The sequence below is a fragment of the Mangifera indica genome, chromosome 19 (genome assembly GCF_011075055.1).
Source record: "Mangifera indica cultivar Alphonso chromosome 19, CATAS_Mindica_2.1, whole genome shotgun sequence".
NCBI lineage: Eukaryota > Viridiplantae > Streptophyta > Magnoliopsida > Sapindales > Anacardiaceae > Mangifera > Mangifera indica.
In genome coordinates this window covers 10,629,907-10,771,148 of record NC_058155.1, presented here as the reverse complement: position 1 = coordinate 10,771,148, position 141,242 = coordinate 10,629,907, and the positions used below count along the sequence as shown (strand labels likewise).

At 34.5% G+C, this 141,242-nt stretch overlaps 16 protein-coding genes and 1 long non-coding RNA gene across 28 annotated transcripts; 8 read left to right on the top strand and 9 right to left on the bottom strand.

The window, feature by feature from the left end:
- Positions 1–1,097: 1,097 nt before the first annotated feature.
- On the top strand, positions 1,098–5,194 carry LOC123203571 (adenine phosphoribosyltransferase 1, chloroplastic-like). Of its 5 annotated transcripts, none has more exons than XM_044619998.1 (7): positions 1,107–1,509; positions 1,780–1,870; positions 2,034–2,144; positions 2,606–2,698; positions 3,284–3,433; positions 4,039–4,097; positions 4,840–5,194. In XM_044619998.1, the coding sequence occupies exons 2-7, from the start codon at positions 1,789–1,791 to the stop codon at positions 4,891–4,893; spliced, it is 549 nt and encodes a 182-aa protein (XP_044475933.1). In that variant the 5' UTR covers positions 1,107–1,509; positions 1,780–1,788; the 3' UTR covers positions 4,894–5,194. The 5 variants fall into 5 exon arrangements, with proteins under 5 accessions (XP_044475932.1, XP_044475933.1, XP_044475929.1 ...); XM_044619994.1 differs by having other exon boundaries at positions 1,107–1,515; positions 1,775–1,870; XM_044619996.1 differs by having other exon boundaries at positions 1,109–1,509; positions 1,775–1,870.
- A 4,331-nt stretch (positions 5,195–9,525) lies between these two features.
- On the top strand, positions 9,526–12,780 carry LOC123203713 (transcription factor RSL2-like). Its single transcript, XM_044620160.1, has 4 exons — positions 9,526–11,918; positions 12,014–12,244; positions 12,335–12,466; positions 12,576–12,780. The coding sequence occupies exons 1-4, from the start codon at positions 11,322–11,324 to the stop codon at positions 12,666–12,668; spliced, it is 1,053 nt and encodes a 350-aa protein (XP_044476095.1). The 5' UTR covers positions 9,526–11,321; the 3' UTR covers positions 12,669–12,780.
- A 1,107-nt stretch (positions 12,781–13,887) lies between these two features.
- Positions 13,888–28,646, top strand: LOC123202706. Its single transcript, XM_044618745.1, is given in 18 exon segments — positions 13,888–14,202; positions 15,182–15,912; positions 16,927–18,272; positions 18,644–18,870; positions 19,034–19,601; positions 19,696–19,777; positions 20,437–20,484; positions 20,970–21,183; positions 22,804–22,810; positions 22,957–23,405; positions 23,485–23,644; positions 23,732–23,793; positions 24,094–24,188; positions 24,323–24,436; positions 24,799–24,864; positions 25,192–25,289; positions 25,629–26,044; positions 27,261–28,646. Coding segments are annotated over 18 exon segments (6,135 nt in total). The 5' UTR covers positions 13,888–13,925; the 3' UTR covers positions 28,436–28,646.
- Positions 28,647–49,057: 20,411 nt separating this feature from the next.
- On the top strand, positions 49,058–50,849 carry LOC123202915 (cytochrome P450 81Q32-like). Its single transcript, XM_044619064.1, has 2 exons — positions 49,058–49,978; positions 50,080–50,849. Exons 1-2 carry the CDS (start codon positions 49,058–49,060, stop codon positions 50,677–50,679), a joined length of 1,521 nt encoding a protein of 506 aa, XP_044474999.1. The 3' UTR covers positions 50,680–50,849.
- A 614-nt stretch (positions 50,850–51,463) lies between these two features.
- Positions 51,464–55,602, bottom strand: LOC123202587 (interferon-related developmental regulator 1-like). Its single transcript, XM_044618532.1, has 13 exons — positions 55,324–55,602; positions 54,945–55,116; positions 54,646–54,726; positions 54,373–54,455; positions 54,169–54,284; positions 53,930–54,040; positions 53,641–53,750; positions 53,148–53,439; positions 52,956–53,033; positions 52,800–52,850; positions 52,600–52,689; positions 52,195–52,272; positions 51,464–51,730 (listed from the first exon to the last, which is right to left on the bottom strand). The coding sequence occupies exons 1-13, from the start codon at positions 55,331–55,333 to the stop codon at positions 51,680–51,682; spliced, it is 1,323 nt and encodes a 440-aa protein (XP_044474467.1). The 5' UTR covers positions 55,334–55,602; the 3' UTR covers positions 51,464–51,679.
- Positions 55,603–64,910: 9,308 nt separating this feature from the next.
- On the top strand, positions 64,911–66,889 carry LOC123203220 (cyclin-D5-1-like). The gene is made up of 5 exons (XM_044619491.1): positions 64,911–65,364; positions 65,470–65,556; positions 65,630–65,918; positions 66,005–66,138; positions 66,230–66,889. The coding sequence occupies exons 1-5, from the start codon at positions 65,137–65,139 to the stop codon at positions 66,413–66,415; spliced, it is 924 nt and encodes a 307-aa protein (XP_044475426.1). The 5' UTR covers positions 64,911–65,136; the 3' UTR covers positions 66,416–66,889.
- A 1,102-nt stretch (positions 66,890–67,991) lies between these two features.
- On the bottom strand, positions 67,992–73,604 carry LOC123203219 (calcium-transporting ATPase 1-like). Of its 2 annotated transcripts, none has more exons than XM_044619489.1 (8): positions 73,413–73,604; positions 73,040–73,225; positions 71,884–71,938; positions 69,840–71,785; positions 69,438–69,596; positions 69,129–69,300; positions 68,729–69,027; positions 67,992–68,515 (listed from the first exon to the last, which is right to left on the bottom strand). In XM_044619489.1, exons 1-8 carry the CDS (start codon positions 73,551–73,553, stop codon positions 68,267–68,269), a joined length of 3,207 nt encoding a protein of 1,068 aa, XP_044475424.1. In that variant the 5' UTR covers positions 73,554–73,604; the 3' UTR covers positions 67,992–68,266. The 2 variants fall into 2 exon arrangements, with proteins under 2 accessions (XP_044475424.1, XP_044475425.1); XM_044619490.1 differs by having other exon boundaries at positions 73,040–73,229; positions 73,413–73,551.
- Positions 73,605–85,975: 12,371 nt separating this feature from the next.
- On the top strand, positions 85,976–87,339 carry LOC123203031 (strigolactone esterase D14-like). 2 transcript variants are annotated; one of them, XM_044619189.1, is made up of 3 exons: positions 85,976–86,538; positions 86,618–87,050; positions 87,152–87,339. In XM_044619189.1, exons 1-2 carry the CDS (start codon positions 86,171–86,173, stop codon positions 87,048–87,050), a joined length of 801 nt encoding a protein of 266 aa, XP_044475124.1. In that variant the 5' UTR covers positions 85,976–86,170; the 3' UTR covers positions 87,152–87,339. The 2 variants fall into 2 exon arrangements, with proteins under 2 accessions (XP_044475124.1, XP_044475123.1); XM_044619188.1 differs by having other exon boundaries at positions 86,618–87,339.
- A 4,636-nt stretch (positions 87,340–91,975) lies between these two features.
- Positions 91,976–93,781, bottom strand: LOC123203699 (U-box domain-containing protein 4-like). Its single transcript, XM_044620146.1, has 2 exons — positions 92,566–93,781; positions 91,976–92,220 (listed from the first exon to the last, which is right to left on the bottom strand). The coding sequence occupies exons 1-2, from the start codon at positions 93,538–93,540 to the stop codon at positions 92,143–92,145; spliced, it is 1,053 nt and encodes a 350-aa protein (XP_044476081.1). The 5' UTR covers positions 93,541–93,781; the 3' UTR covers positions 91,976–92,142.
- Positions 93,782–102,312: 8,531 nt separating this feature from the next.
- On the bottom strand, positions 102,313–103,738 carry LOC123203008 (F-box/kelch-repeat protein At5g43190-like). The gene has a single exon (XM_044619164.1). The coding sequence runs from the start codon at positions 103,635–103,637 to the stop codon at positions 102,516–102,518; it is 1,122 nt and encodes a 373-aa protein (XP_044475099.1). The 5' UTR covers positions 103,638–103,738; the 3' UTR covers positions 102,313–102,515.
- Positions 103,739–105,211: 1,473 nt separating this feature from the next.
- Positions 105,212–110,198, bottom strand: LOC123202591 (WD repeat-containing protein ATCSA-1-like). The gene is made up of 9 exons (XM_044618537.1): positions 109,872–110,198; positions 109,390–109,650; positions 109,137–109,296; positions 108,746–108,924; positions 106,437–106,677; positions 105,977–106,131; positions 105,766–105,855; positions 105,557–105,628; positions 105,212–105,462 (listed from the first exon to the last, which is right to left on the bottom strand). The coding sequence occupies exons 1-9, from the start codon at positions 110,019–110,021 to the stop codon at positions 105,421–105,423; spliced, it is 1,350 nt and encodes a 449-aa protein (XP_044474472.1). The 5' UTR covers positions 110,022–110,198; the 3' UTR covers positions 105,212–105,420.
- Positions 110,199–112,309: 2,111 nt separating this feature from the next.
- Positions 112,310–116,432, top strand: LOC123203142 (protein NPGR1-like). 2 transcript variants are annotated; one of them, XM_044619330.1, is made up of 6 exons: positions 112,310–112,419; positions 113,105–113,381; positions 113,474–113,741; positions 114,074–115,305; positions 115,598–115,745; positions 115,870–116,432. In XM_044619330.1, the coding sequence occupies exons 2-6, from the start codon at positions 113,187–113,189 to the stop codon at positions 116,178–116,180; spliced, it is 2,154 nt and encodes a 717-aa protein (XP_044475265.1). In that variant the 5' UTR covers positions 112,310–112,419; positions 113,105–113,186; the 3' UTR covers positions 116,181–116,432. The 2 variants fall into 2 exon arrangements, with proteins under 2 accessions (XP_044475265.1, XP_044475264.1); XM_044619329.1 differs by lacking the exon at positions 112,310–112,419 and adding an exon at positions 112,457–112,640.
- A 367-nt stretch (positions 116,433–116,799) lies between these two features.
- LOC123203144 lies at positions 116,800–118,424 on the bottom strand. Its single transcript, XR_006499204.1, has 4 exons — positions 118,239–118,424; positions 117,640–117,745; positions 117,445–117,497; positions 116,800–117,030 (listed from the first exon to the last, which is right to left on the bottom strand). It is a non-coding gene; the product is annotated as an uncharacterized LOC123203144 (long non-coding RNA).
- A 164-nt stretch (positions 118,425–118,588) lies between these two features.
- LOC123203143 lies at positions 118,589–121,302 on the top strand. Of its 2 annotated transcripts, XR_006499203.1 has the most exons (6): positions 118,589–119,272; positions 119,355–119,493; positions 119,651–119,810; positions 120,518–120,591; positions 120,685–120,870; positions 121,105–121,302. XR_006499203.1 is itself a non-coding variant. In XM_044619331.1 (5 exons), the coding sequence occupies exons 1-5, from the start codon at positions 118,741–118,743 to the stop codon at positions 121,108–121,110; spliced, it is 1,023 nt and encodes a 340-aa protein (XP_044475266.1). In that variant the 5' UTR covers positions 118,593–118,740; the 3' UTR covers positions 121,111–121,302. The 2 variants fall into 2 exon arrangements, 1 of the variants encoding a protein (XP_044475266.1); XM_044619331.1 differs by lacking the exon at positions 120,518–120,591 and having other exon boundaries at positions 118,593–119,272.
- Positions 121,303–123,719: 2,417 nt separating this feature from the next.
- Positions 123,720–124,997, bottom strand: LOC123202974. Its single transcript, XM_044619122.1, has one exon. The coding sequence runs from the start codon at positions 124,663–124,665 to the stop codon at positions 123,931–123,933; it is 735 nt and encodes a 244-aa protein (XP_044475057.1). The 5' UTR covers positions 124,666–124,997; the 3' UTR covers positions 123,720–123,930.
- Positions 124,998–129,289: 4,292 nt separating this feature from the next.
- Positions 129,290–132,815, bottom strand: LOC123202621 (GPN-loop GTPase QQT1). Of its 4 annotated transcripts, none has more exons than XM_044618584.1 (11): positions 132,543–132,814; positions 132,304–132,348; positions 132,136–132,215; positions 131,787–131,861; positions 131,265–131,368; positions 130,997–131,153; positions 130,794–130,881; positions 130,280–130,352; positions 130,056–130,186; positions 129,553–129,637; positions 129,290–129,475 (listed from the first exon to the last, which is right to left on the bottom strand). In XM_044618584.1, the coding sequence occupies exons 1-10, from the start codon at positions 132,632–132,634 to the stop codon at positions 129,574–129,576; spliced, it is 909 nt and encodes a 302-aa protein (XP_044474519.1). In that variant the 5' UTR covers positions 132,635–132,814; the 3' UTR covers positions 129,290–129,475; positions 129,553–129,573. The 4 variants fall into 4 exon arrangements, 3 of the variants coding, with proteins under 3 accessions (XP_044474519.1, XP_044474518.1, XP_044474517.1); XM_044618583.1 differs by having other exon boundaries at positions 129,290–129,466; XM_044618582.1 differs by having other exon boundaries at positions 129,290–129,637.
- Positions 132,816–136,167: 3,352 nt separating this feature from the next.
- Positions 136,168–139,145, bottom strand: LOC123203078 (exocyst complex component EXO70I-like). Its single transcript, XM_044619247.1, is given in 2 exon segments — positions 136,168–137,484; positions 138,293–139,145. Coding segments are annotated over 2 exon segments (2,094 nt in total). The 5' UTR covers positions 139,070–139,145.
- Between the last annotated feature and the right edge of the window lie 2,097 nt (positions 139,146–141,242).

Below are 141,242 nucleotides of genomic sequence, written 5' to 3'. Positions count from 1 at the left end.
AAATAAAAGATAGCGTCCCCATCTCCAATGGCCGTCATCCCTTACGCAACGCAAGTCTTCTGTGTGAAAATTTCTACTTTTCACAACTTGATTAGTAGATCAAAATTTTGTTAAGATATTCTTATTATGGTGTTGGCCATTAACGAGGCCTACTCAAGCAAGCACTTGCTTAAGTCGACGATTGTGTCAATGTTTTCGAGTATTTATTAGACCAAGTTGTTGGACGTGGCCCATTTCCAGGCGTGAATATAATGACTTGTTACTATGCTATACTGAAACATAGGGATGGGTTCAAATCGAATTAATTTCAATTCAAAAGCTAGTTTAATTCGATTTACTTTTATTTAAATTTATTTATTTTAAATTTGAATTAAGTTTGAATCAAAAGGTTTAGTTTATTTTATAAACCGAATCAAATTTGAGGTAAAGAGAGTTTCACTCGATCGACTCATGAGATAGGTGGATAGGTTGATTCGATTTATACTTGACTCATATTTCGATTTAAATTATATTAAAAAATTATTAAAATAATGTTAAAAAATGTGATTTTGTTAATTATTAAAAAATTCAAATAATAAATCTAAACTACGAATTCGCATCATATATTTGAATTAAATTCGAATCAAATAATTTTTATTCAAACAGAACTCAAACTGTTCTTAATTTCAATTCAATAAATTTAAAGTAAACTTGAACTAAATTATTTTTTATTCAAATTAAATTCGAATAAAAAATATTCAAATTCAATTTAATTTATACCCATCCATACATAAACACATCCTTTCAGTCACCACTTGCATGGGTGGTTTTTTTTTCTTGTGGGTTGTTAGGTAAGACTGTCACTCCAACGTACTATTTTTAGGAATTTTAATGGGGAGTTTGATCTTCAGAATGTAAACCAAAAAAATATTATTAATGTTAGATTAATGGTAGTTAACATTTTTTAAGAATATATTAATGGAAATTGCGTGGATTATTGAGAATTTTAGTTGTAAATTCAGTGTATGGGTTTATATTTTAATTATTTTTAAAAGTGTGCATGATATGGGAATTTTTATATATTTTATTTTTTGAAAAGATCTAATGTGTAGATCTTCAGCATATCCCTTGATTACGACAAAAGTATGGCGGCAGTGACGAGTGAACGGGGTGATCTATGCAAGGTTCTTCTCTTTAGGTTTAATTGTAAGACCTTGACGGCCATATGCAGTGGTTGCTTGTTCTTTTTGCACTAAAATGCCCCTACTTGACTTATTACGTAGCAACTAATTCATATTTGGCAAATTAACCCCCGAGTGAAGTCGACGCGTCCACCTACCGCCGAGTACCATCAAATGATGCAAGCGATTTCACTTCTTAACATTTTAAAACCCTCCTCTCGCTTCGCAGCTTCATTGCAAAGACGACTCTGTCCCTCGATCGCCGGTGCCACCGCTCCGGTTAGCGTTCACTTACTCCGGAATCTCTCGCAAAGTTACCGAGTCTCGGTTCCTCCTCCGTGGTGTTGTGGTACTGGTTCGGTTTTGTCCTAAGTAGACATCTCTGCAAAACTTTCAAATTTTTTTAATAAAAAATTGTACTTTCTATAGTGTGAATCACGGAGATGAAAGGGCAATAAAATTAAAAAGGGCAATTTTGGAATAAAATATTTTTCTAAGATTGGTGCATTCTAAAGCTCTACTGGGCAACAGTCAACAGAGAGCAGCAGACAACTGGATATTTTCCTTCCCTTTCTGGGTCTCTAAAAATCTAACGGTTCGTTATTGCGATTCAGTGCAGCATCAAGAAATGGCTTCTGATGATGGACAAGACCCAAGAATCAGTCGGATTTCTTCCGTTATTCGTGTTATTCCAGACTTCCCGAAACCAGGTATTACTGTTTAACTATGTTGTCAGCCTTTCACTTTAATATTGTTGGCTCAACTTATATTTTGGCCTAATGATCTAAGTGTTTCTACCTGGGTAATTCACCTTGTCAACTAGTTGGTCGGTTTATTATTTTATGAATGATATGTTTGTTTTTATGGCGTCAGGGATCATGTTTCAAGACATAACGACGTTACTTCTTGATACAAAGGCTTTCAGGGATACTATTGATCTGTTTGTTGAGAGGTATAAAGACAAAAACATATCCGTCGTTGCAGGTAGTTTCTCATTTTATTTCTGTTGCTGTTGCATTTGCATACTCTTTAAATCTCTAGTTTTATTTATAGTTGATTACGACATGATTTCTTTCTTAGTTTACTCCCTTGTTTAAACTTGGTTTCAGAGCAATATTTCTTTGTTTAATGTTAATTTCATTCTGTTCATAGCTATAACGATCTGATACGTTTTTCCTGTGCCAAAACTGTGGTAACTAAATCAGAATTTTCTTCTTTAACAGTGATTTTACGGGATTTCAGACTGATCTCTAATATTATAAATATGTTTGTCTAGCAGTAATGTGTTTGAACGTTGTCTATGAATTGATAATACTATACAGAAGTTCTTTGCTAACTCTAAATCAAATTATATACATTGTGACCTGACCAACTTGATTTCTTTGTAATTGATGAAACCTAAATATCAAATTTGTGGCATTGCATATATCTATTTCTTTGTGCAGGTATTGAAGCAAGGGGTTTTATATTTGGACCTCCAATTGCATTGGCTATTGGGGCAAAATTTGTTCCTATGAGGAAACCCCATAAGCTTCCTGGTATGTTTTTGCATCTGAATTAAATCTTTTAAGTAAATGTATAGGCTTTTGGCTTTGTGAAAAGTTCTTGGTGGACAATAATTGTGTATTAATTTATGGAGTACCATGAATTGACATACTTTAGTTTTTGCTTCAGCCATATATCTAGTGGGACTGGTGTAAAATGTTCCCAATTTCACTAATTCACACATGTTATCACTAAATGCTTCTTGAATGGCTTTTAACATGATGATGAGATTCTGACTGTTATACACACTTCACATTTTTTTGGGGTATTAACATTCAAACGGTAAGATCATCTTAAAACTTCTTGTTACTCTTTTTTTTTTTGATGTGGAGTCAAAGTTAATTCTGGCCAGAAAATAGTGCTTTCTAAGATTTTATTAATTCAGGGAGAAGTTTCTTGGAAATAATTCTGTTGACATCAGTTAACCATGAAGTGTATAGTTCTTCCATATTATTGATGAGTTGATTTCTTGCTAAGTGCTTTATTCTGGTTATGACCGAATATTTATCCCAAAATCTTATTTTCTTAAGTATTGAAATATTTTCATTTCACTAAGCTAGAATTTTTGTGACTGTTAGGGGAGGTTATTTCTGAGGAATATGCTTTGGAGTATGGAACAGATGTAATGGAGATGCATGTTGGTGCTGTAGAAGCAGGTGAACGTGCTTTGGTTGTAGATGATCTCATTGCAACTGGTGGAACCTTGTGTGCTGCAATCAGGCTTCTTGGTATTGTGCTTAACCTTAAATTTTGAATTGCTTTACGTGTAAATGTCATCTGATTGCATATATTTCATATTCTTCTCCTTGTATGCTTAAGTAAGGTTTTGCTCAATTACATTTAATTTTCTGGGAAGTTGGGATCCAAATGCTTTATTGAATCGTTGTGATCTTTTGGTGAGAGGGGAGGAGAGGTGGTGTCCCCAAGCAATTTATGTCATAAGTTCTTGATTAGACCACCAATCAGCTTAATAGATTCTTCATGATGTGTATGATGATAAATGCCTTATATCAAAAAATAAAATTAATAATAATGGGTGTATGCTGACGAAAACATGCATAAAATGTCATCTAAGAATTTACAAATCAAGAATTAGACTAAAATGGGACTGATTAAGGAGAAAACCTACAGTTTCTCTTGTTTTTGGGGTTTCTGCTTTGTTTTTAAAATACATTTTAACGGACCTTTAGTCAAACAATATACTCTCTAGGTGGATCACCTGAAGAAATGTGTGTAGTTGATGTGTTGTTTTCTATTGGCTTCAGGAATTTCACTCGTCTTTTTTATGTTATCAAAATATGCCTGCTCACATTGTTTCAATTATTTTTTGCAGAGCGAGTTGGGGTGCACGTGGTTGAGTGTGCTTGTGTGATTGAATTGCCAGAGCTACAGGTATGTTTGTACTCCAAATACTCATTAGTTATTCCAATTGCGAATTACCATTAAGCTTATTTGTTTTCTATTATAGTCTAGTTGGTTTTGATTTGGTGCTTAGCATTTTTTAAATTAATCTACTGTGAAGCTACTTTAGTTTGAACCAAGAAACTATTACATGAGGTTATCTAAATGGCTCAGAATGTGTAATTGGTTAGTCCCATAGGATAACTGTTTGATTCCAAATTGAAGACTTGTTGATGAGATATAACTCTGTCACAGCTAAGTAACATGTACTAATATCTGGGTAGGTATTCAGTTAAAATTTAGTAGATGCAATAGCAATGTCCATAAATGTCACAGAATCGGAAACAATTGACATATACATCTTTTACTTCATAGTCTTTGGAGAAACTGCTAGTCAAATTTTGTTTATTAGATGTGGTTTCATTTTATTTTAAAAAAAAACCACAAACGTGCAAGTGAAACTGAAATGATTCTTTTTACATATTATTGGCAAAATTTTTATTTTAATTTCTTGTGTGATAATTGGTATAATAAACTCTAGTAAATTCTTTGGTCAAATAAAAATATAAACACAGGAGTCTAATAGCTATCTATTTGTTCTCGGTATACTGTTTGATTTAATAGTGCCTTAAGTTCTACAGATAGTGGTTATAACTTTTTACTGATATTCGTTCATTGGCTTTTTTCAAAACTAAGACAGCTGCACTGGTGTTTATTTTGGTTTATGTTATAGGGTCGGAAAAGGCTAGGAGATAAGCCTCTATTTGTTCTTGTAAGCTCAACTTGATGTCAGTTTTGGGTTCAAGTGCACAATTTTCAGCCATATGGATTGTAATTGATGGAGCACTGCTCAGACCTCAAGAACGTTTGAGTAGGGAATAGGCTTTGTTTGATAATAAGGGTGTATTAGACTGCTATTAGAGCATTGTCATTATATTTTTCTCGTATTTTAGGTAATAGGATGAGGCAATAACTGTAGGGAAACTGGGTTTGCCATTGAATTGATGCACCATGCGTTTATTTTTAGTGTGTATGAGAAGAATCTTTCTTGTATCATTCCCAATATGAAGCTGGAAATTTGCTTACAAGTTTCAGTGGATGTAGCGAGTCTATATCAGTTTAAGGTGTATGTGAAATATTAGCCCGATTCCTTTATCAAATCATCTCTCGAATCTTTGCCAGACACAGTGTGAAAGAGTTGGTAGTCAGAAACATGAGAAAAAGCCAGAAGAACAGTGAATTATGTTCTTTAATCGCCACAAAATCATTTCATGGAGCTATGTACCTTGAGTTGGACAGTCATTTTGGGATTGATTTTACAATCATTATATTAAATAAATAAAAAATTTAATTTTAAAATATTAGCAAAGTGGATTTGAATTTTTGTTTTTATGTTTGAAATTCTTTTTCTTTGCTATTCAAACTGTCTCATAGAAGAGACATAAGCGCTTTGCTTTCGCTGGCACATTTGGAATGGATATATATACAGGGAGGATATGATTAAGGCATTATGTAAGTGGATGATATGATGATTATTGTGGTAATGGGTATAATGCCATCAAGGCATTATTTTACAAGTTTACTTGTAAGTGTTTGACAAGAAATGCATACTCAAAGTTTGACAAAATTAATATAAAGTCAAATTTTGACTAGCAATACCCAGCAAAATGTTTATTCTAAACTAATGATAGTCCACTGTTAAGAATTTCCAGAAATTTTAGAAGAAAAACAAAATAAGCAAAGCCCTTGACATTTGATTGGAAGTCGTGTAATGGTGAGACCCTACTCGTCAGTTAGACCTGAAACATCACACCGACGCAACGCTTTATACAATATGGGAGTTTAGATAACAAGGGGGTGCAACTTGAACCATATTGACCTATCTTATAATGCCTCAAAACTTTTAAGCAGGACCACTGACAATTCGTTAAAAATTTAATTGAATATTTAAAACTGAATACACATGATATTGTTTTACAGGGAAACATATTTACAAATTAAGTAAACTGTCCCAAAAGACAACAGCCCAGGTGGTAATACCAACATTGGAGCCTATTTGCTAATTGAGTTGGATTAGCAAGTCATCCTTCTGAGCTACCTTGTGATTGTGGTTTTCATGTTCTTGGTGATGGGGTTACCTTACAAGTTTACCTATTGTGCCATTTTACTATTCTGCATTGTGTGTATAATTGTGGATAGGAATACTGAATCAAAGCCACTAGAATATATCATCTACCTTCATAAATGTGTAATCCCCAAGATACCAAGGCCAACATGATAGCTTAAATGAGTTACGTTCTTAAAACACCCCATTAATAAAGAGATAACATTTAAAGTTATCATCTGTTAAAATCTCAAATACAAAGAATAAAACTTGAATCCCATATTAGAAGATGTAAGTTTCTAATGTAGAGTTTATATGATTTTAGACTCAGGATATTACGTCTGAGAAATATGATACGATAGTTCAATTTTTCCGTAAACAAACCCTGAAGTTGAAAATTATAAAATTTATATATTTATCTCCTGCAACCACCATAATTTTTTTATGAAACTGGAACAACTCACACAGTACTGAGTCAACTTGAAAAATAAAGGGTGGTCTACATTTAAACCATAAAATAAAATAAAAAGTATTATACTTAAAACTGATAAACAATTTTAAAAGAGCTTTGACAATTCATGAATATTTATCAATATCCCATACACAGTTATAGGTATTAAGAAATTAAGGTGGAGCTTGGGCTGTCACATGCAAAGATAAATTAATTAATAACCTCTCATGAAATAAGAAATTGATATAACCTTATCCTCTTAAACAAAACTAGGTGAATTTTATTGGTTAATTATCTTTGACCTACTAGTATATATATTTTTAATCCCATCTCTTGATTTAAAAATTTTAAGGGTCCACAATGAAATATTTTTGTTCTCGTGTATGATCGGACTTTAATTCCCCTGGAAAATTACACAGGATTTTACGTACCATTAACGTTTTCAATCATCAATATGAATAATTTGTTCTACTAACACAAGTTAACTAAGGTGAGCATATACCTATTTGATCCTTCTCCAGTCTTGCCACGGTTCATAAACCGACGGTTTCAGTTGAAACTACCGGTTTACGGTTCAAAAAAATAAGGATATTGAATCAAAATCGTAATAGGACAGTTTGTAATCAGTTCGGAATCGACGGCTCCGGTTCATGACCTCGATTCAGAACTGATGGTTCCGATTCGAAACTGACATTGAACCTTCAATTCTAATACATGATCTTAATTTTATTTTAAAATTATTAATTACAATAATTAAAAATTAAAAAAAAAGACTTGAACTTAATTTTTCAATTAAGTTTCCTATGTATCTTCTTGGGGTTTAGAAGAATCAAAATCCACGTAGTTCTCTTACTTTTGCATATCCAATAGTTGATAATACCCTCTTACCTTATCATTCACCTCCGCTATCTTGACTATTATTTCTCATCATCGAATTATTCGTAGTTAAATCAAGTGATTCTTCATTGAAGTCCACTTTTATATCTTGTTGGCGTAATTCGGCTATTGAATTATCCACTTTTATATAATAAATAAATTTAATTATATAAATAAATTATATGATTAATTATGAAAGATAATAAAAAAATAATAAATAAAATTAATTATAGGAATAAATAAAAACATAATAAATCAAATTAATTATATGAATAAATTCTATAATTAATTATGAATTGTATAATAAAAATTAAAATTGAAATTAATAAAAAATAAAGAAAGAATTTAATTAAATTTGAGAGAATTTGATTGAAAGATTGAGAGAGTATTAAGAATTGAAAGGGTGAGAATGAGAATAAATAAAACAGTTTAAAGGATTTAGTGTGGGAGAGTTGAGGATTGAATGGATATATATAGGAAAAATTTTAAAAAAATTTAAAAGAGGCGGGGGGGGGGGGGGGGGGGGGGGGGGGAGGGGGGGATGTGGGTGTGGTTGAAACAAAATTTAAAATATGTAGGGACCTCCCCTATAAAAGATTTTGAAATATCCCCTGCGTATTTGCAGGGACCCGATCCCTTGCATATTTGCGGGGAACCAACGGTTCCCATGCAGGGAACCGTTGGTTCTTTTTTTTTTAAATTTAAAAAAATAAAAAAATACCTGTTCAAAAGAATATAAACCGTCGGTTCATAAATCGGATATGAACTAATGGTTTTACGATTTAAAATTATATAAACCAGAATTGAACCATCAAAATCCGGTTTCTGTTCCGATTCAATCAGATTTTGATTCCAATTTTCTCTAGACTAGTTTCGATTCGATTCACGGGTCAAACTGGCCCGTCGTCAGGTCTACTTTCTCCCCAGCAACCCAATTGATAGAAATAAACACATGCAAATAATTTATAATATTGTAATTAAAAAAGAAAAAAGAGATGACGGTTGGACGCGTGGCTATTTCTGGTTGAAGGAATTAGTTGATAAAGACAGGCCAGCTTCCTCTTAAGCTTTTGCTCGTGCTCAACGGTCGCCAACAACAAGCAATTGCCAAGTCTACGCGCTTAACCATTCCCATGCATTATTATTTTCCAACGTGAAAAACCATTAAATTTAAATATTAATAATTACTTTGCCCAAGTCTTGTGGAAAATAAAAAATAATTAAATTAATTAATTGAAGTTATATATATGTATGTATGTATGCATCTAACTACTCAATTCTTGACTAATTATAATTAATTATTGAAAAATACAATAAGTACAAATAAACCATACAAACTTACGTATATATTTAATATAATAATATCTGATTAAGTGATTTTAAAAAGAAAAAAATAATCATATCACTAAATTATAAATTATTACCTCAGTTTATACAAATAAATTAATAAGATTTATTTGTACACATAATTTTATTATGGATGAATATGCATGAGATTGACACCTTGGTGGATGAGATAGAAAATAATAAAATTATGTTTATATATTTTTAAGTAAACAATTAAATACATTAATATGTGTTATTATATCATTGATTTTAAATTAATTATAAAATAATACACAGTTATATAAAAACGCATTATCTGTGTATTTAAAACTGTGTTAAGTTAACTAGGCAAAAACTAATTGCCATTTTAGTTTAGGTTTCAATAAAAAACTATAAGTATACAATTGAAGTATACAAAATCGGTACACAAATGCTGTGATGATGATATGACAAATATATGATTGGATAATTTTAAATTAAAAATAAAATAATACTTAATCACATGATAATATAAACTTATATAATGACATATTATCTATATATCTATTTTATTTACTCAAAGTGTATACATATATCAATGCTCTTTAGAGTGTTTGGTGATAAGATGCAAGGAAAGAGATCAAGTACAGCTTGTTGCCAGAGACAAAACCCTACACAAAGTTCGTGCAAAGGAGCCAGCGAGAGGATTAACCAGAGAAGAATAAAATCAGATTTTGAGAATTTGAACCTCCACAATGTTTACTCTTTCAAGATTTTGTTCCAGCAAAGTTATTTATCTCTTGTGTTTCACTCTTCGCTGTCAAAGTCGTGCAATGGACGGTGCAGTTTCCTGATGAACACTACAACAAAAACCTCATCAAACTTTCTCTTAACAAGACACATTTAAAAATTAAAAAAATAAAACTGTCTCTATCAAATGCGTGGAATTGAAGCGGGCGGATCGGCGGAATCTAAGGAGTCTAGCCCAGAAAGCAGAAGCACAGTTACCTTTATATCTGTGTTTATGGCTTTGTTCAGGTAATCTACTGGATTACTATGAATTTAGGGTTACTAAATATTCTTTAAATTAGACATCACAGCTTGGATTTGTTTGTTTAATAATTTTGGTTCCATTTTAGTTTCAGTTTACTGGCAAAGTTAACTGTTACAAAGATTGATCTTTCTCTTTAATATCATCCCAAGAACTTAAGCATGTGCATATTGCTAATTAAATGTGTTTAAATTCTTTGTACTGAAACCAGTAATGGAGTTCAAATTTGCAGAATAAAATAAGACAGATCAGGTACTTTCAATACGTGTACCTATTTCATTCCTCAGAATACTAATACTAAGGCTGGAGTCAACATAGATTTTTTTACATTTTTTCTTTTCTGGTAGATGTTTACATGCCTTCTGAATTCTGATGCTTAGAAAGGTCAATGAGATTAGCCACTACTTACATTATGTCATATGTCCACAGGAGATGAAGCTGTCAAATTAAAAGAATCAGTCACAGAAGAAGATTCAATCATCATCTATAATTTTTTTTTAATATAATTAGAAAATCTATCCATTTTTCAGATTAAATAAATCATATCAAACAAATAAAAATTTGAATTTAATGGTGAGTTTCAGGCTTTCTCCAATGTGCAACAGTAATATGTGACAATGGTTTGAGAACAAGTCAGTACAATGGGAAGAAGGCACAATGAACAGTGTTCCACTGTTCCTAATCAATTGATTAGTTCTGTCATTAGTCATATATGAGTTGAAGGCAGGTGAAACAGTTAGATTTGTAGCAGAGAAACCTTATTAGGTTTCTTCCATCTAGGACAACTGACAAGGAACGAGTTTGGCGGTTAATGTGTCGGAAACAATGTCAAGAGTCATCTCATCTCCCACGATGTGGCCGTCCTTTTGCCTGTGCTATTCATTTATTTATTTTGCCAACAGAATAGCGTCTGCTTATTTTATTCAAGAACCCTTCCCACGTTCTTTCAATTTCAAAGCTGCACACACAAGTACCTTCTGTACGCTTGCTCTCATTCTAATTCTCCTCTCTTTCTCTACTTAGAGATTTAATTAATTCATTACTTACCTCTTAATTATTGTTGTTAGACCCATTTTATCATTTTAATTGTACTTTTAGCCACTCTAATCACCTGTTTGAAGGCCATTGAAAGAAACTGATGTATTTTAATATATCTGTGCATGAACTTGGCCCCTTCTGAGTTGTACTTTGCCTGGTATTGTCCCCACATTGGACTCCTGAGGTTTAGTTACAAAGAATTGGGACCAGCACCAGTTAATCATTAGCTATAAAAAATTCAATTAAGTAATGTAAGTCAATCCTTACTAACATTCTCTTGAGGACTTGAGTATATATATGTCTTGCAGTTTTTGCTTATCTCAAGCACAATTAAGCTTCTATCAGCAGTTGCAAGACACAGGCTTCTAACTCTTCAAGTTAACAAGAAAGATGGAGCCTATTGGAGTTTTTGCTGATGGCGAATGGGAATCCCTTGGCAAAATGTTCTCCAGTGAAGAGTTTGATTTCCTTACATATCCTCTCCAGCATGATGAGGGGTTGCATTTTAGAACCCCTTCTTCGGCCTTTTGCCACACTTCTGAAGTTGATCCAAGTATGGTGGAGATCAATGAGAGTAATTTATTTTATTCTCCAAATACTCTCTATTCTAATGTGAACAATCTTTCTCAAGATAGTAGTTATGGTAGCAATTGTAGTAGTAGTGTGTTCATCCCCACGCCGACTCTGGAAACGGCTTACATCTTTAGTGATTCTAACCATATTTTAAAGACAAATGATGTGTCAATCTCCATAGATGAGAAGAAAGTTGACTGGAATGCCCTGGAAAGTGGCTCTATCAATGAAGGTATCAATGGCGACAAATTTGGAAATTCAGAGAATGGCCAACCCGCAGCTGGGGTTCTTCTTCCCACAGAATTGCAGCTTAAAAGGAAGTTCGATGTTCCAGCTTCCCACACAGGAGGAGAAGGAAAAATCAATGTTAATGCATCTGAGAACATGAAGAAAAGGCCCCGTGTATCAAGAGATGTAAGTATTACTAATTTGAAACTATGGATATTCAAGTGGGTGATCCTTTTGCTTCTAGGCTCACAATAATTGTTGGTTGCTATTTATGAATGCAGGTACAAAGAACTAAGAGGAATGTACCGTCAAAGAGGAATGATGGAGAAGAGAGCAACGGTGGATCAGATGGTCAAAGCTCCACCAGCTCCAGCTCTGAGGATGACAATGGTTCTCAGGAGACTAATGGAGGAGCAACATCAGAGTCCAAAGCATCTCTAGCTCTCAACTTGAATGGAAAGGCAAGAGCTAGCAGAGGAACAGCAACTGACCCCCAGAGCCTTTATGCAAGGGTAACTATCCCCTCCAAATTCCCACATAAACAACTTGCTTGAATAATAATCAAATTAGCTTTACCGAATCCTCTTCATGAAATTTTGCAGAAAAGAAGAGAGAGAATAAATGAGCGATTGAAGATTTTGCAGAATCTTGTCCCTAACGGGACAAAGGTTGATATTAGCACAATGCTTGAAGAGGCAGTCCATTATGTTAAGTTTCTGCAGCTCCAGATCAAGGTAGTAGAACAAGTGGATTAATAAACTTCAGACTTAAAAAAAAGAAAAATGTTTTGAGATTCTTGTTTAATCTTAATTTCTAACTTTTGTTCCGTTTTGGCCATTGTAGCTTCTAAGCTCTGATGATCTGTGGATGTATGCCCCCCTTGCTTACAACGGATTCGATATCTGTCTCAACCAGAGGATTACTCCCCTACAATGATATTTGGATGGAGCTGCTGAATCTTCTGCAAGATTATTTCATTCAAACAAATTTTAAAAAATAATAAATATATATATTTATACTTATTTATGTATCTGCTAACTTGTATCAAGCCACCCCGAATGAAATATATAAAATTTTTTATCACGAAGAATTATCCTTATTTATATGATGGCGTCTGATATGCTTGTTGCATTTTGTAAATACTGTACACCATTTGCGGTGGGCTGTTCATAGTCTTCTTCGAAGTTTGAGGAAGTTCTTCAACGATTGTGCCAATGAAAATCTACGAACAGACCAATATATATTATAAATAATTGGTACCTTGGGAACCCTAGAGATAGTATTTACTGATAAATGATACAGTAAACATGTGAAAAAAGAAAATAAATGATTTTTCAAAATTTTTGGTGTGTAAGGGGGGGGGGGGGGGGGGGGGGGGTGTGTGGTGGAGATGCTTGTTTTTAAATCTTATACAAAAAATATGATTAAATTTTTAGTTTGTTTAGGTTTATTTATTAAATAACGATTTTACTTTAGATACTAATCTTAAAATGTAGAAGAAAACTCGATCGAACTCAAATTTGATGTTATAGTGAGAAGTTTAAATTTGATTTGATTTGATTTGAATTCATTTCTAATTATAATCAAAGTGTAATTATTTTCTTATCGTTTCGAAAACGAATGACCATTCACCAATAATGACAACTATTATTAGAAATATACCTAAGTCAAGCTTATAATTGTTGTTGATTAATTTAGAGAGTTAATAAATTTATAATTTAATTTGAATAAAATATCCATAAATTTTAAAAATTTTACGTTACAAGTAAATTTTTTAAATTTTAATCTCAAATAATAATTAATAAATGTATAAGATAAAGAATTAAAATAAGTTAGATTAATAATTTATATCTCAAATTCAAACTTAAGTAAGTTTTTATTATTATGAATCCGATCAAAGCCCAAAACTCTTCAATCGAGCAAGCCTGATCTTACTCTAATGCCACCAAGTCGAGCTCCGAACTGCAAAGCTTCAGGAGTAGTAAAAAGACATGTTATGGGTACAGGAGATAAATAGACCTGACCTGAGATTGTTGTGATCGATTTAATCCTACGCTTGTAAAGAAGCCACGCATGCTCCCCTAATTCTTTCTCTCCAGTTGACTCCAGTAGGGGTATGTGCGTAATTTTGTTAAAATCAACACACATTTCATTTGGTCTCTCAAACACCGAAATGCCAGACAGTTATTAGCCATGACAGCGGCGGAGCAGCCTCTAAAGAAGCGAAAATTGTACGAGCTGCCACCAGAACCGCCTCAAACTGTCGCCGAGGCAGAAAGCTGTGTGGTTCCTCCACAAACACCGCCACCGCTTTCTCAAGATGAAATTCAAGCAAGGCGAAGAAACAAAGACGAGATTCGAAGCGTGTACGATTGTTATAAAAGACTTAAGGCTTGCATTGCTCAACAGGATGCTCGTCACTTGCCTGAGCTTGAACAAGCTTATCTCTCTCTCATCAGCGCTTCTCGAGGTTTCTTTTAATTTTCCCTTTTAACTCATTTGCGTTTAAATTTTGTGTTAATTTTCATATTGCTATTCCCTATTGCTTAGGTTTTTGTCGATTTTCCTTTCAATTATGTGAAGTATTTGACTTTCTAGGATTTTTGGTCCTTCAATTTTCACTTCTTTATTTACTGGGACAACAAAGTACAATGAACTTATATATATCTCAAACGCTAATGTCATTGCTTCTATCTTGAGTTCTAACAGTTACTCAAACTCAAGTTTGGACCTCGGATTAAAATGATTGGAAAGAAACACGACTTGTAATCCCAAATAATGTGGAAATTATTCATTGAGTTTGTATTCACAAATGTATAGCAATAGGATAAGATTAATTCAGTTGGAATGGTTACTACTATATATGTGGCTAAATACTTCAGAACAAACGTAGTGTTGTGTTGTGATTCAGGAGGAATGACATTCTTGTAGGCTATTCAATTTTGCCAATATAGCCAAGTGGCATATTACTAGAGTGAACGGGTGTGTGGATTCACCTGCTATAGACAATACTTTGAGCTGATATGGTTGCCATCTAATTTGCTGCTTTAAGAAAAAAAACCTTAAATACTCTTGCTTGCACTAGTTCGCATCACACGGGATCATATAGTTTGCTTGATAATTGTGTAAATGAGATGTGTTGGGTAGCCTATATATCTATAAATGCTAATCTGCTGAATTTCACTGTTTGCCTTCCTATGAAACTGGTAGTTTGATAATAATGGTTAAATAAAGACAAATGGAAAGTTTTTGTCTGTGTTTTTTTTTTTTTCAAGATATATCTTCCTTCAATATAAAAGTTTATGGTCAACCATTGTGTGTATTGCGTTAGTCTTCATATAACTTGGAAGGTGTGCTGGTGTTGATAGAAAGATGATAAAAAATATTTTCTCTTTAATATCTTCACAAGCGAAGATTTCTTATGTTTGTAAATGCTTCCAACCATGCAGGCTGTGCAAGTGTGCAACGTATTGTAGCTGATCTTGTTCCTCGATATGCATCATACTGTTCAACTGCTCTGGAAGCTGCAGCTAAAGTTGTCATAAACATGCATAATTGTAGTTTGGCAGTGATAAGTAGAGGAGATGATTCTGATGGTGTTGCATTTCAGACTGCTAAAGCATGCATTTTTGGTCTTGTTGATATTTGTTCTACTGCTTCTTCAGAAGCACCAACATCATCTGTCATCCGAGGCATCTGCTCTGCAGTGTTTCATAATGTACTGGTCTTCTTCTTATCCTTCTTCGATGGAAAAGATATTTTTCATAATGTTGATAAAGAGATCTTGAAGATGCAAAATTCCAATGTGATCTTTCTGGAACTAAAGAAAAAGTACTCTGAAGAGGATGAGTCTTCATTGATTAAGTTGTCCAAGTTTCGTGCACTAAGTCTACTTCAGATTTTCTTTTCTAGTCCTAAGAATTTACTTGCTGCATGTTTTGAGCTCTTCAATCCTGCTGCATCAGAGGGAGTTCATAGAGGAAAATATTTTTTAACTCAAATAACAAGCAGGCTTGATGGTGATGCTGTGGCCTACCCTTTAGATATAAGAGGCGATGAACCTAAATCTGCTGAAAAAAACCCTGAAGGCATGGAGGCTTGTAATGATCAGCTAGTATCTGGTGGAAACAAAACTTCAATCGACACCTCTCCTGTTCCAGAGAGTTGCTTGTTGGGACTGGTAATAGTTGATAATTCTCTGCATCTCAAATAGATGCTGAACTATATATATATATAAAATATAGCTCTCTATACTGCACTGGAAAAGTTTTTATAATTTTTGGGTGTATTATTTGAATAATTGATGTGTAATAAATAAGTAGGAGTAATGGTTAATGGTTTGAAAGTTTGGCATCTCTATGGGACATTTGAATTTTCTCAGAATGGTAAATATTGCGCAAATAGAATCTCAGTTCTTCCTTCTACTTTAAAATATACCAGCAAAGAGTATGGACATGGAACATTTTATGATTAGAAAGGCCTTCAGGATTTCTTCAATGTCATCTTTATCATCCTAGGTACTATTAATCATTTTCATAGAAAATTGCAGTACTTTGAATGGGTAATGATCCAACTATTATGCATGTTACCTGTTTTGCAATATTTTGGTTCCTAAGTGAATATATCTGATATAGATTTTTTGGGTTGATTCAAGTTATTGGAAACTCTTTTTATAGGTTTGATTAAAGTGAAAACTAAGAAGTCTTCTTATGTTCCCTTATATATTTAAACTTGTGCTGTCACCGTTCAAAACTGATTAGGAGTATCTAGACGTATGATATTTTTCCGATCTAGTGGAAAACCCTAGTAATTGCAGCAATGTTAGATCATTTTCCATGCTCATAACGATGGACTTTTTTCCTGCTTCACTTGTGGTTGCTTGATTGCTCTATAATTTGTCTTTTCTTTATGTAGATTGTTATCAATATTATGTGGCAGTTTTGTTAGCACAAATCATGAGATGGTGTTTTGATGTCATTTTGTTTCATTAATTAATTTTAAACACCCTCGGTATCTGTGTCATTTTCCTCAATTATACTGATCTTTCCTGTGCCAAACACTGGCTATGTGTCCTTATGTTTTGAAGATAATATGAAGTGATATTTTCTGTTCATCTAAAGTTAGTGGTCTTCTTGTCCCCTTACTCTTTGCTTTCTCCTCAGTGATGTCTTATACTGGAACATGTTCTATTCAGGTGCTTGGCAAAAGTCCATCTTTGAGAAGTTGGATGTTTTCAAGGTATAAGAAGTTATGTAGCTCATCCTCTTCAATTGCTGTATCAGATATTACATCTTCTTTGAAAGCAATCTTTGAAGCATTTCCTGAAGTGGCTAAAGTGGAAGCTACTGAAGCTGATAGTGATGAGGGTGATTCTGATGCATCAAAGTGTGTTAATCGGAAATATTTTGTGCCTAGGATCTCTAATCAACATGAAACCTCCAGGGAACTATCAGGAAAAGATGGTAATTCAAGAGTGCACGATGGATCCTGTGATGATAGTTTGACTGACAAGTTTTCTGGACAATATCCGAAACCTCGCATTTCAGTTAGCCCCCTTGAAACTGATCTCCACTCGAATGCAGGTTCTAGTCATGATAGTGGTGGCACAAAGTCAATGGACTTTGAGACTAGTGACCATGCAGAATACTCATGTGGCAGGCCTTCCATTCCCAGAGACTTATCCAACCACCAAATGCTTTCACCTGTTGCTAAAACACCATTAGACTTCCGGAGTAATTCATTTGAGAGAAGAAATAATTTTCCTGCCTTGGGATCCTCGGATGGAGGCACTAGTGATGCTTTGGTATCTCCTAATGGCCAGTCAACAGTGCCATATGCTTCCACAACATCTCAAATTGTTTGGTATTTTGATGGGGATCCTGCTGCCATGGATATTTTTTCTGCTTCTAAGCAATTATGGTTGGGTTCTTTTGGACCTGATGTATCTGAAGGTCATATAAGGTTTCATCTTGAGAGGTTTGGTCCATTAGACCATTTCTTTTTCTTCCCAATCAAAGGATTTGCTTTGGTTGAATACCGAAACATAATTGACGCCATAAGAACTCGAGATTATATTCGTGGCAGTTTTCCTTGGCACATAAAGTTCATGGATATAGGATTGGGAACTAGGGGTGCCATAAATGGTGCTGTGGTTGGTTCTAGTTCTCATGTTTATGTAGGAAATGTTACAAGCCAGTGGGCAAGGGATGAAATTCTGCATGAATCAAGTAAGGTTGTGTACAAGGGTCCTTACTTTGTCACTGATCTTAGTTGTGAAGGTGCATTATTAATGGAATTTGAAACTCCTGAAGAAGCTGCCACTGCAATGGCTCATCTTAGACAGCTTCGTAAGGGCAGAAGTAACTATATGCCACCTTTAAATGCAGGGCCTGTTAATCTTGCAATATCCCATATGGATGTTGCAAGGTCTGCACCTTCTGCCCCTGTTCCTGTCCATGCTGACATGAGAAGCAGTCATATGGGCAACATGTCTACCAGTGCTTTTGGATCACCTTACAGTGCCCCTTTTCGCGGTCCAAGGTCTTTATAATCCTAATCTCTGAATCCATGAACTATGATAAATGTCTGTTAAGTTCTTTTGGATTTTATCCTTTTTGAAATTGTTTATTGAGTTCTCCACCTCAATGACAGTAAAAAGGGTTGATTAAATATTTAAATATTGACTCTGGTTCTCAAAGAATGTGGTTATTGAAATTGTTGCACAACCTACATTGCATGGTGTTTGAAACAACTGCATTTTTCATTTTGTTCATGTTCATTTACTTTGTTATGTTATTGTTTGGATGGTGTAGATGTTCTAGTGTTCAAAGGTTTGTTAACTTGTTAGAGTAATTATACATTTATCCCTACTATCTCTATCTGAAGATGAATTATTTCCTCTTTTTGAGCAGTCAAGCAGCAAAACACCATGCTTCACCATACACTGTTAGACCTGAGGGCAGCTCAATGGAGCTTGTATCCCCCAGAGTAATATCTGAGAATCATGGAACTGGAGTACAAGGTGGACACTCATTTCAGCCAAATTGGCCTGTTTCTACTCATGCAGAGATTCCTGAAGTTGGGGTTAGAAAAAATGATGGTCTTGACAATAACATAATGCTTAATCCTTCACAAGGAGGTGCTAATTTATCTATTGAAATTTAATATTGCTTCTCCATTTTCCCCCTTCTTTGTAGTTTGTATATCTGATTGATTCTTTTTTAAGTGGTCACATTGATTCTAAGGCCCCAGAAGAAATGTGGATGAATAAGAAATCTAAATTGAGTTGCATTCTTTTTCAGGTAATATGCCATGTTTTCCTATCGCAACACAGGGACCTATTCCACCACCACAACAAATCCAGCCATCACCGTTTTTGCGACCTGCTTACCCTCCTCCAAACAGTTCCTGGGATGCAAGAGGTTCAAATCATCACTTCCCTTTAAATCCGATATCGCCCAGTCTTGTGCCCAATACCTTTCATGGAAATGTAGTTGCACCTCCTTTCATACCCCCTTCAGTGACTCCACTTGTGCAGATACAGGGAGCATCAATGCAGAGTTATGATCAGATGTTTTCTCATCCTGTTGTACCACCACCTCAGCCTGAAGATCCTCCACTGTTGCCTCCATCTCCACCACCTTTGCCTCAGTCTCAGCCCCCTTTGGTTCCACCTCCACCTAGTTCTCCCCCTCCCCCTGCACCTCTACCTGCTGCAGAATCAACTGAAAAGGAAATTTCTGGACAATTAGTCCAGTTCCAGTGGCAGGGAACACTATGCAAGAGTGGTGTTCACTACTGCACAATCTATGCTCAACGAGAGGATTCAGATATTTGCAAATATTTGAATGACATTGCTGAACCTGCTGAGTGAGAACGTTGTCTCATTTTGTTATTTCTGTTCTGGTTGTACTTCTTGAAACTAATTTTTAGCATTGATTTCCATGGTTAATACTTGGTGCAGATGGCCTGCTAGATTAGATATGACCAAAAGAACAGATTTTCGGCATGTGAAGTCAACATTTACTAGTACCCCACCACATAAAGTGAGTCCACTAGTATTCCCGTGCTGAACTGTCTTTCACTTCCACCTTCCTTTTCTCTGATATACCTTTTAATCAGGTTTTCTGAAATTTATTGCTTCAACATATGGGATTTTTGAACATCAGTTTCTGGAGATTGTTTTATATGCCAACGTATTACTCAATTTATAATTTAAAGTAATGTTTTTAAACTTTCTTAAAGCCTTAATAAGTCAGTTGCATGTGGAACTATGGAATAATGTTTCCTTTTCTTCTGCAAGATGCAAATTTGTGTACATGTTACCTAAATTCTTCAGTATCTGAATATAGTTAGCTTTCAAATATTGAACGTTTGTTTATGCTGCAATGAATACTTGAGATGCTTGATGCTTCTAATCCTTATGCTTGTGGACTTTGCCTTTTAAATGCTTAGGACCAAATTTTTAAATGTATTCTGAGTAGTTTGGTTGGACCTTCAATCTGATATTCTATAGAAGGCAAGACACAGATTTTGATCTGCTCCTTTTTCTTGTTTGGATGCTTGATGTTGTGCAGTTAACTTTTTTCCCTAATTCATAAACTGATTATTAGCTATTTAATGAACTTCCTTTATTTGATCTATGACATATTCTGTATTTGTATAAATATCTTTAGTCAAACTTTGAAATTTTTTTGTGTTGCAGAGGGAGGTATGTCGGCTGATACCATCTTCTTCCGGTGACCACAAAGGCGTAAGTTTCTAATTCATTTATTTTTTGTTTCACAGTTAATTCTGCAACATATATGTCATGATGTGATTTACTATTACTTTCTTAAGGTGACTAAGACTTTTGTCTTTAAATAAAATTCCTAAAATGCCTCAATATTTCCAAACTTCTTAGAAAAACATTTACAATGATGGTTTCTTTGCAAACTTATCACTGAAGCTTAAAGTTGTTGTCTAACACTAAAAGATCTCACTGTAGAAGGGAAACGATATGTTATCTGCCAAAGCCTGAAAAATTTTAATCAAGTTTTAATTGTAATCTAGTTGGTGTGAATATATAGATATCTCATTTTCAGTTGATTAAGCATGACGTCTCCTTTAACACCTGAGTGTCATGAGGGTTTATATTGAATGTAAGTTCAACCATCTGAAATGTATGTAGGAAGTGGAACCATTGTCTTAATATCTTAAAATTCACTGCACTCATTGTTTTTCAACTTTGTTCCGCAGTTTCAGGATTTTATATCATACCTGAAGCAGAGAGAATGTGCCGGAGTAATCAAGATTCCTGCTCTAAAACCCATTTGGGCAAGGCTTCTCTTTATTCTTCCTTATTCGCAGGAACTGTGCTCCATGCTTTCAGTTGCACCTGATCCATCTGACTGTCTCTATGCTTTGGTTTTGCCCAAAGAAACAAATTTTGAATGGGTATGAACTTCATTGAGTAGGCAACGATTGTTCTGCTCAGTGACATATATTTTAGCACTTCGGTTACAATACATCGTAATTTTAGTAGAGAACATGTCTATGTTAGAAGAAACAAAATCATTTTTTTCTCTTATTGTTGGTAGACTTACAGGAATTTTTATTCAATGCTTGTAGATCCTTGGTACTGGTTTAAATAGTGTTTAATTGTTGTTTTGCATCTAAACTTTTAGCATTGGAAAGCAATCTTTTCATGTTTTGACACAATATCAAAACAAGGGTCCATAAAAAATTTAGAAGTCATTTAATCGGTTTTCTCCTCCTTTTATTGAATACTTGAATGTAAATTCCAGAGAATAAATTTATAGTTTACTCCTCTAATTATCATTGTTCATCTAGTTAATTATTATGTTTTGCTTCTTTTATTTATGTTGTTTCAAATTTTATATAAAAAAGTTCTGAACATATAATAATGGTATTAAGTATTTTTAATATACTTTTGCAAAGAGTGTGAAGTGACAATTGGTCATTTCCACTAATTCGACCTCTCTGAACCATACGAGTATATGACTGAACGAAAATAGGAATGAAGGCTTGTGCCGTGCAATGATGTTTAGTTTCTTTGTAAGTTGACAGGAATAGGGGTGGATACAAATCAAATCGAGTTTAAACATTTTTTGATTCAAGTTTAGTTCGAATTTGTCAAGTCAATATAACAATGGTTCGAGTTTGGTTTGAGTAAAAATAGTTCAATTTGAATTTATTGTTCAAATTCATAGTTTGGATATATGATTCAAATTCATAGTTTATTGACAAAACGATTTTGTTTAATAATTATTTAATATAATTCAAATTGAGTCACCGTTCAAGTTTGAATCGAATTAAGTCATTTATTTAATTTACGAGTCAAATTGAATTGAATTTTCTATAGTTCGAGTTTGGTTTGATTTTAAAATAAATCGAATTTTTAACTCAAATTTGATTTATATTCAAAATAAATGAATTTGAATCAAATCAATTTAAGCCGATCTTCAAGCCCAAATCAGCTCAGATCGAGTCCAGCCTTAACTAGGAAAAAAGACGTTGGGTTGATGATCCGCAAGTCCGAGGGTACCAAGTGCTCTTCTGAAATTCTGCCTGGCTACTTATTTAATGGTGTGTAGGTGAAAAAAAAGTTTGCCCACGGAGCCCCGTAATTGGGAATAAATTTAATTCAACTAGCAGAGTAGTTAAAGACTAACTAAAGCTCTAATATATATATATATATATGATTTATCAAAGAAGGGAAGAATGAAATCCTTTAACCTGAAATTATAGATAACCCAAAATTTTCATATGTTAACAGCTACTCTTAAGGGTGAATTTAAGCCAAATCAGTTCAGGCTTGAATCCACAATCAGTATTAACAAATTGAACTTGAATTGAGGATTTAATTTGATAATTTGGCATAAGTTTAGTTCATTTGCTTGTTTGGTAACATTATACTCCTAACGAGTGACATTATTTTGTTACTGTCCGAAATTTGTAGGTTCCTTAGGGAGAAATATTGATTAAAGTAAGCGGAGTGGGAGAATTAAAAGGTTCAAAAACACTATGAAGGGTGATTCTGTCAGTTTTGTTCATATGAGACCAAACCAAGATGTGATGTGAGGGGGGTGGTCAGCATTTTTCAAAATATTTGGGCTTACATGATTTTTTCCAAGGTTCAAAGGAGGTTCTAAAAATTGACCCAAATTAAAACCGTCTCCGCCACTACATCTTCTTTGGCACTGGCAGCGCAAGAAATTTCCAGTGAACAAATTCTTCTACTCCAGATTTCCTCTAATCAGCTCTCTTTAATAACCGATTCATCATTAATCATGTCGAACCGGTATAAGAAACAAGACTTTAACAATAACACCAGTAACAAGAAGTATGTTCCCAGGAACAAACAAAATTTTTTCCCAGAAAACCTTAACGCCACTACTCTATCAAAATCCCTTAGACAAAATTCCGATGTGGCGATATCTAGTAGGGCCACGTCATCCGGAGGCAGAGCATCGAGCCGTGACGCAGGAGCTTCAGCCCATACTCATTCTGGTAATTTTGTAAATTACTTGCCTCAGGACGAAGCTGTCGCTGCTGGGCTTAGCGCTGATGAGGGAGGATTGGATCCGGTCGAATCGCAGAGGGTTGTTGATCTGTTGAACAGGGAGTTGTCTAGGTTGCTAAAACTAAAGCCTAGAGATTTCTGGAGAGAAGGTTTTTAGTTTTATTTTTTAATTTTACTGAAATTCTTAGTTGTCTAGGATGAAATTTTGACTTCTTTTGTTGTGGTCAGTGGCTAGTGACTCGTCATTGCATGAGTTTTTGGATACTTTCTTAAAGTTCAGAAGCAGATGGTATGACTTTCCCTATCGTGGAATCAAGGGAATAGTTGCAGGGGTCATTGTAGGAGAGCTCGAATTAAGCCGCCGTGTTTTTATGCTATTTTATCGAATGTGAGCCATCTCTTGTTATTTGTTTCCAATTTATTTACTATCGGCTCACTAATTTGTCTTTTTTTCCTCTTTGTGTGCGTAACGTAGATCTTCTAGTAAGGATCCTGGTGCCCGTGCTGCTGATAGCCTTAGTTCTAAAGACCATGCAGGTGGGTCCTTGTTGTTAAAGGAATTTACTCAGGCTTTTGTTTGATTTAGTTGTTTTATATGTATACATTTGCATATACCTTGTTACATGTAGTATATTTCTTTTTCCATGGGCTTTTGTTTGGCTTTGTTTAATAGTTTATCCATACCTCAACTGATAAAATATAAATTCTTTCAAATAATGTCTTTTTACTTTGTTTCACAGCTCTTATTTAGTCCTCCAGTATATGTAGAGGATGGAATGCTGTGTTAATGATCTTATAAATTTCAAATTCACATTTGTTCACTAATTTTGCATGTAGTCCTTTTGGAGGAAAAGAAGTTGCTTGACTTGCCTAAGCTGTTGGATATTTGTGCTATATATGGTCATGAAAATGAAGATTTGACCAGATTGCTTGTAAGGATTCATATCTACAATGATTGCTTTATCTCTTGGGGAATTAGCTTTTATTGAGATTTGGTTAATTGTGATATTGTATGTTTATCTATTGAATTACTTACTTCTCTCTATTTTATACCTTTTTTATATAGGTCAGTAATGCACTGAAAGTACAGCCTGGGATTCATAATGATTTTGTTGGAGTATTGACTCATTTCTTGGGTGTTGTCCACACAATGCATCAACGATGCAGCTCGTCTTTAGAGGTACAATTTCTTCTTGCGGAAAGTTTCTACTGAAAAGTTTGAGCTAATGTGAGATTTATTTACTGTTATTTACTGAGTAAGAGTATATACAATGTGCCCTATGGTACAAAAAAATTGTTAGCGTCCATAATGTCCTACCTTCGTGTACTCTCATAAATCATTATGAACTTAAATCGGACATAGAAATGGAAACATGGATGATGCTCATCTTTTGGGTGTCTTGATGACAATTCTGTTTTTTTTTAAATTAAACTGTTAGTGTTTATAATTGATTATATTTTTCCTTTTATTTTTTAACTTCATGATAGTAAGATTTTGGAAGAAAGGGTTACTTGTATATTTATGAATGATTTGATGAGCAGGCTCTATTTTCCTCTGGGCGCCATGAAGACAAAGATCTAGGTCGGCTTCATGCTGATCTTTTAGAGGTGAGTGGCTTTCTTTATTCTCGTAGGAACATAATGGGTTGAAGATTCTTTTTCTGTTGCCTGACACTGCACCACTTTTTCTTTTCATTGGAATGGGAATCTTTTAATCATTTGCTTGTAGATATGTATAATGATTATAATTTTAATCTTTTATTTTTGTTGTGTGAATGAGTGAAATAAATGATTGCCATTTTTGTTAGTGAAATTAAAACCTTTTACTTTATATTGATTATCTGTGCAACAAGTAATGCATTGAATTTATATGTTCAAATTCGTTAGTAAGATATGGATTACTTTTATAAATGAACTATTGTCATTCTTGTTCAGGTGATGGACTTTATAAATGATGCAATTGTTTCCATGGATGCTTTAGTTACTGCATACAAACCGGCAGCTCTGATCTTCTTGAGCCCTGTCGAGATGAGGTTCCTTTCTGACTACTGAGTATCTTCTAAAATTAAAGGGTCCATTCTTCTTTGTTGTTTTCTCAGCAGAACCTCTTGGTTTCTCTTAAGTGGACTTTGGGGGTTTATTTTATTTGATGTGTTGGACTTACTATTGAGTCAATAAGTTGAAGGAATGTTTTATCTGACAGAAACTTGATCTTTCTTACACTGGTACTACCATCAACATGTGTTCTTTTAATTCTTTTTTGGTTTTATGGAAAGGTGAAATTGCGGTTCTGTCAATCTGTCTTCTTTTCCTTGCAGATTCTCTAAGGAAGTTTTGTTTCCATTCTAAAATCAAGATTACTGTCTATGCAGTTTTGGAAATGAGGAATTGCTCAGCACCCTCACCCAGCTGCATGATTCATTGCTACCATCTTTTCAGCATGGGTTTCAAATTTTGTTAAATGCTGGAGAAGATGAAATGATATCCAACATTGCTATTAGTTTGAAGATGTTATCAATGAGAATAGTCAAATTTGGTTGGAAATTATTAGATGTTTGCTATCTAAGCAGTGAAGTGTTCGAAGATGGTCTTTCCATTTCAGGTGTCACAAAAATGTTTCCTGCTAAAGTGGAGGATCCCTTCATTCGGGCAGATATTGTAGTTCAAACTTTAAGGGAGATCAATGGAGTTTCACTGCAAGTTCAGGACCAAAACAGGGAAACATTTCTTACAGAAGTTGAAAGGAAGTACAATTTACTTAGAAGACTTGAGAATCTACAGAATACTGGTGAGTTCCAATCACAAACTACATTTCTATACAGAACTCTTGTTATTAATTGTTGTTCTGCTTTGTAGGTATGTTTGTTATATATCAAAAGGCTATAATTAAGCTATTATAATAAGTTAGGATTAGATAACAATAATCAAGAATATATTTGATTAGAAGAATATATTTGTTTAAGAATATATTTGATTGGAAGAATATATATTTTTATGTTTTGTTTTTCTTTATTTTTATCCAACCAGCCCAAGTCTCGTCGGAAACTATCGATTGAACCCTCAAATCTATCAATTCTCTCTCTTAGTTATCGTATTAGACCAATTGAGCCCCTAATTTTGCCGATTTCCTTTCTTGGTTCATCGTCAACTTCATAACTTCGTTGGTACTAGCTGATTTTTCGCTGGAATCTACCATCTCAATTGGATCAGTTTCTTTCGTCTCTTGTCGCTCATCGTACACAATCATTATGGCGTCATCATTTGATCCATCTTTATCCACCAATAGGACATTTCATGGCTTGCGTTTACTGTTAGGATTAAGTTCTTTGCTTTCACAATGGAGACAAATTTCATTTCCCCAATTGCTCGAGCTTCCAATTTCGTTATTCGTCAGACCTTCCTCCATCTTCCACTCTCATCTTGTATGACATCAAGTCTCCACATCTTCAGAATTACAATGCTCTGATACCAATTTGTTCAAATATTATCATAATCTCTCCTTATTCAAATATTATTATAATCTTTAATTAGGAATTCAATTCCCTTCTTTCCATTATCATTCTAATCCTATTAGAGTATTGTTATTTTGACTTTTTATAGTATCTTTGGTGGTTATTTGGGTGCCTATATGTTGCTAGTCTGGCGTAATTATGTTTCTTATGTGGGGCTATGCTTGGCCATTTATATTTTATTTTGCTAGCCTTCCTGCTTCTAAACACAAACTTTATATTAAGTGAAATTCTTCACCAAGGTTACTTTGAGGTTTATTCATCCCTAGTGCACCTGCTTCATGCAAAAGACTTAAACATATTGGCAAATTTCTTGTTGACATATCTATTAGATCTTGTATAAAATAGTCTATATTCATTTATTAGTTTTTTAGTTTGTTCTTTAGTTAATTTGTAAATTTGTCTTGAAACCCTGAATCAACTTGTGCTTGATCTTCATTTCGGTCCTTATCTAGTATGTTTAAAACAATTTTTTTAATAATTTCTTTCATTCAGGATGGATATTCATGGAGGATGAACAATTCCAATATTTATGTGGGATCATGTGTTCTTCAAAAGGTCTTGCTAAGAAGCAGGCCCCTGCTGCTTCTGTGATGAGCAGCAAGATGCATATGGATGAAGATACTGTGATCATGGAGTCTAAAATCAGTCAAGTCAAGGACCTATTTCCTGGTTATGGTAAAGGGTTTATTGCTGCATGTCTTGAAGTTTACAACCACAATCCAGAAGAGGTTATTCAAAGGATCCTTGAGAATACTCTCCATGATGATCTACAATTGTTAGATACTTCTTTAGAGATGATGCCAGTTCCCAAGTCTACCTCGACCATAAGCAGGAATGATAAAGGGAAGGGAAAATTAATTGAACCTACGATGCCAAACTCTGCTACTTCTGTGGCTGTTGTTAGTGAGCAACAAACTGAGAGGTCCTCGGTTTCATCATCATCTACAGTTGGGAGGTACATTAGGAAGTCTAAAGCTGACTTGCCTGATAATGTTACCCTTGATACCAGAGATGAAAATGATAATGCACGAACTAGTGCTTTGGTTTCCCAGTATATGTATGAAGATGAGTATGACGATTCTTTTGATGACCTGGGACAGAGTGTTGTGGAGTCAGGATTTGAGGAAAATGAGATACTGGGAGACAGGATCAGTTCCGGTTTGGGTAACTCTTTGAGTACACAGACTGGTAACTCTACTCAGGAAGTTCCTAGTTCAAAATGTGGATCCAAGAAAAAGCCCCAATATTATGTTAAAGATGGTAAGAATTACAGTTACAAGGTTGCAGGCTCTGTTGCGGTTGCAAATGCTAATGAAGCATCATTAGTCACTCAAGCTCAGGAAGAATTAATACATGGACTTGGACGTGGTGGCAATCTTCCTCTAGGTGCTGTTAAGAAGCTAATGGAGCATGAGCAGGATAAGCAGTCTGATATTTCCGAGGTGGAAGGTAGAGAGAATATGAGAAATTCTTGGGGCCGGGGTAGAAGGGGAGGAAGATTGAGAGATGCCATTGAGGAGCAAGATAACAAATCTAATGGTACCGATATGAGAGGGAGAGGGAATATGGGAAATCATAGGGGCGGAGGAAGGAGGGGAGGGGGAAGAAGTCATTACAGAAAAGACCGGGCCATGAATAAACACTTTACTGGTTTGAGCGGTCATTAGACACCATTTAAATATAAAGAAAATAGAGACGCTATTCTTTTTTTCATGTATTCAAAACAATAGAGAAGTTTTGTCGATGGTAACAAAAACTTCTCTATTGTTTCGTTTTAAGTCATCCAGTCTTGGTTGACCTGGCGTTTATACAATTTTTGAGCGGCATACATGTAACTTATTGCATTTCATATAATAGATTTTACATGTTTTCTGTATATTTTCAAACGTTTAAAGTGCATTACTTCCTGAACGTTAGGGCTAGAACCTACAATCCCTTGAAAAGCCAAAAAAGAGGCTAGCTAAGGCTGATCTCCTGCACCATGCAGATGACTGAAACCCATGTGTTCATGGCTTTTGTCATCTATTAATGGCCTTACTACCACACAAGCAGGTGAAATATTATTTAGGTAAGTGAGTTTAATCACGAAATATAAAAAATGATTTGAATCTTTGCTCTCATTTTTGGAAGCCAACTCCATTGTCACCAAAGCTACTTTTAGAGGCACTGCCAATTATATCATTGGACTGGTTTTCTAACTGTAATTCTATCATGTAATACCCTCAGGTATATTCCAGGGGTAATTATGTCTTTTGACTCTGTTTTGAGATTTTTCTTATTTTAAATATATATAAGTATGGGTGTGATATATATATATATATATATATATATATATATATATAAATACAAAAAAAAACAAAAAGTCAAAAAGGGGAAAAGAAAAAAGAGAAGGAGATAAGATCAAGGGAGAAAAATAAAAGGCAAAACCAAGACTTTTCCATCATTTTTCGTTCATTCTCCAGCAGCCACATTCTTCATATTTTTCTTTGTTTTCTTGAAGAAAAAGGAAGGATTTGAGGGAGTTGGAAGATAAGAAAAGAAAAGGAAGCACTTGGAAGCTTTGGTAACCAAAGATCTCCTTCCTTCTTCTTTTATCTATGTTTATATGCATGTTATGTGAATATGTTAGAGTGTTTTGGTATTGATTTAAAGTGATTTTGGTGATAAAGGAAGCAAAACAAAGAGGAGGAAGCCAACTTTCAAAGATTTGGCTTAAAGCAAGGTAAGGGGTTTCCTCCTTGTTATGTGACATGTTTTAGGCTTTTGGTTCCTTAGATCTATATTATATATGTTGATTTTGATGTTGAGGAATGTTGTTTTGCCATTTGGGATGTCTATGTATGTGATTTTGTTCATGGCAGAAAGTTACAGAATATTTACAGTTTTTGCCACTGAGTTCGTCCCATGTTTTGGCTGCCTTATTGAATGAATTATGAGTGTTATTATATCTTGTTGGAAAGCTCTTTGAATCCTCTTTCCAATGATATATAGCTTGTATGAATTAGATATCATTTGGACTGTTAAAGATTGTATAAACCGAAAGGACTGTTTTACTAAAGAAAAACAGGGGAGACAGTTTTTGCCACTGACTTTATCTGCTGTTTTGACTGCCTGATTGAATGAATTATGAGTGCTATTATAGGTCGTTGGAAAGCTCTTTGAATCCTCTTTCCAATGATATATAGCTTGTATGAATTAGAGATCATTTGGACTGTTAAAGATTGTATAAACCGAAAGGACTGTTTTACTAAAGAAAAACAGGGGAGGCAGTTTTTGCCACTGACTTTATCTGCTGTTTTGACTGCCTGATTGAATGAATTATGAGTTCTATTATAGGTCGTTGGAAAGCTCTTTGAATCCTCTTTCCAATGATATATAGCTTGTATGAATTAGAAACCGTTTGGGATGTTAAATTGTATGAAAAAGAAGGTTGCCCTGTTAAATGACTGTTTTGTGAACAGTGTTTTGCAATTTTGGGCAGGAAAGAAAGAAGGAAAGAAGGAAAGAAAGAAAGAAAGAAAGAAAAGGAGGAAGAAAGGAAAGAAAGGAAAGGAAAGGAAAGAAAAGAAAAGAAGGAAAGAAAAAGAAAGAAAAGTAAGAAAAAGAATTTAGGACTCAAGATTTAGGGGTCGTCCCAAGAGTAATGTCTGGTGAGTTATGAATAAAATTAAATGGAAGCAAATGTAGTAAAAATATAAGACCCGTATGTATGCTATAAACTATGAGGGGGCATTTTACACTACACCGCTCGCAATAGGGCACGTCCGCAGTAAGACACGTCCGTAGTAGGACATAGACCCCCAGTAGGGTCCGCTCGCAGTAGAGCATGCTCGCAGTAGAGCTTAATTCAGAGTTAGAAATAGTGTAGTGAAAGAAAAAGAGCTTGAGCTTAAAAAAAAAAAGTATCAAATCCCTATAATTAGCTTCCAGAAAGTATTAAATAGACACCAGATGGGACAAAGTATAACCCAAATAGTAAAGAGTGAACTAAATTACCCCCTCAATCTCTTATAGAGGTTAGGATGTGGGGTTGAGTCCCAAAAGTGAGTTTGAACAGGAAAAAAGGATAGTTTACTTAATTTTTCCCCTTACTGAGTGTTCTTATCACTCACTCCCTTTTCTTTCCTGACTGCAGGTACAGGTGATCGAGGTAGCTGCGAGGCAGGGTCAGGTCAGTGTAGGTAGATCCAGCTGGAGCAGGTTATCTCTGGTTTTTATTATATGCATACAGTAGCATGATCTTATGGACTTTTGACTTTTGAGATTATGGTACAGTTACATATGATTACTCCCTATTTTCAGATACTTTCAGATGAGTCTTCATATGAGTATATACATCTTTTGTTCGCTTCTAGATTTTTAGTTTTCTTGGAATACTTCCTAAACACTTTTAATGATGCGTTTATTTTAAAGTATTTTTAAAAAGAAAAAAAAAATATAGACGCTACGAATATTAATTCGTAACATTTCTCCTTTGATGGGTAGTACTTCTAGGGAGGGATGTTACAGTTGGTATCAGAGCATGATTTTGGAACCCAAAAGATGTTTTCTAAAACAAAATGGAGTAATCAAAGTAACACAGAGATGAAATACCCTTCAGCCACGCTGACCACCCTCGCAGCCGATCACTGTAAGTTAAGTTTTCATTTATACCTGCTGAGTTTTATGAAACTAATGTGTTCATTTTCAGGACCTATGAGTCAAACACCGGTAGATCCCTCTCAAAGGGGCCAAAATGAAGGAGCAGCCCCTCAGGTACCCCAGGGGGCACTCAGTGCACATGATGTGCGAGAGATTTTTAGAGAGATGATGAGAGAGCACAAAGGTGCTCCTACACAGGGAAGTGAGACGGCTCATACGCCGCCAATCCAGGGGCATGATATGAGGGAGGTTACTTCAACATCTACAGCAGCCCCAGTGAGGACTCAATTACATCCTATTTTCAACCTCCCTAGTATGCACCAACCTCAAAAATTTGATGGTGCAAGGGACCCAATAGCAGCTGAAGAGTGGTTAGAATCAGTAGAGAGTGCCATGGCCTTGTTTGACATGACTGACCAAGAAAGAGTGAGATATGCCACTTATCTTTTCAAGTCAGGGGCAAGAATATGGTGGAACTTAGTTAGGGAGACGGTCAATGTCTCAGAAATGACATGGACAGAGTTTAGGCGTCGATTCGAGGCAGAGTACAGGGGCGCCGATGTTACTTGTATCAGGGCCCAGGAGTTTATCAGTCTAGTGCAAGGGACAGACTCTGTAAAAGAATATTCCACAAAGTTTAATCAATTGTCCCAGTATGCCCCTGAGATAGCTAGCACAGAAATGGGGCGTATGCAGAAGTTTGTGTACGGGCTGGATCCAGAGATAGCTCGAGACGTTATGACCGGGGTGCAGCCACCTAGAACTTATGCAGAGGCCCTTGATAGAGCTTTGAGGGCAGAGGTTTTTGTTAGGAGGAGGTTTGGTCAGACTACAGGGCAAAAAGTTACACCTCCTTCTACCATGCCAGCTCCCCCGGTGAGTAGTGGTTCAGCTTCAGTACAGAGAGGCCCTCCGCCAGAGCGAGACAGGAAGGGTAAACGACCTCTCCAGTTCAGAGGCATAAAAAAGAACTGGAAGAGTGGAAAGAAACAAAGAGTACCTGAGATACCAGCTTGCCAGAAATGTGGGAAACACCATAGAGGAGAGTGTTTGACAGGTCAGGCAGTTTGTTTCAGATGTCGTCAGCCTGGACATATTGCTCGTTTTTGTACAGCTGCCCCAGTTAGAGTAGAGCAGCAGCAACCTATAGGAGAGGCCACAGCCAGAGTTTATACGATCACTCAGGGCCCAGCTGTAATACCCTCAGGTATATTCCAGGGGCAATTATGTCTTTTGACCCTGTTTTGAGATTTTTCTTATTTTAAATATATATATGTAGGGGTGTGCTTTATATATATATATATATGTATATGCATAAATAAATAAATATATATATATATATAAATGCAAAAAAGGGCAAAAAGGGAAAAGAGAAAAAGAGAAAGAGATAAGGCTTATTAGATAAAGAGAAAGAGAAGACTTTTCCACCATTTTGCATCTTCTTCCGTAAAAAGCTCCAGCAGCCACATTCTTCATACTTTCCTTTGCTTTCTTGAAGAAAAAGGAAGGATTTGAGGGAGTTGGAAGATAAGAAAAGAAAAGAAAAGAAAAGGAAGCACTTGGAAGCTTTGGTAACCAAAGATCTCCTTCCTTCTTCTTTTATCTATGTTTATATGCATGTTATGTGAATATGTTAGAGTGTTTTGGTATTGATTTAAAGTGATCTTGGTGATAAAGGAAGCAAAACAAAGAGGAGGAAGCCAACTTTCCAAGATTTGGCTTAAAGCAAGGTAAGGGGTTTCCTCCTTGATATGTGATATGTTTTAGGGTTTTGGTTCCTTAGATCTATATTATATATGTTGATTTTGATGTTGAGGAATGTTGTTTTGCCATTTGGGATGTCTATGTATGTGATTTTGGTTCATGGCAGAAAGTTACAGAATATTTACAGTTTTTGCCACTGAGTTCGTCCCATGTTTTGGCTGCCTGATTGAATGAATTATGAGTGCTATTATATCTTGTTGGAAAGATATTTGAATCCTCTTTCCAATGATATATAGCTTGTATAAATTAGAGATCATTTGGACTGTTAAAGATTGTATAAACCGAAAGGACTGTTTTACTAAAGAAAAACAGGGGAGGCAGTTTTTGCCACTGAATTTATCTGCTGTTTTGACTGCCTGATTGAATGAATTATGAGTGCTATTATATCTTGTTGGAAAGATCTTTGAATCCTCTTTCCAAGGATATATAGCTTGTATGAATTAGAGATCATTTTGACTGTTAAAGATTGTATAAACCGAAAGGACTGTTTTACTAAAGAAAAACAGGGGAGGCAGTTTTTGCCACTGAATTTATCTGCTGTTTTGACTGCCTGATTGAATGAATTATGAGTGCTATTATAGGTCGTTGGAAAGATCTTTGAATCCTCTTTTCAACGATATATAGCTTGTATGAATTAGAAACCGTTTGGGATGTTAAATTGTATGAAAAAGAAGGTTGCCCTGTTAAATGACTGTTCTGTGAACAGTGTTTCGCAATTCTGGGCAGGAAAGAAAGAAGGAAAGAAAGAAAGAAAGAAAGAAAGAAAGAAAAGGAAGAAGAAAGGAAAGAAAGGAAAGGAAAGGAAAGAAAAGAAGGAAAGAAAAAGAAAGAAAAATAAGAAAAAGAATTTGGGACGCAAGATTTAGGGGTCGTCCCAAGAGTAATGTCTGGTGAGTTATGAATAAAATTAAATGGAAGCAAATTTAGTAAAATATAAGACCCGTATGTATGCTATAAACTATGAGGGGGCACTTTACACTACACCGCCCGCAGTAGGGCACGTCCGCAGTAGGACACGTCCGTAGTAGGACATAGACCCCCAGTAGGGTCCGCTCGCAGTAGAGCATGCTCGCAGTAGAGCTCAATTCAGATTCAGAAATAGTGTAGTGAAAGAAAAAGAGCTTGAGCTTAGAAAAGTGCCAAATCCCTATAGTTAGCTTCCAGAAAGTATTAAATAGACACCAGATGGGACAAAGTATGACCCAAATAGTAAAGAGTGAACTAAATTATCCCCTCAATCTCTTATAGAGGTTAGGATGTGAGGTTGAGTCCCAAAAGTGAGTTAGAACAGGAAAAAAAAAGGATAGTTTACTTAATTTTTCCCCTTACTGAGTGTTCTTATCACTCACTCCCTTTTCTTTCCTGATTGCAGGTACAGGTGATCGAGGTAGCTGCGAGGCAGGGTCAGGTCAGCGTAGGTAGATCCGGCTGGAGCAGGTTATCTCTAGTTTTTATTACATGCATACAGTAGCATGTTCTTATGGACTTTTGACTTTTTGAGATTATGGTACAGTTACATATGATTACTCCCTGTTTTCAGATACTTTCAGATGAGTCTTCATATGAGTATATACATCTTTTGTTCGCTTCCAGATTTTTAGTTTTCGTGGTATACTTCCTAAACACTTTTAATGATGCGTTTATTTTAAAGTATTTTTAAAAAGAAAAAAAATAGATGCTACGAATATTAATTCGTAACATTCCTCCTTCGGTGGGTAGTACTTCTAGGGAGGGATGTTACAGTTGGTATCAGAGCATGATTTTGGAACCCAAAAGATGTTTTCTAAAACAAAATGGAGTAATCAAAGTAACACAGAGATGAAATACCCTTCAGCCACGCTGACCACCCTCGCAGCCGATCACTGTAAGTTAAGTTTTCATTTATACCTGCTGAGTTTTATGAAACTAATGTGTTCATTTTCAGGACCTATGAGTCATACACCAGTAGATCCCTCTCAGAGGGGCCAGAATGAAGGAGCAACCCCTCAGGTACCCCAGGGGGCACTCAGTGCACATGATGTGCGAGAGATTTTCAGAGAGATGATGAGAGAGCACAAAGGTGCTCCTACACAGGGAAGTGAGACGGCTCATACGCCGCCAATCCAGGGGCATGATATGAGAGAGGTTACTTCAACATCTACAACAGCCCCAGTGAGGACTCGGTTGCATCCTATTTTTAACCTCTCTAGTATGCACCAACCTCAAAAATTTGATGGTGCAAGAGACCCATTAGCAGCTGAAGAGTGGTTGGAATCAGTAGAGAGTGCCATGGCCTTGTTTGACATGACTGACCAAGAAAGAGTGAGATATGCCACTTATCTTTTCAAGTCAGGGGCAAGAATATGGTGGAACTTAGTCAGGGAGACGGTCAATGTCTCAAAAATGACATGGACAGAGTTTAGGCGCCGATTCGAGGCAGAGTACAGGGGCGCCGATGTTACTTGTATCAGGGCCCAGGAGTTTATCAGTCTAGTGCAAGGGACAGACTCTGTAAAAGAATATTCCACAAAGTTTAATCAATTGTCCCAGTATGCCCCTGAGATAGCTAGCACAGAAATGGGGCGTATGCAGAAGTTTGTGTACGGGCTGGATCCAGAGATAGCTCGAGACGTTATGACCGGGGCGCAGCCACCCAGAACTTATGCAGAGGCCCTTGATAGAGCTTTGAGGGCAGAGGTTTTTGTTAGGAGGAGGTTTGGTCAGACTACAGGGCAAAAAGTTACACCTCCTTCTACCATGCCAGCTCCCCCGGTAAGTAGTGGTTCAGCTTCAGTACAGAGAGACCCTCCTCCAGAGCGAGACAGGAAAGGTAAACGACCTCTCCAGTTCAGAGGCATGAAAAAGAACTGGAAGAGTGGAAAGAAACAAAGAGGACCTGAGATACCAGCTTGCCAGAAATGTGGGAAGCACCATAGAGGAGAGTGTTTGACAGGTCAGGCAGTTTGTTTCAGATGTCGTCAGTCTGGACATATTGCTCGTTTTTGTACAGCTGCCCCAGTGAGAGTAGAGCAGCAGCAGCCTATAGGAGGGGCCACAGCTAGAGTTTATACGATCACCCAGGGCCCAGCAGAGGCTAACCCATCAGCAGTCACGGGTCAGATTCTCTATCTTGATACTCCTATTTATGTTTTAATTGATTGTGGGGCTACTCATTGTTTTATAGCCAAGAGTTTGCTTGAGAGGTTAAAGTTGCAACCTGTTAGAATAGCCCAGAGGATTATGATTGAGTTGCCTGATGGGGGGTCAGTCATTAGTGAGATGATGCTACTAGGACAGAGTATTATGATTCAGGGTCGACAATTACTAGTGGACCTGATTGTGTTCGAAATGCCTGATTTTGACATGATTTTAGGGATGGACTTTTTGGGGAGATATGGAGCTGAGATTGATTGTAAAAAGAAGAAAGTGAGATTTAACCTAGACTCTGGAGATCAATTCGAGTTCGGTGAGGGTCATATCCGGAGTTTAATGATCAGTATGTTAAAAGCTAATAAAATGTTGAAAAAGGGGTGTACAGGGTATTTGGCTCATGTAGTGAGCAAGGTTGAGTCAGGCCCAACTATTGAGGAAACACCAGTGGTACGTGAGTTTCCAGATGTGTTTCCAAGTGAGCTACCGGGATTAGCTCCTGAGCGAGAGGTTGAGTTTAGCATAGAGTTGGCACCTGGCACAGCACCTATTTCAAAAGCACCCTATCGAATGGCCCCTGCCGAGTTACAAGAATTGAAAAAGCAGCTTCAAGAGTTATTAGAACATGGTTTTATCAGACCGAGCCATTCTCCTTGGGGAGCTCCTATCCTATTTGTGAAAAAGAAAGACGGGTCTATGAGAATGTGCATTGATTACAGAGAGCTAAATAAGGCCACAGTTAAGAACAAGTACCCGTTACCCAGGATTGATGATTTATTTGATCAGTTGAAGGGATCCGTGGTCTTCTCCAAGATAGATTTGAGATCTGGTTATCACCAGGTGAGAGTGACAGAGAAGGATGTACCCAAGACAGCTTTCCGAACGAGGTATGGCCACTTTGAGTTTGTAGTGATGCCATTCGGATTGACAAATGCCCCTGCAGTATTTATGGATTTGATGAATAGGGTATTTCATGACTGCCTGGATAAATTTATTGTGGTATTCATTGATGATATCTTAGTATATTCTTGCAGTCGAGAGGAGCATGATCAACACTTGAGGTTTACCCTCCAGAGATTGAGAGAGAAACAACTATATGCCAAATTCTCAAAATGTGAATTTTGGCTAGATAGAGTTACCTTTTTGGGGCATGTGATTTCAGCAGAGGGTATATCAGTGGATCCCAGTAAGATTGAGGCAATAGTTGAATGGCAAAGACCAAAGACAGTCAAAGAGGTTCGTAGTTTCCTAGGTTTGGCAGGGTATTATCGGAGGTTTGTGGAAGGATTTGCCAGATTAGCTAGACCTCTTACAACCCTCACAAAGAAAACAATACCATTTCAGTGGTCAGATGCCTGTGAGACAAGCTTCCAAGAATTGAAAAGAAGATTGACTACTGCTCCAGTGTTATCACTTCCAGAGGAAGGAGTTGAGTATGATTTATACACGGATGCCTCACATGGTGGTTTAGGAGCAGTGTTGATGCAGCGAGGCAAGGTGATAGCATATGCCTCAAGACAATTGAAAGAATTTGAAACACGATACCCCACTCATGATTTGGAGTTAGCAGCGGTGGTTTTTGCTTTGAAAATTTGGAGACACTATTTGTATGGGGTAAAATGTAATATTTATACTGATCATAAGAGCCTCAAATATTTCTTCACTCAGAAGGAATTAAATATGAGGCAGAGGCGATGGCTCGAGCTAGTAAAAGACTATGATTGTGATATTAAATACCATCCAGGTAAGGCTAATGTGGTTGCAGACGCCCTTAGTAGAAACGTGATGATATCACAATTGACGGTCCAGAGAGAAATTCAGAGAGAGATTGACCGAGAGCAGATTGAGCTTGTGATTGGGGCCCTCGCCAAGTTAGAGATTCAACCCACTCTCCTAGATGAGATTCGAGAGGCTCAGACACAAGATGAATGGTGTCAACAGAAACTTCAAAAGGTTCAAGAGGGTCTTGAGACAGATTTTCAAGTATCGAATGAAATTCTCAAATTCAGAGATCGAGTATATGTTCCCCAGATAACTGATTTGAGACAGAAAATTCTTACAGAGGCTCATAGTTCTCTTTACACTGCCCACCCTGGGGGTGTAAAGATGTATCAAGATTTAAAAAGATATTTTTGGTGGTCAGGCATGAAAAAGGATATAGGTGAGTTTGTTACCAGATGTCTCACTTGTCAGCAAATTAAGGCCGAACACCAGAGACCTGCAGGGTTACTTCAGCCTCTACCTATTCCAGAATGGAAATGGGAGCATATCTCCATGGACTTCATTAGTGGACTCCCTAGAGCTCAGAATGGATGTAATGCTATTTGGGTGATTGTTGATAGATTGACTAAGTCAGCTCATTTCCTGTCCATCAAAGATACTTCTACCACAGATCAGTTGGGGAGATTATATGTTAGGGAGATTATTAGATTACATGGTGTACCCAGGACCATAGTATCTGATCGTGATACAAGATTTGTATCAGCTTTCTGGAAGAGTCTCCAAAGATCCTTGGGTACTAATTTGGCATTTAGTACAGCCTATCATCCTCAGACAGATGGTCAGACGGAGAGGGTTAATCAGATTTTGGAAGACATGTTAAGAGCTTGTTGCTTGGATCATAAAGCTACGTGGGTAGAAATGTTACCTTTGGTGGAGTTTGCTTACAATAATAGCTATCAGACGACTATTCAGATGGCACCTTATGAGGCATTATATGGTAGGAGGTGTCGTTCTCCTCTTCACTGGGATGAGATAGGAGAGAGAGATGTGTTATCCCGATCCCTTGGGCCTGAATTGACCCAGAAAATGATTGATGATGTCCAACTGATCAGGCAGAGAATAAAACAGGCTCAAGATCGACAGAAAAGCTATGCAGATCATCGACGTCGAGACTTGGAATTCAATGTAGGTGAATTTGTATTTGTAAAGGTTGCTCCATTCAAGCATTTGATGAGATTCGGAAAGAAGGGAAAGCTAGCTCCCAGATTTATTGGTCCATATGAGATACTTGATAGAGTTGGTAAAGTGGCTTACAGATTAGCCTTACCAGCGAGTATGGACCGGATTCATAATGTATTTCATGTCTCATCGTTAAGAAAATGTCTTGGTGATCATTCCCAGGTTGTGAATACAGAAGATATTAAGTTATCAGAAGACCTTAGTTATGAAGAAAAACCGATTCGGATACTTGACAGAAGAATTAAACAACTAAGGAACCGACAGATTCCTCTAGTAAAAGTCTTATGGAGAAGCCAGAAGTTAGAGGAGGCTACCTGGGAAATGGAGCAAACCATGAAGGAGAAGCATCCAGAGTTGTTTTTGTGAATTCCGAGGACAGAATTCTTGTGAGGGGGGAAGAGTTGTAATACCCTCAGGTATATTCCAGGGGCAATTATGTCTTTTGACCCTGTTTTGAGATTTTTCTTATTTTAAATATATATATGTAGGGGTGTGCTTTATATATATATATATGTATATGCATAAATAAATAAATATATATATATATATAAATGCAAAAAAGGGCAAAAAGGGAAAAGAGAAAAAGAGAAAGAGATAAGGCTTATTAGATAAAGAGAAAGAGAAGACTTTTCCACCATTTTGCATCTTCTTCCGTAAAAAGCTCCAGCAGCCACATTCTTCATACTTTCCTTTGCTTTCTTGAAGAAAAAGGAAGGATTTGAGGGAGTTGGAAGATAAGAAAAGAAAAGAAAAGAAAAGGAAGCACTTGGAAGCTTTGGTAACCAAAGATCTCCTTCCTTCTTCTTTTATCTATGTTTATATGCATGTTATGTGAATATGTTAGAGTGTTTTGGTATTGATTTAAAGTGATCTTGGTGATAAAGGAAGCAAAACAAAGAGGAGGAAGCCAACTTTCCAAGATTTGGCTTAAAGCAAGGTAAGGGGTTTCCTCCTTGATATGTGATATGTTTTAGGGTTTTGGTTCCTTAGATCTATATTATATATGTTGATTTTGATGTTGAGGAATGTTGTTTTGCCATTTGGGATGTCTATGTATGTGATTTTGGTTCATGGCAGAAAGTTACAGAATATTTACAGTTTTTGCCACTGAGTTCGTCCCATGTTTTGGCTGCCTGATTGAATGAATTATGAGTGCTATTATATCTTGTTGGAAAGATATTTGAATCCTCTTTCCAATGATATATAGCTTGTATAAATTAGAGATCATTTGGACTGTTAAAGATTGTATAAACCGAAAGAACTGTTTTACTAAAGAAAAACAGGGGAGGCAGTTTTTGCCACTGAATTTATCTGCTGTTTTGACTGCCTGATTGAATGAATTATGAGTGCTATTATATCTTGTTGGAAAGATCTTTGAATCCTCTTTCCAAGGATATATAGCTTGTATGAATTAGAGATCATTTTGACTGTTAAAGATTGTATAAACCGAAAGGACTGTTTTACTAAAGAAAAACAGGGGAGGCAGTTTTTGCCACTGAATTTATCTGCTGTTTTGACTGCCTGATTGAATGAATTATGAGTGCTATTATAGGTCGTTGGAAAGATCTTTGAATCCTCTTTTCAACGATATATAGCTTGTATGAATTAGAAACCGTTTGGGATGTTAAATTGTATGAAAAAGAAGGTTGCCCTGTTAAATGACTGTTCTGTGAACAGTGTTTCGCAATTCTGGGCAGGAAAGAAAGAAGGAAAGAAAGAAAGAAAGAAAGAAAGAAAGAAAAGGAAGAAGAAAGGAAAGAAAGGAAAGGAAAGGAAAGAAAAGAAGGAAAGAAAAAGAAAGAAAAATAAGAAAAAGAATTTGGGACGCAAGATTTAGGGGTCGTCCCAAGAGTAATGTCTGGTGAGTTATGAATAAAATTAAATGGAAGCAAATTTAGTAAAATATAAGACCCGTATGTATGCTATAAACTATGAGGGGGCACTTTACACTACACCGCCCGCAGTAGGGCACGTCCGCAGTAGGACACGTCCGTAGTAGGACATAGACCCCCAGTAGGGTCCGCTCGCAGTAGAGCATGCTCGCAGTAGAGCTCAATTCAGATTCAGAAATAGTGTAGTGAAAGAAAAAGAGCTTGAGCTTAGAAAAGTGTCAAATCCCTATAGTTAGCTTCCAGAAAGTATTAAATAGACACCAGATGGGACAAAGTATGACCCAAATAGTAAAGAGTGAACTAAATTATCCCCTCAATCTCTTATAGAGGTTAGGATGTGAGGTTGAGTCCCAAAAGTGAGTTAGAACAGGAAAAAAAAAGGATAGTTTACTTAATTTTTCCCCTTACTGAGTGTTCTTATCACTCACTCCCTTTTCTTTCCTGATTGCAGGTACAGGTGATCGAGGTAGCTGCGAGGCAGGGTCAGGTCAGCGTAGGTAGATCCGGCTGGAGCAGGTTATCTCTGGTTTTTATTACATGCATACAGTAGCATGTTCTTATGGACTTTTGACTTTTTGAGATTATGGTACAGTTACATATGATTACTCCCTGTTTTCAGATACTTTCAGATGAGTCTTCATATGAGTATATACATCTTTTGTTCGCTTCCAGATTTTTAGTTTTCGTGGTATACTTCCTAAACACTTTTAATGATGCGTTTATTTTAAAGTATTTTTAAAAAGAAAAAAAATAGATGCTACGAATATTAATTCGTAACATTCCTCCTTCGGTGGGTAGTACTTCTAGGGAGGGATGTTACACCAGCAGAGGCTAACCCATCAGCAGTTACGGGTCAGATTCTCTATCTTGATACTCCTATTTATGTTTTAATTGATTGTGGGGCTACTCATTGTTTTATAGCCAAAAGTTTGCTTGAGAGGTTAAAGTTACAACCTGTTAGAATAGCCTAGAGGATTATGATTGAGTTGTCTGATGGGGGGTCAGTCATTAGTGAGATGATGCTACTAGGACAGAGTATTATGATTCAGGGTCGAAAGTTACTAGTGGACCTGATTGTGTTTGAAATGCCAGATTTTGACATGATTTTAGAGATGGACTTTTTGGGGAGATATGGAGCTGAAATTGATTGTAAAAAGAAGAAAGTGAGATTTAACCTAGACTCTGGAGATCAATTTGAGTTCGGTGAGGGTCATATCCGGAGTTTAATGATCAGTATGTTAAAAGCTAGTAAAATGTTGAAAAAATGGTGTACAGGATATTTGGCTCATATAGTGAGCAAGGTTGAGTCAGACCCAACTATTGAGGAAACACCAGTGGTACGTGAGTTTCCAAATGTGTTTCCAAGTGAGCTACCGGGATTAGCTCCCGAGAGAGAGATTGAGTTTAGCATAGAGTTGGCACCTGACACAGCACCTATTTCAAGAGCACCCTATCGAATGGCCCCTGTCGAGTTACAAGAATTGAAAAAGCAGCTTCAAGAGTTATTAGATCATGGTTTTATCAGACCGAGCCATTCTCCTTGGGGAGCTCCCATTCTATTTGTGAAAAAGAAAGACGGGTCTATGAGAATGTGTATTGATTACAGAGAGCTAAATAAGGCCACAGTTAAGAACAAGTACCCGTTACCCAGGATTGATGATTTATTTGATCAGTTGAAGGGATCCGTGGTCTTCTCCAAGATAGATTTGAGATCTGGTTATCACCAGGTGAGAGTGACAGAGAAGGATATACCCAAGACAGCTTTTCGAACGAGGTATGGCCACTTTGAGTTTGTAGTGATGCCATTCGGATTGACAAATGCCCCTGCAGTATTTATGGATTTGATGAATAGGGTATTTCATGACTGCCTGGATAAATTTATTGTGGTATTCATTGATGATATCTTAGTATATTCTTGCAGTCGAGAGGAGCATGAACAACACTTGAGGTTTACCCTTCAGAGATTGAGAGAGAAACAACTATATGCCAAATTCTCAAAATGTGAATTTTGGCTAGACAGAGTTACCTTTTTGGGGCATGTGATTTCAGCAGAGGGTATATCAGTGGATCCTAGTAAGATTGAGGCAATAGTTGAATGGCAAAGACTAAAGACAGTCAAAGAGGTTCGTAGTTTCCTAGGTTTGGCAGGGTATTATCGGAGGTTTGTGGAAGGATTTGCCAGATTAGCTAGACCTCTTACAACCCTCACAAAGAAAACAATACCATTTCAGTGGTCGGATGCCTGTGAGACAAGCTTTCAAGAATTGAAAAGAAGATTGACTACTGCTCCAGTGTTATCACTCCCAGAGGAAGGAGTTGAGTATGATTTATACACGGATGCCTCACATGGTGGTTTAGGAGCAGTGTTGATGCAGCGAGGCAAGGTGATAGCATATGCCTCAAGACAATTGAAAGAATTTGAAACACGATACCCCACTCATGATTTGGAGTTAGCAGCAGTGGTTTTTGCTTTGAAAATTTGGAGACACTATTTGTATGGGGTAAAATGTAATATTTATACTGACCATAAGAGTCTCAGATATTTCTTCACTCAGAAGGAGTTAAATATGAGACAGAGGCGATGGCTCGAGTTAGTAAAAGACTATGACTGTGATATTAAGTACCATCCAGGCAAGGCTAATGTAGTTGCAGATGCCCTCAGTAGAAATGTAATGATATCACAACTGACGGTCCAGAGAGAAATTCAGAGAGAGATGGACCGAGAACAGATTGAGCTTGTGATTGGGGCCCTCACCAGGTTAGAGATTCAATCCACTCTCCTAGATGAGATTCAAGAGGCTCAGACACAAGATGAATGGTGTCAACAGAAACTTCAAAAGGTTCAAGAGGGTCTTGAGATAGATTTTCAAGTATCGAATAAAATTCTCAAATTCAGAGATCGAGTATATGTTCCCCAGATAACTGATTTGAGACAGAAAATTCTTACAGAGGCTCATAGTTCTCTTTACACTGCCCACCCTGAGGGTGTAAAGATGTATTAAGATTTAAAAAGACATTTTTGGTGGTCAGGCATGAAAAAGGATATAGGTGAGTTTGTTACTAGATGTCTCACCTGTCAGCAAATTAAGGCCGAACACCAGAGACCTGCAGGGTTACTTCAGCCTCTACCTATTCCAGAATGGAAATGGGAGTATATCTCCATGGATTTCATTAGTGGACTCCCTAGAGCTCAGAATGGATGTAATGCTATTTGGGTGATTGTTGATAGATTAACCAAGTCAGCTCATTTCCTGTCCATCAAAGATACTACTACCACAGATCAGTTGGGGAGATTATATGTTAGGGAGATTATTAGATTACATGGTGTACCCAGGACCATAGTATCTGATCGTGATACAAGATTTGTATCAGCTTTCTGGAAGAGTCTCCAAAGATCCTTGGGTACTAATTTGGCATTTAGTACAGCTTATCATCCTCAGACAGATGGTCAGACGGAGAAGGTTAATCAGATTTTGGAAGACATGTTGAGAGCTTGTTGCCTAGATCATAAAGCCACGTGGGTAGAAATGTTGCCCTTGGTGGAGTTTGCTTACAATAATAGCTACCAGACGACTATTCAGATGGCACCTTATAAGGCATTATATGGTAGGAGGTGTCGTTCTCCTCTTCACTGGGATGAGATAGGAGAGAGAGATGTGTTATCCCGATCCCTTGGGCCCGAATTGACCCAGAAAATGATTGATGATGTCCAACTGATCAGGCAGAGAATAAAACAGGCTCAAGATCGACAGAAAAGCTATGCAGATCATCGACGTCGAGACTTGGAATTCAATGTAGGTGAATTTGTATTTGTAAAGGTTGCTCCATTCAAGCATTTGATGAGATTCGGAAAGAAGGGAAAGCTAGCTCCCAGATTTATTGGTCCATATGAGATACTTGAGAGAGTTGGTAAAGTGGCTTACAGATTAGCCTTACCAGCGAGTATGGACCGGATTCATGATGTATTTCATGTCTCATCGTTAAGAAAATGTCTTGGTGATCATTCCCAGGTTGTGAATACAGAAGATATTAAGTTATCAGAAGACCTTAGTTATGAAGAAAAACCGATTCAGATACTTGACAGAAGAATTAAACAACTAAGGAACCGACAGATTCCTCTAGTAAAAGTCTTGTGGAGAAGCCAGAAGTTAGAGGAGGCTACCTGGGAAATGGAGCAAACCATGAAGGAGAAGCATCCAGAGTTGTTTTTGTGAATTCCGAGGACGGAATTTTTGTGAGGAGGGAAGAGTTGTAATACCCTCAGGTATATTCCAGGGGTAATTATGTCTTTTGACCCTGTTTTGAGATTTTTCTTATTTTAAATATATATAAGTATGGGTGTGATTTATATATATATATATATATATAAATACAAAAAGTCAAAAAGGGGAAAAGAAAAAAGAGGAGGAGATAAGATCAAGGGAGAAAAATAAAAGGCAAAACCAAGACTTTTCCATCATTTTTCGTTCATTCTCCAGCAGCCACATTCTTCATATTTTTCTTTGTTTTCTTGAAGAAAAAGGAAGGATTTGAGGGAGTTGGAAGATAAGAAAAGAAAAGGAAGCACTTGGAAGCTTTGGTAACCAAAGATCTCCTTCCTTCTTCTTTTATCTATGTTTATATGCATGTTATGTGAATATGTTAGAGTGTTTTGGTATTGATTAAAAGTGATTTTGGTGATAAAGGAAGCAAAACAAAGAGGAGGAAGCCAACTTTCAAAGATTTGGCTTAAAGCAAGGTAAGGGGTTTCCTCCTTGTTATGTGACATGTTTTAGGCTTTTGGTTCCTTAGATCTATATTATATATGTTGATTTTGATGTTGAGGAATGTTGTTTTGCCATTTGGGATGTCTATGTATGTGATTTTGTTCATGGCAGAAAGTTACAGAATATTTACAGTTTTTGCCACTGAGTTCGTCTCATGTTTTGGCTGCCTTATTGAATGAATTATGAGTGCTATTATATGTTGGAAAGCTCTTTGAATCCTCTTTCCAATGATATATAGCTTGTTGAATTAGATATCATTTGGACTGTTAAAGATTGTATAAACCGAAAGAACTGTTTTACTAAAGAAAAACAGGGGAGGCAGTTTTTGCCACTGACTTTATCTGCTGTTTTGACTACCTGATTGAATGAATTATGAGTGCTATTATAGGTCGTTGGAAAGCTCTTTGAATCCTCTTTCCAATGATATATAGCTTGTATGAATTAGAGATCATTTGGACTGTTAAAGATTGTATAAACCGAAAGGACTGTTTTACTAAAGAAAAACAGGGGAGGCAGTTTTTGCCACTGACTTTATCTGCTGTTTTGACTGCCTGATGGAATGAATTATGAGTGCTATTATAGGTCGTTGGAAAGCTCTTTGAATCCTCTTTCCAATGATATATAGCTTGTATGAATTAGAAACCGTTTGGGATGTTAAATTGTATGAAAAAGAAGGTTGCCCTGTTAAATGACTGTTCTGTGAACAGTGTTTTGCAATTTTGGGCAGGAAAGAAAGAAGGAAAGAAGGAAAGAAAGAAAGAAAGAAAGAAAAGGAGGAAGAAAGGAAAGAAAGGAAAGGAAAGGAAAGAAAAGAAAAGAAGGAAAGAAAAAGAAAGAAAAATAAGAAAAAGAATTTAGGACTCAAGATTTAGGGGTCGTCCCAAGAGTAATGTCTGGTGAGTTATGAATAAAATTAGGCCAAACGACTATTTCCCACCCAAGGTATGCTGTAATGACAAGTTTCCCCCCTTTAACTATGGAAATACCAAACACCCACCCATGGCCAGTTAAAAGTAACGGGGTTAAGGGTAAAATTGTCATTTTCTCTATAATATTAAAAAATAAACTAAAATATAATTTCCTTTTGCCCCCCTAAAGTTTGAAAACAAAAATTTCCCCCCAGCCTAAGTTTAAGAAAATGGCAGTTTCACCCTAGGGTTTGGTTTTGAAATCTCCGGCGACCTCTCCGGCTCCGTTGCCGACGGCTTCTCCCTCCCGAAGAATCCTCTCCTTCCGGTGATCGGTTTCCTCCCATTTGGAGGCCCGATCGTCGCCGGAAAAGCGGTGGGAGACGAAGAACTTCGTCGGGGAAGACGAAGTTCTTCGTCTTCCCAGACGAAGACGAAGCCGTCGTCTTCGTCTTCGTCTGGGAAGACGAAGAACTTCGTCTTCCCCGACGAAGTTCTTCGTCTCCCACCGCTTTTCCGGCGACGATCGGGCCTCCAAATGGGAGGAAACCGATCACCGGAAGGAGAGGATTCTTCGGGAGGGAGAAGCCGTCGGCAACGGAGCCGGAGAGGTCGCCGGAGATTTCAAAACCAAACCCTAGGGTGAAACTGCCATTTTCTTAAACTTAGGCTGGGGGGAAATTTTTGTTTTCAAACTTTAGGGGGGCAAAAGGAGATAAAATTTTCAGGCGTTAGGGTTCTGTTAAATTTAACTGGCCATGGGTGGGTGTTTGGTATTTCCATAGTTAAAGGGGGGAAACTTGTCATTACAGCATACCTTGGGTGGGAAATAGTCGTTTGGCCATAAAATTAAATGGAAGCAAATGTAGTAAAAATATAAGACCCGTATGTATGCTATAAACTATGAGGGGGCACTTTACACTACACCGCTCGCAGTAGGGCACGTCCGCAGTAGGACACGTCCGTAGTAGGACATAGACCCCCAGTAGGGTCCGCTCGCAGTAGAGCATGCTCGCAGTAGAGCTTAATTCAGAGTCAGAAATAGTGTAGTGAAAGAAAAAGAGCTTGAGCTTAAAAAAAAAAAAGTGTCAAATCCCTATAGTTAGCTTCTATAAAGTATTAAATAGACACCAGATGGGACAAAGTATAACCCAAATAGTAAAGAGTGAACTAAATTACCCCCTCAATCTCTTATAGAGGTTAGGATGTGGGGTTGAGTCCCAAAAGTGAGTTTGAACAGGAAAAAAGGATAGTTTACTTAATTTTTCCCCTTACTGAGTGTTCTTATCACTCACTCCCTTTTCTTTCCTGACTGCAGGTACAGGTGATCGAGGTAGCTGCGAGGCAGGGTCAGGTCAGCGTAGGTAGATCCAGCTGGAGCAGGTTATCTCTGGTTTTTATTATATGCATACAGTAGCATGATCTTATGGACTTTTGACTTTTGAGATTATGGTACAGTTACATATGATTACTCCCTATTTTCAGATACTTTCAGATGAGTCTTCATATGAGTATATACATCTTTTGTTCGCTTCTAGATTTTTAGTTTTCTTGGAATACTTCCTAAACACTTTTAATGATGCGTTTATTTTAAAGTATTTTTAAAAAGAAAAAAAAAATATAGACGCTACGAATATTAATTCGTAACATTTCTCCTTTGATGGGTAGTACTTCTAGGGAGGGATGTTACATATCATGTCTTGTAATGTGCTCTTTCATCTCCATGGTATGCAATTACAGAGGACAAAGTCATAGCAGTAATATGAGATAATTAAGCTTGGTTACAGCCGATCAGTACACAATTCCTCTTTCCAAAAGGGAAAGCAAGAGGAGGTTTTTTTTAAGGTCACAGTAATAAGGTAAAATCAATTTTACTTATGCCGGAAGCATCTTCTTTAGACGATTTTTATTTCTACAAATCCAAAGAGTCTAGTGCATGTCATACTTGGCAGCGTTGATTACTAGTGATTCACTCTCTAGAAGCCGATCCAAGGCAGTTTCTATATATGTGGTATCTTGTGCCGTTTGTCAGAGTGAAAGAGCCGATCATATCTGTAAACTTAAAAAAAGACCAATGGAAGCACAACATACGACCAAGGGTGATGATGATAAAAACGATAAAGAGAAAGTGACATCAAATTTCTCTCATGTCGATAGTATTGAAGATTTCCATTGTATATAAAAAGCCATGTTTCCATTGTATATCTCATGTTTTAGTTGACCCCGCCATGGAAGCTCTGCACTATATCCTTGTGTTGGTCTCCGTCCTTCTCCTTCTCTACCAACTCACGGTTCCTAAAAGAGTTGAACGTAAAAACAAATTGCCTAGGCCTCCTAGTCTTCCTATAATAGGTCATTTCCTCTACATAAAAATGCTCTTCAAATTGCCCTTGCATGAAGTTCTTAATGATCTCTGCAACAAGTATGGTCCTTTGTTTCTTCTGCACTTGGGTTCCAGACAGGTACTCGTACTCTCCACCCGTGCAGACATTGAAGAATGCTTCTCAAAAAATGATATAATCTTTAGCAATCGTCCGCTGTTGCCCTCAAGAAAGGGTTTAGAGTACAACTTCACTGGCCTTGGAGCTCCGTATGGCCATCACTGGCGCAATCTCAGACGCTTCTTTGCCGTTGAAGTATTCTCACCAAAGCGTCTGCAAATGTCTTCAAACATTCGCACTGAAGAAATTAGACACATGACAAAATATCTCTTCAAAAGATCTTCTCAAGGGGTTGTGACAGTGGAACTGAGTTCGTTTCTTTACATGCTGGATTTTAATGTAATAATGAAGATGGTTGCAGGTAATAGGTGCTTTGAAGAAAATGAAATCGACACAGACAGAGGCAGAGACAAATTAGCTGAGCTTAAGCAGTGGTTTAGTCCTTTCGAGCCATTGGCCCTGGGTGACTACTTTCCATTTCTGAGATGGTTGACACGTCATGGAGCCGAGAAGAAAATCCACAACAAACATAAAAAGAGAGATGCTTTTTTGCAGGCCATGCTTGATGGGCATCAAAATCTAAATAAAACTCCTTCAGTTAGCAGTGGCGGTAGCCAGACTGATCAATCCATCATCGATGTCATGCTGAAGCTAAAGGAATTCGAACCCCAATTCTACATCGATGAAGTGATGAAAGGAAATATGGCGGTAATGCCCGAAACAACTTTAAATCAAACACAATCGTTATCAGCTTTGTTCAATATAGAATTCTTTCAGCCATTTGATGACGCTGGTGACTGGTTTTTCAGGCAATGCTGATAGCGGGCACACACACGACGGTGCTCACAATGCAAGCAGCTATTTTACAGCTCATGTCAAATCCAGAGAACCTGAGGAAAGCAAGGGACGAGATTGACAAAGTGGTTGGACAATCCAGACTGTTGAATGAGGAGGACCTTCCTAATCTTCCATTCCTTCATTGCATTATTAATGAGACCCTCAGACTTGATGTGGTATCGACTTTACCTCCACGCGAGTCATCGGAGGACTGCTCGATCGGAGGGTACCACATCCCGCACGGCACGCAGTTGATGGTGAACATATATAGCCTGCACAGGGACCCCGAGTTGTGGACAGAGCCCAACAAATTCATGCCTGAGCGTTTCCAAGAGATTGAAAAAGAAAAGGGAGGGTTTAAATTTGTCCCATTTGGTTTTGGAAGAAGGATATGCCCTGGATCAACATTAGCCAATAGACTTGTGGCATTGTCGCTGGGGACCTTGATACAGTGCTTTGAGTGGGAAGAGGCTGAGACTGATGAGAAGAGCCAAGATGTGGCGAAACACAAATTAATGAAGATGATATTTCGACCTCGTGAAGCACTTACTCATGTGCTTGCTCAACTTTGAATTGAAAACTGCTGCTTAAAACTCCTGTAACTTTTCCTTTGAATTTCCTCTTGAACGTTTAATTCAAGGTAGTTGATGAGTTTTCCTAAAAATATTATGGTGTTTACATTCCACATGCCAAGTTATGGTATCTCTTGTAAACGTGACCTCACATTTAAATAATATTTTATTATTAAAATTAAAATATTATCTCAAAAAAATTCTTAAAAAGATTGATATTCAATAGATTTAAATAATTATATTATTTAAATATTTATTAATATAATTATTCTAAAATATTTTTTATTTTTATCTTTAAAATAAATAAATAAAAATAGAATTATAATAAAATCGAAATTAATTTAAAAATCTTTTAATATAGTAAAAGTAATAATTAAAACACCACTTCTATTATCTATCATATTTTTATCAGTAATAAAATATTACTATAATTATTACTGATAAATCAAACAAATAAATATAAATAATAAAAAATAGATTATTAAAATACTCGTATTACCTTAAAATCAAACGAGCTTTATAAAGTTATAAAAAAGTTAATTTAATAATCTATATAAATAATAAAAAATTTTAATAATTTTCTATTTTCATTGATAATACAGTAAATAATATAAGATTACTAATAATAATATGATAAACAATATAAAGAGCAAATACTCTTGATTTTGCTATAATTCTACCTGCTTATTTTGTTATAATTCTATCAATTTATTAATTTTTTTTTTAAACCCTCATAAAGAATATTTTATAATAATACTCAAAAAGAAAATTTAATAAAATAATATATTTTAATATTTTTTTATAATAAAGTTTAATTATTGGTGGCTTAAATTAACAAAATGAAGAAACCACAAATGTAAAGAATTACAAGTACGATCAACCAGTGTATTTAGTGCCACCAGCAACTTAACCAAAAAGATTTTATCCATGCAATGATAATAAACTTTCATGTAATATCTGATAACATGAGCCCACAATATGATTGCAGGAGGTGGAGACACTAGATCTCTTCGTTGCCCAAAGTGATGGCATAGTGTCCTACATTCCTACCCTGAAACCCAGACGGAAAAGGGTAATTAAACTCAGCATAATTGAAAATAGTAACATCAAATTCTTGATAACACAAAAGCGACCAGCAGATAACACAGCATAATTTTAACGGGTCTACATTAATGTCACAACTATCAGTCTGAGGCCATAATTGCCTCTGAGCTTCCACATATCCAGAATTAGAAAATCTCAGTTTACATTCACAACATTACCTAAACGGCCAGGTGGACTCCGTATCACCAACTTAAGTAACAAGTTAAGGGTGGTTTTAGTACCACTCAACTTCTCTAATCAATGGAATAAGACAACTAGCATTATCTTTCATACCAAGGCAATAGAAGGACCCGGTGGAATATATTCTTGTTCGCATAGTTAAACACCATCATGACAAAACAACACATTTACACATTTAAAAGCATCCATAGTAAGAGAGGAAGCAAAATAATTAATTGGAAATAAATCTACCTCAGAAAGCATTCGCTGCTTGTTCAGTAATTGTGTCCTTGCTTTGTTGACTACAGAATTTGGTGACCTATACATCCTCTGCAAATAAGAGGCAAATCAATGATCCTCATTTGAAGCTGTGTATCATCAATATATAATATGGTTCCCACATTTATCTGATCAGATTTCTAAACTACTCATCACGGTTAACTATCTGAAGAGGCCAACTAATTTTCTAATTAATGAATCTGAGTTATCAAATCAAAAGGAAAAGAAAGTCAAATGTTTAAATTTGAGACAATGTCCAGGAATGCAAGCATCAGATAAAGAAAAAAAGAATTACCCAAAGACTGCATAGCTATAACATAATTCACACAAAACAAGTAAAGGACAACAAAATAAATAAGAAAAGAAGAATCAACGCACCTTTTCACTACTAGATATTCCGTGCTCATTGCTTGGAAGATACTTTCGCTTAGGAGTGAATCCAAGGACGTCATGAAGAAATTCATTTTCCTGTTTGTTCAATATAATTTTTTATCAAAAATATCCTATAACCAAAAGAATGAGATATATCAACAGCACACAGAAATTGAATAAGGCAATACTTAGTTAAGACAACCAACCTGCATGTGCTTAATGAAGCCACCCCCGAGAAAGTGCTTTAAGAAGTTCAACTGGTGAAAAACTGAAATTAGAGATACTGCAAAATTTGCTAGCATCCATGACAAAATCACTCAAAATTTAAATATACTGATAAAGGGATAAGAAAGAAGAAAAACCTGTATCATTTGAGACCAGGTTGATGTCTTAAGTGATTCGCCACCAATCTTCATTGAGGTTTCAGGACAATATCCATCCTAAGATTATGAAAGTAAGATCACCAATTAAGCCCACTAAGAATGAGACTTATATAGTCCATACTAGCTAAATAATTGAAAAGGAATCATTATAGGAAGAAGAGAAGGTGATACCTCAAGAAACTCTAAGATATCCTTGAACAAGTTCCGCTGGTTGTTAAGATCTTTCTTAGCAGACCCTTTACCGCCTGCTTCTATAGACAGGTTTCTGACCTGATTGAGTATCTTTCCTTTCAATCCTTGTACATGAGTATATCCTTCTTGAGAGCCACCATTAGAACCATTAGCTTCAGCAGAGAACTTCTCCAGGCTTCCAATCTCAAAAATTAATGCCAGTGCTTCACCAGCAGCAATGCGTACAGATCGGTCATTTTTGTCAAGCAGGCTAGAAAAATATGAAATAGACCTGCATGATTTACTAAAAACCATAAGAATACTTCCATCACTTTTTAAACAAACTTTCGGCCACAAAGATTCAAGTTTTGGGGCTATGTTATCTATGCATTCATTCATGTTCCATATCCTGCAAGGTCAATCTACCCAACCTACTAACACTAATACGCCAATGAAGAGAAGGAAGAATGACTTAAAATAACGGTTTACTTACTGCTGCCAGTGTTTAGGATCAAGTTTCCGGTCATCCAATGTTGCAAGAAGAAATGACCAAGCAGACACCATTGCTGTTATAACAGTTGCCGAAGGTTTGACTGAGACAACCTTTCAATGGAACAGCATAGTCAATAACTCCATGAAATTAACAAAAGAATGAATCATAGTTTTAAATTTACTAGCTCAAAGCAACAATAGCAAAATGTGAATACTAATACTGACTGGTACTAGAAATTTATGTGTAAATTATGCGATCAAACTACACACAGCAAGCATATGATAAGTACATTAGAACCCAGCTTTGGATGAACAAGTTGCCACATAATTTCCATTGATCTTTCTGTTTCCTCTAGATCATTTCCACCAACAAATGTTATGATAGCCAAACACTCGAGCAGCTACAATCACAGACCACTTATGCATAAGAACAACGGTTGACAATCGTCATGAATAAAACAAGTGAAAGTAATGATTGGCTAGTAACTGAATTCCAAACCAACTGAAATGTTATATAAATCATACATACCGCTACTGTCTTCAAGGACTCAGACCCTGCCTTTAGAGCCTGTGAAATTGGAGTGACTGATTCATCCAATATTTCCCGCGCATTGTCGCCAAAGCCAACAGTCAAAGCCAACAAGCCTGCAAATTAAACAAACATAGCATTGAACATTAAATTAATGCAGGGAAAACATGAAATAAAAGTCAACAAGAGGGATCAAAAGCTAACCAATGGCCTGAGATGCTAAAGCTATCTCCCTGCTGGAGCCCCGTTTTATGGAACCCAGGCACTGATGAAGTAAAGTGGCGAATCTACACAAACCACAACAAAATAAGAGAATGGAAATGGATGTCTACATCAAAATATATTGCCTGATAAATCCTAATTTATTAATTCATAAACTTGGAAAGAAATAGAAACCACATTATTCACATCTTTAATAAACAAGTTTATAATAAATCTGAATTTTTCTACTTCTAATAAATGGCACCGTCTACTTACTTCTTTTCAACAAACTGATGCTGCAAGCTGTTATTGAAAGCCTCAATAATGGAGGCCAAAGCTTTCTCTCTTGTGGAGCCCCTTTTATCCATAAAAGGAAATTTTAACAAAACAACATTAAATTCAGCAAATTACAAGATCGATCTTACAGATCAAAAGATGCAATAACTTGAAATCATACTCTAACTAAAAAGCATGGTGATTATCTTAATTTTGATTTATGAAAGAAATAGCTAACAAGAAAAACATTAATAAAATCAATTACTAAATAATAAAAAAATGAATTACATTAAACACACCTTTTCTCGTATAAAGCATCCAAAGCTTCATCTAACAAACTATCTTTCTCAAGCTGAACTTCTTCAGTACCAGACACCGACATATAATCAGACCTCATCGTTGACGTCGAACTAACACTACTATTATCGTCTTCGCTATCTAACATCGCTGCATTTTTACGCCGTGTATTACCTGCGATGTTGTCCCAAATAACATAATTCCCCTAAAAATAACTCAAAAATATTTCTCCATTGTTTTGAAATCAATCAATCAATCAATTAAAATTTATACAAAACTTAAGCAAGTAATTAAAATTTTTTTATTATAAAGAACCCTAATTTCGCCTAAAAATTATCGAACTAGTTTAAAATTTAAAAGATACAGAATAGAAACACCTACGCTTTCCCATGGTGGCGGCTGGTTATTCCTAGCTAGTTTTGTTGGCAGAAAAAGTTACAACGTTGACTACTGCTAAACTGAGAATGAAAATTTTTCCAAAACAAGACAGAACCAAGATTAATTGAAATCAAAGAACACAACAAAAGTGAGTTGAATGACGATGCAGCCATTAAAATGTTGAAGGATTTACTGAACTAAAGAAAGGAAGGCTGAAGAAAAAATGGGAGGCTTAAAGTTAGAAATATGAAATCACAGGTGAGGTTGTGGGAGAAAAGGAATTATTCACATTGAATGGTATGGAATATTCGGGGGACGTGTGGCGATGTACAGAAAAGTAATTGTGTGGCTCATTACGTGGAGAGATCTTCGTCCGTTGATAATGTGGTCAGATTTGCCGACGTACGATTTGACGGGAATCCATAGGCGCCACGAATCGGAAAGAACAACTTGTGATAAGACTGCAGTTAATGAATTGTCGCAGTTTTCCATTAAAAGACAAAATTTTATTTCTATCCGTCTAATTTTTAGATTTGAAAAGTATTTTACCTAGAGATGTAATTTGAGTTTGATATTGATTAGTTTGATAAATTTATAAGTTTATTATTTAATTAAAATAAAATATTAACATAAATTTATATTATCTCATATGTTTTGCTAAATAATAAAATTATTCAATAATTTTTAATAATGATATGATTAATAAGAGATGATTTAGTTGTTCCTATTTTAAGTATTGAAAAATAAACAATATTATTATTATATTTAGGTTTATTTATAATAGATTGGTCTAATCCAATTTATTTAATTATCAAAAGGCAATTATTAGATAACAATTGAAATGTTATTTAATATTATTATAATATTATTTTATTTTTAATTTAAAATTATTTAATATATATTAATTAAAAATTATTTTTATTATAATTTTGAATAAAGCCGTATAATGGATAAGCTGTGGGATTTAAGAATATTTTGAAAAGAGCCCGAAGACCCAAGATTTGCCAAAGTGGCAAATTTCCATCGCTTAAGTTTGGAAAAGCCAATCCCCACCCGTGAAATATTTCCGTTAATAAAATCCATTAAAGGTAAGGACAAAATAGTCTTTTACTGTTCCTGGCCTTTTGACTCTCCCCCGCAACTGAAGCGCTGTTTTTACTTATCATCTTCATTTTCTCTCTCCAAACTCTCTTTTTTCCTCCATTTCCTGTGTTTCTTATTTTGTTTAATATTCAATGAATCGAGCTATTTCATCACCTACTGAATATTTAGAACACCGGATGATTGTGAAGCCATCTGGGTTTCAAACAAAAGTAGTTCTCCTATCAACTCACTTCTTATTCGCGCTAAGAATTTTTCATCATTTTCATTATCAATGTCTTGATTTCTCCTCTCCTTTACAAGTATGATTTTCAAACATTAGTTCAGATCTATTGCACCTTTTCACCAATTGAATCCATCTTCAAAACTTCTTTGAAACTAGTTACAGTAAATGTTCTTTAATTCTGGATTTGTGTATAAAAAATGGAACACACGGTTTGATTTGGGTTACAATTACGCCATTTTTGACTGGTTCATACCTTGAACATTTACGGTAACTAGTTTCAAAGGTTGTTTTTCTGTTATTGGAATAATAATATTTTGTACATTTCCAGCAACTGAAAATCGTCTGGGTGAAATCGAAATCTTAGCTTAAAAGTTAGAACAAATACAGGGGTGTGAGAAAATTAAATAAAGGCCATGGGGGAGATGGGTAGCCGAGATTCACATTAAAGGTTCTGATGCTCAAATAAATTTCATGAAACCCTTGGAGAGGAATGGAAATACAATGCCGTTGGATGTTGTTACCATTTTTGGGTATGATTCAGATAAAGAGTCTTTAACAATATATTTTCCAACTATTTTGAGATTTCAGTCAAATGAAAATAAAGAAGCTGAACAATGAATAGAGTATCCAATTAAGAAAATGGAGACTGGAGACAAGTTCAAGACTGTTTCTTCCTAGATGAGGGGTTCTTGAATTCTGAAACACCTTCTCCAATATTTTACGGGAATGTTAATAATTTTTTTCAGGAACATACTTTGCCATTGCATTGACACTCAGTAATGGAGTTTTTAGTTTCAAGTTCGTGCTTACTTTCATGGATGATTGGAACAGTTGGGACTCTGTCGTTTCAGCAAACCTTAGGTGGGAAATAGTCTTTTGGCCTTTTGAAAATTAAAAAGCTTAAATACTTCATAGGAATGACGTTGCAATCATATAACGCTCCTTTTCTTTCTTCAGGATTAAGAGGACGATGCATCAGAAACTATAAATTGCAGAGGAAAAGTATAGAAAAGAAAGGTTTGAATTCCCTTTTCTTACAATCTAATTCCTCCAAGAGGACTGAGAAGTATGAAGCATATAGGTCTGTTATTCCTGGTCTCACCCTGTGAAGCAAAGTTGTACAAGGACTCGCCATTGAGAGAGTTTATTGGACCGCCAATACCAGACAAATACCCACAATTAATTATTCTAGATTTCTCCACCTTTCGATTTGTGTCACTTTTTCAGCCAACACTTTGGTACGCATACATGATGAGACGGGCTTCGGGGCTTTCTAGTGAATGCTTCATTACCTAAATTAGGGCCCCAGTTTGCAAAAGCCCAGGCTGTGGTAGGCCATTGCCATTAGAGCCCGGAGACAACACAATTCAGAAATGGGATTTGCTCAGACGAACACCAATCTACATCAGCTTTTTACTTCTATGAAAGTATTGAACCGAATTATTATTCTCGGGATTTCAGCTGTCCCTAGCTTGGTTCTCCATATATTTTTTCACTTAATTATTTTCTTCATTATTGGCTTTATGATATGGCCGATTAATTTTGGTGCCATAAGCTCCTTAGTAAAACAATATGTGTATCTAACCCCAGGTTCCTGTGGCCACTACAGTTTTGAACTGGCCTGAAGCCTCATCCATGTACAAATGAATAGATTGAAGCAATATTGGAATACCACATTAGTATAATTCAATACCCTGTTGCTGAAAATGTAAATACCATTATAAAAACGAAGTCCTCCATGAGAATTCTTGACTAGCCTTACCAAAATTCTGCCCGGCATGTGCTTTTCATGATTTTGAGGTCAAAAACAGCTTCACACTACCTTGCATGCAAAATCTAGCTGTTTATATGATCAGATTCCGTAGAAATTCCCAATGCGCATTGATGAATGAATGGCTGGTTTGATAAATTGAACTGAGTTAACTGCAAGTCTGCAACTGCATTGCTTTTCTCCCTTTTTTTGGAATAAAATATGTTGAACGAAATGGTGTAGCAAGGGGCGAGGCAGACCCAGGCACCAAATGATATAAATGGCTGATTTAATGAGATGGAAGATTGTGTATGATGGAGATAATGCCAAGAATTTTTATAGCATCGCAAATATTGTAATGGGATAAAATGTTAAGAAAATTTCCCGAATGTGGGTAAACGTTGATATCATTTTAATTTAATAAAATCCAAATAAATGTATAGTTTAGTGGATTTTGTTTTGTGGGTATATTGTAATCAATTTTATCGAATGCACTATACACTTTATAAATAAAATCCAAGTTATTTATTATAATACAAGTGTATATTATTGAGTTTCTTGGACTTTTGATGAAGAGATTCAATAAACTATTATAAAAGATGTTAGGTCCTCTTTCTCAATGTTCACACAATAATTCTCCATCAAAATATCATTATGTTGAGACCATATGAAAAATAATATTAATTTTATCTGATCGATAATCGATTTGATTCAAAATGAATTATATACGAGAACTTAGGTTTGTCTAATTCCCCCACTCATTGATATTTAGTATTTTCTTTTCTATATGTATATGATTCAATATTGCTATTGAATAGAAATTGATTGAATGCATATGTATTGATGAGAATGTGTAGTTTAATTTTACATTAAAGGCTTGTGATCATTGTCTAACGGATTCAAACCATAAAACAAAAACCATATAAGCATTTTTAAAGGCCCATCAAGCTTAGGATTTTGTTGAGTTTTAAAGGGAAGCCCTCTGATCTTAACAAAAGATGCAATGAAGGAAGAGGAAGACCCATGTGAGCACACTGCCCAGTGGGTGTTATGGGAGTAGCAATGAAGTTTTTTGAATTGCAGTCAAAACATTGGAAATCCCAATTCATATACACAGCTGACTCCCTGTGAAATACAGTTTAGCTAGCAGGCACTTTTGCTGAAAGAGACGACATGAGAGTTAGTGTGTTTGCGTATGTGTGGGGTATAAAAAGCCTAATGTGTCAGAAATTTATGCGCCACCAACCAGAACCACAGCCATGCAAAGCAAAGGAACCCTTCCCCAGTCTTTACTTTGTTATCTTCCAACAAGCACCATTAATATTTACGCTAAGACTGTAATTTCTTCTCCCTAGAGTCACTTCAGTTTACACAATTGCATATTATTTTGCTCACCAAACCTCCATTGTGCATTAACTGTCTTTTATTTCTTGTGTTTCTTCTGGGTTCTAGTGGATGCATTATCTATAAAAGATCACTCAATTTCACGGACAACAGTTTAAAGATACAAGCTAAACAAATTAACCGAGAAAATATATGTAAGGCGTGACCCTGTGAGATAAGCGTTATTATATATATATATATTTTAAGTACACAAATAAATATATATTTATTTATGTCATCACGTAATTAAGTATTATTTTATCGTTAAATCAAAATCATTTAACACACATCAAATGTTTACTCATTTGTATAGTCTAAAGTAATTACACATAATTTTATGGATAAAATAATATTACATCTAGTATCTACCGATGAAAGTTTCCATACCTTCATGTGGGTTAAGCAGGAGACATGCGACAATGCATGAAGCCAGTTTCTCCATTTTCTGCATTACTCTGATATTTCATTGGTTAATAGAGCCACCAATGTTGCTGAACTTTTATGGTTTGTATGGGTCCTTGCTCTGTATGGAATCCACAGTTTTGAAGAACAAGAACTAGTCTTGGGGGGTTTCTATTTCTGCCAATTATGGATCATCATATCTCACAGGTGGCCATGCACCCACCTCTCATTTCACCTGAAACATGGCCAATTTCTTTTTGCTTTTCATTTTAGGTGATTATGGGAGCCCCTAAGGATTAAAAATGATCTTTTTACGTTCATTTAGAAAGAGAAGAACAAGACTGATGATCGGGAAAACTTTAAAGGAGCAGTCGGCCCCTTGCGTGGCATCAGTTTGTATGGGGAACTGGCCACAGTTGAACCAAAAAGAGTAGGCATGCACATGTGACCTGTCTCTTTGAAGATACACACAAAGATCACTGTAATCAAGCATGCGCTAGAATTATATTCCCGCAATACCCAATTTCACCTAACATTATGACCTTATTGTCATATGACATTATTGAATGATTAAATTCACTAATCAACTGCTTCATGGATAGTAAGAATTAGGTCACCTTCATAATGAGGATCAGCCCTTGTCATTTTCTTTTCCTTGTAGCTAGAGTGCTTGAACACATTCTCTGCATCAAAATTCTCTTTTTCACATTACAACAAGAAAGTTAATAGATATATGACGGGTTAACGTCGTGGCTTTGGGAAAAAAAAAAGAAACAAAGAAGCCTATAAGGATAGCCAGATAATAATGGCAAAACTATACTTGATTATTCCATTATCATGCATTCTCGCCCTTCATTGATCATCAGTTATGCATTAGGGCTTCTTATGCTATTATCTTTGCTTTAATTATCTGTCCATAATGGATCTCTTTTGTACGAAAGCATGAAGATCCAAAAGTAGCTAAACATATTATCACGTGGTATTTACAGAGAAAGAATTTAATATTGGAGCCACAATCGACAAAAATTTAGTTAAGTTCTGGGCCAATGCCAAGCTCGACTTCCGAAGCCAGATTCTTTATATTAATGAGTATGTAGATGTTTAACGAATAAAGCTTCCACAGTTAATAATACCCAATATATAGAAAACTTAAATTAAAATGCCACCTAGAATTATTTCATATAGTTTAAGAATATTATATACACATAACACCACATCATCATGTCATATCATTTTATCATGTCAGGTTCTATAAATTGCATAGTCCTTCCTGCACTATTCTTTTTAGTTGTGAATCTTCAAAGTGATAAATATCTTTCACTTATTACTTTTCTGTTTCAGTTTTTTTTTTTCTTACGTCAATATTTTTAATTTGATTTTTCCATTATTTTGGATTTTCCTTGATCTTTTATTCTTTTTTTTCTTAACCTTGTTTTTTGGTTTATGGGTTAAAGGTTTTAATCCCCAATCAAAGGTGAAATTACTTTACGAAATATACATTTTGATAGGATACTTATAGAATTTTTTTTTTTAAATTATCGAAGTCGAAAAGAGTCTTTCATTGGAATGTATCCATGAAAGCCAAAATAAATTGAAGGTTATGTGACAATAGACTATACTATTTCAAAAAGGTCTCATTCTAGGTTTGAAGAGAAAATTCTTTATGTTAAAAAGAATTTCAACTATTTTTTATTGTCCTCTCTCTTTGCGAGGAAGACAAGAGGGCCAAAACCGGATACTGTTGCAACCAGTGCATAACTGTAATCCAACAACTTTTCCATCTTTGGAATTTCAAAAGTTCCTTCACGGTCCAATATCAAATGTTCCTAAAGTTCACATTAATCTTCCTGTGTTTTTTATTGCTTCTTTATTTCCCTCGGAACTATGACTTGTCCGTAATATAAACTCCGCTCAATGGATAGTTTAAGTAATAAAAAAATAAAGCTACATATAAGAAAATATAGTTTCAAGTCTTCATTGATAATATTTTAAAAACAAACTTTTAACTTATTTAATTCAATTATCATAGGGTTAATCACTGAATTTAGAGTTTTATTTATTTGATATAATTATTTCGATTTATGTCCTAATAAAATCCCAAGAAACTAAACAATCGCAACAAAGATTAAAACAAATATCACACCAAGATTATGTTTCTATTTGGTTTAAATTACATTGTCCACCGATGAAATCAAAATTATAGAGTTCTTGCAAAACGTTCGGAGGGGTGTGGTGATGGATGAAATTGCAACAAATAAGTGTAATCTAATCATCAACAACTTTTTATTTTTTTTTTTCAAACTGAAAAGTTGAAACGACATTCTACAAATAGTTTTTTTACTAATAGAAATAGATTTTTGAGTGAAATATTATTATTTTTGCTTTTAATAAAAGAAAAATTATGCATAGGTGAAACCTAAGCTAAAACAACACAAGTCTATCAAGAAAAAAATTTTAAATTTGTTGATCGAAAAACAAACTATCACACTCACATTAAAATATAACAACAATCGAGTGATCTCGAGACGATATATCATAATAAAATTTATTTTTAATTTGTCTAATCTATAATTACAGATGTTAATAATTGTAAGCCTATGGAGTTTACACTAAGATTTCTTGGTCAAATATATATATATATAAAATAACAAATAGGTAACTAGGTGATGACATCATCTTTGTGAATACATATAACGTCACCCTAACTAACAAATGGAAGAGAGAATGGACACGTGATTAATTAAAAAAATTCTTTTTATTTTATGGTCAGCTTAAAGCATGGATCTAATTTGGTTGAACCTCATTAAATTTATCTTGTACTAAAAAAAGACTTGACAGACTCATCAATTGCTGAAAAGATCTTAAAAGAAATAGGCCAAAGAACTATTTCCCACCCAAGGTGTGGCGAAATGACAATTTTTTTAATTAAATTTTAAATTTTAAATATTCATCCTTATATTAATATTTATTAATAAAATTAAAGATAAAAATATTAAAAAAATAAAAATAAAGACAACTAAGGGAGGGTGACAGAGAGATTAGAGAAAGAACGTTGACTATCGAAAAGAAGATATTCATTAAAAAGAAAAAAACTCTAAAAGAAATTTAATTTTTTAATTCTTGAATAAAAAAAATTATTAATTTTTAAAATAAAAAGAAAAATATAATAAATTTTTAGTTTTTTAATATTTTTATCCTAAATTTTAATATAATAATAAAATTTATATTTTCAAAAATTAATAGAGAAAAATTTGAGATTTTAATAAACCTTTGGTGGGAATTAGTAATTTGGCCAAAGAAACATAATGCATTGCCTTAGAAGCCTTAATAATTTAGCTGCACCTGATCTGAGCGAACGAATTTTCTAAGCTATTATTATTGGTCATTTAAAATGGCAATCAAGTTTACTTTTAATAAATCCTTAATTAATTACACTTTGGATCTTGTGTCATCTTACAATAATAAAAATAAAATAAGGGGACTTCCCAGAAATTAAACCATGTCTCTTGTTCCTCGTAATATTTAATTATATACTGCTCAAGGCCTCTAAAAAGTCGTTTAAGTTACATGGGAAGAATTTTATATATATAAAGCGTACGGCTGATTCAATTTTGGAAAAATGATCCAGCTTAAATGAAGATTATATCATCAAAGTCAAGAGTTTTTGAAATATAGGAGATGAATAGTTTTGAAAATAGGTATTTGCCTAAGATTAAATTCTAATTTAGTATTATAAACAAAAAAAAAATGATCAAAATAATATTAATTATTATAAATTAATCAAAATGATATTATTTTAATCAATTCAAATCAAGCTTTTATAAACTTAGAGAGTTTAATTTAATGAGTCAGTTACCTTCAAATTTAAACTCAAATTTGATTTTGATAATATTGAATTTTTAAATGCCCAAAGGATTTATTCTCATTCAAAGAGTGTTGTTATCTCAAGTTTTTCTTTGTTAATTTTGAAAATTTTATTTATCTATCCATAAATAGTTAAAATTAATGAAACTTTTATCTCTTAAAATTTGATCATTTTTTTCTTTTATAAACCATAAAAACTAACTATTTTTATAGATTAAATTTTAAAAAATGGTATTTTTTTTTTAGGGTTTAGTTTTTAATTTTTGATATTAAATTTAATACCATTATTGATGATAAAATTTTTTTGATGCATTATTATGTTTTGATGATCCCTCTTTCCCGCTGTACTTTGGGCGGGAAATAATCCTTTAGCCTTTTTAAATTCGATCTTATACTTGAACTCAGTCGGTCGAATTTATTGCTACCTCCATCTTTGCTTCTTTTACACAAATACTACAGAAGAATTATCCACTAAAAAATTCCAAAGCCATCAAATCGAAAATGATGAATTTTCTGTTTGAGTGACATGGCCATGTTTGACTGGTCAGGCGGCCCACTCTTCAATCCAACTACACAACAAAAATGGGCGTCTTTCACGTACTACCGCAGGTACGGTATCCACTTCACGTTGATTCTTTCCTTCACTTGTTATTGGACAGTGTATCACACGCTCTACACTCTCACGTCCACCAAACATCAACTCTGTTCTTGCCCTGAACCCACTCACTCTCTTTCAGTAAACACTGGGTCGTCCCAACCCACGGAAACGCGCTTAAAATTAAAAAATTGAATTTTTACTGCAATTTCTATTGCCATCTGAGGAGGTTAAGGACAATTGCAGCTGCATATAACCCAACTCAAACTCTTTTCTTTCTTTTGGGTTTAATCTATGAATCTTTTTGGGGTAGATTTTAGCTCTCCATCTTCATCTCCATATCTTTCTGTCTCTCTGTCCAATCTTTCAATCATGGTGTTCAGCCTCATTTTCTCTTTCCAAATTATTTTTATTAATGTATCACCTGATACTGTGTGTTAGATTTTATATATATATATTCTTTTTCTAGCTGTTTGGATACATATAGAAATAAAAATGGGTGATAATTCTTTCTCTGAGCTTCTTTGTCAAGAAAGCGAAACGTTTCTGAATGAAGAATTAGTAGAAACCAGCTTCTATAAGGATTACAGTTTCTTAGATGATGAGTCTATGAAAATGTTGGGTGATAAAGAGACCAGTTTTGGGTTCCAAAAGGATAAACCTTTGGTGCATAATGAAGAAATTAGATGTGCCCGATTGGAAGCTGTTGAATGGATTCTTAAAGTTAGTTTCAACAGCCCATTTCTCTAGCTTTAATTGAGCTAAGTCCATTTTTGTGATTTTATACTCATGATTGTTTCTTTTTTTTTGTTTTTTTTATTAATGCAGACAAGAGCAGTCTTTGGATTTCACTTCCAAACAGCTTGTTTATCAGTTGCATACTTCGATCGATTCCTTTCCAAGTGCTTCATTAATGTAAGTTTAATCCTTGATAATGCTCTTTATCGGCCCTTCTTGTTTTTGAGTTGAGTTGGTGATGTTTTTTCAGAGTGAAAAATCATGGGCAATCAAGCTTTTATCAGTAGCATGCCTTTCCCTGGCTGCAAAGATGGAGGAGGTGAAGGTTCCAGCCCTCTCAGAGTTTCAGATGGATGAATACAATTTCGAGAGCAAAGTGATTCTGAAAATGGAGCTTTTGGTCTTGACAACACTGGATTGGAGAATGGGATCAATTACCCCTTTTACTTTTCTTCATTACTTCATCACGAAATTGTACCAGGATCCGCCAAATGATATTATCTCCAGGACTGCAACACTCATATTAGCTATAACGAGAGGTCTCTTGAATATATAAATTTTTCTTTATCTCGATTTTGTAATAATTTGATTTTCGTTTCTCAATGTTCTTCCTTGGCAAATACAGAAATCAATTTACTGGATTATCGACCGTCTACCATAGCCGCAGCTGCAACCTTGGTGGCACTGGATCAACGACTCACAAGAAAAGCACTTGAGTGGAAGATGAATTCGATATCTTACTGTGGATTTCTTGAAATTGTGAGGCTTCTGTTCATTTTTTTTTTTTTCTGTCAGTTTAACAATATAGTCCAGGGGTCTTTAACATCCTGTTGGGATTTTTCTATCACAGGAAGATGTGCTGGCCTGCTACAGTACAATGCAGAAATTAGAGATGCAAAATTATGTGAAATCTCCGGATCTATCGCCAAACCCCTTGAGCATAGGCAATGTTATAGATAGTCCTTCAGTTTCTTCGGCTGTTAGTACTAAGAGAAAAAGGCTTACTTTCAATGATGGTGATAAAAATTGTGATTAAAGAAAAGAAAAGCAAGGCTACATAAAAATATAATTAAAAGCTTCTTGTTTTTAAACCAATTTTACAAGGTACAAAAGAGCCTAGAAGAGAGGTCTTCAATGGCTACTGGAATGCTTTCTTGTGTCTTTGAAAGGCTGGCAATAAACAAGGTGGAGTCAGTGGGGAAAGGAAGAACTGTGTTTGCGTAATTTGATGCATCTATGTTGCATGTTGGCCGTCAGAAAAAGGTTTTGTAATTGTAAAGATGACTGATTGGATTTGTTTGAATGTTGGGTGATACTTTAAGGGCGGGCCATCCTCTTTCTTCCCTGTCAAAGTGTTTAGGTTTTAGGGGCCATGAAACCCAAGACATCGTTTCTGGAATCAGAAAGGAATTTCTATGTTGATCATAGTCTGTACTGCAGCTACAATTTTCCAGCCCAATTCTGCTCTTAACTTGATAATGCAACACATACTGACATCTTTCACTCGAAATGTAGCTCTATAACATCACTGGTGAAACCCTGGATTCAATGCAACACATACTGACATCTTTTACTCGCAGTGTAACTCTATAACATCACTAGTGAAACCCCGGATCCAATAAACCGGTTCACAGCAACAAAGTAAGATAGAGAAGATTTAAATCATTATTCTCGTACTCAGAATCTCAAGCTTTTGCTACTCTGCTACCTCTCTTGGTCAATGTTTGGCTACTGTTCTGCCGTTTGTCGCATTTTCCAATATCATGTTATTTGAAATGATCATGAGGCTATCCGTTTGCTTGAGTAAAACCGATTATCTGGCAAATAGAACTCTAGCTCTGCAGTCAAACTAGCATTGAGTCCTTTACCGGCAGTAGTGGTACACTTACTAGCCGGGTACAGAAAATGTTCGAGTATTTAACCCACCATGGCTAACGTCAGAACTCTCACAAGTCTCTTGGCTCACTCCCTCTTAGAGTGTGTCTAGTCTTTACTCCATACAATGACAAGTTACTATTGAGACATCGAATATGGCATACCACAAACCCGGCTAGGAATGTTTTTATCATTCCTCTTTATTTTAAGTATAATAGAATGTTACAGTAACAATTGAGTAATCAAATTGGAGTCAAGAGTCTATTTAATCACCAGTCATATTAGGTGTAACATTATAACCGTCTTCTTGATCTTGCCAATAATCAAACTTCAATCACCCAACGAGGTACAGAGAGATATAAAGATGGAAGGTGAAAAACTGAAAGCTAAAAATTATCCCAATGCAGAGAATATAAGAGAAGAATATTAAGTTCCAAGCATGCAACATAACAAAAAGTCAGTAAGATGTGTTTGGCCTCCTCATATTGCTAGTGAAGAGGTATCAGATTGGATTCAATCGGCTAGCAATCATCAGATCAAAGTGAAATGAACAAGATGATAACCATTTGAGAATGAACAATAAAAATTTTGGCTAATGTATTTCCATTGTTTAAGCAAGATAAGTCATTCTCAATCCTAATGAGAATACAATACCTAAAAGCTGGCAAGGGAACTAATCTAACCTCTTGTGAAACACACGGCAATATGAAAAGATGAGATTAGTCAAGACAAGGAAGTCAGACAAAAATATCCGATATGCATATTGAGTATAAGTTCTATTATCAGATAGAGGGCTCAAAAACCAAACTAAAACAAATTTTACAGAGTTCAAACTTTACCGTGTAAAAACCTGTGTCAGCCCCAGAAATACGACTACTGTATAATCTGGGAAAGCTAGATAAAGAAAATCATTTTTTTTTCCTTCCTTTAAGTGTGAATCACAGAAACCTAATTCACAAATGAGAGCGCCAACGAATTGGTTAGAATAATACCCCTGTTGGTTTGCATTATCTCAGCACGATCCCACAGGGATCAACTTCAAAACAGCAGCAATTGGCATTCCAAGAAATCCAAGAAGCACACTAACAAACCACTGCTGCAAATTGAGAGGATATGTGTTGGCAAATGTACCCAGGAACTGAATTATTACTACTTGAAAGAGCACAGTGCAAGTAAGAACAGCCACAAATACATAGTTCTTCAGTATGCCCTTGAAGACGTTTATCTTTTGCATCTCTCTGGAGCTAATCTCGTTGAAAACCTGAAGATATAGGTTTTGTGTAAGCCCATATGTCAAGTATGTATTTTGACAAGGCATGCCGTCAAAATGCATAAAAGAATGGAAAATTAGTAAAGATGCACAGCTGAATATATGAAATTGAAAATTTTGGAAATACTTTTCTGGATTCACTTTCTTAAAGTTGAGGTACTGAATATGGCTATTGGTCCAAAATTAACTCAAACTGGAACTTGCCTGGCAAAACACAAAAGTGTTGAAAATAACTGTGTTTAATATCAACTTTGAATCTGGGCCATCAAGACAAAAAACTGCTTCTCCTCTTGTTTGAAGATACCATACCACCAAAAATTGATACACAGACTGTCCTAATATATTTCTCCACATTATATTATCAATGAAGTTCCCTTTCCTACCAACTGGTGACCTCTTCATGAGGTCATCGCTAGGAGGCTCTGTAGCCAAAGCCAGTGCTCCTAGCGTATCCATGATCATGTTGACCCATAGAAGCTGAACAGCAGTAAGGGGAGTATCTCCTGAAAACATCCAACACAAAAACATAAAGAGTTGATTCATGAAAAGAAGCATGCAAAAGTTATAACTATGCTGGAAAGATAAAAGATCAGGGTCTACTTACCCGTCAAACAGGCAGAAGAAAAATTAACAATTAGGGCAACCACATTGACTGTCAACTGAAACTGAACAAACTTTTGAATGTTAACGTAAACTGATCGTCCCCATTTGGCAACAGTCACGATTGTGGAGAAGTTATCATCCAATATTATGACATCAGCACTCTCTTTTGCCACCTGTGGATTGAACACAAATTTTTAAGCATTAATTAGGAAAATTTCATAGCAGAAAAAAAAAGAATATCTCAAATATCACAACTTCAGTATGCATGCCTTTCAGATAAAAGAAAAGAGAAGCAGCATACAAGTAATACCTCTGTTCCAGCAATGCCCATTGCTAAACCAATATCAGCTTCATGAAGTGCTGGAGCATCATTCGTACCATCACCAGTCACTGCAACAACTTCTTTTAAAGTGGTTCTTAGGTGTTTCACAAGCATATGCTTGTCCATTGGTGAAGATCGAGCCATAACCTGAAAGTGTAGAACTCAATATTAGTCGGGGAAAAAAATTTCTACAGGTAAGGCTCTCGTTAGATGGGCCGTTTTTTGTAGAAGTGGAAATTTTTTCACAGTAACACATAACACAAAGTTTCCTAAAAAAAGAAATTGTCCATTAAAATTGGTGGCAATTAATAAAAAACTATTCATCTTCCATCTTGATTCAAATAAAAATAAAATGCTGCTAAAACAATGTAACTAAATTTATAAATGCACCTGAATTTTCGGTATAAGTGCACTCAATTCCTCATCATTTTTCTCCCGGAATTCTGGGCCTTCAATTGCAATTCCATCATCAGTTAAAATTCCACATTCCCTAGCGATAGCCTTAGCAGTATTTATGTTGTCTCCTGTGACCATCCGAACAGTAATGCCAGCTGACCTACAGATTGCAACAGATTCCTTGACACCACGGCGCACAGGATCTTTGATACCCACAATGCCAATACAGGTGTAACCATTAGTGGGAATGGGAGCTTCAGCAGAGAATTCATCTCCAATTTCCATGAAAGCAAGACATATCGTTCGCAAGGCTTCATTAGCAAATTGGTCAATAGTATTCTTTAGATAATTGACAGCTGCTTCATCTAGCGGTACAATTTCACCATCTTGGTTTAAAAGCTTGACACATCGAGCCAATATTATTTCAGAAGCACCCTTGGAGTGTGCCCTGTATCCTCCTTCAGGAAGCTCTAAGACTACTCCCATTCGCTTTTTCACAGAGTTGAAAGGTTCAACTTTCACAATTTTTGATGCTTGTCGCTCTGCTTGGAAATCTCCACCAAGCAACAAGCCAAATTCCAAAAGAGCAGTTTCAGTGGGCGTCCCCAGTATCTCAGTTTTATTCCCTTCTCCTTTAACAACTTCCCCACCAGTGTTGTTAAATATTGATTGAAGTAGAATTTCCAAAGCTGGAGCAGGAATAGAAGAGCCAAGACTCCCCTTAGAGTTGCTTATCTCCTTGATTTCCTCACAAATGCATGCTTTCACAACAGTCATGTGGTTAGTCGTTAGCGTACCAGTCTTGTCACTACAGATACTTGTAGCTGATCCCATTGTCTCACAAGCAGCCAGATGGCGGACAAGAGCCTTATCATTCATCATCTTTTTCATGGCAAAGGCAAGACTCAAAGTTACAGCCAATGGGAGTCCCTCAGGAACAGCAACAACAACTATCGTAACAGCAACAGCAAAAGATTCCAATATTTCCATCACATCATCTCCAGACCAGGTCCACTGAGTTCCTTCTTGCAGCTTGTGGCTATATAAACCTTGCACCAGAACAGCAAATGTCAAAACAGCAAAAAAGAGGCCAATTTTTCCGATGAGGGTTGCCACCCCATTGAGTTTAACTTGCAATGGGGTCTCATCATCTCCTCCTTCACTAAGAGTAGCCATCAGTTTCCCCCATTGGGTTCTCATCCCAACTGTAGTAACAAGCATCTTGCATGAACCATCCTGAACTTTGGTTCCAGAGAGGAGAAAAGGATTTAATGCATTCACATTAACTGGTTCACACTCACCTGTTAAACTGGATTCATTAATCAGCAAAGAAAACCCTGAAATAAAAAGCCCATCAGCAGGGACCTGGTCACCAATGGAAAGATGAACAATGTCTCCAGGAAGCAAATCATATATTGAGATCTTCTGCCTGATCCCATCTCTGGCGACCTGAACAGCTATCTTTTGCTTCTCCTTGTCCAAATCTTTGAACTGCAGAGATTGCTTATAATCACTTGTGGCAGTAACTAACACAACAAGCAGAATGCTTGCAACAATCCCAAGCCCATCATGGGCACCCTTAGGCCATCCCTCCATTATTATGCCAACAACCAGTGAAACAAGTGCACAAACAGCAAGTATCATGAGAGTCATATCTTGGAGGGCTTCCCATACAAAAAGCCAAAATCCACGAACTGGGCTTTCTGTGAATTTATTAATTCCATAAATTTCTTTCCTCTTATTGAACAATTGATCAGAAGTAGAAATACCATTAGAAATGGATGTGGAGAGCTTCTCCGCAATACCCTTGGTTCCACCATGAATTGTGAACTTCTTGATGTCATGGCCTTCTACAATGGATCCCAACTCATCAGGACATATTTGAAAGCCTGCTCCCTCTACTTCCTCGGGCACAGTGTATTCATTGGACAAATTTAGACCTGTAGGGTAGGCATTCTGGGGGTATTACACAAAATAAAGAGGAGAAAAAACTCAGATAGTCTAAACCTTTAAGCTTGACCGGTTTTGAGATCCATACCATTGATAAACTGAAGTGCAGCTTGTGAAACTAAAACTGCAACTCTTAACTTCTCCTAAAATGTTCAAGGTTGGAAAAGAACGTTAAAAAATGAGAATATGAAAAAATTCAAATTTCATTTTAAGTTTCAAAGATTCTCTTTACTTATTCTTTATGGAAGCCATATCACCAATTATTATAATTCATGCTAACTATTTCATTATCATTATCTAGTAATTTAAGAGGCTACAACAGAGTCCAAAAACCACAATATGCCCCACATGCTTTTGTTATTCATTGAGTAGCATCAATTTTGCTCAAATACATCCAATTACAAGTTCTAACAAAACAACTGCCATGAAAAAAAAAAAATTCATTGCAAAGCATCCAGACCATCACCAGAAAAGGCTATCCAAGCCTGACTTAGAAATGGTCAATTGACTGCTTCTGAATAAAACAACTCTTGTGTAATAATTCTCCCGATAGAACTGCATAATAAAACGACCTGCTTTTGCACTCGACCAACTTCTATTTCAAAGGCTAATAAAAGTTACTAAGCTATTATGTTGCTAGCTTTTTACTATGTTCCCATATTCGAGGAGGACAAGCTTTGGTTAAGAGATATAATTGCCAAGTCAGTTAGGTCACTGTATCTAACGTTACACCAAATCATGTAAAAAGTGTAGAATATTGGTCACTCCAGCACCAACTATCCCCTTAAAACACTGAAAATTGAAAGCTGAAACTTCATTCATAATTCACAGTATAAGAAATACGCAACTTTCATCCATTTGCCAAAATTTCATGCATATGCTGCAAGGATTTAGCTTCCGTCTTGTGATTAAGCTAGCTAATTTCTACTGCCCCTCTGTGAAATAATGCACAGGACAGAGTCTGCGACCGCTAACACATTTTCGAACTCGAATTAAAAATAGATAAAACTTATTAAGATATCATCAAGGATATCTATTAAAATTATGCCGAAGATATAAGCTCAACTTTCCGCAAAAATATTTAAGTTGGCCAGTTTTCAAAAGAGCAGAAACAGAAATAGAGATTTGCCTCAGCAAATTATAACAAAGAAAATATTAGCAAAACAGTAAAACCTAAGCAACAAACTCACGGTATCAAAAAGCTCCTGATAAAAAACAAAAAATAACAGTAAGAGAAGTGAAACCTGATTTGACCGACGAATAGCCTCAGCCTCAAATCTCTTAGAAAGATTAGCAGTGAAACGGAACCTTCGTTTCCGGTTTTTCACAAATCCACAGAGCTTCCTCCATCTCTGTAGCGCCTCTTCTGATGAGTTTTTCGCCTTCACATCTCCAAAGTTCTCGTTCAAGTAGCTCTCCATTTCTGTTCTCTTTCTTCACACAAAAATCAAACTCACTTCAAAACAAAATAAAGAAAAACTAAAGCACCACAAAATACCAAAGGTGATAAAGGAAGATAAGCAAGAACATGAAACAGACACTTTTGTATGTTAGAAGATCTTTAGTAAGTGAGACAAGCTCTTTATGCCGTTGTGCCAAACTGCTTTAGAAAGGTACCTCTAGGTAAATTGACCATACAAGAACAAGTAGACCTCCACAGTAACTGCTTAGGTTTAGTCTGTAATTTGATTTGGAACAAGAACCTGCTCTGTTGGTTGAGTCTGATTGGATCCGGAACGTGTTAACGCATAAAGGCATGTGGGTTAATATCCGGCGGCCTACTAGTCCGACGGAACAGATTGAATCGTGGTTTGCGTCCGTTCCATTTTTAATGAATTGGGGACAGTTATAGACACGTGTCAAAATATGATTGGATATGAACACTTTATCAGTTTGAAATTTTCAGAAGGAATAATATATTTAATTAAATTTCTAATATTATATTAATTAAGGAAGCTTCCTTTCCTAAGATTGAACGGGGGCCATTTTCTCAACCTAATTGACATTTTTTAATTAAAAAATTAAGATGCCTTGATTATTTTGGGAAAATATAAACTTTATTGGGGCAAAAATGGAAAGTTAAATCATTTTTTTATTTTTGGGGCAAGCGCACTAGTTACCTTACCACTGTATTGAAGTGGTTCATTTTTTAAGATTTAAAAATCAATTTTTTATTAAATTAAAATGGTATGTCAAGCGTAACGGTATGATTAAGGTTTTTCCTTTAAAAAACAGTTGTTGCTTCTTCAAACTGTCTTTATTTTAACAACAAAATTAAGGATATATATTTTGAATATATATATATATATATAATTAAGTGATTTTAAATTAAAAATATATTAATATTCAATTATATAATAACACACATAAATATATATATATATATATTTTTTGAATATATATATAAAATTAAGTGATTTTAAATTAAAAATATATTAATATTCAATTATATAATAAAACACATAAATATATATATATATATTTATGTATCTAAAATAAATATATATAGTATTACTCTTTTTTAAATATTTTAATGATATAAAAAATAATTAAAATAAATTTAATATGAATAATATTTTATTATTAAAATTAAAAAATTATATTAAAAATAGATTATCTAAAAAAAATATTATTTTTGATAAAATTGAATAAAAATTAATAAATAAAATAATTATTATATTTAATTATAGGTAATAAAATAATTATTATATTTATTGTGATACTTTTAAATATAATTATTTTAAAATATTTATTATATTAATTAAAAATAAAATTATTATTCTTTTAAAAAATTTATAAATAATAATATAATTATAATTAAATAAATATTATTTTTATAATTTTTAAATATCTAAAATGAGATAATAATCCATTCATACTTTTTACTATGATAATAAAAGACAGCTGAAACCTATTATAAAATAAATTTATTATTAAATGATATTTCTATGAATGGATCAGTCTAAATGTAAAGTTCATCATTGAATGGAGCATGGGCAAACTCGACGACCTATTTTCGGACCATCCAGATCAATGAAAGGGATTTTGCCTTCAGCCCATTTTCCATATAATGCAAAACGTACCGTCCTCTAACCAAAAATAGCTTTTACATTACAGAACACGTAACTTGCACATCAAAGATGATGAAGATGATGACTCAAGAGAGAATCAATTTAAGAGGGAAAACGACATAAAAGTTAATAAAAAGGATTAATTTGTTATCAAATTTCTAGTTATTCATTAGATTCGAATTGATTCAATTTAAATTTATATTAAGACTATATTAACTTGAGTTTCTCTTGTTTGAACCAAATATTAAATTGAGTCCAAGCCGGTCTTAGATACATTTTCTCATTCTCCAAAGACAATAAGAGATAATATATATTTGGTTAGTCATGTAAAATGAACAAAAAGAATAATGCCATAAATGTATGAGTAATATTATGTATACCTATTTTATATATATAAAAAAGTAAACATTTATGTGTGTTATCATATGATTAAATGTTATTTTATTCTTAATTAAAAATTATTCAATCATATAATAACATATATCAACTGTGTATTTATTTATATATTCATTTATCCTCTAGACTTAATGCAAGCAAAAATTGTACCTCAAACTTTATGATTTCACTCTTCCTTTTCCAATTCTTATCCTATAACTCTTGTGCACTTGGTTCATTGTTAGAGTCAAATCATACTCAAAATCGAGTTTAGACATATTTATTGCATGTACATATAATTGACAGAATGATTGCATTCACAAATTTTTTATTAGTCTTTTTCATTCAAATGTTTTTTAATTCACGTTAACACGAGAATTTAACCTGAGTTATTTTTATGCAGTCATTTGCATCCATGTGCTACAATTATGATATTGTGTATGAGAGACTTTTACCTTTTTGTATTCTAGAGTCTCCCATAGTTGGGAGGAGCAATAGGAAAAATGAAAATGGCGCACATTTTTTATTTTTGCACTAACTTCCTTTTTTGCTGTAGTTTTTGGACATATGAGTGAAAAATCCCTATAAGTGTTAAATCGCCTTTCAACCACTTGTAACCGTCATCTTCCAATGGTTCATAATAATTTGATATAACCGGATCGGATTAATTTATTATAGGTATACCCAAACCCAATAATCAGAATCTTAGCTTCCATTCCCCGCCCTGAGCTCTTCACCAAGCTCATTCTTATCGGCAGTTTCTTTTCATTCACAAAATCATAATCATAATTTTAAATTCTATGCATTCAAATTTTTGAATGACCACGATTATCATGGCAGGCTTGAGGAAGGTGAAATTGAGAAGGTGTTTACAGCAATAGAGGCCAATTAGGAGGCTTTGGTTTTTGGGTTTTGCACCGCTGGCAGTGAGGGCCCGATGTGCTAGCAGCCTTCAAATAATTTAGTTAGACGTTGTTTGATATGAGGCCCGGCATACCGTTATGTGTTTCCAGGACAACGTTCAACAGTGATTTTAGAGGGTTCCTCGGCCTAGTGAAGGTGTCATGTTGTATAATTCAGACAGCCAAAGATGCTTCAGCAATGGTGGACCCAGGACTTTTACCAAAAAGGGCCTTCACGGTTACATCATTATTTACCAAATACTCAACAAAAGTTTAGTTATAATATATATAAATCTTACCTTAACTTATGTTTAGTCTTACAATCAAATTATGCGTATCTATTTTAAATACACAAATAGATACATATTTAAAATTTATTATTATATGATTGAATAATTTTAAATTAAAAATAAAATAATATAACGACATACATAAGTGTAAATATATTTATATACTTAAAGTAGATATACATAATATTACTTTTTAACTAATATCATAATTTTGTTATAAAAAAAATCAAATAAAATCTTTAATCAAATGGATACTGTATATCTAAAATTTTTCCATAATCTATCAGTTGAAATTTTTCAAGTTATAATCATTCAAATCTAGCAAGAGTTTGATAAAAACAAAACCATAAAAATCACATTAAAAGCTAATAATGAAAAAAAAGTTACACAAATTATTAACAATCATAGATTTTATACCATGAAAAGTATAAAAGTTCCAATGTCTCATAACATAATCCCATAAAAAAAATTTATAATTATTATTTTTAAATATAAGCTATTGAATGAAAATAGAGAATATCGAAATATCAACCAAAAGAATTATAAATAATCCTAAGAGATAATAGTAAGAAATGTCTTATAAAACAACAATTTAAAAGCCGTTAACGATATAAAAAAATTAAAATTTTGATATATCAAGATATTTTGACAGTAGAACTCACTAAATGATTTATACCAAGAAGATAAAATTCGTAATAAAATTCTAGAGTTAAGAATTTTCCTATGTGTAGATCATCATCCATAAGTTAAAAGGAAATTAAGTTACAAAATAAGTTCAAGGAAGGGGATTAAAATAAGGTGGGTCTGACCCAATTTTAAAAGTAGTGGGCAGTTATACAGTGCAAATTTGATACATAGCATTTCAGCAGAAGTATTTAGGAGATGGACTACTTCAGGTTTTGGTCAAGTTTGCAGTGTTTCTAAGAATTTGCAAAGAAACGCGTTAATGAAATGCGTTGAAGGAATGAAAAGGTGGCCTCACCCAATTTTATGGGCCTGTCTTTAATGAGGCTGGCTTTGCCACTATCATAGGGACGTACACAACCTGATTTGACACTGTATAAGAGATTTTTTAAACTAAATTAAAAAAATAATTTGATATATTTTTAAACTAAAATAAACTATTTTAAATTTCAAATCAAATTAAATTAAATTGAAAAAATATAATTTGATTTAATGTTTGAATTATGATTTGAACTGTAGTTATTAATATCTTACAATACACGATACATAATGTATCTTATGATAATATACGATATATATGAAAAATGATATCTATTATAAGATGTATCAAATTAATATAATATGATAAATATATCATATAATACAATATATCTTCTACGATACAATACATATTACTTATACGAATTGATACACTTTTTTTAGAGAAAATAATTGCATTAACGAATTGATACATTTTTTTTAGAGAAAATGATTGCATTAGGGGTGTATATGAAAAATTTTAAATTGTTTAAAGTGTTTGTGATATTTTTTAAAATAATAATATCTCAATTATTATATTTTGTTAATAATTTATTATTTTAATTTTTAAAAGGTATATCATACAATATAATACATAATATGATAAATTAGATTTTTAATATACTATACGATACACAATTCAATTATTATAGTTTAAATTTTTTAAAGTATTTATATAGGGCTGGATTTGAACCGAGCTCGAACTTAAGCTCAGCTCGATCGAGCCTGAAACGAGCCGGTCTTAGTCGAGTTCGAGCTCAGATTTTTAAATCAAAATTTTTTATATAAAACGACGTCGTTTTGATCAATATATATTAAAACGATGTTGTTTTGATAACAAAAAATGAGTCAAATCGAATTCGAGCCCAAAATGAGTTGACCTTAGCCGAACTAGGTCGAGCTCGAGCCTGAACTCGAGCCAACTATATATGAACCAAATCGAGCTCGAGCTCAAGTTTGGTTCGATTTGAATCTAGCCCTATCTTTATATATAATTGAATTATAATTTTCTAAAACATAAAATACACATGTAAAATAAATATATAATATACATATAAAAAATAAATTGTGCACTTATTTATTTATTAAAAAATTGTATTAAATATAGTTTATTTATATATATTTAAAAATATAATTTGCAGTTTAATTTACTTTAAAAGTCATTTAAATTGTAGTTGAAGCTAAAAAAGATTATTAAAAAAATTTTAATCTAAATAAAATTATAATTTTTAAATAATTTGATTTAATTTTATAATTTAAATTAAATTATACACATTTTTAACCAAACTCAAACTCTTAGCACAAATTTTATTATATCCATAATATTATGTGCATAACTATTATACACAAAATAAAATATATATACATTTCCTTTAACGTTCCTCCGTTTTAAAACAATTAATGGTTATGCATGAGGTGACGCGAGTTTAACGCTGACACATCTGATGCCCTTGCAGCGACGTCGTCCGATCTCGGTTGCCGTAGAAGCTCGGTCAGTTTCTCCGCCTGTGCACATATCACGACACACAAAACGACACAACATCAGACACAACGATGCGTAAGAAAAAAACCATGTCAGAATCAAAATGTGTAAAGGGATGTGCCACATGAATACTTTATCCAGAAAATGACCTTTTTATCGCTGCAATCCAAAATTACAGGGGCATTGTTTTGGAAAAAAATTAAAGGTCGCTAAGTTAAGCTGACGTGGCAAAGCACAGTTCTCCTTTCATCAACCAACAGAAAAGCCGCAACTAGGGGGAGTAATTTCCAAATGCCCTACCATGAGACGCCGACCAGACCAGAGAGATTTTTTTTTTTAACAGAACCTGAGTTGTTACCTTTTGCTTCGCGCCATCGGTGCTGGACTGACACAGAGCGACCATGGGAGGAATCGCTTTTTCGCGGGCCACCATAGTACGGTACACCACATTTCTTTACAAAGCCGTAATAATATTGCCACCGCGATCTCCCCCATGTCCAAATCTTTGAACCGCAGAGATTGCTTATAATCACTTGTGGCAGTAACAAACACAAGAAGCAGAATGCTTGTAACAATCCCAAGCCCATCACCGGCAGCCTGAGGCCACCCCTCCACTATTATATGCCAACAACCGGAGAAACAAGCGCGCAAACAGCAAGTATCATGAAAGTCATATATAGGGGGCTTCCCCTACAATAAGCCAAAATCCCCGAACTGGGCTTTCGGTGAATTTATTAATTCCATAAATTTCTTTCCTCTTATTCAACAATTGATTAGAAGTAGAAATACCATTAGAAATTGATGTGGAGAGCTTCTCTGCAATACCCTTGGCTCCACCATGAATTGTGTACTTCTTGATGTCATGGCCTTCTACAATGGATCCCAACTCATCAGGACATATTTGACAGTCTGCTGCCTCTATTTCACTGGACAAATTTGGACCCGTAGGGTAGGCATCGGGGGTATTACACAAAATAAAGAGCAGAAAAAACTCAGAATATCTCAACCTGTAAGCTTGACTAGTTTTGAGATCCATACCACTGAACCGCAGCTTTCGGAACTAAAATTGCTACTCTTAACTTCTCCGAAAATGTTCAAGGTTCGAAAAGAACGTTAAAAAGTGAGAACATGAAAAATTCAAATTTGATTTAAGTTTCACAGATTCTCCTTTCTTATTCTTTATGGAAGCAATATTACCAATTATTATATTTAATGCTAACCATTTCATTATCATTATCTAGTAATTTAAGAGGCTACAACAGAATCCAGAAACCGCAATACACCCCACCTGATTTTGTTATTCATTCAGTAGTATCAATTTTGCTCAAACACATGCAATTTTAAGTTCTAACAAAACAACTGCATAGGAAAAAAATTCATTGCAAAGCATCCAGACCATCACCAGAAAAGGCTATCGAAGCCTCTCTTTGAAATGGTCAACTCAACTGACTGCTTCTGAAACAAAAAACTCGTGTAATTATCGACCTGATAGAACTGCTTAATAACAAGACCTGCATTTCCACTCGACCAACTTCTATTTCAAAGGGTAATGAAAGTTACTAAGCTATTATGTTGCCGGCTTTTTACTGTCCCTATATTCAAGGGCCATCAGCTTTGGTTAAACATTATATAATTGCTAAGTCACTTAGGTCACTGTATCTAGGGGTGAGCAAAATACCCTAACCGGAGCCGACTTACCTCTGGTAGGTTCTGGTTCCAATTCTTTGGAACCAACAGGTTCCGGTTCCGGTTCCGGATATAAACACTTAAGAACCGTTACCGGGGGTAGGAATTGAATCTAATACACAACAAGCCGATCCCTTCATCATCAATCCTGGACTATGCTTATCTGACTCATTGAACCACTACAGACTTCCCTTCTTCATCCCCAGAAAATCAAGAAATCGAAAAATTAGAAGAAGCATTTAAAGATTAAAAAGCAGCAGCACCACCATGCCAAGATTGATCTTGCTGGGAGAAGAATGGCATTAAATGGTCTTTGCCTTTCATGAAATGTCAAGAATAGGAGCAGTCACAAGTCTCCCTTATCACTCAAATTTGTTACCTTCTAACAAATTGAAAACTTCTTCTTCTTCCACTTTCTACTTTCTGTTACAGAGATAACATAAAATGCCCTTTGCTGCTGCTTCTTTTCGTTCTCTTATTAAGTTTATCTTTTGCTGTCACAAAAATATTTAATATCACCTCAATTGCACCGAAATTTAAACCTTTTAAGAAAGAAAATGGGTTTTCATAAATTTTTAGTTATACCGAACCTAATCTAGAACTGGCCATCTCGATTCTAAATAAAAACCTATTTTAAAAGAGACTGGTTTCGACTTCAATTTTGATTCTTTATTTTTTAATAGGATATCTGGAACGACTCACCCCTAACTATATCTAACATTACACCAAACCATGTAAAAAGCGTATAATAATGATCTTTCCGGCACCAACTATCTACTGCAACAGGCACTTCACACTGGAAATTGAAAGCTGAAACTTCATTAATAAATCACAGCTTAAGATATACGCAACTTTCATCCATTAGCAAAAATAGATAAACTTACTAAAATTATGCGACGATAAGCTCAACTTTCTGCAAAAATATTTAAGTGGGCCATTTTTCTAAAGAGCATAAACAGTAGCAGAGATTTGCCTGAGCAAACCGTAACAAAGAAAGTTCAAACCCATGGTGCAGTGAAATCTTAAAATTTTATTATTTAAATTTTAAAAACTTAAACACTTATTTATTTATGAGTCAGTTTTTATTAAAATATTAAGTTAGGTTTAAAAATAAAATTATTATTTTAACAATAATATTAAAATATATATATTTTTAATATATTTTTTTTATAGATTTAAAAAACTAATAATTTTATTTTTATCTAATGTTTCCTAATTTTGAAAAGTTACATATTTCCCTCAAACCTATGGTTTATTTTTTCACCTCTTAGGCTGCCAACAACTCTCTTTTAAGCCCTAAGTTGTTGGCATCCCTCCCAAAGCTTCTCGTCTTCTAGATCAGACGAATCTAAACTATTTGTATGGACGACAAAGACATTGTTAAAAAAAAACCCTAGCTTTCAGAAGAATGTAATTTTTTAAAATTAGAAAACTTTAGACAAAGTGAAGTTATTCGTCTTTAAAGCCCAGAGAGAAAATATAATTAATTACCTATAATTTCAAAGTGAAGTTATTAGGCAAAGTGAAGGTGATTCGGCCGTGCAAAAATTATGTGTGTTTATTGGCGACGAATGCATGAAGTTTGTGGGAGGAATTAATGGCTTGCATTTGTTCTTTTGTCTCAATGTTTGTGGCTGCATGTGCTATGGAAATGAGTGGACTCCATGATGAGTTGTTTATGGATTTATGCATGTATAGGTGTCAAGATTTGGATCAATGAATTTCTTAATTGAATGACATGGTGTAAGAAAAGGAATTTTCCCTTCAGCCTATTTTCCATAGAATGCAAAACGTACCGTCGGCAATTCCCGAAAATAGCTTTACATTACGGAACACATAACTTGCATATTAAAGCTTCAATTAGATGGGGATACATCTAGCTATAAATTTCAATCAAATTGAATTCAATCAAAGATCCACTTAAATTCAATTTAAATTTTAAATAATCATTTCAAAAAGCATTAAAAAGAAAGAACAATCATCGAAGATGATGACTCACAAGATAAGAAGTCAAAGAAGGAAAAAAAAAATGTAAAAGTTTTAATTTGTTAGTATACATTTAAAATTTTTTTGTTAGGATTAAGAGGTAAATTATTATTTTTATCAATAATATTAAAATAATTAAAGGTGGACTAGCGACAAAAGAATAAAACGGAGTTGTATAGAGGATGACTTCTGGACGACAACCATCATCTGAGGATAACGACAGTTGTCTAGACTGGTTGACAAGTGTCGTCATCACTGGATCACAAAACGTTATCCAGAATGGATGATGAGCATCGATCAGAGAATGGATGATGTTTCGTCGACCAATGAAAGACAATGTTTGTTGTCTAACAATGTACCATGTCGGTCACCAATGACTGGAAGAAAGAGTGAAGAAAAAACTTAATGATTTGGGAGAGAGGGAGAAGTTACTTTTTAAAATTCAAATATAAGGGTTAAATATTAATTTTTAAAATCTGAAAGAGAAAATTGAATAAAATTATATATTTTTAATATATTATTAAATAACGATTTTCCCTTTATATTTAACAAAAAATTTAACGATAGTTTAGTGATGAATGAATGTTTGAGTTTTTTATTTGTCACAAATATATTATTGAGATTGAACTAAAATTTAGATAAAAAATAGTCATTTACCTTTAAAAATATCTTCGTCTCCTTCAACCTGTCCCTTTTTTTTTTTTTTAAATATTTGAATTATATAAAAATACTTAGAATACCTTGACAAAACATCTTCTTCTCTTCAACCTATTTTTATTTTTATTTTTAATGTTTGAATAATATTTTATTATAAAAAATTATTATTTTATTTAAATATTTTTAAATATAATTATTTTTAAATTAAAATAATATAAATAATAAAAAATATATTAATAAAATAATAATTTTATCCCTCCAATCAAACGGTCCTTAAAATTTATAAGACTATAACATGATATAAAAAGTATTTGCGATTAATATGAAAGTAAAATTAATTTTAATATAAAGGTAGATGGATTATTATAAAATTTTATAAGACGATATTTCTATAAATAGATTGATCCAAATGAAAAGTACGTCATTGAATGGAGCATGAGTCAACTCCTTAACCTACTTTGGAACCAGCCAGATCAATGAAAGGAATTTTTCCTTCAACCCATTTTCCATAAAATGCAGAACATACCGTCCTCAATAACCAAAAATAGCTTTACATTACAGAACACATAAAATGCATATTAAAGCTTCAACTATTAGGGGATACATCTAGGGATAAATTTAAGTCAAATTGAAGTCAAATATAAATCAGTTTAAGTTCAATTTGAACTCAAAAAGTTTATCTCAAAAAATTTAAAAAAGAAAGAATGGTCATCGAAGATGATGACTAACGAGAGAGAAGAGTAGAATAAAAAATAATATGTAAAAATCAGGAAAAAAGATCAATTTTTCATCAAATATTTAGTGATTCATTAGATTCGAATCAACTCAATTGAAATTTGAATGAAGACTATACTAACTTAAGTTTCTCTGGTTTGAGCCAAATATTGAAGTAAGTCAAATCTAACTTTACATACATCTTCTTGGTCTCCAAGGACAAGAAGAGACAATATATATTTGGTGAATCATGTCAAATAGACAAAAAGAATAATGTTATAAATCTATAAGTAATATTATACATACCCATTTCGATTATATAAATAGATACACACTTATATGTATTATTTATAATTGATTATTACTTTATTTTTAATTCAAAATAACCTAATCATATAATGATACACATCAAGTATATAACTTAAAATGAGTATATATAACTTTATTATAAATCTATTTATCCTCTAGACTAGATGCAAGCAGAAACTGTACCTCAAACTCTATGATTTCACTCTTCCTGTTCCAATTCTTGTCCTATAACTCTTGTGCACTTGGTTCATTTTTGGACCCAAACTCCATGGCTTACCTGCAACTCACTAAACTCACGTCCTCACCTAGTCTCTATTTCTTCCTTCTGCTACCTAACTTACGACTGATTTTATTTCTCTTGGAAAAGATAGTGAAATGTGAAGTATTAATTAATGTCGACACTTTATTAGTAACTGATTGGTCGTAGTAAAGATAGTGGATAAGAGCACAGTGTAATATATTATTGTAAGTATGATTCTGCTAGCTTTTGCTTTATATTTGGAAAGGTAGTTACAGAAGAACTTTGTGTGAGAGAAGAGAAGCCAATGACCTTGATGGGCAATGCAACCAGAACAATTTTTAAATGAAGGCTACCCCCATTGAATTACATTCCAATATTGTGATGACCTAGTACCCCTACTGCCCTTCTATATCTGATCTGACTGGTGATGATGTTTCTGAGAGAAACATACACTCGCAGTACGTTACATCAACATATATGTATAGCCTTCGCCATTACAGGCTTATCCAATGGGACACTAATCACTGCAATCTGAAAGAAACTCAGATGCTTAAGTGGCCAAGCTATTGATACGATTGCGCATGCTGTCTGTTATCCTACTTTACTTTTCTCTCCTCTCAAATTGAGAAGATAAGGAACTAAGTTGACATATTCAATCACTATCTGGTATGTCACTGTTAAACCCCATTACCTTCAGACTGTGAACTTTAAATTAGACGGAAAGTTCAGAGAAAGAAATTATAATTTTCTGTCGGTATCTGAGGGCAGACAACTTAAGTGTTGATCATTTTTTCCTTATCTTTAAGTTACTTGTTTAGTGAGAAGGAAAGTCTCATCTCTTACTACAGATAACAATGAGGACCTGAAATTTGGTATTTTCTGAGGACTATGTGGAGAGAGCCTAGGAATTTTGACCAATGGGGAAAATTTGCAGCAAAAAATCGAACCTTCCTTAACTACCAGTTTTGCTATAATTGTTACAAAACAGAAAGCCACTGCAGAAGTTACTGCCGTTCAGTTCAAAGTAGGGTGTCAGGCTAAAATTTTGAACCTGTCTGGGATCCTTGATATTGTCTTCTCAAACATTAGTATTGTATGTGCCACATTATAGTAAGGATTATTAATTTTTTTCTATCTTAGAGTTATAAGGAAAAGTTACTCTGACTTTTAACTAGTTTAAGTAAGTATAATCTAATTTTTTCATAATACAAATAATATGTGTCTTTGTTATAGTGTAAGTTATTAGTTTTATTCTATCTTAGAGTTATAAAAAAGAGTTACTCTAACTCCTATCTAGTTTAAGTAAAGATAATCTAGTCATTTTACAATGCATTCCGACTGCATTGCGCATGAGCACGTCACACCCACCAACCTTGGGCCGTGACGATGGGCTCAAATGAGTGCTTCTGTCGATGTTTTTTTAATCTCTTATCTTTAATTAATGATTATTTATATGCTGAGCAGTGAAAATACTGTAGCTTTTTCAACAGTCCAATCAGATTCAGAATGCAGGCTTCGGTATCTAACTGCATAAATAGCAGTGCGAATCATGCCATGACTTTAACCAACCCACAAACGTCCACCGTTCCACGCCTTTGCTCACTTTGTTAATTTTTACAATTATAAGCAGTGCCTTCTCTGACAAACCCTTCCAACAATCTTTCAATCTAAGTTTTCCAAATGGGTAACATCCTCTTAGAAGCTCTCCATGTTCGTGTTATAGGTTCCGGAGAAAAATTCGTTGTTCTTGCCCATGGTTTGGGCACTGACCAATCCGCCTGGCATCGCATTCTTCCACATTTTACCCGTTATCGTGTAATTCTCTATGACCTTGTTTGTGCCGGCAGTGTAAATCCTGATTACTTCGACTTCAATAGGTACACAACTCTTGATGCTTATGTTGATGACTTGCTCAACATTCTTGACGCCCTTAACGTTGATCGGTGCGCCTATGTTGGTCACTCTCTATCCGCTATGATCGGAATCTTAGCTTCCATTCGCCGCCCTGAGCTCTTCACCAAGCTCATTCTTATCGGTGCTTCTCCAAGGTAAATTTTCAATCTAGTTAGACTTGGGTTTCTTTTCCTTCACAAAATCAGGATCAAATTTTAAATTTTATGCATTCAGATTTTTGAATGACCACGATTATCAAGGGGGATTTGAGGAAGGTGAAATTGAGGAAGTGTTTTCAGCAATGGAGGCCAATTATGAGGCTTGGGTTTTTGGGTTTGCTCCGCTAGCAGTAGGGGCCGACGTTCCGGCAGCCGTCAGAGAATTTAGCCGGACCCTATTCAATATGAGGCCAGACATATCGTTATTTGTCTCCAGGACAGTCTTTAACAGTGATCTTAGAGGATTCCTCGGCCTGGTGAAGGTGCCATGTTGCATAATTCAGACGGCCAAGGATGTTTCAGTCCCCATATCAGTGACCGAATATCTACGGAAACATCTCGGCGGGCGTACCACCGTGAAGATTTTGAAGACTGAAGGTCATTTGCCACACTTGAGTGCCCCTGCCATGCTGGGTCCAGTTATCCGGCAAGCACTATCAAGAAATTAGGTTAATATTGTGAATTGTTGATGACTTAGAAAGAACCAAGACATACCTGTCTGTAATCGGTAAAGAAAATCAACCACATTTGTGTTTTATTTTGATTTTAGATGTGTGGTGTCAGGGCCTAATTCGCTAAGTGGGGTCTGGAGAAAAATTGCAGTAAGGTTGAAGCTGAAGGTGTTGACACTTCAAAAGAATTTGTGGACACTAGTCCATGGATTTGGGATTATATGATCTTTTATCAGAGGTTAAGAATACTCACGTGTTCAGCACGTGATATGGTTTGTTTTTTTCAGTACTTGGTTACCCTGTTTTCTAGTTTTGTGAATCTCTTCGCTATAAGAAAATATCGTCGTATACATATAGATTTTTGCGTGTATTCTAATAATTTTTTAAAAATTTGCGGCAGAAAAAACACATCTTATTAATATAATATCATTAGCTTAATGATTTAGTTTACTGTCAAAATATTATTTATTTATTAAAGGTTTTGTAACATAAAAAGGCCTTGATAATTTGTTTCTAGATTTTGTAACTTAAAACGTATTTTGAATGCACACGCATACATATATCTAATATTATTTTTATGTTTTATTAATATGAGATTCATTTAAGGGTCTCAAAGTTACTATTATTTATTAGCGTCCAGCATAGGTTATAATTTGAAGGTTGTGGGAAAAACTTTCCTGGAGAATTGTAGTAAAAGAGGGAAGTTAGGGGCATCTTGCTTTTGGGTAAACTTGAGCAGGAATTAACTTATACTGTTAAAGATGCCTGTTGACTAGCAGGTAAATTCTAAAATTCTAGCTTAAATAGTGGACTGATAGGTTTACAGGAATAAAGTCTGCCCAGCAGGCTTGATTCCTCATAAAGCAACTGTTGAAATACAAGTGCTGGATGATTGTGATGGTTGTGCAATTTTATATGCTAACATGCAGCTGGGTTGGGTAATAGCAATTATGATGTGAATTACTTCATTATTGCAAGTTTTAGTTCTGGTCAAATAAAAACTGAAGGCTGATCCCTCAGGTGTGTAGGCACCGCCAGGGTACAGATTAAGTTGGACAGAAGGCCCAGTTTGATCGATGCAAAAATATGGCTAATTAGATTTTATTTTACCGGCAAATTCTTCTTCCGAAAACAATGTGTAATTTCTAACTTTTCTTTTTTTTTTCAAGAGGCCAAAAGAATTTGTCCCACCCAAGGTTTGATGCATTGCCAGAGTCCCCTCCTCAATTTTTTTAAAATTTAAATATTCATATATCATCTAACATCTATTAAAGTTCTCTGTTAATGGTAAGAATAAAAACATTATCCTATTTTTCTCCATGTTTTAAAATTTGATAAGTTTACTTTATCTCAATTTTTTTAGTTTTAAAAAGTGACACTCTCTTCATTTATTCTAAGGTTTTTTAATTCTTTTATCTTTGACCACTATCTTTTTCTCTAGTGACCGTCTTTGTTAATCGTCTCTTTTTATTGATGCACAAAAGCGAATTGTCGTTATTTTTATCAAACATTATAGATAGTAGCTTTTAACTTTTTCTTTTTTAGGATAGAAAAGAGAGGGGAAATAAGAGCACCCCGATATTGGTCGGAGTATAATTTTATATTGATTAGCTATGTGATAGATAACATATTTTATTATCATAATTTTCTTATATTTTAGATATATTAAATTAATTTTAGTTTTTTTTAGAATTTTACTTCTATTTAATAAATTTAGTTTCACATATTAACAATATTAAATTATAATGTTATCAATTATTTTTTATTATTAATAATATCAATATTAGGTTGTAATAAAAAATTATTATATTATTATAAGGTAAATAATATAAATAATGATTTGATACTATTAATATAAAATTTAAGACAAAAATACATCTTATTGTAAATTAAAATAACTATTCTACCACCCATACTATCATCATTTACAGCCCACCACCTTTAACTAACATTTTTCAATAGTTTATCTTATCAGATTAGTTAGCGTTAGTAACTTATGTTTCATTTAGTTGTTATGTCTAATTGAGTTAAGAAAAACGTTGTAATGTGAATTCAAGTGCAAAGTCAGTAACAGACCTCTATTGGGCTCAAACTAAGGTAAAAGATAACAAAACAAATATTTATTTTACCTATATCTTTTAATGTATATAAGACAAGTCTAACTCATTTTAATTGGTTTATACTTGTCCAATACGAATTTGATTGGAATTACATCACGTTGTAAGGGTTTTGGCTACCAAACCCATATTGTATAGACCTCAACAACCCCTTTGAATATCTAACAATGCACCTTGTCACCACCTACATGAGCATTCAAACATTCTCAAACTCTCATTTAGCCCCCAACTTTTTATTTATTACAGTTTTCCCCGTGTTGTTTCTTTTTCAGTCGCTCTTACCTTTGATTTACTACAGTTTTTCTCAGATCTCCACACCTTTGATTTTGAAATAATATAAATAAAAGTTTTTAATTAAAATAATATTTTAATGTTCAATCATTCATCTTTAACTCAACCCAAATGCATCTTTGTGTTAGTTTGGGTAAGGTCTCGGCCCAGGTAGAAAGTGTTTTGCCCCTGTGATAAATGAGTTGGGTTGATGTTTAGCGAAAACGTACAACACATGGTTGACATTGGACCCAAAGAATACTAACTGGACATCCATAATAATTTAATTTATGGGCCTACCCAGACTAATTTTTTTTAAGGTTTGAAATCAATGGAATTTGAGTCACTTATCAAAGAGCTCCCGGCTGCCCACTTTAGATTTTTGTAGCCGCCACCCCTGTGTGCGCATTATTAATGGGGTTAACAAAAAGGTGCATGATTGTACGGCTAATTTAGAAGCCAAGTTTGACGTTTTAATGAAAATCTTTGAGTAGGTTGGTCAATTCCGGTGGCTTTTTGTTTCTTAATCCTCAATTCGTTGGAATCCTAAACAGCTATGCCGTGTGAACGCAACGAACATCATCACAGGCCTTAGCCGTGTCTTGACCCCCAGACATTCCGAGTGATTGAGTTGGGTTATAACGGTCCACATGTGACGCAGCCCGATCGGGTCAACATCGCATCCAAGGGTTGATGCAACAGACCAACTAGCCACCCTCAAGAGTCTACACTACTTACAATATCATACATTTGTAAAAGTGGGTGAAGGGGGAGAGGAAGACGGCAGAGAAAGGGAAGAAGATCATCAATCATCAGAAGATTATACTAGTGGAAGATTTGGCACGAAATTTTACACTAATATCGTAAAATCTCGGAAGTTGGCATAAAAAACTTATACTAACCAAGGAGTTGGTGCAAAAATTACTCAATTGGGAGTTGAACATTTGAATGTCAACATCACAAATTAACATAAAATCTTTGTTGTCCAACTTCAACATTGTATCCTTATAAATAAATCTAGACAAGAAGGTTCACTGGTTGGACGCATAGAGCCGTTCATTTGGTAGAGACTGTTTTATTATATCTACTATGTGCGTGACAAAAATAAAATTAAAAAGAGTTAAGAAGCCATTTTATGAGGCAAGAAATAATGACAAAATTGAATTAAATAATATATTTAAAAGGCCAAAAGACTTGTTCTTACTCAAGGGATAGTGAAATCCCAAAGTCTTATCCTCAAACTTTAAAAAATTCAAATATCCATTTATGAATAATTTTTTGTCAAAAATTTCAGTTAGAGTTAAAGATAAAATTATTATTTAATAAAAAATTTAAAAAATTAAACATTTATCACAATTTCCCCCCTCAATTCAAAAATCTCACAATCCCTCATTGAAAAAAAAATCTTCAAAGTTTAAAAAGTGACTATTTTTTCTTTAGGGTTTTTCTTTCTCAATGACGATTTCTTTTTGGCCATCTATCGATCTTCCCTTCTTTTTCTCCCTAGGTCGGTTGGCCTTATTTCATTTTTCGTTGGAGACAGAGACTGTCCTCTACTTAGATGAAGATGATCATCTTTGTCTTCGACGCAGGTAAAATGAGAGTAAAGAGAGTCAACTGATATGGGAGAAGAAAAAAAGAAGGTCAGTCGATGGACGAGAAGAGTGAATCCCCTTAAGAGAAAAAATTAGAAGAAAAATTATGAGATTTCAAATTCCGAAATAAATTTTGAAAGAAAAATTATTAGATTTTAAAATTGTGAAAAAAAATGTTATAAAAATTTAGTTTTTTAATTTTTTTAATTGAATGATGATTTTATTATTAATTTTAATTGTTATTTTTGATAAAAAAATTTTTGTAAATAAATATTTAAAATTTTAAAAATTAGAAAATTTATATTATACGTTGGGTGGGACAAATATTTTGCCCAATTTAAAATAAAACATTTATATATCAGATATTTTAATATTTTATCAAGTATTAAAAATTAATTTCACAGAGCCTGACCGTGAATAAAGTTCCGTTAGATAATCCATGCTATCAAATATGAAACAAAGCAACAGAGACTGAACCATCCAGCCATTCAGGCGTCAAGGCTGGGACCCAGATCAGGATAAAAGCTGATGTGACAAACGACTAACTGTTCTAGTTAACTAAAGTTCGCCACGTGGCAAAAACACATTGTTTCAACCGGAGAAAAAGTTTAAAAATCAACGGCTAATATTTGAACAAAAGTTTGTTACGGCTTCTTCTGCGCTCTCCAGATTTAAATCTCAAAGGTCCTGTCATTCTGATGCACGAGGTCCACATGGGATTGCACATGAAATTCTTCTACGAAAGAAACGGGATACGACCGATTCTTCTAGACCACTTCCATATTCCTCTCCTTCATTCCGTGGCAAGTATTTCGTACTTTTCTGTATGCTTTCTTCCCACCAATAATATTATTATTCAGTAAAAAAAATACTATAAAATATTATAAATTATGATACTGAAGTTAAAACATCTCCATCAAATGAATAAAAAAGTGTTGAGTGGCCATAAAATTTTTTTTTTTTTTAAATTTAAAAACGCCAACCAAATTCAGACCATTAGCACAAATTCTACAAGCTCCATTACACAAAATATCTACAATTCTTTTTCAAAACTATGTAATCGTTTAAATGTTTTTTTCAGTACATGGACATGTGGAGGCGCACGCTTTACACTGACACATCTGACGCTGTTGCAGCGACGTCGCCGGATCTCGGTTGCCGTAGAAGCTCTATCAGTGTCTCCGCCTGTCCACATATCATGACAAACAAAACGACACAACATCAGACACAATAATACATAAGAAAAAACCGTGTCAGAATCAAAATGTGTAAAGTTATGTGCCATATGAATAACTCTATCAAGGAAATGACCTTTTTATCCCTGCAATCCAAAATTTCAGGGATGTTATTTTGGAAAAATGTTAAAGGTAGCTAAGTTAAGCTGACGTGGCAAAGCACAGTTCTCTTTTCATCAACCAACAGAAAAAGCCGTAACTAAGGGGAATAATTTCGAAATGCCCTACCATGAGACCCCGACCAGACCAGAGAGATTTTTTTTTTTTAAATTTTTTACAGAACCGGAATTGTTACCTTTTGATTGGCGCGATCTGTGCTGGACTGAGACTGAGCGACCAAGGGAGGAATCGCTCCTTCGCGGGCCACCATAGTACGGTACACCACACTTTCTTCACAAAGCTGTAATAATATTGCCACCGCGATCTCCTTCTGTCTCTGTGATCCCACTTCTATGATCTCCACCAAAACCGGAATCCCACCTTCCTCAACCAACGACGATTTTGCTTCCGTTAAGGGTATTAGCAGGCTCATAACGTACGCTGACTTGTCGACCATGTTTGACTCGAAATCAGCCATTAATTCCACCAGCGGTTTCATGATCCCCGCCTTGACGGCCCTGATTTTGTTTTCCTTGACCGAGCAGAGAGAATATAAAGCCGTGGATGCGTCCTTTTTCCCGCGAAAACCTCCGTTTTCGAGAAGATTAACTAGATATGGAATCGCTCCTGATCGTCCGATTGCGATTTTGTTCTCTTCAACTTGAGATAAACGAAGCAGAGCACAAGCAGCGTTTTCTTTAGTTGTTGATGTGCCTGTTTTAAGAGCTCTTGCAAGTGGCTTTATCGCTCCTGATAAAGCTATCAATTCTTTGTTCTCGTCGCATAAAGAGAGATTCAATATGGCTGTAACTCCGTACTCTTGAAGCTGAAGATCAGAAGATGAGATTAGTGAAATTAAAGGCTTAATCGCTCCGGCTTTTGCGATTTTTATACGATTCTCTGGCTTGTTCTTAGCCATTAGTCTAATTTCCATGGCGGCTTGCTTTTGCTCGTCAATCGAACAGGATTCAAGATCCGCAACCAGCTGCCGAAGAAGATCATCTGAATTCTCCGAAACGCACGCCAATAACAGTCTCCGGCTTTCGGACGAAGCCGTTGGAAACTCCCCCGATCCGTCGCTATTGCATTCACTAAAAGCTGACGAATCATCTTTCATATCTCCAAAGCTTCTCCCCATGTAAGTGAAATTCACTGGTTTTTCCTTCTCCATTGCCGCTATTGTAACAACTTGCTTTCACTGCATCAAAATCTTAGCGTTTGTAATCAACTACTGATATTGGGATCCGAAAGTGAGCGAATTGGGGTGGTGATGTGGAGAGTGAGGCAGAAGTTGAGCGAGAGAATATAACACCTGGACCAGGACCGAGAGGGCTGGGCTGACACGTGCATGTTTTGACCATACCAAATCCTAGTTGAAGTGAGCACGTGCGAAAGGTCTCTTTAAACGCGTGCATAGAAGAAATCTTGCTATTGGATAAGGGATTCTTCGAAGTTAGTCTTTTTTTAACTTTTATTTTATGGCTCTTTCCATCCTTCTTCAAATTGAGAATAGGTGGTTTGGTAGTCCCGCCTCCACGTCTCCCTATTCCCAGTCAGAGTTTGTTCTATTTTGTGCCGAGTTGGCCGCGGAATTGTGACCAATTATGAGCCATCTGTGTACAGGTCAGCCCACGCCATAGGCTTAAGCCCAACCGCTAACTTTGAGTTGAGCGCACACGTTGAGTTGAAAAAATAAGGTCACAAATCTAATACTTAATCACTAATTTTTATCTATTTTCTATCTAATGCTATTTATGCTATTTTTAGTAGACCCGAAAGATTTTGTCATTGGATCATATTCATATTATATTATTTTAGATTTCTAATTAGAGAACTTGAATCCTTTCCCAAGCCAAATTATCATACCCTAATTAAATTTAAATTACATTTGGATTGACTTGATACAATTCGAATTAACCCGAAATCATTCACTATTTCTACTCTTTTTAAGTGTTTATAAAATTTCAATTTCTTTTTCAAATTACCCCAATTTCACAATCCAAAAATAAAATAAAATTTTTAAATAAAAATCAAGAATAATTTAAATACAACCACATTTAGATACAACTATATATAATATATAATATATAAAAATTTAAGTTACTAATACTATTTGTTCTTTATCATTTCTTCATTCAGCTCTTAAACAAAACTACTACAATTACATTTATCCAAACGTTCACTTCAGTTTATGATAGTATGAGATAATTTTGTGTCAATTAAAACATGACCCGATTTAGTTTTGAGTTGTATATGTTTGACTTAAACTAAATTTTCTGTTAAAAAAAAAAAATTCATCCTAACATGATTTTTTACATGTCCTATTGAATCAAGTTAATAAATCATATTAAAAATTGTCCAACTCTAATTTTTACTGCACTATGGAATAACTTAATTTTTGTTTATAGCTAAAACATATCTAATTGTATTTAAAACATTGTTGTCTTGATGTTATTGGTCCAATAATAAAACAAATTCAACGTGTACGCTGTGTTATATTATTGAGGATCAATATTATAGGTCAAGATATTTATTATTTACAAGTCACCGAAGAGAAGAACAACTTGCTGCTGTGAGCTTGAGGAATCATTATGCAAAGAAATTTTGACATAATATTTGGGGAACAATTTGTAAATAATAAAGTGAACAATTAAGGAAGGCTAAATGGAACTCAGGGTTTAATGTAATTATCGAATCAGAGATCGATCAGGCTAAGGCGACGTCTCTTTTCAAGTGGGATAGTGACACGTGTTGATGGTTAAATTATAATTCCGAAACTAGACTTTGTTTCTATCTGTTTTAAAGTTGAAGTGGTGCAAGCAAATTTTGCCAATAAACAGGAACATTCGTGGCATTATGTACATTCAAGGTTAGAATAAATAGTAATGGACATTTGGACTGAACCAATATCCACGTAGCTACGCTTTTATTAGCTAATCACATCGCTTATTATTTTCAAGAGCAGCCTGCCAACTTGAAAGAATTTGTATATTAATATATCGGAAGGATTAACCTGTAAGATTTATGGCTCATACACAACCCTTCAACCTAAACTTCATGTCTGGTGCTCCCACCCATGTAATGAGAATCATGCAAGTAAAAAGAAGGAAAGTTAAGAAACCTTTTATATTGAAAGACTTCCTTTGGAAGGAGTAGAAGAGATGGAAATAGTTTTAGCCGAGAGGGGAAAAAAAAAAAAAAGAAAGAAAGAAAGAAGGAGAAGCAACTAGATAGAAAAGAGAGAGAATGAAGATTTTGGTTGAAACAACCGAAAGTTTTCTTCCTCTTGTGTACACTCTTGCATTTACCTTTGTGTGTGTGTGTTACGGAGAGCTATGATGAGGCAATATCAAGTGAACACAAGGCTAAATGTTTAGAAGTTGTGCAAGAAGAAATGAAGTCTTTGCACGGTAATCATACTTCTGAGCATGTGAAGCTGCCAAAACAAAGAAGGGAACTAAAAAACAAATGGGTATACAGGCTGAAGACTAAAGAAAATAGCTCATAGCCATGGTAAAAGACAAAATTAGTTGTAAAGGGCTGTGGTTAGAAATAGGGGATTGATTTTTGAAGGCCAAAGGGCTACGTCCCACCCAAGGTGTGCTGCATTCTCAAGTTTCCCCCTTTTAACTTTGATAATATCAAATACCTATCTATGAATAGTTAAAATTAACGATAATAAAGGTAAAATCATCATTTTCTCTAGAATATTAAAAATAAACTATAGTACAATCTTTTTTTACCCCCCTAAACTTTAAAAACTAAAAGTTTCCCTCAGCCTAAGTTTTAAAAAATGACAGTTTCACTCTAGGGTTTTGTTTTGAAATCTTTATTTAAAAGTTTAGGGTTTCCCTAGCCTAAGTTTTAAAAAATTAGAGTTCAGTTTTACTCTAGGGTTTTATTTGATATTAGGGGGCAAAAAGAGATAAAATTTTAAAGGGTTAGAGTTCCGTTAATTTTAACTACTCATAGGTGGGTATTTGATATTATCAAAGTTAAAGGGGAGAAACTTGAGAATGTAGCATACCTTGGGTGGGAAATAGTCCTTTGGCCATTTTTAAAAGATATATTTTCTTGTGTTTAAGGCTGTTCTTGGTTTGACAACCAATCTAAACTTGGAGATTGAACAACTAGTTGTTAATTAATTCATGGTGATTTAGAAGAAAAAATTTTTATGGAGCAGCTTAAAGTGTTTAGTGCGGACAATAAAGAGCACCTAATGTCTAAGCTGACGAAGAGCTTAGACATGGGTTTAAGCAAGCACCAAGGCAATAGCAAGAAACTTTGATTCATTCATGGTTGACCCTGGATATGGTAAAGCTCCTAATATGCAGATGAGTTACGAGAATGATGGATTCCTCTGCTTGGGCCTGATGGTAAGATTTATTGAGTGGTCACACCCACGTTATGAGAACCATGCAAATAAAAAAGAAAAAAAATGAATTTTTTTTTACATTAACAGACTTCCTTTGGAAGCCTTAGAGTAGAAGAAACGAAAAAGCAGTTTTAACGGAGAGACAAAAGAAAAAAAAAGGTGACGAGGGATTCAACAGATAGAAAAGAGACAAAAAGTTATAGAAGAAAAGAGGGATTTTGGTCCAAACGACCAAACATATTCTTCCTGCATATAGTATCGCATCTACTTTTGTGTGTGTGTTTTGGACATTTCTCGTGTATTGTCTCTGTTTATGACATTAATTTGTGGTGGTTGTGGCTTACACCAAAAGAAAGTTTTTCTTTTGTCACTTTCTCTTCCTGGATTTCGATCGAAAGCAAAAACAATCTTAAAGTAAGACATAACAAACAAGCATAAGGCTTTGTGTAAGAAGAAAAACTTGGATTCTTACCTTGTGTTTCTGTTGTATTTTTGATAATGTTGCCGCGGACCATTACAGATAAAACAATACTTACGAGATTGTTCGTATTCAAACAACAAATTTTTTTATATTGAGGATTTAGAGTGTAGATAAAACAAGCATCGGGCTTTCTTTCTTTTGCATTGAAAAGATTCGATATAAGTTAGTTGATTTTGTGTAATATTAGTTTTTGAATTTTATACTTATAAACCTAATATATTTTCGATATAGTTTTAGAACACGAGCTAAACGATAGATCTAACAGTTTAAAGTGTTATTAGATATAAGTGATAATATATTCATTCAAAAAAGACTCAACCAAATGGTTAGCCTAACAATCTATGACGGTTACATTTGAGAGAGAGTGTTAAAGACTAAAATCTCACATCTAATAAATACAATAAGTGATATATAAGTATGAAAGATTGAACTTTAACATAAGTCAATTAATTTTATATAATATGAGTTTTCGATTTTCACACTTATATACTAATATAATCTTGACAATTAGAGATAGAACAAGATTATTTTTTTTTCATAATTTGCATATTTTACGTTGAGAAAAGTGAGAATGAACTTCTTTATGTTTTTGTTATATAGCAAAATTTTTTCGATATATTTAAATTAGAGATAAAATAATATTTAATCATATCATAATATATTATTATTTATATATAATATTAAACATATTATTTATTTATCCATATAGATTTATTTAGGGTTGGATTTGAGCCGCTTGATTTACATATAATTGAGCTCGAGTTCGAGCTAGTGAAAGCCAAACTTGAACTCAGTTTGACTTATTTTTCGTTATTAAAACGACGTCGTTTTAATACATATTAGTTAAAACGACGTCGTTTTAACTAATATTAATCAAAACGATATCGTTTTATATCAAATTTTTTAATTAAAAAATTTGATGAATAATTCGAGCTCGATTAGAACTTATTTTAGACTTATTTGAACTGAATTTAAATTCTAATAGGTTCGATTTGAGTCCAACCCTAGATTTATTATATCATCAAAGATGAAACACAAAAACCTAGAAAAGGCCATGGCCCATGCTCCTGTACTCATCCACATCGCAAGTCAAAATCACCGCTTCGAACGCGGATAAGATATTAGTCCTCTAAATTCTGATTGAAGTGGAAATCAATTATTTCTGTCCCTTTGTAATATGAATCTTAAAATAAACGTTATAGTTGCTTAAATCTTTTCAAAGCCCTGACGTTCAGACAACAGTTTATGAGTCTGAATGCTTTTGTTTGTTTAATAATGATGAAGCCAAACAAAATTGGTCTTGTCTGGATCGTCATCGTCATTGTTCAGACAAAACCAACTTCATCTAGATGATAAAGATTCAAATAAAGAGTTTCGACTCTTCATTTAGATTTTGCTTAGATTCTATTAAATCCAGATTTTATTGGTCTGATATTGTACACTAGAGGCAGAAATGACACCGGGAGAGAGAGAGATCAACTATCATTGGCCAGAAATTCGTCAATGAAATTGAAAACCCTAGATTAGGGGGAAATATCACATTACAAAACTTAATTTTAGCATAAATTATTAGTTTTTCAAATTAAATGAATAAAATGATATAAACTTTAAATATTATTATTAAATGACGATTTTACCCTTAACCTTAATTTTGAGAAGAAATTATTAGTTTTTTAAATTATAGATAGTGTTTAAATTTTTGAAAATTAGAGATGAGAGTTTAGGATTTCATCACACCTTAGGTGGTAATAAGTCTTTCGGCCGAAAGAAATTGGGTCGGTGGTATTGGGGGAAGGACTTGTCTTCTAATTCCAATCTTAAAGTCTCTACATGTATATTTTCATTACTTTTATGTTACTTCATTTGCTTATACACAGATTGGGCTTGACTCCGCTTTCTGTCTTTCCTTCTTGAAGAAGAAAATGATCAGATTTGACAAATGGGTGCTGGTGGGTTGGATTTTGAACCAAAGCTGACAGAATTTTCTTAGATTAGGTTGATTCAAAGTAACTTCTGAAACTTGATTTGCCTTTTAACTTGCTCGAATTCCTTTGGTCTTCACTTTTTCTTCAGCTTGGTGTTGACTGTTGAATGCCGGTAGATCTAGAAGGATTGAGAGTCGGAACATTATTAAATACTTTGCGCATTCTGGAATCAGAAGTGTTTAATACCAAATTCATCTAGATGGATTCCTGGAATGGAAATTCAAAATATGAGATCAAACTGCAAAACACCCATTTTTGAATTTTTAATTGGGTATTTAGAAAATATATAATCATATGGTTGAATGTTATATTTATATTTAATTCAGAATCACTTATTAACGTATCATCTGAATATCTAATTGAATTTTCAAAATTGAATTTAGTCACAAATTACAAGTGCAATGTCATGTGATGGGGTCAGATCAGTGACAGTGAATATTCGAGATTAAAATGAAAAAAATGAGTGTTTTGGGTAGAAAAGAAAGCCATTTGCCTAATTACTTCAACATGGTCAATGCGTGTTTAACATGTTAATAGGAGTAGGAAATTACGGGCATCCTTAATTTCTGGATGATACATGCATTCCACATTTTGCACTTTCCCACATGAACCTACTCTCAATTTTCTTTTTCATTGGATTCTTCATCCAAACTTTTATAATATAACTGAATTTTAGGGCTATATATGAACTCCTGTTTAGACAAATTAATCTCCCTCTAATCTATTTACTTTGTACAGCGATGCTCATGTAAATTATAAGCTTACCATGGCATGTTTTGGTAAGACATCAAAGTTGCTAGATATTTACTTAATTTGTTACGGAGATTTTATAATTATTTAATACAATAAAATTATGTATGTATACTTAAATGTGTTTTAATATGAGAGAAAATAATAATTTATTATCCAAGTTTTGTTAAAATGACAAATATATATTTATGACAGATAAAAAAACTCAAATATTTACCCAAATTTTACTTTGTTATGACACACTCATATATTTTCTATTAGGGTTAAAGGATAAATTCATTAGTTTATCAGTAATATTAAAATAATTAAAATTTTATCTCATTTTTCCCCATTAATTTGGAAAACTAACATTTTCTCCTTAAAATTAAGTTTTAAAAAATTCATTTTTTCCCTTGAAATCCAGTTACTTTCTCCAGTGATAGCCGACCAATAATAGAGAAGTTTTCGCCCATAGGTCGTTTTGTAGACGATGTTGTTGTCTAAGTATGATGACTGTCATCCATATCTCTAGATGACAAGTGTCGTCCTCATTGGATGACTTTTTATTATCCAAAGTTGGACAACAAGAGTCGTTTAGAGAATAGATAACGTTTCATCATCCAATGAAAGATGACACTCGTAGTTTAACTTTCAATCATGTCGATTGCCAATGACTAGAGGGAGAGTAAAAAAAAAATTAGCAATTTAAGGGGTGAAAAAAGTCACTTTTAAAGGTTAAATGTTAATTTTTAAAACCTGAAGGGAAGAATGAGATAAAATTATATATTTTTTAATATTATTATTAAATAACAGTTTTACTCTTGTATTTAATGAAATATTTAATAACAATTTAAAAATAAGTTGATATTTAAATTTTTTATTTGTCATAGATATATTTTTGAGATTGAATGAAAACTTGAGTAAGAAATAGTGCTTTACCCATAATATGATCAACCAATTTTAAATTAAAAATAAAATAATATTTAATTATATAATAATATATATAAATATATATTTATTTGTATATTTAAATTAAATATAAATAATATTATTCTACTTAACGTATCAAGGTGTAGGGGTCCAAAAACTTCAAAGTCCCCGGTCCCACCGATGAGTTGAGAAATTTCTAATGATAAATATCTATTGGGCCAGACTGGAAGCTTCCTCTAATCTTGACTTCTTGTTGCACTAGGCAGCACCTTCCACAATGTAATCCGACGCTGTTGTAGAAAATAAGTTAAAAAAGACAATTGATAAGGTCCTCTTACCCTCTGCGGTTTTAATAATATTTTAATTCAAATATAAATTATTATTATTATATTAATAAATTTATATATAAATATTTTTATTTATAATTTAAATATATAAAAGATATATCATCATATAATTAGATAATTTTAAAGTAAAATTAAAAAATATCTAACATATAATAATATATCATTTATGTATCTAAATAGTGTACAAAAATATATATGCATAATATTATTCTTATTATATTTAATAATAATTGATAATTATAAATAAATATTATATTTAGATGAAGATAATAAAATAATATTTATATATTATTTTATTTAAATATCATTGATATAATTATTCTAAAATAATTTTATGTTACTTGTTATATTAATAAGAAATAAGATGTATATTGATAAGGGTAAAATCGTTTATTAAGTAATATAATATTATAATAATATTTTATTATTTAATAAATTAAAATAAAATAATCTTAAGCATCGTTTGGTTCCTAATCAATAAATATTATTTTGATAATTTATTTTTTATTACTTATATTATCTTATTTTGTTTAGTTTGTCAGTAATAAAATATTACAATAATTTTCTATTACCTTATTTTATTTGGTTTAATTTTATTATAATTATATTTTTATTTATTAATTTTTTAGAACAAAAACAACTTCATTTTTAATTAATATAACAAGTAATATAAAATATATTTTAGAATAATTATTTTTAATAAAATTTAAATAATATAATTTACTAATATTTTTTATTACTTCTAATTAAACACAATAATTATTTATAGTTAATAAATTTTATCAAATGTATTAATTATTTATTCTTAATAATCTTTTAAATAAAATATTACTCACATTAAACACGCATTATCCCTATGAACCAAAAGCCCTTTAGCATAAAATGTAGAGTTCTTACTGGGTTATATGAAAGGTTTCCATACTAAAATTATAATAATAAATATTAATTTATGTTATTCCGTGATTAGATAATAATTTTCTGGGAAGGAAAATTTAGTAGCCTATTTCAGTGAAGTTGAATCCAGGGTAAAAATTTCAATGAACCATATTTATGAAAGGCCGGAGTTGAGTTGAATCACCGACAATACCATCATAAATGCAAAAATAGCTTTCGACTCAGGGAGCTGGATATCATAAATGTGAAGGAAAATCAGAAACAAACGGACAAATATTACACGTGAAACTAGCTGAATTATAGAATTTGACTTTATATACATTCATACCGCAAAGAGCAAGGAACAAATGAACAAAAAAAGACCAATCCAACAACACAAAAATGGCAAAATCAGTGGTACATGATTCAAACCAATGCATACAACTCTGGAGCAAAAGAAAACCACCTAAAACCACAGCTCCACTTCTCTGGAATTGAAGGGCATTTTGGCAGCCAATGCCAAGTTCTTCTAGAAACCTTCAAGTACAAAATTTCAGGCCAAGTGTAGCAGCAAATACAGATCATCCCTTGATGCCAAAAGCAATAAACATGCTCATAATTGTGATAACAAATTGACATGAATTTTCTACACATCAATTCTGGCAAGCTCTCCACCTCAATCCATGTCCCTTCATCGCCCAATTCCCACAATTTCATGCTCCTTGAAATCCCATTTCTTCCAACTCCACCAATCAAATACAATTTCCCTTCACCATCACTCACCAGCCTCACAAAAGTAACCTCAGTAGGCAAGTTACTATTGATTCTGTCCCATTTTCCCCTGTCCAAATCAAAGCTCACAATTGAAAACGGCTCTGGTGTTGTAAAATACAATGACCCATTACAGAATACGGTCTCTTGATGATTATTGTTGCCCAGAATCGACTCAAAAACATCAAATGTTCTCCAACAAAGGTCCTTTGAATCATAAACAAAAGAGTAATTCCAAGAAAATTTTGTGGAAAACATAAAGATTTTATAACCCAAAGGCGTAGAAACCAAAGTTAGTGACTCAAAAGCAAAAGGATAAGTGGGGAACTTAATGATTCTAGAAGACTTGGTCAACAGATTGCAGACAAGAAAAGAAGACAAGGTGGGAAGGGAAAAGCAAAGGAGGCCATTAGAGGAAGACAAAAGAGTAGAAGGAACACCAGCGGCGAACGGTAACAAACCAGAGAGGGCGCGAGACAAATAGCGCCAGGTTCCGAGGTTGGAGTCATAAAGAGGAAAGTGACGATAACACTGTGGATGAGAAAGCAAGATAAAAGAAGAGAAATTTGAAGAAGAAGAGGAGGAGTATTTAGACACGAAAGAAGGTGAAAATAGCAGAGATTTGAAATGCTTACATGTTGATCTCAAATTCAAGAACGTTTTGAGAGGCAAAAAATAGAGAATATGCTCCAAAAGATCCTTGGGCAGACGGCTCCATATGGCAGGATCCATTTCTGATGACTGGAATTGGAGACTTCGTTGGTCCTTCATGTTCATAACTGCGATGAAGAACCTCTTCGTTTGCTAGACGGCATTAAAATTGAGAAATGAGAAAGAGAGAGGCATTTATTAGCCTTTCATCTTTCTTCGTGAAAATTATTATACTAGGAAAGGGACTGTTTAGTTTGATTAATTGATCTGCAGCGTTGGCACGTAGGAAACCATTGACTTTACTGTAACAGCCCGTAATTTTATTATTCTGCGGGGTTGCCTTTTGCCGTTACGTGTCACTCTGTGGGCCATTTTTTTATAGGCCGAATGAATAATTTTTTTTATAGGTCATTTTTATCTATTAATTATAAAAAAAATATAATCATCTATATATTTATTAAATTTTATTATTATTATTAAAAATAAAATCGTCATTTAATAAAAATATTTAAAAAATTATAAATTCATCACATTTCCCCCCTCATTCGTCGAGTTTAAAAACTATTAATTTTTTCTCATTTTTTTCTCGCTCAAAGTTTAAAAAATGTTTATTTTTTCCTTACAGTTTGTATTTTCTCTCTTGCTATTTCTCTAGCGACTGAAGTTGACAAACCTTCACCCTCTCATCTCCGAGATGAAAACAAATCGTTAGTGAGGATTTATACGTCACACAGATCAGTCGACATGATTTGTGCGACTCACAAATCCTTGCTGACGATTCATTCTCATTTGAGAGATAGAAGGGTAGAGGTTGGCAACTCTCATAGCTAAAGAAGTGGCAAGAGAGAAAATACAAACCTTATAAAAGAAATAGTTATTTTTTAAACTTTGAGTGAGAAAAACGTGAAAGAAAATTGTTAATTTTTAAACCTAAAAGGAGAAATGTAATGAATTTATAATTTTTTAAAATATTGTTATTAAATAACAATTTTATCTTTGATAGTAATAATAAAATTTAATGGATAAATGGTATTTAGATTTTTAATAGTTCACGGTAGAAAGTGGCTTTGCAACAACCTTGGGTGGGAACTAGTCATTTGGCCTTTTTTATATGATATATTTACGAAGACCGAAATATATTGAATATTGAATAATTATTTAGATAATCATAAAACTCTCATTTTCAAGGGCAAATTGAATTTAAATAAAAAATATGGTACACAAGATAATTTTCTTTACGAGTTGAAAAAAGATTTTAAATTAGGCCAACACAATACAATGGGCAAGTATTTCCTGTTGTCGGTTACCAAACGATTCAACATGTAAGGGATGAGAAGCAAGACATTTACATCGTTCAGCCGCACTCGCACAGAAACAAACGTAAAATTCAATCTTAAAAGAGTAACATATACATATCACACGATCGCACAATATTATGCATACCCAATTTAATAAATAATTTAAATATTAAATTAGATACTCAAAACGGAGTGCAAATTATTTTATGGTTCAAAATCAGGGGTTGATTGTACTTTTCAAGAGCAAATTATCCACCTACATTCACAAGACAAAAATGATTTAGATGCAACTGCAAGGCAGGAGCATCAATAGATAAGCTCTATATCCTTCAAATTAATAGATGACCTCACAAGTCATGTATTTCAATTCATTATCACAAGTAAAACAGTCAATAATTTATGTATTTGCATTCGGAAGGAGGGATTTTATTATCAAAAATGCACATCAACCCAATGTCTACACAAAAAAACTGACCAAAAAGATAATGTCAAACAAACAACCTGAAAAAATATGAGTTTCAGTGATTGTACTTATTTGACAAGTTATTCTGCCTATAAAAAGCTGATGGTGATGATCTTAATATACAGATTCGTGTACACAGAAGCAAAAGTCAATCGCTCCAACTATCTTGATCCTGCCCAGGCCCTAAATCCTGAAAGTCCATCTCCATTAGATAAGGTCAAGACACTCAACTAGAATTTGATATCTAAAATAAAATAAATAGTGAAAGGATTCAAGGGGTCTACCATTTCATCGGAACTAGATTTGGGTGGAGACCAGACTAGAATTTGTCTATCATTGCCACCAGTGTACAGTTCCTATAAGAAGCAGCAAACCAGTTAAGCGACTAACACAATATACATAATACATGACCTGATGAGTAATAGACAAACTCTCTTCATTGTCATAGTAAAAATACCAATGAAAAATTAAACCATTTACAAACAGTGAATACCTGATCCTGGGAACTAAACCAGCAACAATTGACGAATTCATAGTGGCCACGAAATTCCAAACATGTCTTACCAGTCCAAACATCAAATGCCTGGGGAAGGAAAAAAAGACACTTAAGGTTCCCATAAAAAAATGTCTGATTCTAATGGAAAGTTGTCCACAAAATTGAGAGAGGTAAAAAAAAAAAAAGAGCAGATAGAAAGATGTTTTACTTTAACAGCTGTCATGCATGGAACAAAGGCAAGAGCTGGATTAGGTGATGTTGCTAACTGTATCGCCTTGCTGGTTTGTAAGCGAACAGTTTCAAAGTTCACAAGTGTATTGCAGCCAGATTCCAGGTCCCACAACCTTATTCTTGAATCAGACCCTGAAAAAGCAGAGATAAAAAAAGAAAACTGTCGTGTGTTGGACTTGGGATAAAAGTTCATTTTAAATTCTAGTTCACACAATTCATGAAATCCGCATGTAATGATAAATACTTGAAACGGCAGTTAGTGAAAAAGATCCAGTAAGCAATAAAAAAAATGCAACAGATCATAATTTATTACAATTATCAACGTTTATCAAAAAATATATTTACTTCAGACAATCTACATTCAAAGCATCACATATATAATATTTATAATTTTATATTAACTCAAGGAAATAGACAAAACCTTGAAAAAACCTTACCTGCACTGAGGAGATACATTCCATCTTCAGTCACTTTTAGACCAGTAACAGCACCATAATGAGCAGTGGCACGATCCTGACTAGACAACATCCCTGGATGCAATCTCTGTTTCACAGATCCCTTGACTGGGTTTCGACCATTGAGTAACTGCTTACCATTTCCATTAGCAGATCTCCTTTGTGCTCCCTTTGGTTTTATAGACAAATTTTGACCTGCTGATGAGGACCTTGATGTTGAAACCTGCACAATGATATAAATAACAACATTAAGATATGATAAAAATAGGTTAATTAATGGAGGACCATGACAAGAGGATGGAAGAGTGAAAAACATTGAAAACGTTGAAGACAAGAGCCTACAGCAAGAGGGGGGACATGTGGATGATGTTGGAAGTGAAGATGATGTGGTGAATGATGTGACAACATGTTTGAAAACATGGCAAGATGACATGACATGTGCATGATGATGTGGAGCCATTTGGAGATCCAAGTGGAATGCTATTGCGTGTGAATCAAAGTTTCCTAGCTGTGAGGAGATTGGTTTAACTCAAGTTTCCTAATCCAATTAAGTTTATTGAATATTTCATTGATATTCATTTCTTCAATTGTCTTAAGAATCCTATTTTAATTTCACTAATGTGGTATAAAAAAGAGCTTTTACGAGTCTGTGTTTTTACGAGAGCTCTATTTAAGTCAAATTAATGTTATTTACTCAAAGTCCAAGTTTCCTAGAGTTTGAATATATTATTATTCTTAATTCTGGGTAAACTAGTGTCTAGTATATTAAGGAGGTTAAAAGGGAAGTGCATTTGTAATGATTATTATTCAATTTTCAAATTATCAAGCTATAACAATTCAGTGGGATTTCCCTCAAGAACCCGTGTGCTCTTAGCCTTGTTCTTGTTATCACTTTTGTTAGTTCAATGATATCAACTTTATCCATCTTTGTGAACGAGATTATATTCCAAACCACTCGTCTTGCATCGGATGACATCAGAGGTCTGTCTAAATGGTTGGGCAAGCTGATGATTGAGATTGTTTTGATAGATTGAAAAAACAAATTGCAATGTTAGCTAAGGCCATGGAAAGACTAACTACATGGATAAATGAGATGCAAGCTGACATATCAACATCACATCCTACACGCACAGCTCCTAACCTACAAAGGACTGTTCTAATTATTCCTAAACAAATACAACCAAGGAGAAAGGCGGGTTATACACAACTTGAACATGAAGTAGATGAAGAATCTAATGGCGATCATAACCCAGAGTTGCAAACAAAAGGGAGGAGAGCCTATCAAAACAGTGAATCCTATAAACTCAAGGCTAATCTTCCTAATTTTAATGGTATAGTAGATATTGAGTAATTCCTTGATTGGATATATAAGGTGGAGCAATTCTTTGATATTATGCAAATCGAGCCAACACAAAAAGTCAGTTTTGTAGCTTATAAATTAAAGGGAGGAGTTGTTGCATGATGGCAAAAGCGTCAAGAACAATTGAAGGTGAGGGGACAAACAATTGTGAGAGATTGAGAATTTGAGAGTCAATGAAAGCCTTATAGAAATCATGGTTTTTACCATTCATTTATGAACAAACTTTGATCCAACAACTTCAAAATTGTTACCAAGAGACCAGAATTGTGGCACCTATATGGAGGAGTTTCTAAGGCTACAATCCTAACGTAACTTAAGTGAGACCGAGGACCAACAAATTGCAAGGTATGTAAATAGGTTGAATTATTCGATCTAAGATCACTTGACAATGCAGAACATATGGTCCGTAGATTAAACTCAAAATTTTGCTTTATGGGCTGAGGATTTTGAAAAATAGTAGACTACCAGGGAGCAACATCAATAGGCAGCAAGAGATTGAAGTTAAGACACCTATAATTTGAAGGAGAAATTTTAAACAAACTAGTAGTTGGGGTCATCATTTGCTCAGAAGGGATTAACAACACTTATTATACTGCACAAGCTATTATCATTAACCAACTAAATAAGCACATGAAAAATATGACATTCATGTAAGACTAATTTCATACATAAATCAGCAGACTACTATTTCTTTACAACATATATGTTATGACAAATTCATGAATAACTGTACATATATCTAGCTTTTATACTATATAGTGTAAAAAAAGGAAAAAAAAAACCAACAAAAAGCAAACCATGTTAGAAGTTTGCTATTAAGATATGTTATGAATGAAAAGTTATTAAGTTAACATTAATTTGCAATTTATGATATAGTTTTGAACTAAGGGCTTCCTTTCACACAGAAAAAATTAGATTATTAGGAAAGTACCTTATTCATAGTGGCACGTTCTATCAGAGGTGGACGTCTCCCTAGCTGAGTCCGGGACTGATCCAAAACATGAAAACATCCAGCACGTCTAATATCCCAAAAACGTATAGCACCATCACATCCCCCTGTTACTAAAACCCACTCACTGGATGTAGACCATTCTACTGTCATTATGCCATCTGTTATCATCAAAACAGCATATGGAGAGTTATTTTTCCAAAAACTCTAAACTAATTATTGCATGCTGCATCTCTTGAATAAGAAGGATCAACTTGGTAGCATATTCTAATAACTGTGGTATTATCAGTGAAAGAAAACAACAATCCATGTAACAAAACCTTGATGACAATTGTTAAAAATGACATGATAAATCACAAATGCATGAACTTACCACGGTGACCCGATAAAGTGTGAGAAAATGCTCCAGAGGCAATATCACAAAGGCGAACTTGAACATCCTCTGTTCCAACAGCAATTAACATGTGGGATGTTGCCAGTGAGGACATGGCAGTTCTATAAACCTTTCCAGGCAGTTTGAAATTCCTGACAACCTATAGAATCAAAATTAAAAAATGAAAAAAAAAAAAGCATGAGATTGAATAATACAAAACACAATAAGAAAGACAAACGAGAATCTGATATACCTGAGTAGCGTTAGTATCCCATACTTTGACATAATGATCATAGGATCCCGTTATAAATAGGCCGGTGTCAATAGGATACCATACGGCCGAGGATACGGCGTACTTATGACCCTGCCGATGCTGCTTGTCGACAACAAATACATTCTTGTGCTTTGCAATAACACCACCTCCTTCATGATGTGTGGGCTGTTGAACATCATAAACACCCACTGATGCATCTGATGCACTCGATAATAAATATCGTCCCTCTGTCAGATCAACCTGATTTCACGGTCAAATATACGTGGGGCCTATAATATTTTCTTAAAAAATCATATTCTTGTTTGTAAATATGTTAATCACTTAATCCGAAGAAAAAGACATCCTATTCTTGTTTGGAAATAGGATTATGGAACTGAAGCAATCTTGGGTTCTTCTTATGGAAGAATTCAGTCATAAATCCCATTCGCTAAGACACCAAAAAAGGAAAAGAATAAGAGTACCTGAAGAGAGTTGATAGAGCCTTTATGAGGGGAAACTATGTCTTTGTAATTGGAGAGTTGTAGAGTGGAGATTCGATTGGATTTAATCCGATTCGTGAAAGAACTTGGGTGGATTTTACCCACTTCTCTGCCTCCAAGTTCCTTCCACATTCTCCAAGCATCTTCGGGCTTCGGCCTCAAAAACCCGCTCTCTTCTTCTTCTTTTCTCTTCTTTAGTTTTTCAACGTAAATCTGATTAAATGATGCAAGTACCTATGCCCTGTCCTTAGAGGATGAAGCAGGAAGTAAAATCTGAATCAGGAAAAAATTACCTTTATAGCCGCCTTTCTTTCTCGTTTCTTCTTTCGCTCCCGCTATTGTTCGGTATGGATAAGTTGCGACACGAGACGAGCGGAAATTTCTCATTGCTTTGTCAGCCCATCAACCAGCCCATTAGGCCATTAGGTTAGTAAAATGTGGACCGTCTAGCCCAATATTTTTTAGCATTTTAACCATATTCGATACAAGTAAAAGTGATACCAACTGCCAAGTGTAATAAAATTTGGTTGATATGATAAATATATTATATAAAATAATACATATCTTATAATAAAATATATGTTATTAATATAAATTATTATATTTTTTATAACTCATCAGCTGACCTATTGGGCCATTAGGTTTACTAAATTGTGGAATATCTAACCCAAATTTATTTGAGCATTTCCATGACTTGAAAAAGCCGCTTATGATGTTGACCAGTTATAAAATTCTATGGTTACATAATGCGTTATAACTATCTTATAATATATAATAATATTATAAGTGAAAATAATATAAATTTTAAAATATATCAAAATCTAGTTTGAGCATATGGTATGATTTAATATATATTATATAATATAATTTTTATTATAGATATAAATTGATATATCTTTTTTAAATTAATGAACTGACCTATTAGATCATTAGATTTATTAAAATGTGAATTATTCGATCTAATTTATTTGAATATTTGGATCCCTCAAAAAAGGTATTTACGATGCTACTATCAAAATTTGATCGTTGTGATGAATATATTAAATGATATTTTATATATTATTATTATTATCGGATATTTTTTATAATTTTAAAAAATATTTATAATGTTTTATTATTTTTCATAAGAAAAACAGATATTTAGTCAAAGATTAATCATTCTTTAAATAATTAAAAGATGAGGTGAGGATGATGAGCGGGTGCGTCATGAGACAGTTAAAAAAGAGAAGGAATCGGAGAGTCTCATTGTCAGGTCAGTGATTCCTTGAATAGATTTACGTGAAAGGACAACAAAAGATGTAAACACCATTACTGATGCTTCTGCTGCGTGTGACAAAGCTTATCACGTGCTCCGTTTCTCTTTTATTTTTTCCTGCTTTTCCAGTTTCCACTCTTACTTTACAACTTTTAACCTTTTTCTGCCAAACACATGCATACTTGACTCTGCTATTTCAACTGTTTAATTAACCGATAGCGTTAACCTGTTTGATTTTCATCGATGCAGAAAATAAGTCGTCATAAAGAAGCTGTAAGTTCAATTTTGAGCAAACACATTTCCGCCATTCACGTTTGAATTATTGCTTTGCTTCTCTCTGGATTCTTCTTGGGTATTGTGATTTTTGTTTGACACAAAAAGACAATGAAATTAGTCAAAAGATTTGTGCTACTGGTAAAAAGTTGCTCGTTGGTTTGAGGGTAAAAAATGGGGTCTCTAAACACTGTGCTCGGATTTAAAACTTGATTCGAATATTGAGTCTGGAATTTCACCTTGAAGCATGAGGAGTTGAGTTCAAAACTTACCATGATAGATCCCATTATTAGACAAAAACGATTTTATTTTAATCATCAAAGACAGCTAGGGATGAGAGAGAGATTGATAGAAGCCAAAAGAGAAAGAGAATATGGTTGGAGATGATAAAATCCATCATTTTTAGTGATAATTTTAAAACCTTAGAAAAAATAAATATTTTTTAAACTTTGAATAAGAAAAATTATTAAATTTTAGAATAAATTTTAATAAAATAAATAAGAATTTGAGTTTTTTAAAATTAACAAATAAGAGTTTAAGATTTAACCAAACCTTAAGCGAGAATAAGTCTTTTGGCCGTAAAAATATTTAAAACATAATATATTTGTAATTTGGTAAGATTTACCCAATATGTTTAAATTATTAATAAAATAGTAATATTATGCGTATACATATTTTAGTAAATAAATGAGTATATCATAATATGTCATCATGTGATTGAATGTTATTTTATTCTTAATTCAAAATCATTCAATCATTTAATGACGTATATCAAATATATATTTATTTATGTTACAACAAAATGGTCTGATTTAGATTCGAAAAGCCAGGGCAGGTTAGGAATTTCACAATTATTCAATTTAAAAAAGCAGTAGGTGTTAAATTACCTGTCACTCAAAATTCAAACACCAAAACAAACAGCCAACAAATTTTCGTACAAATTCTAATATGAAATAAGGAAATAGTTGATCGACTGCAACAACTTTTCTTTTCATCATATAGGTAAACGCCCATGCTGTGTTCAGATCTCTATGTTTATGTTTCATGAACAAGCTTAAATTATTTGGTTTGTTTTCACATCATTATGAGCTTAACCATTTGCTGCATATGTATTTGGATTGAATTTTTATCGGAATACTGAAAGCCAAATATCATGGCTTCAATTTCAACCACTCCTGCAAATCACGTTATTCTTTATGTAGAGCCCGAAGCAGCCTTCTTTTGTAGGTCTCGCTGTTTTCAGTTTTCAGTACTTCACTGTTTGTTTTCTTTTCTTTTAATTCTACTTGTCTTGTTCTTGCTAATCGCTTTCTCCACTCTCGTTCTTGTCCCATAAGTTTCTTCACTGTGCTTGCCATTAAGGATGTTTTTGTTGTAATGCGATGATTTTGGGGTCACATTATTAACTACGCTTTGTTGCTGGTGTTGTCTATTCTACGCTGTTGCTAATGGCTATGCAAATCTCCATTGTTGTTTTCTGATTTTTTTTCCAGCTCATTTTCCACTGATATGACAAAGGGAGCTTTATCGGGTTTCTTTTATTGGAACTTTGCAGGAATATTTTTAATTTCATTGATTATAACCAATTTATCTACAGTAGAGCTTCAATATGTTTCTTTATTTGAAATGAATGGTTTCCGAAATGCATTGCCTTACAACATAAACATGTTTTCATTCTCTTTTTAAGGTACCCAGATGAAAAAGGTCAGTGAAGAGTGAAGTAATAATTTACATATACAAAGGGAAATTCAAAAACTGTTTTGGAGAAGATGTTGTGTGCTTGTTCCGGTGAGCAGTTTAAATTTGAAGACGCACCACAGTCACCCGAGTCTTTGGCTACAAGAGATTTCTCGGCGAGTGGCTTTTCTTCGAGGGCCACAGGAGATTGGGACTCTAAAGTTGAGGATATTCAAGTGGACGAAGCCGAATCAACTCTCAAAGAAGCTCTTTCCCTAAATTATGAGGTGGGTTCTCTAACCAAGATTGGCTTATTAATTATTAGCTGCTCGGTTCTGTTATTAATAACCTCTAAGTTCTTGTTTGAATGCGTTTCTAGGAAGCAAGGGCCCTATTGGGGAGACTTGAGTACCAGAGAGGGAATTTTGATGCTGCACTCCAGGTATTCCAGGGTATTGACATTAGAAGTTTAATCCCCAAAATGACCAGAGCTATTATTGAGAGAACTCGGTCCCAAAACCCTCGTTCCAAGAGTGATAAAGGTGATTTAGTGCCTCCTGGGGTAATGTCAATGCATTCTGTGAGCTTACTTCTGGAAGCTATCTTACTCAAAGCAAAATCACTGGAAGAGCTTGAGCATTGTAAAGGTATTAGCTTTTACCCTCTTGTGACAGCTTAATTGCTCATTGTCTATTTCATTTTATCTATGTAAGATGCAGTTATGAATGATTTGAAGTATGAGAGAACTTTTGTACTGTATAACCATCTTGTGAAGTGTATGATCTATACAATTATTTGGACAAGAAATGCTATTAGGTCTTCTCGGTGGTGGGTTAGACCTTTATGATTCAAGTTTTTGCTATAGAGGATGGTGGCTCCTATAAATGGGACTACACAGGAGTAGGGGTAAGTGGTAGTTGCTTTTGCAAGCCAGAAGTACAAATAATTCTAATACCATTTTTTTTTTTTTGTAAATCAGAGGCTGCTAAGGAGTGCAAAATAATTCTGGACATAGTTGAATCAGCCCTACCTAAAGGAATGCCCAAGGACATTGGTGATAACTGCAAGTTGCAGGAGATTTTTCACAAAGCACTGGAGTTGCTCCCACATCTGTGGATAAAGGCAGGCTTTCTTGAAGAAGCTATCATTGCATATCGCCGGGCTTTGGTCAAGCCCTGGAATTTAGATGACCAGAAGTTAGCAAGTGTGCAGAAAGACTTAGCTGCTACGTTACTCTATGGAGGTGTTGAAGCAAGCCTTCCTACTGAAGTTCAGGAATGGGTTCCAACAGTCCCGAAAAGCAATATAGAGGAAGCAATCTTATTGCTGTTAATACTCATGGAAAAAGTGGGATGTAAGGAAATAAAGTGGGACGCAGAAATTATGGACCATCTGACTTATGCACTATCAGTTACTGGGCAATTTGAACTATTAGCGGAGTATGTGGAGCTGGCTTTTCCAGGTGTCTACAATCGAGCAGAGAGATGGTACCTTCTGGCTCTTTGTTACAGTGCTGCAGGCCAGGATGAAACGGCCCTGAACCTGCTGAAAAAGATTTGTGGTCATTCTGAAGCAAAGCATAAACCTCATATCCCTGCTTTTTTGCTGGGTGCAAAGTTGTGTTCCCAAGATCCAAAGCATGCTCATGAAGGGATTAAGTTTGCCCGTCAAGTAATTGACTGTTCTAGTCATCAAAATGAGTATTCCATAGATCAAGCCAAAAAATTTCTTGGTATTTGTTATGGAAATGCAGCAAGAAAGTCTATATCTGATTCAGAAAGAGTTTTCTTTCATAAGGAGTCTTTGAACTGTCTAAATTCTGCTTCTCTGACTGGGAAGGAGGACCCAGAAATAATGTATAATCTAGTGCTGGAACATGCAGTGCAAAGGAATTTAGATATGGCTTTTGACAATGCACTGATGTTCTCTGATACAGTAGTTGGAAACACAGTGAAAGGCTGGAAGCTATTAGCACTTATATTGTCTGCAGAACAGCGACTAAAGGATGCCGAAACCATCATTGATTTTGCATTTGATGAGGCTGGGAAAATGGATCAGTTAGAACTTCTTAGATTAAAAGCTATCCTTCAAATTGCTCAGGAGCATCCAAAGCAAGCCATAGAATCCTACAGAATGTTGCTGGCAATGATTCAAACACAAAGAGAGCTTCATTCTAAGAACTTAGAAGAAGCAAAGTACCTGAGTTCTGAGGTGTGTTCATTGAGGTTACAGCATATGGATTCACATATATATTATAAATTCATAATCGAGTTTCATCTCACTTCTTGTTTTAAGCATGCAAGATTCAGCAACTGTAAAGCCACGACTGTAATTGTTCTCTGAGATGCTCCTCTTCTCTTAATCTGCAAAGCAAATACACCTGCACCTTGATACCTAGTGTTATATGCATAATTGTGATGCTCATTGTTGAATGTTAATAAATTTCAACTACATTGAGAAATGGCATAATTTTCCCCTACCAATTATCGTCTATCTTTTGCAGGCATTAACAGGGAAAAATTTGGAAATTGCAGCTTGGCAGGATTTGTCTGCCATTTATGTGAAACTTGGATCATGGGCTGACGCTGAAATTTGTGCAGAAAAAGCCAAGTCGATTGATTTTTATTCTCCCAGCACTTGGCATAGAACGGGTAAAATCTTCTCTATAGTATGTTTGTGAACATGACAATATAAATTTTATGTGGGTGTGCCACAGACACATTTGATGTTTGGAAGCATGAAAGTTCATTAGTTTAATTTCCATGACGTTTCCAGGTGTGCGGCTTGAAGCTCAATCGCTGCACAAAGAAGCTCTTGTTTCTTTCTCGATATCACTGTCAATGGAACCAGATTATGTACCAAGCCTTGTTTCAGCAGCTGAAATACTAATGAAACTTGGTGGCCAATCTCTCCCTGTTGCTAGAAGCTTTTTGATGAATGCCTTACGGTTAGATCCAACAAATCATGATGCTTGGATGAACCTTGGACTGATTTTGAAAATGGAAGGCTCCTTAGAACAAGCGGCAGACTATTTTCAAGCTGCATATGAGCTAAAGCTGTCAACACCTGTTGTAAGCTTCGAGTGAAAGTGATTTTGCAGTGATCTTAAGCAGATAAACAATGGAACAAGGGAGCTTTTCGTAAAGGAGTCCATAGCTGATAACTTCGGCTGTTTGACTCACTGTTGATCAGTGAGCAACTGTAATTGTTCAATAGCTTCAATCATTCTTTGTCAATAGCAGAATGTTGATATATATGTTATAGGCTTTACACTTTTACAGGTGAATCACAGAACTATTTGCCTAAAGTGAATTAATGAAATGTATTCTTTTATGAAACCATTGTGGAATTGAAAGAAAAAAGAAATAGAAATCAATGCAGGCATCGTAGAAAGAAGCAGAAATGACTTGCTAACTAGGAAAGGATAGTAACCGAACCAACTCATTGTAACAGCCACATCACAAAACTGAAGACTTTGTCATCAATGGGTTAATTAAGATGTCTTCAGTGAAATAATATGATTATATATCAGTATTTTGTATGAATTACTTCAACCATTTACTCAACCGTAGTTTTCAGTAAAACATTAATCAATACATAAACAATCCATTAGCTGAATTTTACCATTCTGTCAATCATTTTAACCATACCACAGTTAAAAGAGCTGGTAAAAATTTTCAGCACAGAGATCACAAAGAGGATGCATAGAGGTAAAAAGTAAAGACTATTTAAAAAGAGAGGGCCACTGAAACCATACAAGAGTAAACCACAAACAATTTACATCTTTTCAACTTTTTTTTCTGTCATGCACTGGTTAATATACTAAAAAGAAAAAAATTACAGAAAACTTTAACTGATGCTGACATGGCAGTGGTGATATTGACCTTTCACTTCACGCAAAGCAGAGAAACTGGTTGAATCAATCAATAAAAGTACCTGGAAGAAAACACACGCTAAGAAGTGAGGGACCAAATTTCTGGAATCATAGAAATTTGTACAATTTGAATGTATGTGTGAATAAGTAAGCTTGTTTTCAGAAACTTGTATGCATCCACATTTTAACTCATGTACTGCTGGCTTCACCAGGTTTCTCTCACAATAGGAAATCTCAGACACAAGAAAACATCTCATAAGAAGCAAACATCAGGGAATATAAATTTGAGTGTGAAGAATTCAGTTGCAGAATAATTTTTCAGCTTTATCATCATACATTAATGCTCAATAATGTTATCATAAAGCATGTCCATTTTAGATTCTAACATAAAGTGTCAGAAAAAAAGAAGTAACTCCATACTGAGTGACAGGTAAAGAAATCAAGCTATATTCAACGTTTGTAGGTAGACAACTTACAACAGAGACTTGTGGTTGAACAGGCAACAAGCACAACCTCAACCGATTTGCCACTGCGCCAACAGCACATACAACAAAATGTTAAAATTGCATCATATAGTTAAAAAAAAAAAAGAAAAAAGAAAAGGGTTAAGAAAAATTTTCCAAATCTAAAAGCCTAAAAAAGCTTCGAATTTAAGGAAGGAAAAGGACAACCTTAAGAACTGCCTCGCCTGTGTTAGAGTTTGCCGATTGTTTTGTCATTGCTTGCATCTGTGCACGAGCAGCTTTTCCCGCAGCTGACTTTTCAAACTCCTCTTGCCTGCAATAATGGCCCTATCTAAATGTTGAGTTATCTGATAAAGAAACCATTACGCCACTGTTTAATTGACTTCTTCATGATTTATTTTTAGTACTATTTCAATAACAATGCTAGCCCGACCTTCTTCAACATACAAATACAGTAAAATAAATTTATAAATCGATCCATCTAATGGATGCAAAATAAAATGAAAGTCATAAACCCAAAACCCACTTGTAAAATTCCTAAATTAAATTATACCTAAATCTGTACAGTTCTAAATCCAAGTCAACTTTGACACTAGATTATGAAAATACTATATGCACAACCTGTAAAAGTGATTCCTTTTTATGAAACCTTTATCTGATAATCGAATTACACGATTTTCCCGCGGTAACAGTATTGTCAACGAATCAACCAGCAATTTAATAAGTCAAACCCGGGATAATGGAGATTATCAGAGGAATTGAACAGCAAAAACACAACTACGAACAAAATTACAAGCAAACATTACCGTTTCTGGGCGGCCTCGGCAGCTTTGGCTCTGGCCTCTGTTGAGGCCAATCTCTCTTGTTCTTTTCTCTGCTGCTTGTTGCCACCATCGAAGCAAGCAAAGCAACCCATTTTTTTTTCCCTTAATTTCTTTCAGCTAAAATCTGTTTCTATCTCTTCGTTTGATTTAAGCTTGGAAACTCTTGCTACGTAAGAAACGTAAGGTATTATAGACTGCGATGGGATTACGGTTTACGCGTTTTCTGATTTGTTTGCCTCACGCCACGTCATTAAGGGAGGACTACGTCGTCTTTTCCTATTTGGGCCCACTATCTCAACGGGTTCAGTACGATTGGTTCAAGTCACAGACAGAAGAAATAACTGCAACGGCGGCGTTTTGTAAGTTCTAACAATGCTCTTCCAAATTTCAAACCATTTACGAGCAGACAGCAAAACCCTAGCAACATCTCCAATCATCGATTGAAAGCGGGAAAAAAAAAAAAAACCCAAAGGCAAAGCACAGAATGCGACTTTTAGAGACTCTTTATCCCACAGAAATCCTAGAAATCGAGAACGGCCTCACACTCGTGCCGCGCGTGAAGCTCATGCTCACAATCTACCCTACAAGTTCCTCCGTGACAAAATCCATAGACGAGTGGCAGCTAAAGCGCGCATTGGTTGAATTCCTGAAGACCTCCCTCTCTGTCTCCATCACCGTCCCCGAAGAGGACCTGGAAATCAGACGGTTCAAAGACCTCAAGAAACGCAAGCGAGATGATCCCGTCGCACACGGCAATCTCTTCATTCGCGACCTAGGATTCCTAAACAATAACAATAAAAGGGACGACCGTGGCGTCGATGAAGAAGAAGAAATGTTTGTGGAAGTTCTAGAAAAGAAGTTGTCAGACTGGAGAAAATACATTGTTGAAAAAATGGATGGAATTGAATTAAATTTGGAGGGAGTTAAGTATAGACTGAGTGTATCTGTTCCGGTTTCTGATGAGTTTGAAAAGATGAAAAAAGATTGGGAGGAGTTTTATGCTTTCCGAAATCGAGGTTTTGTTAATAATTTCTGATCAAGATTGTTATTATTATCATTTAAAAGAAAAAATTACTAGTTTGTATAATTTTTTGTTAGGTTATTCAAGGGGGAGGCTTGAGCCGGACACTATAGTAATTAGAGGAGTACCTTCGAGGTGGTTTGCAGAGCCGAGGGTTTCATCAAAGCCGTCAATGTTGGTTACACATACTATTTTTTCGACATTTGGGAAGATAAGGTATTTTTTTTTATTTTTCTTTTTATTAACCTTCATTTTTGCCGTATGTGATTGATTTTGTGTATGCAATAGGTTACTTGTATTATCTTTGGGTTTTACAGTATGATATAACCTAATTGCTATCATCCTCGTTGCTGTGTTAACTCATACTCAATAGGAATCTTAATGTTGCTGAGGACGATGATCTAGGTAAGGATGCGGATGAGGATGAGGCAATCATTGTTTCGGGTCTTCATTGTAAGATTGTGGTTCAGTTCGAGAAATACAGGGACTTCTATAATGCTCTTAAGGTTTTATGCGGTCGGTCACTTCAAAAGGTAGGAAGTCTGTTTTTTTTTTGATATAGGGGCATTCATTATTCTTCTGTGAACATTTTATTTAGTTGTTTCATTGGGAAGTTTCTTCATTTTTTTCATTAAAAATCTTTGCATTAAATACCTTAGGTTTTATGTTGTCAGTTGGAGCACAATGCATTCTAATCTCATTCACCAGTTCCAGACTAGAGGCACGTGAACTGTTGTAAATTGAATCAACTACCAAATTGTTCACCTTTTACATAGTCAATGCTAACAGCAAAGCATTAAATGAACAAGGAAAGAGTCATGATTGTTCATTTTTGGAACTTATTTTAGTTTCTTTCTCACATTCATAATACTTGGCACCAGTACTGGAGATACTATACATTAGATAATGGAAATTTTACTTGATTTATTACTTGTGACTTGGAATTTTTTTCTTGTAACCGTGCAGAAATCTTAGATTGTTGGTCGTTCAATTGCAACCCATGAGAGAAGAACATAAGACAGTTTGACTTTTGAACATGCACATTATGAAAATGTGTGTTATAAGTTCAAAATTTCATAAAAATACTGTATGCTTCTTGTGAATTAATGCCTGATTTCAGAATTAGTTTTGGTGATCTTTTGGGTTGGGACATGAGTTGTGTCTTGGGTTCTTCTAAAATTTAACATGAATTTGGATATTTGATACCGTCCTTCATGAATGCAATTTCTTTCTTGTGTAGCCAATTATCTTGTCCCAAATGGTAGTTGCTTATAGTCATCCATGATGTGGCTGGGAAAATGCCAAATTATTGAAGTAATACATGGTTTGAATTATACATGTGAATTTTCTTGTTATTTGTTTTTTTTTTTTTTTATGATGATGATTGCGTGGCTTGATAATGGGCAGCAAGGGTCAAAATTGAAGGCAGATTATGAGGTTTCTTGGGACAAGGATGGCTTTTTCCGGAGCTCAAGAAGTCATGCAACAGATAGGAGTAATAGGATGCCGGCAAAGGCTGCTAGACAATACAGAAGTGAAGATGCTAGACATGATATTTCTCAGTTTGATGATACACGCCGGAAGAGGTTCAAGGTGAGAGATTAAATGTATTTAATGAAAAATTAACAAGACAATTTGTTGCTCAAATAAGCTTTCTCAGTTCTCAAACATCTTCTGTCATCCATTTATAATTTTGTTTATTTGCAGATAGGTGGTCTGTTATTGGACTATAATGTTGCTCAATTATATCTTTTCTGTGTTTCTGAATTTACTGGTTAGACAAATTAATCCCTGAAAATGAGGAAATGACCATTTTTACAATTGCAGGAATAGTGGATTGCGTGCTCTTTCTGGAAACATTTTTCTTCTGAGGCTTGGCGAGGGAGTTCTTTCTGGTTCAAAAATCAAATACTAGTGTGATGGTCTCGATAATGTATACTTTTAAATTTGCAAATTGTCGATGTAATTTATAACACTATGTTGTGCTAGTAGTTTATTGATGGATTATAAAGATTTGACACCACAGCAGCTGCTTCCTCCTTCCTATCTTTGGTCGCGCAGCTTGTTTTTGGTTCTATTTTCAGCCATATTCACGGTACTGCGGAACCAGAAAGTTAATTGAAAAAGGAGTTAACCGGCAGAATTAACAAACACTAGCTTATGTGATCAGGGGTGTGATTAGGGATGAACTTCATCCGAGCCCAAATAAAATCAACTTGAGCTTGGCTCCAATTCATAATATGCAGTTCGAATTCGAGTTTCTTTGAGTTAATGAGGTAGATGGCCAAGTGAACAATATTTTTAGAGGATATACATTGTGTCACAAGATTGTACTTTTGCTTATTTTGTGTGACACTTGGTTAAATCCCTAAACTAAGTAGCATACGAAGAAAACATAAGATAAAATGCTGGAAATAAGAGTTTTATTGGTTGTTGTGCTTGTTCCAACTTGATACAAATGAAATGCAATTGACCTTCATATTGACATAAACTTAAAAGAAATATCTAATTAAGAAATTATATAATTGACCATAAGAAAAGTTTAGATATTAGTTTTACAAGATAAATATCACTAGTTTTAGAATTCTCTAAATATTATACAACTTCACCATAAAAATATGTTTGCACATTTTAGAACTCGGGTTGATTGTGTTGTTTGACATGTGGGTTGGACACATCCAAAATGAGACTAGACGCTGAAAACAAGTTGGTGCCCGGGTTGCTTCTGATGTGTGTGAGTTGGCTGCATTGGGATAATGCACTATTGCACTCACAATTGATGACTTATGACAATAGTTATAGGTGAAAGTGAATAATATTATTGATAAAATAAATAATTGATAAATAATATTATCGATAAGATAAATAATATCATCAAATAACAAATAAATTTAATTCAAAATGAATTATGGAGATGAATTTAAATTCCAATCAAACTTGCCAAATGTAGATTTGAGCAAGATTTATGGACGGGGATCCAATAGACTTGTTTGTGATAAATTTGCATACTAGACATTTTGGTGTTATTGAGATTTGATTGGCCCAATGCATAAGAGAGTGGGCCTGATAACTTGAACATGTAATTTTTGAGCCACATTTGTCACGCAAAAATGAAGGCAGACACCGCACCGCACCGCACCCCTTGGCGAGGACACACGCAGATCTTTGGCTAAGGATACATTTACGTTAGGATGAACACTGAAGTGAGAGCGGAGAGGAAGTTTAGAGAAGCCTCAGCTCGACAAAACACATGTTTTATAAGATTTAAAAGGCACGAAAGATGACAGATCCATGCCACCGCAAGACCTATTTTCCATTTATGTTTTACATTTAACACAACTGATATTCACTTTCCTTTTTAGTAGCGATTTCATCCAAAAGAGTTCACCGCAAGTCAATATTCTCATTGGCTCTGACCCTGATAATTCGGGTCAACCAATTCTACACACTGATGATTCACTCAGGCAATCCCCTGTTATCAGGAAAGCACGTGTTTGAAGATGGCCATGTCTACACTGATTAAGATTGTCAAGTAAAAAATCTGGCCTTCTTCTCATGCCAACATCACTTTCTCTATTTACGAAAAAATTTTCAATGGATTTAATATATGTCGGTGATGAGTTCGTGGCGAAATGGAGCCTTTAGCCCCTACCTCTTTAAATTTTCAACCGATCTCAATCATAATACTTTTCCATCACTTTCATCTCCCTGTATGCTGCCCATGTCCGTTTTGAAAATGGTTGAACAAGCTCTTCCTCTCACCCGCATAAATAATTGCCTGGCCAAGGCTTCACCTAGATTAATTAGAGCATCCGTTTTCTCCCAACAAACAAAAAATCATTTAATCTTAATCCACCGAATTTATGCAAATATTATAAACTATATGAGAATATTTGGAATACTATACAATCTAAATTTGTAAAGCTCCCAAAATTCCCATGATTAGTTTTTCACTCTTTAACCTTTATTGAATCATAACTTTAAATGGATAAAATTATAAGGTTTCGAAGAGACTTAACGAGTATCATAACTTAAGTGTAATGGTTTTTTTTTTAATAGATTACTTAACCTATTTACAAATTGAATTGCTCAATTTTAACTTTATTAAATTAAAATTATAAATAATGTTAATCTAAAAATTAAAAAAGATCAAGAGCCTCAAGCCAATAAAGACTGAGAAAATTGACTTAAAAACGAATTTCATTTAGGACTCCATTTGAAAATTAAGAATTAAGACCTAACCGAAATTCTTTTATTACTAAATTGATTCATATGATTTGATGCAGAAATGAGAATTTTTGATAAATGGGAGGAATTTCAAAATGCTCAGAGATGGGAATGCGGGAATGCCTCTGATACCCAGGTTTAATAAGATACAATTTGAAGGATTTTGTAGGTTCACATCTCTAGAGTGATGTTTTCTTTCTGGTACAATAAGTCTCTTACAAAATCACAATACCAATGGCATACAAATTAACTTGTTCATCACTTGAAAAGGGTTGTTGCTCTCCACCCTTAATTACTCAACCAACAATAATTAATTAATTGCTAATCATAATTTACATTTGTCCTCAGGCCAAACATGAGATTGAATTACTTTACATCAATGAACAAATACAAGCGACAAAGCAAAGGATCTGATGATCATCATCTTCACCAGCTGTTCCTACTTCCACGTAGTCCTCTCGATTGATCTTTAATGACCCCAGAGATATTACCACTCTTACTGCTCTTAGGAGAAGAGATTTCATGAGAAACCATCTTGATCTCGCTCATTCTTCTTGTATATTTTTTCTTCCTTTCATGGGTTGTTTCATTTGACGGGCTCTCTCCCTGTAATATAGGCACTATGTACCATCCAATAGAGGTGCAAAGTATTGCAAATGATCTCCCAAAGAACAATAAAGACAGCAAAATCAAGATCACAGCTGCCGGCAAGTAATAAGAGGGTCGCCTCCAGTGGTTTAACTTTATCTCATTCCAAGAAAAGCTCTTTTTTTTAGTGACCAACTTATTATCTGATACGGATCTTGAAAGCTTGCCTTCATCCTTTGATTGATCCACAAGAAACTTATCATCCAAGCGCGTTTCTGATTCATGCTGCAAGGGCGTAGCATTGTTATCACCGCCACTCTTGTTTTTCTCTTTCTTCTTCTTTACCACAATTGGAACACAGTTATCCATGTCTTTATAGACGAAACGAACTAAAGATATATCTTCTGAGCCCTTTTGTGAATAAATCTTTTGCTTCTTCTCTTCAAGCTCAGCTAGAAGTGCAGAGAATTTGTCTAACCCACGATTCGAATATGGGTTCTTGCTATCCTTGTTATGGCTTCTGATGCAAAAGCTACTGATCTTTTTAGCTCTTCCTGGCGACAAAGTCTCCATGTGAAATGACTTTAATTTGCTGGTTTTGGGAGGAATTGATGGACTGGCTTAATCACAGACGGTGAAGAAGCACTAATAATCCGTAAAATGTCGGCTGAGAAGACTAAATCCACTGAAACTTGTCAAAAGAAAACCAAAATCATATAATTTATAGAAGTTTCGACGCATTTATATTTCGGTATGTGTCGTTTCTTTGACTTCTTGCCCTTGGAGGACAAGCAGCTGCAGGTCAAGTTTTTTTTTTTTTTTTTTTTCTCACCACGAGCCAAGAGAAAACAAGATCATACTTCATAGAGGTGAATGGAATTATGGTTTCAAAATATTCCTTGGAAAAGGAGAGTTGAACAGACGTATACATAAATTATATAGACTTCTAGATTAGTTGGGAAGGTGAAATGCAATATAATTACACTAAAATGATAAAAACAATAATGTTATGCGTTGCAGAAGTTGACTATGATGACTAATTTGCTTGTAAATTTAACTAGTAATGTTTTTTGCACTAGGGTTGGGATTCTAACCGAATTACTTCGAATTAAAAAATGAGCTTGAATGGAACAAATTCAAAATAAAGTAAGTTTAAGTGAATTTGAGCTTGAAATATTTTTGAATTCGAACAAAGTTTAGGGGGTGTCCGGCTGACCAAAATCTCAAACATGGAAAAAATTTATATGAATAACTAAAATGATATCGTTTTGAGTAATATGTATCAAAATGTTATTTTAGCTTTTTTACTAAGCTACAATATTAAAGTTCGACTTAATTAGACACTCTAGCCAAAATCGAGTCAAAATGTTATTTGCACGAGGGTTAGGATTCCAACCGAATTACTTTGAATTTGAAAATGAACTTGATTTGAACAAATTCAAAATACACTTAGTTTAAGTGAATTTGAGTTTGAGTTTAAACCTAAAAATTAAATATTTTTTAATTCGAGCTCGAGTTTAAGGGGTGTTCGGCTTACCAAAATTGTAAGCATGAAAAAATTTTATATGAATCAATTAAAATGACATCATTTTAATCAATACATATCAAAATATTATTTTAGCTTTTTTACTATGCTACAAACCAAAGCTCGACTTAACTAGACACTATAGCCAAAATCAAATCAAAATCGAATTCACACCCCCCTCCCCCTTCAAGCGAGTTAAATTTGAATTAGTTTGAAAGAAATTTTAGACAAATTCAAACTTAGCTTGATTCAAATCTAATATTAATATACACATAATTTTAAACATATAATTAAATATTCAAATATCATTATATAATTAAATATTATTTTAATTTTAATTTAAAATTATTTAATCATATCCACACTGTGTTATCTAAATATTCAATTTCTAAATCAACACAGTATAAAAATAGTTTAAACCAATAATTAATAATCCTTATCTAACACCAAACAGCATTTATCCATATTATTGAGCTTCTAGAAAGACAGCGCAGTCCTGCAACCGGTGGATTTACACCATGCTGTATTTTAACGAAAACCACTCATCAATAACTATCAATATCGTTGGACGTAAAACACGTTGTCGTTTTTCACGATTGTCCTTCGAAAATTTCCTGTCTTGATGAAAAAAATTCAAACGAAGATTGCGTGGGGGCTGAAAACTAATGAAAGAATCTGCAATAGAATTTGTGAAAGCAAAAGTTGAGCTTATATTATATAATAGATAATTATGTTACAAGCTCAATATAATGTTTGTACGTGACAAAACTTGCTTGAATTAGTTAGGCATACACAATTTTTTTTTAATCTTTATTTATCCAAATAACTAATTAATAAATTCAACAAAGTAACTAGTCATACATGCAATGAACTATGCTTGTATACTCAATTTTATAATAAATATAAAACAATTAATGAGCCTGGATCCTGAAATTTGTACATGTAATATATAAATAAAAATATAATATGTATTATAAAGTATATTAGATTAATATGATACAATAGATATATTATATGATACAATACATATTATTGATACAAATGAATACACTTAAAAAAAAATATGTTATAAGGGTTTATATAAAAAATTTTAAAGGTATTTGTGATTTTTTCAAAATGATGACATGTCAATTAATTTTTTTTAATAATTTATATCGTTTTATACAATACAATACACGATATATGATACAAAAAATTAGGTTTTTTTTATGTAAGATACGATACTCAATTCCATGAAATATAAGTATAATATCATTATATTCCACTCTAGCCCAACATCATACAAATTTTCAACATGATTTATACAATATTAAACTCTTGCAACTTGAGAATTTACAGTTTCTCTAAAAAATTTTTCTTGTTCAAAGTGTTTTTTTTTTTTTAAATATTTATTATTTAATTTATATTAAAACATGAACATGAACATAAAAATAATATACAAAAAAAAAAAAAATCATTAAGAAAACGAGAGAAGATAAAAGGAGAAGAGAAAGAAGGGTGAATTATTGAAGATGAATTATTATTTAATTAAAAAAACAAAGAAATAAAAATAAACGTGAAACTCACTTCATTAAATCTGGATGGCTGTAACGGCAAGGATTATAATTTAGTTAGTCCGAAACGTATCCTGTATCCATGTGAATCTCATGAATCAAACCAAACTATTGACTTTTATCTCCATGCAAATCTGACATGATATAAATGTCCGGTCTTTCTTTTCATTTATAACTCGTCTCTAGAAGACGTTTATGTTTATCTAACCGTCCCAACTCACCTATCCAATTTATAAAGGCCAAAAGACCTATTCGCACCCAAGGTATGGTGAAATTCCAACTCCCGCCCTCCAACTTTCAAAAACCCAACACCCACCCATGATTTGAAAAACTAATAATTTTTCCCTAAAATAAAGTTAGAGTTAAGGATAAAATCATCATTTAATAATAAAATTTAAACTTTATATCATTGTATCCCCTTAATTTGAAAAACTAACAATTTTTTCTAAAATTAAATTTTGAAAAGTGTCTTTTTTTTTTCTACCTAGAGTTTCTAATTTTGCCAACGAATTTTCAACCAACGATGACCAATCTCTCTCCCTCCTGGTGTTGTCTCTCCCTCCGATACTCAATAGCAAACCGATAATATTTAGATTCGATCGAATCTAGATGAACAGTTGAAACTCTTCATGTGGATCTTCGTCGTCCATACAAAGTCAGTTTTATCTGAACGAGGACCATGAAGATCTAGGCGAGAAGATCGACCTTGTCTGGACCATCATTATCATCCAGATAAAACCGATTTCGTCTGTATAATGAAAATTCAAATGAAGAGTTTCAACTCTTTCTTGGGATTTCATCTAGATTTCGTTGAATCTCAACGTTATTGATCTAATATTGAGCATCAGAGAGAGAAACGATATCTGGAGGAAGACAGATCGACCATTATTGGTCGAAAATTTGCCAACGAAATTGGAAACCCTAGATAGGGGAAAAAGTCACTTTTCAAAACTTAAATTGTTAGTTTTTCAAATTAAGAGGGTAAAATGATATAAACTTAAAATATTATTGTTAAATGGTAATTTCACCCTACCCCTAACTTAATTTTGGGGGGAACTTGTTAGTTTTCCAAATCATAGGTGAGTCTTGGGTTTTTAAAAATTGGAGGGTGGGAGTTGGGCTTTCACCATACCTTGGGTGGGAAAAAGTCTTTTGGCCAATTTATAAATATCAACTTTCAAAAGTACAATACTGCCCAACCAAGCAAATTATCTCACTTGATATCAGTAACGTTCTCCGTCCATACGGCCGTGGACCAAAAAATTGGGGTGTTCCTGAAGGTGAGTAACATTTTTTTTGAACTTTTCGTGTTTTCCCTTTCTCATCAATCACCCTCACACTGAATTTATCAACTTGCAAGAAAAAAGAGAAAATCTCATCTTATAAAGATTCACCTGCAAGTGGAGCCGACTAGGCCACTAAATTAGGCTTTTGATACAAGCTTTATGGTACTTCAATCTTAACGCCTTGGGAGATGGCATGTCCAAGAGATAGGAATTTCATAAATTTAGGTGTGAATTGAGTTAGATTCAATCCTTAGTTTATTCGAATTTGAACAAACCCAAAATAAACTCAATTTAAGTGAACTCAAACATAAATGTAAACTTGAATGTTTAATATTTTTTAACTCGAACTTAAAAAATATTCACTCCGTCAAACTTGTGACCCTAAAAACTTAATATAAAACGATATCATTTTAACTAATATGCATTAAAACAACATAATTTTAGTAACAAACCAAACCCAACTCAAGCTCGATTCTTTTAAAATGAACTAGACTCAAACTTAAGCATCTTTGAATTCGAATCTAACCCTATGTATAAGATGTGATGTAAAAGGTAATGCTATATACATCTCATTTCGACTTTTCAATATTCAATTGAATATCAATGATTAAATGTTATTTTATATTCAATTGAATGCTCAAAACTTGGTGTATATAATCATATTGGTGATGTGAATTATGCAAACCTCAACATCCCAAGTCAAATTGGTGACGTGAATTATGCAAACCTCAACACCTCAACATCCCAAGTCGGATCTTGGACCTTGAAGAGGTTGAAGGGCAGTGAGGCGGCTCTGGTCACTGCTGCAGATCTTTTATAGGCATTGGGCCTCCTGTAGGCAATCTTCAAGATTTTCTTTTAATTTAGTTGATACAAAATTATAATAACACATTCTAAGATTCAACGTACACCAATGTTTAACTTGCTGTTGCTATCCAAAAACAAGTTAATAGTTGACAAGACTTTCCTCAATGTGGAAGTTACAATCAGAAGTCTTAACTTTACAGCTCCTGCAATAACTAACATCAGAACTTAGAAGCCTCCCAGGAAGGTGAATTCAGACAAAATCACAGACAAAATGATAATAAGAAAATACCATTCTCCTGCACAATTGAGCTTATGAATCCTTAGAATCGAAGTTGTCATCATCCTTAATGTACTTCTCCTGCACTGCCGCTGCTGTGGATTTCTTTGTTAAGCAAATTTATCTTAATCATCATTACAAGTCACTCAAACTTATTGATTTCACTCTAGTTAGTCTGTAAATGACCTGCTACATGAATCATATGCAGAAGTTGGACCACACTCCAGCTTAACCCAAACTGTGGAACATCCGAGTTTTTGTTGATTTTGGTTGAAGGGAGGGAAAAAACAGACTGCACTCTCCTAATGCTTAGTGGACAAAAATGTCGATGCAATATAAGGGAAAAGTTGTTTGAATGATTTAGTGATAACAACATGACCCATACACACACAGTTGAGGAAAACCAGAAGCAAATGATTTTCCTAAAATTAAATTGACCGAATATTGATTAATCCTATACTTCATATCTACAGCACCAGCATAAGGAAACATAAAATTATGAGAGCAAAGGATATTTGTAATACTCCCAATCAATATCACGTATTGCTATCTTGCTAAATTCAACTGCACTGGCATCTATGCTGGCAAAGATATACCCATTGCTCTTGTCTATCAGCTTCACAAGATTCCCCACGCTCTCTTTATCCTAAAGAGAAGCAGCTGATTAAGAATTATTTCAAAAAAAGTCAAACAACAATTCAAACGAAGTGGAGGAGGACGCCACAGTGAAACTAGTTACCTGAATATCTAAGGTTGTAAAATTGACCAAACTATAATCTTCTATTACATCACACAGCTCCTTTGTGAGCTTTCTGCAAGAGAAATTATGGAAAGTTTAGTTATGATATATATTTAAACAGTCTAATCATCACACATCTCTCAACATGATTGGAGTATACCAGTCTGATTCCTTGAGGCCGAGGTGAGAGTCAAGTATAAAAATAATATTCTATGCAGAATATAAAGCAACATGAAAAGTTGAATTCATACAAAATTTTAACAACCTAATATAAAATTAAATGATGATTACAAGACTAGCTGTCAAAAAGCTGTTCATTGAAATTATCGGTTGCATCACTACTGCCCATGCCATGGTCAGTTTATGAAGAACTACTTGAAGAGGATGTCTACGTTTCTAATACTGTTGTCCAATAGAAATTTGAAGAACTATCAGTCAAGCATAACTCAATATTGCCAGCACAAGAATAGTGAAGGCACCGGTTAAAATGATTTGTGTCATTTATAAATCAAACCTGTACTTAGCAGAACGTGGGTCTTGATCAAGATGGTATTGTAAATACGATAAATCTTGCACATCTGTATAGAAATCAAGATTAAAAGCTGCAAGTAGAACATAAACAATGATTAGCAAGAGGATGTAGCACAGGGAACTCATGATATTATTTTATAAATTATGCTAGACATATAACTGGGAAAGTAAGAGCTATGATCATACCTAGTTTTCCATAGTTCTCAATCAGATCAATCTTAGACAACACATTGATGTGTGGGAGTTCCATATGTAGCATGGTAGATAATGACAAGAGCAATGCACTAACATACTTCCCAGGGTCACTGCAAAGATGGGCATCAACTAGGTGCACAGCAGTCAACTGCAAGAAATGAGGAACAGATTAAGATTTGTATAATTACAATATCAAAAGAGCAAAACTGGATACAGTTCAAACTTTCAAAGTTCCTATAAAGGTAAGGACTAAGCATACCCTGAGGTTTAACTTCTTTATGAGTCTCATTATAACACTTTTGGCACTGGAATGAAGGAAAAATAATTCGACTTGACCAGGAAAATCAAAGAGAAGATAATGATCTGCAAAATACCAAACTCATTAAAACAATTTGAATTGAAAAATTTTGCATACTACCGCAGAATAAGATTGTTCAGTTACCAAGCCCAAGAAAAATGAATGAGAGAGATCTTAACATTCAACAATCAAGTAGAGAGATGAATATTAAACATCTAATAACTTATTCATTGTCCAAATCAGTGTGTTACATGTTCTATACTCCAAGAAAGAGAATGTCTAGTTTTTACATGTTACATATATATGCCAATGCAAGAATGTCCACAAGGCAAAGAAAACCAAAGTTCAAATGGTGATGGATTGTAATTTATGCTGAATTACAAACTGTATCATTTACACAGAGTATATCTAATCATGTATGATTATGATCATCCATAAAGCATTAAATTTCTAAGTAATCAGAGCCAGAATTGATAAGCTTACCTTTTATAAGAGGTTTTAATTTAGATTCCAACCAGTCAATGTTCTTCTCTAAATAGTCCATACAGTATACAAGACCTACTTGGGGAACAACATATACTTTAGAAATTGCAAGACAAGCATATTAATACAAGGAAATAAAACAAAAACGTGACTGCTGCATAGATAAAAAGAAAAGAAAAGCATGAAGAATCCTTCAAAACTCTCTTATAATTTACAAGTAGTTTTCCAAACTCTTTAAAAGCAGAAAATGAAAAGCCAAATCTGGAAAAACTCAAGATTTCCTTTGTGTGATAAAACCTTTTAAATGAAAAATCAGTATGAGCAAGACACCAGAATAGAGAATGCTCACCCCCATTGGGACCAAGTGAGTGCTCCATCATTACATCACTTAGCTTTATGAGATCCTCAATATTCACAGCACAATCATAACTATGTTCAAGTCAAGGATATTCAACACTCCTCAAAACACGGCACAAGCAAACACAGCATTTACAAATAAGTTTAGTAAAAAGGATACGGCAACGCATCATTAGCAGGATCCAAATTTATAACAGCAACCTTCCTGCACATATCAATTAAACTATCACTCTAGCAGAAACAAATTAGTATGAACATCGCGAATTTAAGTCCTTAACAGAAATTAGATTTTCAAGCAAAGCTTCAATAAAATCATGGAGTCTGTTAACAAAGTAATAAAATTATATTATTATAAACAATGCATTGAACTTCATGAAAAGAATAAAAGAAAAAGATGACCTGCCAATAAGGCTGAGAAACTGAGACATGCCATTGCAATAAGTGGTTTTTCCTGAACCAGGTGGACCAATCACCACTTGCCCGAACACCATTCTCTCGAGTGATTTGACGGAAAATTTTATTCTCTTCTCTTGCTTCAACAGGAAAGCTGGACGCGAACCGAAACTGGCTTTTGGATACGTCGAGATTGATTAAACCCTCGAGTGGTTTAATTGAGAAAGCAAAATTTTTATAAACAAAAACCGAAACTGGGTGTAGAAACTTCGAGGTCTAAAAAAGAGTTAAGAAATAGAAAGATTAAAAAAATAAAAGGGCAGTCCGAGATTAGAACTCGGGACCTGTCGCAACCAAAGCAACAATCATACGACTAGATCAAATGCTCGTACCGAAGAACCATTCTTTGAAAATAGTATAATTAAAGTATATAATTGATATTGATTTGCCACATAGCTCAAAGAGGGATGTATAATTGCTGAGTACCTATTTTAAATATGTAATTAAGTAAATAACATGCTATTATACAATTAAAATTTTGAATTATAATAAAACCAAAGGTTAGTTTTCTTTCATTAAGTCCTTTCTGTGTTATACGTTTGTGAATAGATATAAGATAAAGGGAGAAGGACTATTTCCCACCCAACTTTTGATGCGTTCTCAACTTGCCACCAACGGCAGATGAAAATCCAGTTTTCCCACCCGTGACCAAACTGCCGTCCAATTTTTCAGTTAGGGACAGGGGCAAAATCGTCATTTGCTATTTAAAACATTAAAATTTTTAAATTTTACCGTTTCCCCCCTCCAGGTTTTAAAAACTAATAACTAACCCATCCTCAAAGTTTGAAAAGTTTAGATTGCACCCTTGGGGTTTGCTTTCTTCTCCGGCCACCATCGACGGCCGACGCATTCGACCGATCTCCCATCTCCGACTACAAAGGACGACGCTTCGACGACGACTACAAACGACGACGCTTCGACGAGGGACGCTTCGACGACGACGACGCTTCGTCTGTTCTTCCAGATCTCCGTCTCCGTCTCTTCGTTTGTTCTTCCAGATCGACGCCCCCCATCTCCGTCTCCGTCTGTTCTTCCAGATCTCCCATCTCCGTCTGTTCTTCCAGATTGACGCCCCCCATCTCCGTCTCTTCGTCGCATCGTGCGACGAAGGGATCTCCGTCTCTTCGTCGCACCGTGCGATGAGGAGAGGAAGATCTCTTCGTCGCACCACCGCCGTCGCACCAGGAGAAGGAGGAGGCCGGTGACGACGCCGGAGAAGACGTCCGGAGTTGAAGTTGGAGAATAGGGGTGAAATGCTAGTTTTGAAAGTTATGGGGGGCGGCTGTATTTTGAAAAATATGGAAACCCTAGGTTTGGGGTGAAAATGTTAGTTTTTAAAGTTGAGGGGTATTTTGTCATCTGCCGTGGGGTGAAAATGTTAGTTTCTAAAACCTAAGGGGGGTGAAGGTAAAACTCTCACATTAATTTTGAGAAATTAAATTGAGGGGTATTTTTGTCATTTCATCTAACAAGGGTAAAATAGACATTTTACCCTTATGCAAACAGAAATCATCCATTTTAACAGCTCACGGGTGGGAAAACTGGATTTTCATCTGCCGTGGGTGTCAATTTAAGAATGCATCAAAAGTTGGGTGGGAAATAGTCCTTCTCCCTAAAATAAATGTATCTTTACCATTTTAGTTATAATAAAAAGTTCATAATTACTCAAAACTGTGCATTGTTTATTTTCTGTTAACCAAATATCTGGGAGACAAAGGTAGTTTGGTGCTTCAAAGTTGGACAAAATGATTGCCAAACTTCAACCATCTTTATTTGGTTTCCGCAATCCTCTGCAGCCCGCATTGCTCTATCCTCATTTTATTTAGGGATATTCAACTTTTTAAGGTTCTCTTAAACTGTGTATGCATATATATATTATATATCTCAAACTTTAAATAAAAATATTACAACAGTAATTTTTTTCTTTTATAACTTTGAAACTTTAAAACTTTGAAAAGAATCTCTACATCTTGTGTCAGCAGAAAATAATTGAAACAGCGAGAAATTTTAAAAAATAATTGAAACAACACATGTGCATGTGATTGAACAACATTCCTGTGAAAAATAATTGAAGCAACACGCCATTAATATAAATATGAGAAACTAAAAATTTGAAGCACTAATAATTATGAGACAACCGTGAGCTACGATCACCAGTAGCTTTTACCAATCACTAACGATAACAAAACATAATTGAACGATAACAGATGACTACATGACAAGACAACAGGTAATATTTTATGATTCTAGTTATTGCATATTGGATAAAAGAAAAGGAAAGTTTTGGAAAAAAATATGAAAGCATTGTTGTTAACACCAAGTAGGGTTGGATCCGAGCCAAGCCAAGCTCGGCTCGGTCTAGCCTGAAACGAGCTTGGCTTAGCCGAGCTCGAGCTGACTCGATAGATTTTTTAAAAATTTTTTTATACAAAACGGTATCATTTTAATTAATATATATTAAAAACGATATCATTTTGATAAAGAAAAATAAATTGAGCCGAGCCGAATTGAGCTCAAGTTGGCTGTAAACTCGACTCGAATTCAACCTTAACACCAAGTGATTTTTTTTTTCAAATAATACATTTGTGTATTTTTTTTCAAATTATGTTTATATGTTAATTTAATAACCGTTAGACATTTACAATAACCTAATCCTCAATCTTATATGGTAATTCAATAATTGATTGTAGTTGCTGGATATTAAATGAAAGGAAAAAAATTGCTAGTAAAAAATTGAAGGGGCATTGATGTAACTGCCTGGCGTTGATGCCAAGTGGCTTTTTTTTAAAAAATTATGCATTTGTGTGTCTTTTGACGTGACCCATAAAAAAAAGAGATTCTCTGCATTTCTTTTCCTTTTTTGTATTTATACTAATATTTTATAATGATTAGTGATTTTATTTTTCTGAATTTCTCTCACGAATTTTATTTATCAATCATTAGTGTTTACTTTAATTATTTTTCAGGGTTGAAGAATCATCTTGCTTCAAATTTTTTTTATATTATAAAGATTTTTTCTCTTGGTAGAAGGTTAATAAAAAAGAGAAAAAATCTCTATATATAGGCTGTATTAATGAAGGTATTTTGAAAAAATGAATTACTGTTATATTATTTTTGTTTAGGGTTTGAGATGAGTAATATATATGTATACATGGTTTAAAATATGGGTAAAAAATTGAATACCACTTTTCTTTATCTTCTCTTGTTTTCTTCTTGCTATTTGCCCCTGCAAACAAGCACCTCTCATTGCAGAGAGATTATGCAGGCTACATTGACGAGAAAGGAATTGAAAGGCATGGCATCATTTAGAGATGTCAAATATCCAAGAACTTCTTGAATCCTAATGTATGCTGTGGTGAGACGTCAAGATAAATTTCATGATTAAAATTTTCCTCTTTTGTCAATAAAAATTGTATTATTGATTAAAATTTAGAAACAAGAGAAACATATCCAATTGCAACTCTAATCTCTACTTAAATGAAAATCACAAAAAATATACAAAATGTCTTCCTCTTCACACCACCACACATGATGAAACTTTCATTAATTTACCACTGGAAGATGATCTGGTTCATCAAAAATCCTTGATCTCCCCCTCAACAGATGCCGAGGCTTGATCGGCCGTTCGATCCCGTGAATCGCGACGCTTGAAGCTTCCAGCACCACCCTTCCTATCACCACCGTTAAATATTTGGCCTAACAGTCCCTTGAGTGACTCAGGAGTAACGTATGATTTGGCTTGTAATACAGATGAATGCGAATTCCAGAACACCGTATAAGCAGAAATAACAAATTTCAGCGTCGCTTCTCTGATTTGCTCTCTCAAATCGGCATCAGGAATGTTATAGGATTCAACGTGCCTTTGTGAAATCTCATTAAAACTCTTCAAAAAAGCTTCCATTTTGCTTCTTATCAGAACTCCAACATTGGTGGTCTCTCTGCTCTGCCTTTTCAATTCTTCTTCGTCCAACAACCTAACAAGCGGTCCCCAAGTTTGCCTTTGATACAAGTAAGCTGATTCCTCAGCCACAATCTTGTATTTCTTCTTTATGTATTGCTCTCCCAATAGCTTTCCCAGTTCCGTGTTTCTACTTCTCATATAAATGTACCAGTAAGTGTTCATGGCGAATACATGGGCCAAAACTTTGTCCTTATAATTTGACCTTTTTGATTCGACGTTTCTCTGGAGAGCTTCCATCACATTGAAAATGGCGTCCTTGAGTAAATTCTCATCAGTTTCAGGTTTAGACAAAATCCCAGCTTTCCATAGTTGTTCTGTTCCAAGAACTTTGGCCATGGGTACACTGTAAGTCTCGGTTGTAAGGTACTTCAGATAATTAATGGCATATCTTACAAGTTTTGGCACTGAGCCATCTTTTGGCGGAGGAAGCCCATCTGCATTGCCTTCAATTTGGAGACCAAATTCCCAGAAGACTTTACATGAAGTATGGACGAGTAGCTTTTCTAGTTCTCTAAATCTAGTACAAATCCCAGTTCCTGCTTCACCTTCAAAAATCTCTGAGAACTGGATTTTAAGCTTTTCTAAGGAGTCGAACATGTCCAAGAGCTTGAACAGCTTCTGGGGCTCTTTTCTGCTCCTTGCAACGCCTTCTCCAAATCGAAAAAAAACTGCCATGATTTTGTCAGCAATCTTGACGAAGCATTCTGGCCAAATAACTCCTTCCAAGATTCCTCCCAAAATTTGGAAGCAAAGTTTCTTTTCTGATTCAAAAACTGTTTTGACTGCAAGCTCAAAATGTTGGATCCAAAGAGATACTGCTGTCTCCAAGCTCTCCCACTCCATTTTATCGATTTCTTCAGGAGTGTATGTCTTCAAATAATCAGGGTTTAATCGCATTAATGCTTTCGCTGCTCTTCTATATCTCACCTGTTAAACATATTTACATTACCAAATTAGCATCAAAATGTCAGTCCTAATCAAACTTGCCCTCTTCAATTCTTCTGCTCCTAAATTCTCCTAATCATCCCGCCGTCTGCTGTGCCTAACCAGCAATTAACTTTGTGAAAAAAAAAAAAAAATTTCTCTTTTGTCCATAACTGTATTCTAATTGAAAGTGGAACATGGAAATACAGAAATAGCAATGTTTAAACGTATTTTTTTAATTGTTTAGACATAAAAAAATATAGGTTTTTTTTTCATATATATCAAAGTTCATAATAAAAAATATAAAAATAAGATTTCATTTGAAAAATATTGCAACTTTTTAATAATAATTAATTAACTTGGTATATCAATCAATAATTAAATAAATAATGTACATCAAATTTGATTAAACTAATTTTTTGAGTATTTGTTGACAGTCGAAGAAGTCGAAAATGAAAAAAAGATAAGTTTTAACACGTCGAAGAGTAGAGAAGCTTTAAATATCGAAGAAGAGAGGAGACAAAATTAAAGTTAAAGATCAAAATTATAAGGGAAAGTGATTTATGAAATCAATTTTTAATCAATTTTATTTTTCTAAAATGGGTTTTGAATTTTTTTATATTTAAAAAATACCTTAAAACATTTTATACAAGTTTTGAGATATTTTGAAAATGAAAACGTTTCTGAAATGCAGTAACATACCATGGGGTAAGCTTCCATGCTTCCTAACACAAAATCCTCGTATTAACAAGAAAAAATCGCATTCATATAATGTTAAATTTGCGCACAGAGCATTAGTTTGCAAACTTACCTTGACAAAGATATCAATACATATATCCAAGCAATCATTGGAAGCCAAGGTTTCTGAAATTCGACTAAGAACTTCAACCTCCATTTCTGTGGCAAGATCAGAACCCACCATCTCTGCTTCATTATCTACATATGCCTCGCCTATACTTTGATGAATTAATTTCTGTAGCATACCCTCAAATTCATCCTGCAGGTTCAGCAAAGCCTCATCAAGCAAACCATCAAATCTCATGGCATCAACCTCAGTTTCATACAGGGCCTTCAGAGTGACCAAAGTCTCCCTCAACCTATGTGTTCTAAACTGATCAGTGGCTTTTGTCCTGCTCAAGAACTCTACAACCTCTTGAAGTTTTTGAATCACTGGCTCACCATCTTGACTTATCGTGTTTATGGTCATGTTAAGCTTATCAACACAATCAACATATTTGATCAATTTTCCAAGCCTTTTTCTGGGATTCTTCTCTGAGGATACTTCGGAGGAGAGTTCAAGAAGCTTTTGTTGGAGAGATTCAGTAAGCTTGAAGCTTTCAAGGAGTTCAAGAGCCGGTGACACAGCTCGGTTTATTCTAGTTTCCAGGGCTTTTGCGGTCATTGCCAAAGAATGTAAAGGCGCTACTCTCCTTGCAGCTGTTGCAAGTATCTCTTCTGTAGAATCAAACTTCTTTCCCATCTTTGTCAAGTTCTCTTCAAGTTTTGACGAGGTTAGCAGGAGTTTTTTCAAGTCTGTGCAGGCTGATTCCAGCTTGGTTAGAGTTGAATCGTCCTCGCCGAGTGCCATTGGTTGGTTTTGATCTTCTCCTCTCTCACCTAACTAAGAATCTTGGAGTTGTTTAATTAGTTGAGAGCATTAGAAAAGAATGAAATGATGGAATCGCTGATGAAAACTGAAAGCTGTTATCTCGTCAATGACGATAGCAATGGAATCGGCTGAGACAAAAAGCGACAGGAAGGTCGCTACGGAGACTCTATCATCTCGATACAATTGAAATAACAAATGGCATTGCTCTATGAAAATGCTAAACAGACAAATACAAAGTAATTCAAAGAATAAACAGCCGATTTCGTCTAAACCAGCTGGACTCGGTCCAAAGTCCAACAATGATTTTCTCCATCTCCATAATTTTTTAGTGATTTCCATTTCCCACCAATGTTTAGGGAAATCACAGTTTCCACCCATTGAATAGTACAGATGCCGCCCAATTCCTAATTCTACTATCAGAAATTTGATGATAAAAGGGCAAAAGTATCATCTTGCTTCGACCTTGAAACTTTAAGCCCTCAAAGAAAGTCAGAACATGGGGGATTGTTTCGAAGCTTCTTCAATGCGGATTGCCGTTCATCTTCCATGTGTCCCAAAAAAAAAAAAATCACACTTCCCTTCCCATAATTTGTTTACATCTTAAAAATCACTTTTTTACTTTAGCACAAAACAAAATTGTTAAACCCTAATTTGTTCTACATTTTGATGACATTTTGTGAAGCATTGAAGACAAGTAAAATAGTAAAAATAATGATATGATAGCACGTTTTGTGTCTAAATAAGTTTCTTACTTGTTCTCAAAGTTCAATAAATATGGTTTTTCATATGTGTTTGTGTAAATAGATAATAAGTGCATATGAACTTGCAATAGTTTTATTATAGTTTTTTGATTTTTAAAGTTGTATGATTAAGAATTTGTTGAATATAGTTTTGAAAATGAGTCTGATAAATGTATTTTCGGTTACTAGTTCAACTAGTGTGTAATCGTGTAAATCATATAAACGTTCAGCCATAAAATATTATATTTAGCCTCTAAATTTTAATATCTTAGTATAAACAATTTTATTTGGCTCTTTCAATTTTTAAAATGGCCAAACGACTATTTTCCACCCAAACTATGCTAAACTCTCAAAGTTTTTCCCATTAACTATGAAAATATCGTTTACCCACCCATGAACAGTTAATATTAACGGTAGTAAGGGTAAAATCATTATTTTATATTTAATATTAAAAATAAACTTAAATATGATTTCATTTCCCTCTCTAAATTTTAAAAACTAACTTTTCTCTCTTAAGTCAAGTTTGAAAAGATCACATTTCCCCCCTAGGGAGTTTCCAAACCCCTTCATTTTCTCCGACGCCATCGCCGATCGTCTCTCCCTCTCGACGATTTCTCTTCCACCGACGGCCCCCCTCAACTCCACCCCAATCCATCTGGCATCGAGAGATGATGTTTGAGAAGAGATGATCTCGTCTTCATCATCTGGGAAGACAATTTCTCTTCCTAGACGATGTCTTTCGACGCCGGATGGGTTAGGGTGAAGTTGAGGAGGGTCGTTGGTGGAAGAGAAACTTTCGGGAGGGAGAGACGGCCGACGATGACACCAAAGAAAGTGAATGGGTTTTAAAACTAAACCCTAGGGGGGAAATGCGATTTTTTCAAACTTAGTTTAAGGAAAAAAATATTAGTTTTTAAACTTTTAGAAGGGAAAATGAGATCAAATTTTTAGGAATTAGGGTTCTGTTAAATTTAACGAGTCATGAGTGGGTAAACGATATTTTCATAGTTAATAAGAGGAATTTTGAAAATTCAACATAGTTTAGAGAAAATAGTCTTTTTACCTTTAAAATTTACATATATAATAAGTCACGTTTAAATTGATAATTTAAACAAAATAGATAATTTTAATTATTTTATCTGATATTTTTTATAAAATTTATTATTTTTATAAAAAATTTGAAAATTTAATTCATTTAATAAAAAAATAAAATTCAACAATATTTAGTACTTTTTGTTGTTTGTGACAAAGAAAGACCAAATGTTCATGCATCATAGAATTTCACGATTGCAACTATACGTTAATGGAAGCCACGTAGGATGAAGATGGATTTGGTGGCCCTGCTACGTTGAGTTCAAAGGTGATAGTTTCTCGTAATTTTACGTGTCATATTAATCGGTAAATATAATCTA

Excerpts from the sequence above, each read along its gene's own strand:
- LOC123203219 (XM_044619489.1), bottom strand. The coding sequence starts at position 73,553 with ATGCCTTTATGCGTTAACACGTTCCGGATCCAATCAGACTCAACCAAC. Across the intron at positions 73,226-73,412 it reads TATGGTCAATTTACCTAGAG|AGAACAGAAATGGAGAGCTA; the intron begins GTACCTTTCTAA and ends GTGTGAAGAAAG. Across the intron at positions 69,028-69,128 it reads TTCTTCTGCCTGTTTGACGG|GAGATACTCCCCTTACTGCT; the intron begins GTAAGTAGACCC and ends GGATGTTTTCAG.
- LOC123203142 (XM_044619330.1), top strand. The coding sequence starts at position 113,187 with ATGTTGTGTGCTTGTTCCGGTGAGCAGTTTAAATTTGAAGACGCACCA. Across the intron at positions 115,306-115,597 it reads CAAAGTACCTGAGTTCTGAG|GCATTAACAGGGAAAAATTT; the intron begins GTGTGTTCATTG and ends TATCTTTTGCAG. Across the intron at positions 115,746-115,869 it reads CAGCACTTGGCATAGAACGG|GTGTGCGGCTTGAAGCTCAA; the intron begins GTAAAATCTTCT and ends TGACGTTTCCAG.
- LOC123202591 (XM_044618537.1), bottom strand. The coding sequence starts at position 110,021 with ATGTGGAAGGAACTTGGAGGCAGAGAAGTGGGTAAAATCCACCCAAGT. Across the intron at positions 105,856-105,976 it reads CATGCATGACAGCTGTTAAA|GCATTTGATGTTTGGACTGG; the intron begins GTAAAACATCTT and ends TTCCTTCCCCAG. Across the intron at positions 105,463-105,556 it reads AATCTAGTTCCGATGAAATG|GATTTAGGGCCTGGGCAGGA; the intron begins GTAGACCCCTTG and ends ATGGACTTTCAG.
- LOC123203699 (XM_044620146.1), bottom strand. The coding sequence starts at position 93,540 with ATGGAGAAGGAAAAACCAGTGAATTTCACTTACATGGGGAGAAGCTTT. Across the intron at positions 92,221-92,565 it reads CAGATCGCGCCAATCAAAAG|GCGGAGACACTGATAGAGCT; the intron begins GTAACAATTCCG and ends ATATGTGGACAG.
- LOC123203031 (XM_044619189.1), top strand. The coding sequence starts at position 86,171 with ATGGGTAACATCCTCTTAGAAGCTCTCCATGTTCGTGTTATAGGTTCC. Across the intron at positions 86,539-86,617 it reads CTTATCGGTGCTTCTCCAAG|ATTTTTGAATGACCACGATT; the intron begins GTAAATTTTCAA and ends TTATGCATTCAG.
- LOC123203713 (XM_044620160.1), top strand. The coding sequence starts at position 11,322 with ATGGAGCCTATTGGAGTTTTTGCTGATGGCGAATGGGAATCCCTTGGC. Across the intron at positions 11,919-12,013 it reads GGCCCCGTGTATCAAGAGAT|GTACAAAGAACTAAGAGGAA; the intron begins GTAAGTATTACT and ends TTATGAATGCAG. Across the intron at positions 12,467-12,575 it reads TTCTGCAGCTCCAGATCAAG|CTTCTAAGCTCTGATGATCT; the intron begins GTAGTAGAACAA and ends TGGCCATTGTAG.
- LOC123203143 (XM_044619331.1), top strand. The coding sequence starts at position 118,741 with ATGCGACTTTTAGAGACTCTTTATCCCACAGAAATCCTAGAAATCGAG. Across the intron at positions 119,273-119,354 it reads TTATGCTTTCCGAAATCGAG|GTTATTCAAGGGGGAGGCTT; the intron begins GTTTTGTTAATA and ends ATTTTTTGTTAG. Across the intron at positions 119,494-119,650 it reads TCGACATTTGGGAAGATAAG|GAATCTTAATGTTGCTGAGG; the intron begins GTATTTTTTTTT and ends CATACTCAATAG.
- LOC123202915 (XM_044619064.1), top strand. The coding sequence starts at position 49,058 with ATGGAAGCTCTGCACTATATCCTTGTGTTGGTCTCCGTCCTTCTCCTT. Across the intron at positions 49,979-50,079 it reads TGATGAAAGGAAATATGGCG|GCAATGCTGATAGCGGGCAC; the intron begins GTAATGCCCGAA and ends CTGGTTTTTCAG.
- LOC123202621 (XM_044618582.1), bottom strand. The coding sequence starts at position 132,634 with ATGGTGTTCGGGCAAGTGGTGATTGGTCCACCTGGTTCAGGAAAAACC. Across the intron at positions 131,154-131,264 it reads TAAAGAAGTTAAACCTCAGG|TTGACTGCTGTGCACCTAGT; the intron begins GTATGCTTAGTC and ends CATTTCTTGCAG. Across the intron at positions 130,882-130,996 it reads TGAGAACTATGGAAAACTAG|CTTTTAATCTTGATTTCTAT; the intron begins GTATGATCATAG and ends TTCTACTTGCAG.
- LOC123202974 (XM_044619122.1), bottom strand. The coding sequence starts at position 124,665 with ATGGAGACTTTGTCGCCAGGAAGAGCTAAAAAGATCAGTAGCTTTTGC.
- LOC123203220 (XM_044619491.1), top strand. The coding sequence starts at position 65,137 with ATGGGTGATAATTCTTTCTCTGAGCTTCTTTGTCAAGAAAGCGAAACG. Across the intron at positions 65,365-65,469 it reads CTGTTGAATGGATTCTTAAA|ACAAGAGCAGTCTTTGGATT; the intron begins GTTAGTTTCAAC and ends TTATTAATGCAG. Across the intron at positions 65,557-65,629 it reads TTTCCAAGTGCTTCATTAAT|AGTGAAAAATCATGGGCAAT; the intron begins GTAAGTTTAATC and ends ATGTTTTTTCAG.
- LOC123203008 (XM_044619164.1), bottom strand. The coding sequence starts at position 103,637 with ATGAACATGAAGGACCAACGAAGTCTCCAATTCCAGTCATCAGAAATG.
- LOC123202587 (XM_044618532.1), bottom strand. Across the intron at positions 54,285-54,372 it reads TTTAGCATCTCAGGCCATTG|GCTTGTTGGCTTTGACTGTT; the intron begins GTTAGCTTTTGA and ends TTTAATTTGCAG. Across the intron at positions 51,731-52,194 it reads AGCAGCGAATGCTTTCTGAG|GGTAGGAATGTAGGACACTA; the intron begins GTAGATTTATTT and ends TCTGGGTTTCAG.
- LOC123203571 (XM_044619994.1), top strand. The coding sequence starts at position 1,335 with ATGATGCAAGCGATTTCACTTCTTAACATTTTAAAACCCTCCTCTCGC. Across the intron at positions 1,516-1,774 it reads TCCGTGGTGTTGTGGTACTG|TGCAGCATCAAGAAATGGCT; the intron begins GTTCGGTTTTGT and ends ATTGCGATTCAG. Across the intron at positions 2,145-2,605 it reads AAACATATCCGTCGTTGCAG|GTATTGAAGCAAGGGGTTTT; the intron begins GTAGTTTCTCAT and ends TTCTTTGTGCAG.